Raw genomic sequence first — 139,673 nt, forward strand, 5'->3', positions numbered from 1 at the left:
AGTAGGCTGTCTTCAAGGGCCGTTTCTGATCCCTGGCTCACCGCAGCCCTCCTCAGGTGGCCTCAGGTCCCAGATCAAATGGCAAAGCCAAGGGCAAATTCTGGGAAGCCCAAATTCTGCCCTGACTCAACCCCAGGAGACCTTGTAGGCTGGGGGTGGAGACCAGGCTCAGGCCAGCCCTCGGACTGGAGAAGGAATGTGGACTGGCACTTCTTACCTGCTGCCCCCTCAAGGCTGGTGGAACAAGATCTGGGGGTGGAGACATGGGGTGGGGATCCCCCCAAGCCAAGCCCCCCAGGAGAACCAGATCACACTACCAGGGTGGGGATGGACCTCTGTCCCCTCCCACTCCTGAAGAAGTACAGCCTCCACAGTGCCCCTTGCCCAAGCTGTTGTCTGGCACAACTGACCAGGACATATTCCCATTCCTTATGGCCCCCAACCCTCACCCTGCCCCAACCCAGAAGTCCTTCCCTTGTTCTGAAGGGCCTGGCATGTGACTCTGGCCCCCAGTTTCTGGGGCATCGATGGTAACCTAAACATTCACTGAGGGCTTCTGAGGTGAGGACAACGATGGGGGAACCTCTAATTGTTTCTCCATTGCCCCCTCAAATCAGGCCCCCGCCTCCAGTGTGCTGGATCTACCCATCTGACGTGTCAATATGCAAGAGGTGGCCAGAAAAGTCTGCAAACACAAAAGTCACAGAAACAAGATTCATGGCACTAACTCCACTGCAAATGTCTGCTCAGAAGTGCCGGGCTGGGGCGACCCCCCAGCTGCCATTTCTCGGCCCAAAGCACCTCACCCCAGCGCCCCAGGGCGAAAAGAAATCCAAATAGCAGTTGAGGAAACCGGAGATCAGAGTAACATATGGAGGCTGAGGGACGCGACAGCCCCAGCGGCGCAGTTCACGATACCTTGTCCCAAGACCGGGCTTCGTATGACGCTGATCCATTCATAAACATTTATTGAGCGCTGACTGGTTGCTCAGCGTTGGGGAAGAAGGGCAGGGGTGCCTGAGGACCACCCCCTTCAGTGACAGGGGCGGGCGCGCTTTGGGCGGTGGTCCCAGACCGGGCTCCTTTGCCAAGCCCCCAGGCTGGAGGCACCGTCTAGGGGGCGGATCCTCGGAGGGTGGGTCTTCCCTGAAACCCAGCCTCCACTGAGCCTGGGTCCCCATCCCCAGGTGAAGGCGTCATCCTGCCCACGCCAGTCTCCTTAGGCAGAAGTTGAGGGGCAGCAGGAAGAGGGAGGAGTTCCAGAAGACTTCCTGGCACCTTTGGAACCTAGATTTTAAAAGCAGAGTTGGGGGGAGGGGAAAAGCATTTAGTAATAAGGATGATTCGATGATCCGGAAGTTCCGACTCAACCTGCAGAGCTGCCGGGGCTCTGGCTCCACCTGCAGGCTCCTTCCGGACTAGCACCCCTGTGCTATTCGCAGCCCCGGGCAGTCCCAGGTGGGACCCAGAGCCAGACACAAAGCAACGGAAACTCCCAACTCTGTCCTGCCGTACTGCCCCCTCGCGGCCGCAGGGCTCCGGGAACCCCGGATTTGTTACACTCAGAAAGTTCCCTGGGAGGACAGCCTCAGGCAGCCTTTCCGTGCCAATATCGTAGTGAGGGCTCCCCGACCCCACCCCACCCCTGAGTCAAGTTTTCCTGTTCCCTCGGGGAAAAAAGAAGATTCTGAGACCATCGTCTCTGTGTCGCTTCCGCTTCCTCCCTCTCCCAGTTGGACCTTGTCAGACCTCACAGGAATACTATCCTCTCCCGCAGGCAGTCTCACAACCCTTCTAACGTGTTCTCCGCACAGCCGCCGGGATGGGAAGGGGTCCTCCCTTCTGGTGACTTCCCGAGGGGCCCCCAGTCTGAGAGAGGCAGTAATGGGGTACCGCCCCGTCAAACCGGTCCCTCTGTTGGCTGACTTCCCCAAAGTTGCTAAAACGGATTTCTCTTATAAACCTGCAGAAGCGGAGGTGTTTCGAGTCTGTAATAGTAACTGCTGATACGTAAGCCTAGCTACTCGAAGCCTGCCGGCTACGGAGGTCAAGGGGATCTAGTTAGAAGTACAGATGCTCTGGCCTCACTCAGGCCTGCAAAACTGGACTCCGAATTTGATGAGCAAGATGGAGGGAACCCTCTGTGGCTGTGCAGACCTTAGGGAGCCTCCAGCCACCCTCCCGGGGGGTGACCCACACACAGCAAACTCATGGTTCTTTCCCTCCAAACTGATGCCAACTCCAACACCTGCCTGGAGGACCAACTTCTTCCAACCCCCTCAAATCCACCCCCACAGCCCAACCCATTAGCCACGGTCTAACACACGCACAGTCTAACACACCCTTAATACACAGACCTACTCGTGTCCCCTTCTCAGCTCCCTAGTACTCAAGTCCAAACTCTTCAAGGCGATCAGCAAGCAGCCCTTCCCCGAAATTTCTGACACCTTCCCCTCCATCCTTCATGCACGCATACTCCCATCCCAGACGCACGGAATTTAACCAAGTTCCCTAGTGAGCCCCAGTGCCCAGACCCCCTTCAGCATTTCACCAAACTGAATGAGGTTTCCAGGAGTCACTTCCTCCAGGAAGCCCTCCTGGACCTCTTTGTCTAGCTTGAGTGCTCCCTTTAGACTCCCCCGTTTCTGTTATAACTGTCACTGTCCCATCTACCACTGAAGGCCAAGCCCAGCCCAGTGCTTGGCACAGGACAAGCCTCACAAACCACCTGGCGAATGAGTGGACAAGTGAGGCTGTTTCCCTCTGGTCACGTGGCACCTGCATTCCGCACAAGATTGCAGCCCCTGCTGTACCTGTTGCCAGACCCCATCACTAGTCCCCACGGCCTCCCTGCTAGCTCACCCTGCGCCTGAAAACAATATTCCCTCTATGGGCCCAGAGAAGGAGAGTGTCTTGCCCAAGGTCACACAGGGAACCCCAGCCCCAGCTTACCCACTAGGGCAACAGTTCTAGAACATGGTTCTAAGCCTTCTATTGTGTATGGATTCTCTCCCCCACCCAACCCTCTGAAGTGGGTCAGCCCAGGGGTTAACCCACTTCTCAGAGGCTCTAAGTCAGCCCAGGGCAGACCCCCCTCTGCAGCGAGTCCCCCCAGCCACCTGCACAGGCACCTCCTCCTCGGCGCGGTCCGTGTCCAGGGTCCTGCGTCCTCGCCTTGTCCGAGCGGACCAGCTTCTTGCCGGCCGAGTTCCGGGTGGTGTAGCTGTAGACGGAGGTGTAGCCCTGGCCGGTGAGCGGGCAGAAGCGGCGGGTGTGGGCGCGCTCGCGGGTGGCCCCGCACTGGGGGCACACGTAGTCGCGGAGGATGGGGCACAGCACCCGGCCCGCTTCATCCTTGAGCACGTGGGACTGGTAGATGGCCCGGGACTCGCCGTTGTGTTTGCAGAAAGAACACAGGCGCTCGGGAGCTGGTGAGGATTCAGGGCTGGGTCGCTGACCCCCCGGTTCGGGCACTGCTTCTGGCTGGCGATCCAGCCTGGTCTCCGGCTCCTCTTCTTCACGCTGAGCCCCAACCAGGCGTGCCAAACCCAAGTAGTCTGTCCACAGGTTGAAGGTCCCCATGGCTGGGCCCCGTGTGCCAGGTGGAGGGGCAGAAGACAGGAGAAACGCAGCCGCCCCCAAGCTGGTCTCTCTACTTCTGCCTAATCTCCCTTCCCTTCCCCTCTCTGGAGCCGAGGAGTCTGGGCTGTCAGTTCCCTCCTTATACTCCAAGGGGGTGTGAAGAGGGAGGAGCAGGCTGTAGGAGGTTCCCTATTGCCACAGGGGGCTTGCTGCAGCTCCCCCCAGAAATGCACCTGCCACGGGGCTGCATGGCCTCTGGGTAGGCTAAGGGTGAGGGGGCGTGACAAGACACAGGCTGCAGGGGGTACCAGCAATAAGCAGCCACACACCCCACCCAGAGGGCACTGAGAGGGCTGCCCTTGTCTACTCCTCCAGGAGAACCAGAGTGATGCAGGTGGGGGCATTGGAAGCCCCACCCCAAAGACTAGCAGTGCTGTAGTCAGTAACTTAGTAACTTCTTTCTTCCTTCTCCAGGACTGGGGGAGGGGGGAGGGGGAGCCACTGACCTTCCAGCTGACTTTGGAAGGAGGAAGGGCCTGTCTTATGGTGGGGGGGGACAAGGACCAAGGCCCCTACCTCTGGTCACCCTCAGGGAGCTTTCACACCCCTTGTCAGTGGAACCTCCTTTTAGCTGATGAACAAACGGGTTTGAAGTCACCTGCCCTGGGGTTATTCACGAAGGCAACAAAGCCTGCCTCCCCCACCAGTTACAGGAGCCTTAGGTGTTGTGGAGTCAGTCTCTCCAGGTCCTGGGGTGGAAAAGGGTTTGAGACTGAGGATTATGGGGAAGAGAGCACAGGCACAGGTGGGGCTAACGGGGCAGAGGGGAGACCCCTAGATTGGCCAGGACCTTGATTGCCCTCTCAAATGAGACCTGCGCTCCATCTCAGGAGGATGCGGTGTGCCCCCGAGTCACCCAGGTGGGACACAGACTGGCAGGTGATCAACGGGCATCAGGTGCTAGGTGGGCAACTGAAGGTAAAGGAGGGGTCTGCAGGTACCAGGTAAGAAGGGTGAGAAAGCAGGGCCCAAGACTGGAACTCAGAGAAGAGGTGACGTGCCGCCTACACACCTCATTCATTCATTCATTCAAGAAAGCTTCACTGAGCCTTCTGGAAGCAGGGCCCCCTAATCCCTTTCAGAAAGGTTTTTCAGCTGCCCAGTCCTAAACTTGTAATTCCTGTCCACAGCCCTCCAGGATTGATGCCCCCAAATCTAGCCTGTGTCTTTAAGTACCCCAGACACCAGCCCTCCTCGAGGGGTGAAAGGCCAGGGTCAGGGTCAGGTTCTGGCTGAGCAGTTTTGGGGGGCGGGAGGGGGGGAGTCCAGGATTGTGTCTGGCCCAGCCACAGTGACATTCATCCCTCGGTGGGTCTGGTCTCTGTCACAACCCACCGACAACAATGAATGTTGATTGTGACCTTCGCTGTGGCCTAAGGGAGGGGATGTGTTCGGGATCCCCTGCCCCTGCCCCAGATCTGAAAGTTGGGGGTCGTGATGGGTGGGTGGGTGGACGGCAGTTCCAGGCCTCGGGGTCCACTCAACGGTCGATGGTTTGCCTGAGCTGCCCAAACTCACCGACAGGTTGAATGTTCCCCCAAACCCTTGGCAACTCCTTGGGGGGCAGGGAGTGGAGGCTGGGGGGCGGGGTGGGTCAAGGAACCGGGTAGGGTGAGGGAGGGGAAGGGAATGAGAGACTTAGAGAATCTATTAAGTCAGGGAACAGATAGCAGGAAGGAGCCAACTCTGCTCCAGGACAGGGAAAAAGGAGATAAATCTAAGTAATAATATCAGCAGATACTTCTGTCACCTTTGCTATGCAAATATAGCAGCAGCGGGCGCTGGGCTTCTAACCCATTTAGTCAAAGCATTCTCAAAAGGGCCCTCAACGGTGCATATTTCTTCCAATTATCAGTTTGGGAGACAGGCCAGAACAGAGGGCACCCTTAGCTAGAGGCAGAGGCAGAGGAGGGATTCCGAGAGGCCCCAAGAGGTCTGGAGGCCATGTGGTTCTGGCCCCGGGGGCATGGATGCAACGGAGAGATAAACAAGTCATTTTAATACAATGTAATACCTAAGTGAGCTTCACCGTGTTCCGGACACAATGGTTTATGAATCACAACAACCCAAGGTGGTTGGGGGGAGGGTTGTCTGAGTCTGCACTTTGCAAATTCGAGCCCCGAGGTGGGGCCGCTGCCTAGCCCGCCTTGTGGGTCCACCTGCCGGTTGGACAAGGGCGAAGCTAGAGGATCGCAGAGGGTCCCGGGCTTCCAAACTCGGGCCCTTGTCGGATCAGACGGGGGCCCAAGCGCATAACTACACGAGGCTTACCCCGTTAATGCTCTTCCCCATTTCTTCACCCTCAAACCCGGTCCCCAGTCCCTCCCTCCAGGGGCGGCTGTAGAGTTAGCCGCCCTCCCCCTCGGGTGCCCCCACGCACAGTCTCAGAGAAGGCTGCTCCCCACCTCCTTGGGTCTGGGAGGTCTGGGACCCCCTCCCCCCAAGAGAATGGCCTAGACTTCAAATTTCCAGTCCCCTTCCATTTCACTGAGGGCAATATCGAGCCCCAAAGGATAAACCGCTTGCCGTAACACTTAAGGCAAATCAGATCCCCCAGGTGTGCTGAGCTTGAGTGAACCCAAAAATGACCTTCCGCGGAGGCGGCCAGAGGAAGCACGGCGCTCGGAGCCCCACCCTCGAAATCCCCACCTAGAGCCAGCCTCCAGAGACCTGCCCCTCGCAAGCCACCGACTCCAGTCCGACCCCTCAAGGCCCGCCCCCTCGAAGCCCACCCACAAATTGCACATCCCTAGGACCCTCCCTCTAGAGCCCGCCCAGATAGACTCCCATGTAGCCCGCCCCCAAACTCAATCTCCATAAAACACGCCTTCTAAGCCGGTCCTCCAAGAGCCCACCCAGCTCCTCTAAGGCCCGCCCCGGGGCCTCGCTCTCTGAGCTCACCTCCGCTGGCCTCCCATCTACAGCTGTCTCCGGGAGCCCCCGCTAGGGCCTCTCAAATCCTCCTGCCCAGACCCCCAGAGACCTCGTCCCTACGCGTCCCCAAGGTCGTTCCCAGGGATCTCAACTCCGCGAAGGTCCGCCGGGGACCCCCTCGGAGCCCGACTCCCGTAAGACCCGCCCCTCCCTCCCCGGATTGCGTTCCCCAGAGCCCGCCCTCTCGCCCACCCGGGACCAGTCCGGTTCCCACCCCTGTCTGGAGCTCCGCGCGGAGACTCCTCTCCCAAGGACCATCCACCCGCCCTGCAGAGCCCTCCCCCATTCAGGCACAGTGTATCCAGGCCTTTCTTAGGGCGCGTGTTGGGAGAGGCGATCACCTGCAGGGAGGACAGCGGTCCTAACAAGCAGAATGCTGGGAGAGGAGGGTAGGTTAGGAGGGCAGGGGTATTAACAACAATGACAGTAATTCTAATAATGATGCTTTACATAATCACCCTGTTATTAGGATACACTGAGGAAGGTGAGGTTTTATCAATGAGGAAGGTGAGGTTCTGAGAGTTTGGACCAGAACTCTCTCAGCGGTTCTTAACAACCAAGAGGTTAGAATGCCAGGTCATGGAGAGGCACCGTGGCCACAGTGCGCTGGGGGTGGGAGAGGGGTCTTCCGGGGACCACTGCTCCTTTCCCCGAGGGCTTTGACTTTGACCTACCTCAGGTAGGTCCTAGTAAGGGGTCTCCCCAACTCAGGAAGGCAGGGCTGGGGCCAAAGGATGGGCCTTGGGATCAAAGAGAGGTGCCCCAGGCCCGCAGCCCCCAGCACCCCCCTATGGGGGAAGGGCTGTCCGGACATAACCTGGGGTCTGACTCGCTCCCTTTGTCTGTCGTGGTGGGTATAGGCTTCCCACCCTGCTGTGTGTTTGGGTCCTCCTGTCTGGGTCTGACTGTGCCCCTCAAAGGCTGGTATCAGTCTGGGTCCCCAGCCTTGCTGTGTGCGCCCCTCCCTGGCTGTCTGGGGTCATCCGTGTCTGGCCCTTGCCACCTGATCTCCCCTATATCCGTCCGCCTGTTCCCTCCATGTCTGGAGCTGCCCTTTGATGAAAGGCGGCCTTGGATCTGTCTCCCTTCTCTCTGTCTGCACCTGGGGCCCTTCAGCAGGTGGCTGAGTGTTTCTCCCGCCAAGTGTCCTGAGGCCTTCTCCGGGGATGAAGGGGCCTCCAGTCCGACTTTGAAGCCCAGCAGGGTGGGAGGCAGGGAGCCGTCTCCTCCCACCCCCAATCTGGGGCCCTGCCTCTTTCTCCTCCTTATCCCTGGGACCCCACACTACAGCTGGGAGGGCCTGTCTGGGCTGGGAATGACTGGGTGGGGGGCAGCCTTTCCGCAGCCAGGCTGACCCAGAGCCTATCCCCACCCCCACCCTCATCCTAAGCTCAGGAAGGCAGAGCAGCTGGCATGGGGTCTGGGGGTCAGGGGTCAGAGGTGAGAGGTTCCAGTGGAGCCAGATGGGCAGGCAATGGGTGGAGGCAGCTCTGCTGTCAAGTTGAAGAACAAGGTGCTGGTGTGGAGGTGGGAGCGGGGAGGAGCACGAGGTTCGAGATGCAGGGCTTCCGGGGTATCTATTGGCTTGTGTGCCCCTCCTGTGTCCCAATGTGCATATGTCCCTGTGTCTGTGCCCTTGTGTGTGTGTGCACAGGACCTGGGGGCGGGGAACACGCGGAGGAGGAGGTACTCAGGGCCTGGCAGACAAAGAGCCCATTATGGAATGTGCAGTGGCAGTGTACACAGGAGTCCCCATGTGGGGTCTCGTTGATGGCCCAGGCTGTCTAGACTGGCAGGCAGCAGGCCCCTCATTTCCATGATACCTACATGGCCTCTCAGGTTGCCACCCCGCCCTCCCCAGGCTTCCTCTCCACTTGCTGGCTGCTCAGGCTTTTGACTCCACGTCCTCAGACAAGGGGCTTGTCTGTCCTGCTCAGGACCCTGAGGGCAGCCAGTTCAGCCAGGAACCTGAGTTTCCTTCTCAAGCCCACCAGATGTGGGGCCAGGGCTGGGGGAGGCGAGAAGCCTCCCTGGAGTTGGGGTTGGGGGCCGTGGAGGGGCCTGGGAGAGGCTGATGAGAAATTCAGACACTTCTACCAAGGCTTGTAGCGCAGAGTGACCCTAGGTCTGGGTCAGGATGGGCCCCATCTGCAAAAATGTAGGCAGCAACTGCCTATGGGCCTGTTACTTGGAGGCTGTGATGGGCTTGAGGGTCCAAAAGCTACTTTGGTGGGCTATTTTAGGGGGTCTGTGGGTGTCCGTTAGTTAAGGTAGGCATGTGCCATAATGGGTGGCTGGCTGTCTCTACGCCAGTTGTCTGTGTTGGCACTCCCATGGGCTTCTGTTTGTGTGTGGATGTCAGTGTGACTGTGGGTATGTGTCAGGCTAATTGTGGGTAATTGCAGGTCCATGTGTGAGCCGGTGTACATGGGTGTCTGGCGTCTGTCAATGTCACTGTGGGTGACTGTGGTCTGTCATCTGATGATGGTGCCCCCCTGACCCCTCCTCACTAAAAATTCAGCTCCAGGAGGATAGGGATCTTCATCTCTTATAACCCCAGTAGAGAACAGTCCCTGGTACCTAACAGATGCTCAATAAACAAGGGCTGGATTTGTGGGCATTCAGGTGACTATGGATTTCTACATGTCTCTATGTCCTTTTCCTGTATGTCATTTTCACTGCAAATGTGTTACTGTGTCTGTAGATCAGTGTTTTGTTTTTTTGCTGCACTGGATCTTAGTTGTGACATGTGGGATTTTCAGTCTTTGTTGCAGCATGCGGGATCTTTCATTTTAGCGTGTGGGATCTATTTCCCTGACCAGGGATTGAACCCAGGTCCCCCTGCATTGGGAGCATGGATTCTTAGCCGAGGGAGCACCAGGGAAGTCCCAGGGGTGTCTAAGGGTATAATCAAGTGTCAGGGTGGGTGACTATGGGTGTTGGTACTATTGGACTGTTCATATCTGTCTGTGGGTGACAGTGATGTAATGGTTGTCTAGGAGGGTCAGTTTAACTGTATATGTGTAGATTAAGATTACTATAACCTGATGTCAAAATCTCAGTCATCTGTGCAGGCCTTTACCGTCTGTGTGTGTGTGTGTCAGTTTGCCTGGGTGACTGGGTGTGTCCTTGCCTGGGCAGGCACACAGAGATCTATGTGTGCATGTCCAAGTTCTTGAGAATAATGGTGTCCATGTGTCCCTGTGTTGGGACATTTACCTAGCTTCGGTTGTCAGATTACTCTGATGACAGCCTGTGGGTGCCCATGGGACAGTGAGCATAGAAGTGTCTGTGTGTGCAACAGAAAACTATGTGTGTGTGTCAGTGTTATGTGCAAGGATATGTCTACCACGGTTGGTGGCAGCTTCGTTTCTCTGTGGCAATGTTTTCCCAGGTGTCAGCCCTGGGTGTTCTTGTCATTGTGGGTGATGTGTGCCCACGTGGCAGTGTTATGATGGGTGACTGTGTGTGTACATCAGCGTTCTGGCAGGTGATGTGAGTAACAATGGGGATGATTTATGCGGGAGTATAGAGTGTAGATTTGGGGTCTTCATCTAATTGTGACTCTGTAAGTGTATCTGTGAGCAGTCCAGGGAGGTGGAGAATCGGTGGGAAAGGAGATGGGGGAACTGAAATGTAGTGGGATGCAGGGTGTATCTCAGATCCCATCAGCCAATGAGGGGTCTTCTCCGTCCCCTCCCCCCGCCCCCAATGCATGTCCTCCAGGGCGAAGTCCCTGTGAAAGGCGCCTTGTCGCTTTAAAAGGGTTCCCCAGTAGTGGGATTCCCGGCCAATTTTTCCTTTTTACGGCCTCTTTTTGAGGGCGTGTTCCTGTTAGCAAACCTTGGCCCGGGTAAATACTCTGCATCCGGCGGTAATGACAAGCGGGGGCAGCGGCGGGGGGCTGGCTGCGGAGGGCCCCGGGGCTCCGGCAGGCGGCGCCGCTGTCGCCCCTGGCCCGCCGCCGCAGCCAGGCCCGAGCGGGAAGCCCCCGCCGGGATCCGTCTCCGCAGGGCCCGCACAGGCCTGCACGCCCGTGAACTTGGCCGGGAGCGCCTACTCGAACGCGCGCGCCGGCTCAGAGCCTCTCCCGGTCCGGGATATCCGAGGCCCCCATCCGCCCTGCTCCCCCAAGAACAAAGCTGGCCGCCGCCCGGCTCCAGGGCCTCCTACGGTCAGGTGTCAGGAGGCCCGGCACCCATGCCCCTCCGACCCTCAGCCTGCGTCCCCTCCCCACAGGGGCATCTCGGCCCGCCCTCCCCCCGGCGGCCCCCAGCTGGCCTGGGACTTCTGGGTCTGTCCCCTCTGGAGTGGGGGTCTGGTCCTCCGGGGGCCCCTCTCGGGGAAAGCGAGACACAGAGAAGCCGCCAGGGCCTCCCCGCCCCCCTTCCCCAGCCGCCGCAACAATGGAGGGCCGGGCTGCAGAGGCCGGGGCGCCCGCCCCCCGGCCGCGAGCAGGTGCGCGAGGGGGCTGCGGCGGGTCCCGCTGCCGCCCCGCCCCGCCGCGCCCCCTCCCCGCGGGCGGCCCCCGCCCCGCTCGCGCCCCGGGCCCGCCCGGCGCCCGCGCTCACCTCGTTTTGGGGCCGCCGCCTTGTTTCCCCCTCTTCTGTCCAAAACCCGCCCGGAAAAGCCCCCCGAGCCGCGAGGCGCCGGCACGGGAAATTGCATTTTGGCGGCTCCGGGGCTGGGCGGGGGCTCCCCAGGCCGCGGGCAGGGGGAGGGGACCGCGGGGCTCCGGCGCCGGCTCGAACCCGCGGCCGCCGCCTCCCACCCGCCCGCCCGCCTGTCTGTCTCGGTGACGTGCCCGCGCTCCCCGCCGCCACCGCCCCCTCCCACCTCCCGGCTCCTGCCGGGCGGTGGGTCCAGCCGCGGCCGTGTGTGCCCCGAGGCCTCCCGCCAGGCGCACCAGGATGCAAGCGGGGATGCCCACGGGACTCCAGGACGCAGCTCCCGGCCTCCGCGCAGGGGACACGGGGACACGGGGGCGCGAGCGGGCACACGCTGGAGCCCAGATGCACGCAGACCTCAAAGGCGCACGGGGAGCAGACGCGCACAAAGGCACGCGGACCACAAACACAGGGAAGGGTGTGCGAGGGACTTCCAGACACAAACCCAGCCGAGGGAATGGTAGGACACGGGGCACCCGCCACACAACCTTGTTCATAAAACCCACTACACACGTAGGGGCACCTGGGGCCACACAGACACATGCAAGATACAGACACGCACCACATCCAGCGACAAGAAGAATGTCTTCAGAACTGAAACAGAGTACACAGAGCATCCCAGGGGCATACACAGAAAATCCTGGCACAGAAACAGACAGACTCGCAGGAATGGCCCCAAAACACGTACACACACGCCCAGGGTCTCACACAAGGTACACAGACATACCGGTGTAAACATAGAACCAGCACACCTCCCCACTCATCAAGTGCACAGCCATGGGAACACCCTGACACACAACAGTTCAGCACACGTGGATGGATACACAGACACAGCACGCGGTTATATACACAGAACAGAAATACACGCATAAGACATGTCAGGTACACAATCTCAGGGGTACACACAGACACACAAAATCCCTCCTTCCCCCGGCAGGTCCTAGGGTTACAGGGTCCACGTGTGCGTGCTAAGTCGCTTCAGTCGTGTGTGACTGAAGCGTGACCCTATGGACCATAGCCTGCCAGTCTCCACCGTCCTTGGGATTCTCCAGGCAAGAATACTGGAGTGGGTTGCCATGCTCTCCTCCAGAGGATCTTCCCAACCATGGGATCACACCTGCAGCTCTTTTATCTCTGCGTTGGCAGGCGAGTTCTTTACCACTAGTGCCACCCGGGAAGCCCAAAGGGTCCATAAAGACACACAAGATACAGGGATGCTTGGGGCCATGTGTACCTGGGACCATCCAGTGTAAATACACAGACAGGCCAGGTACAGAGATCACATACAGGAGATGGACTCAGAAGTTGTGCATGGGGTGGGGCTCCCCTGATCCCCCCGAGATGCTTACATGGAGCCCCCGTGGTCACACACACACACACCAGGTACGTGGCACACACAGCAGCAACAGTACACCGCTGGAGGATTCCTCCAGGAATTTGCACAGGTCCCCCCTTATACTTCCCGTCAATACACACAATGCTGGCCTGCCGTGGCCACCTCGACTGGCAGAAAGAAGTCACCTCAGGGCAGTCTGTGGTGCCAGCTGAACTTCATGGCCCAGGACTGAGCTGACCAATTTCTCATTTTGTGTATTTCTTCCCTGCTCCAGTCTAAGCCGGGGTAAAGGAAACCTTCGAGCCCCTCACCTCCCCAAAACCCAGGCCTTAACCCTTTTGGGATCAGGGCCCTGCTCCACCAGGCAACAGCCCTCCCCTTCATCCCCCTCAATGTCCTGCCTCAGTTTCTCCTTGATAAGTCTCCTTTTCCCACACCTTCCTTCTTTCCTCAGGTCTCAGCCCAGAAAGCCAAGCTCCAGCAGGCCCAGGAGGGTGGATATTCCCTTGGGAGTCCCCCAGAGGCCTTTGGGGTTCAGCCCTACTCTGTACCTGACTTCCCTGCAAATAGGGGCTAATTCCTTGGAGGAGAAGGAAGAGGATGTGAGTAAACAGTAATTGGGCCTCAGCAGTTGGAGACAGCTTTGTGGATGTCCCTTATGCACCCTCCCCATTCTAACTGAAAAAGATTGCATTGAAATGATGTCTTCATTCAATCCCAGCTATCGCAGACTCTTCCCAGCAAGCCAATGAAGCGCATATTGTGATTTTTACATACAGGCAACTGAGGACCAGAAAGGGACTGCTGTTTGCCCAGTGAGGCACAGCCGTAGGCTGCAGAGCTGGGATTCTGTGCAAGGTCTTTCCCCATCTCCCAGGATCCTTTTGAAGAAGCACTCAGGCCCGCTAAACTTCCCACAGCCAGCAGCAGGGGGCAGCAGACTCCAGAGCCCTCGGGCTGCCGGAGTGCGCTGGCTCTCAATTCCCTCTTCCTCCTAGCCGCTGAGGACTCTGCATAGACAACCTCCCCCCCCCCGCCGCCCCCCCGCCCCGCCACACGTGGTCCCTCTTAAGGTCTAGCTCTGCTCCTTCTTGCTGCAACACAAGCTGGGTGGGCAGCCTCAGCATTCCTGAGCTGGGTCAGATCAGGAGAGAGGACTCCTGGATCCTGGCCCAGTGGTTAGTCCCACCCCCTACCCCAAAGTCCTCTGAATATCCCTCGGAGCCCATTGCAGGATGGGAGGGGCAGAGAGGGAAGCCCCAGTGCCCAAGCTGCCTGGTTCCTTCTGGCGTGGGAACTGCCTGCCCCACCCCAGACCCTAGTTCTGGGGCCCCTGCCAGTGCTGACTCATAGGGGACCCACGGCTGTGACTCAGCCAGCAGTCCTTCCTGAACCTCTCCCTGAGAGATTTTCCACCCCATATCACCTCCTGTCCCCTGGGGGGGTCGCCTTAGGGACCCAGATGTAGCCCTCGTGGGTGTGTCAACCAGAAGGGTCTTCTCAACTCCCATCAGTCCCCGAGCCCCAGTCCCCAAGGACCCCCCTGCAAGGTTGTGGCCATGACTGGGTGTGCCAGGCTGTGGGGGTCTTGGGCGGTGTCCGTATGTGCCCAAATGTGTGCCTAGGCAAGGCTCAGGCTGTGAACACACCTTCCTCCACATCCCACTGGAGTCCGGGCAGCGACTCTCCAAGTCCATGTGAGGCCTGGGCTGGGAGCTAGTTCACTCAACCACAAACCAGCTTCTCCAGCCATGTTCCCTGTCTCCGGAAATGGCAGCTCCATTCTTCCAGCTGCTTCAGCCAAAACCCTTCTTAACAAATGCAATCCATTAACAAGTTCAGTTACTGTCTCTTCTAAAGGCATCCTCCCCTCTCCAGAGTTCCCACCCAGGGCCACCCCACCGTAATCTCTCCCCTGGACCTACGCAGTTGCCACCTCCTTCTCCCTGTGCTCCAACCTCACACAGTCTGTTCTACCATGGCCCAACAGCACCAGTGAATGCCTTAGTCCCTTCCCTGCTCAAAACTTTCCATGGTTCCCATTTCATTCATACCAAAAGCCCAAGTCCTCCCCACAGCCCTGCACACTATATCTATCTTGTCCCCTCCCTGCCTCACCTCCTTTCCTCCTTCCCTCATTCCCTCTGCGCCAGCCACATGGGCCTCCTCACTGTTCCACAAACACACAGGGTATTGTCCGGCCTCAGGACCTTTGCACTGGCCATTCCCTCTGCTCAGGACTCTCTTCCCCCAGGTACCCACAAGGCTGCCTCCCTCACTTCCTTCAAGTCTCTACTTAAATATCATGTCCTCAGTGAGACCTTCCCAGATGCCCCTCGTTAAAATCCCACCCCCTTGCTTTAGCTTGTTCTTTTTTTCATAACTCTATTTTTTTTTATTTTTTGGTTGCGCTGTGTCTTCTTTGCTATGCGCAGGCTTTCACTAGATGCGGCAAGCAGGGGCTACTCTTTGTGGTGGGTGGTGTGCAGGCCTCTCATTGCAGTGGCTTCTCTTGTTGCAAAGCACAGGCTCCGGTAGTTGCAGCACGTGGTCTCAAGGGCTACTGGAGCTCAGGCTCATTAGTTGTGGCACATGGGCTTAGTTGCCGCATAGCATGTGGCATCTTCCCAGGATCAAAGCCATGTCTCTTGCATTGCAAGGCGGATTCTTAGCCACTGTACTACCAGGGAAGTCCACCCTATCACCTTTGAACATTATATGTTGGAGCACCGAGAGCAGAGTCTCAGACTGTTGTCTGGACGTATTGATGATCACTACATTTCTGACGTGTTGAAGAACAAAATGACGTGGCACCTGCCTGCCTGCCACTGGCAGGTGAGGCAGTCACGTAGCTAGCCAAGAGTTTCCAGAGCTGAAAGCCAGAAGCATAAGGGAGTACTGGGGAGGCGTGGGGCCAGTCTGGAGGATGAGGTGCAATCAGGGAAGGCTTCTGGAGTGGGTGAGGTCATGCAGGGCCTTGGTGGTCAATGAGGGGTTTGGATATAAGTATAGGGTGGGAAGATTTGGAAAGTTTTATTTGTTTTAATTTAGTTTTTTATGGCTGTGCTGGGTCTTCATTGCTGTGCATGGACTTTCTGCAGCTGTGGTGAGTGGGGGCTACTCCCCAGTTGCAGTGCTCGAGCTTCTCATCTCAGTGGCTTCTCTTGTTACAGAGCCCAGGCTCTAGGACACGTGGTCTTCAGTGGTTTCGGCACATGGGCTTAGTTGCCCTGCAGCATGTGGAATACTTACTCCCCGATCAGGGACTGAACTCGTGTCCCCTGCATTTGCAGGCAGATTCTTTATCTTTGAATCACCAGGGAAGCCTGGGTTTCTATTTTTAGTTAAATATATTGAGTTATTATTTACACAGAGTAAAATTCTGCCTTTACATGGTTCTTTGAGTTTTGACATATGATACAAGTTGTGTAACCATTGTCTGAAATCACGATGTAGCAGATTTAGTGGGAGGTGATCAGCAGGTCCACCAGGGCAAGCACACAGCAACCAGGACATGAGCGGAAGCAGAGGGCCAACGAGGAGACCCATGTGGCTGGCTGTCCACCAGCTTGAATTAGGACGGAGGCCCCGGGGAACAGGTGGAAACAGGCAGCTTCAGGAGGCAGACGGGTCTCAGGGGTGGACCAAGTGTGGGGGCCAAGGAACCACGGAGGAAGGATGAGCAGACAGAGTCGGAGACACCTGAGGGCCCCCTCGAGGAGATGATTGGAGAGGAAGGTCATCAACACGTAGTGACCAAAGCTCTGCCTGGGGAGGAGAGCGTTTGAGAGGCATTTCAAAAGACTGAGGAGGAGCAGGAGGAGGAGAAAGGCCACCAGGAGAATGTAGTGTCCTGCGGCCAAGGAGGAAGTAGGCAAAGGTAACAGATCCTTTTGTGGGTTTTTTTGCCACACCGTGCGTCATGTGGGATATTAGTGCTCTGACCAGGGATCCAACCCTTGCCCCCTGCGGTGGAAGCATGGAGTCCTGACCCCTGAACTGCAAGGGAGCTCCCCAAAGTTGACAGATTCTGTACAGAGGTCGAGGACAGAGGTGACTGGGAGCATTGGCCTGACTCACCACTTAGTGTGATCAGGCACCCCCTTGAGAAGTAAGGAAGAGAAAGAAACAGGCAACAAGCCCACCACTCTCCAAGAAAAGTGCTGTATACTTTTAAAGCCACGAATGGGCTTCCCTGGTGGTTCAGCAATAAAGAAGCCACCTGCCAATGCAGGAGATTTGGGTTTGATCCCTGGGTCAGACCTTGGGAAGATCCTTGGGAAGATCCCCTGGAGGAGGAAATGGCAACCCACTCCAGTACTCTTGAGCCTGGGAAATCCCAATGACAGAAGAGCCTGGTGGGCTACTGTCTATGGGGTTGCAAAGGAGTCAGACACGACTGAGCCACTAAACAATAACAACAGAGCCACAAATGTGACCTGCCACGTGTGTAATAAAACAGTTTTTAGTAGCCCCATTACCGGTTTGCTTGTTTTTGTTTGGGGGGGGTTCCTTATGGCCACAGTGAGTGGCATGTGGCATCTTAGTTCCCCATCCTGGTATCGAACCAGTATCCCCTGCAGTGGAAGCTCAGAATCTTAGCTGCTAGACCACCAGAAAAGTCCCCTAGTAGCCTCATTACAAAAAGTAAAAGAAACAGGTGAAATGAATGTTGATAATATATGCAATTTAACCTGACATATGCAAAATAGCATGGTTTCAACATGTAATCAAGATTTTTTAAAAAAATTCTTGAGATATTTCACATTCTTGAAAACAAGCTTTATATTTACAACATATCTCAGTCTGGAATAGCCAGGTTTCAGCTGCCCAGTAGCCAAGTGACAAGTGGCAACCTCACTGGTAAAGCACAAATCTAGACAGGACTCAATTTTGCCCTCTGATGACTCACCTCACTCACATTTCCCTAATCCCCACCCTATCAAACCCTGTCTATTATTTGATTTCCCACACAAAAGTGTGTACATGAATGTTCATAGCAACATTATTCTTGTTTGCTAAAAAGTGAAAAACACCCAAATGTCCATTAACTGATGAATGGATTTTAAAAAATGTGGTGTATCTATACCACATATGATTTAGCAATCAATAGGAATGAAGTTGCGATACATGCCACAACTTGAGCACATCTTGAAAAGTGAATGAAGCTAGTCATTAAGTCACATTGTATGAGTCCATTCGTATATAGAGACAGAAAGGAGTGTAGGGGTACAGTGGGTGGGGGAGATGGGGGCATCTGGGGAGTGATCGCGTATGGGTACTGAGTTTCTTTGGGGGGTTAATGAAAATGTGAAAGTTACACAATTCTATGAATATACTAAAAACATTGAATTATTTACTTTAAATAGGTTCGTTGGGGACTGCTCTGGCAGATCAGTGGTTTGAGACTCCATGCTTCCACTGCAGGGGGTGTGGGTTCAATCTCTGATTGGGGAACAAAGATCCTGCAAACCAAACATTGTGGCCAAAAAAATAATAAAAATTGTACATAAAAAAGGTTAATTTATGATACATGAATTTTATATCAATAAAGTTGTTATAAAAAATATTTAATCTTGATGTTTTAGTAAGTAGGTGGCATTACTGGTAAAGAACCTGCTTGCCAGTGCAGGAGACATAAGAGATGTGTGTTCAGTCCCTGGGTTGGGAAGATCCTCTGGAGGAGGGCACAGCAACCCACTCCAGTATTCTTGCCTGGAGAATCTCCATGGACAGAGGAGCCTGCCAGACTACAGTCCAAGGGGTGGCAAAGAGTCGGACACGACTGAGCAACTGAGCACCCACACACTGAGTAAAGTTTTGGTGTCCCCATAAATTTTGCCCTCAGTGGATCTCTGCTCTCAGCCTAGTCCAGGCCCTGCTGTCCTTCCCACACCAAGCTTAAGAAGGACAACTGGGACTTCCCTGGCCATTCAGTGGTTAAGACTTTGCACTTGCTCTGCAGGAGGGGCAGGTTCAATCCCTGGTCTGGAAACTAAGACCCTGGATGCTACACTATGTGGCCAAACCCCACCCTCCCACCCCCCTACCACACCCCCCCCCCCAAAAAAAAACACAGAGGGACTGCAAGGAGAGGATGCCTAGGTGGAGGGCTAGCAAAGTCAGGGAGATATGCTGAGACGTTTCGCCAGTACCCTTGTTTCCTACCAAAGTCATGGGCTTCCTGAGTTGCAGGCTCTCCCGGGGTGGGAAGAATGATGCCTTCAAAGCCTGATTCCAAGGGCCCTGGCCTACACGCCCAACCAGACAGCCTGACTCAACTTTACCCACTGTATGCGTGTGACCCTCCACTGTCCCCCTAGTGACTCAGGCAACCTAAAAGCCCCCTCTCTGGGAACGCTCTGCTGCCCACGGTGACTCTTCACAGACATTGCAGAAGCAAGCTGGCGCCTCCCCGGCCTAGGCGGGGGTCCTGGGGGCAGCCCACTAGGGCCTTGGCCCCACAGCACAGTCTCCCCCAGAGGGCCCAGAGTCTGGGGGAGGGGGGTGGGGAACTTTCTCAAAGGGCCTTTGTGGGAGCGGCTGGGACGCTGGGGTGGGGGGGCTGCCGGGGGACCACGCCCTGCGTGAGTCACTCCTCATTGCTGGGCAGTGACTCACGCTCAGGCCTCCCTCCTGCCCCCTTGCAGCAGGTGCTGCCAGCGCCAACTTCAGGATTGGGGCCCCAGCAGCCAGGTTCATGGCACCCTACCCTGGGCCTGTGATTCACACTCATTTATTTCCAGGGGCGCCTACCCTCCCCTCTCTACATGGTTCGGACCACGAAGAAAACTTCCCACAGTCCCTCTGGTCCTTGGTGGGGCGGAGGGCAGACCCCTGGTACTAAGATACGCCAGCTATTGTCTCACTACTGATTCGTGGAATCTCCAAACCACCTGAGAGGTGAGACGTCCTTGCTACTTTAACAGATGGGGAAACTGAGTCTCGGTGAGATTATGAAGTTTGCTCAAAGATACAAGATCAAACCGAGTCAGAGCACAAAGTGATGCCCGACAGTGTAAATATGTAATGACCCCAGCTGCTTTGTAGCCCAGTAATGGGTTACTGCAGCCTGTAATGTGGCGTCCATTTTACTGATGACCAAACTGAGGCAAGGAGTGCCTAAGTCACACCCGAGAGTGAGAGGCTGGGCAGAAATTCGAACCGATGTCGGCAGCCGGGGCTTGTTCTGCCACTTCCCAGCCGGCCTTGAGCACCCACTTGGAGGCTGGGGCGCCCCCGCCGCCCGGCCCCTCCAGCCGCCGGGGCCAGCCTGGGCCGGGCCGCCCGCCAGGCTGCCGGGCGCCGCGCCCGCCAGCATCACGCCGCTGTGAGTCACCCCGCGCGCCGGCCCCGCCCCCCGCGCCAACAAACAGCGCGTTACCCGGCAACTGCCGCCGGTTCCGCCCCGGGTCTGCGCTCGAGGACACGGGTTCGAGCCTCTAGCCGGGTGGGAGCTGTGAGAGGCTCCGGGACCCGGTGGCTTTATTCAGACTAGGGATTCAGATCAGGTCTACAGTCCTGGTTGACACAGAGATGAGGGCGAAGGAGTTGGTGGTTCACTGGCAGCGGGATTGGGGATGGGGGAGAACAGAGGGTCCTCAAACAGACCTGTCTCTGGTTCTCAGGAGGCCGATACCAGAGCCAGGGGATGGCACTAGGGACTCTCTGTGGGGTGAGACGAACCCTGAGAAGTTAGGTTAGAGCTACTGTCAAGAGGTCGAAGCCATTTTCCTATAGGGATTTGGGGAGCCGATCTGGGTGTGGGGGGTCAGGAGGGCTGTGATCATGGCTTCTGACTTTTCACCATCCGCCCCCCGCCCCCCACCGAGTAGCTAACAGTGAGCACGTTCTATGTTCCAAGCTGTGTTCTACTCGCGTGCTCAGTCGTTCAGTGGTGTCTGACTTTTTGTGATTCCATGGACTATAGCCCTCCAGGCTCCTCTGTCCATGGAATTTTCCAAGCAAGGATACTGGAGTAGATTGCCATTTCTTCCTCCAGGGTATCTTCCTGACCCAGGGATGGAACTGGTGTCTCTTGCATCTCCTGCATTGGCAGGTAGGTTCTTTACCACTATGGACATTACCTAATGTTCACAATGGCCCTCTGACAGTCCACTGGTATTCCCATTTGACACACGGGGAAACTGAGTCACAGAGAGGCACAATCCTTCGCCAGAGGAGGCAGGACACCAAACTTGAAACCAGGCAGGGTGACTTGGCCTCCTACGCTCCTCTCAGGGGGGTGCATGCCTCCTCTTGGGGGCGGTCGTATCTGTGGGAGTTTCCAGCAAGGCTATGAATCCACATTGGAGCTTAGATGGGCCAGGTAGGCTCCTTGGGGCTGTTGATGCAAGGCTGTGCCAGGTGCCCTCCCAGGCTTCCAGGCTACTTGAGGGCAGGAGAGAGTCCCCCAAGAGCCAGCATCACTTAACTCTAGGCGCCCAGGACCCATACTAGCCGCCATCCAGCTGCCCACAGGACCCCTAAGGGGGCTGCTTGAGGGGTTTCCTAGGGCCTGGATCCCATGGGGTGGGGAAGAGAGTAGGTAACAACACTGAGGCCAGGTGGACAGGTACATCCCCCACCCCCAACCCCAGTTACCTTTATTTTCTTGACTATATCATTCAAATGGTTGAGTGGGGAGACAGAAGTGTTTAGAGTCAGAGTATAAAGTCAGAGGGTCATGGCAGGAGGTGAGGAAGGGTTCCTGGAGGAGGTGGTGGCCTAGGATCTAAACAAGTTGGCAGTTGACAGGTGGGTGTGAAAGGCAGGTTGGAAAGAAGGTGGGAACCTGACAAGCAAGGTCTTGTAGGTGACAAGGGGGACCACAGAGGAACTTTTGCAGTGGATGGTAGGGAAATGTGATTGGATTTAATTGGCTCTCTCTGGAGAATGGATGGAGTAAGTAAGGCTGGAAGCAAGGAGACAAGGGAGACCAGAGTTGGAGTGGTTTCATGCCAGAGATGATGATGGCTCAGAAATACAATTGCCAGATTTAGCAAATAAAAATACAGGAGATCCAGTTGGATTTGATTTTCAGTTATAGAGCAAGTAAAAAAAATTTTTTTTAATAGAAAGATGGCCCAACTAACTATTGCATAGGACATACTGATATGAAATGATTTAAATAAAATCAGATTTAATTGGGTGTCCTGTATTTTATCTGGCAAGAGTACTTGAGGGTCTTAGGGGACTCTGGGCATGGGGAAATAATATAACAAAGATGGAGCAAATACCCTTTGAAGTAGGTACTACTATCATCCCTGCTCTACAGACAGGTAAACCGAGGCCCAGAGGTTTTTGGTTTTTTGTTTTTTTTCCCCTCTCCCTGTATGGTTGGGTAACATCACTGACATGAGTTTGAGTAAACTCCTGGAGTTGGTGATGGACAGGGAAGCCTGGTGTGCTGCAGTTCATGGGGTTGCAAAGAGTCGGACACGACTGAGCAACTGGACTGAACTGAACTGAACATATCTATACAGTTAATAAGTGGGTGACCCCCAGTTGGAACCTAAGATGTTGCTTACAGTTCTGCGGCGGAATAGTGGTGACCTGTAATGGGGTAGGGGATGGGACTCAGGCCAGAGTTTCTTCTGTTTCTTGGTGGCCCAGGTGAGGGCCTTCTTAAGGCAATAGACTCCTAAGCCCTCTTGCATCCTGGGATCTGTGCCACCTCCTTTGCGCCCCTCCTCCCAGGACACCGAGGCAGTGGGAGGGACGGGAGTCGGCCTCAGGGGGGCTCCTCTCCCCCGCTGCGGCTGGGCCTCGGCCTCCTCCAAGCCAGGAGGATCCGCCGTCTGTGCCCGCCGGCAGGAGGAGGGGGAGGGTTATTTTTACCTCCCTCCAGGCAGCCAGGGCGACAGGAAGTGAGCGCGCAGCCCGCCAGATGTGGGGAGCCAGGCAGCTGGGAGCAGCCACAGCTGGACTGGCCGCCGGCTGGGGGTTGGTGGGGCGGGAGGCAGGGTGTGCAGAGGGCGGAGCGCAGGCCTCAGGTCCCTCCTTTGTTCCCCCGCCGCCCCAGCCTCCCTTCTGAGGTCCCCCCTCCTCATCTCGGCGGTGACCCCGCTGTCCCTCGTCTGTGCACCAGTGCCCCGGGTGCTCGTGGGCTCTCGGGACCCGGTCGGGGAGGGGACCCTCCTCCTCGCCCTGGGGACCCCCCCCTGGTCCCAGCAGAATGAGGAGTGGGAGGGGGAGACAGCCCCTCTCCGGCCCCGCCTGCCACCGCCATTGTTTACCCGTCTGCTGCCTCCTAGGAAACTTAACCCGCCCGCGGTAATTTTATTTGGGAACTTCGGGCAGTTGCCATAGCAACCCCCAGTGACGTCAGAGGGGCTGGGGCCCGAAATCCCCGGGAAAAAGGGGGGGGGTGGGATGGGGGGAGACCCCCAGGAGGGCCCCTCCTTAACCCTGCGCCTGCCGGGCCCCAGTCAGAGGGGAGAAGGCAGCCTTCTGTGACACTTCTGGGGCACCCCCATTCTGGCCCGGTGCCAAGACAGGGTGGCCCGCCAGACCCTGATGTCATCTGGTGCTGGGTAGGTGGTGAATCAGTTCCCGGGTGGGGGCTGGGCTAGGCCTGGGGGGCTATTCCTATCTGACTCACCCCTCCCCTGCCCCAGGAGCTGGCAGGTATCCTGATGGACCCTGCCCTGGGGATTTCAGGCCCCCGGCTGGGGGACCCCATAGGTCCCGGGGGCCTCTCTGGCCCTCTGAACTGGTGGATAGACCAGAGCTTTCCTGCTGCTCCCAATGCCAATTTGGGGCAGTTGAATGAAAGGGTTAGTGGCAGGGAACTGGGTCCACTGCATAATGTCCTCCGGATGTGGGGAGTGACTAGTGCCCTAGTGAGGGGGCAGGTGGTGGGATCCCAGCTCAGTCCATAACACAGCCTGTCACCAGGGTGACAGGAGGCAGGGGCCCTGACTGGCAAGGAGGAGCGCAGCGCCAGCCGGAGGCTGGGCTGGGAGGAGCCACTCTAACCACAGTGACGTGGGACTTCCTCGGCAGGGCTTGTTTGATGTCTCTGTGTGCTGCGTTGCCATGGGGCCCGGCAGGCGGCCCTGCATATGAGCCAGGGTGACCTACAGGGCCACTGAGTCTGTCAGGGTCCCTTGACCCATCCTCCCCATCCCAGGTCTGAATGGCTACGTAAAGTGGTATACCTATGTCCTTAATGCTTGTCCAGCTTTTACCCTGCCTCAAGCCCTGGGCTGGGACAAAGTGCAGCTCATCTCAGAGTCTCTTAACAACCCTAAAAATTACATTTTCAGGTCCATTCCACGAATGAAGAAACTGAAGCTCAGAGAGGTGTGATCACTTAGCAAAAGTTATTCAGCTAGGAATTGGGGAGCAAGAATTGGAAACTCAGTTCTGCCACTCTGCTCCCCTCCCCACTCTACCACACTGGTTCCTTGCTGTTTCTCAAATACACCAGGAACTTCCTGCCTCAGGGCCTTTGTACTGGCTGTTCCCTCTCTACCGAAACTCTGTTCCTCTAGCTGTCTGCGTGGCTTCTCCCCACCTCTTATAATCTTTGTTCAATTGTCACCTCCTCCTTCTCAGGGTAGCCTTTCTTGATCTGGCCCCCAACCCCTCACTCCTCATCTCACTGCATACTAAGTCGTTTCAATTGTGTCAGACTCTGCGACCTATGGACTGTAGCCTACCAGCCTCCTCTGTTCATGGGGTTCTCCAGGCAAGAATACTGGAATGGGTTGCCATTTTCTCCTCCAGGGGATCTTTGCAACCCACGGATCCAACCTGCGTCTCTTATATCTCCTGCATTGGCAGGCAGGTTCTTTACTATTAGTGCACCTGGGAAGCCCCTTCCCCTCATCTTCTTAGCCTCCTTCTAGTCTCCCCTAATAAATACCACCCAACACATTCTATATCTTTATACCTGTCTGTTTACTGCCTGTATTTCCCCCATTGATGTGGACTCCATGAGGGCAGGGTTTTTTTTGTGGCTTGTTCTCTGCTATGTCCCCAGTGCCCAGAACAGCACCTGGCACCCAGCAGGCACTCAATGAATGTTTGAAGAATGAACAAATGGGTGTGTGTGTGCCCTGTGCCACTTGACCGCTTGGCCTGGTCTCACCCTGGCCCTGTCCTCTCACCCGTCCCCGTCATTACAAAGAATCAGTTGGCCGGTTTGGAGAGCTCTGATCCCTCTTGGCTGCTGTCCCTGGGTAAATTGGCCAGCTTAGGACCAGGGTGGAGGGGGTTGGTGGGGGCAAATGTTCAGAATCCAGATGGAGGGCTGAGGACACTGGGAAGACCCTCCCAAGTTTGGGCTGAGGGATGCTGAGCTGCTGTGGCCCAAAGTACATGCAGGGTAATGGCAGAAGGCACAGTTGGCATAGTTATCCCTGGAGGCCAGCCTGGAGCAGGCATTTCCCCCACATGTATGCCTGATTGGATTAATAAGAATAGGAGGATGGTTCTCGATGGAGACCTTGTCCCAGGGCATAAAGGGAGTGTTCTGGAGAGGTGGTGTGGAGGAGGTGCCCTATTGTAATTTGGTCACTTTATACTTCTAGAATGGGTTGTGTGTGTGTGTGTGCAAGCACGCACATGCACGAATGTGTCCACAGTAAGACCCTGGACCCTGGGAACTCCATTCCCCTGTTTGTAGCTGCTCAGGAGGTCCTGTGGTGAGTGCCCCACCCCCTCAGGGCCCCGCCCTGAGTTGGGGAATTCTGTGCCACCCCAAATCTTCCCCTGGGGCCCCACAGGCAGCTCTGCCCCCTCCTGCCCCAACCTGCCAGATCCTGCAGCCTGGGCCAGCCTGCCCCTTGGGCCCCACAGAGAAGACAGACCCGGGAGCCCCCAGGGCTGGGCCCCATGGGATAGTAGCTAGGTGTGGCTTCTGCCCCTCTCTCCCCAATCCCACTGAGATCCAAAGTGGGGAACCTGTTGAGCTGAACGGGGGAAATGAGGGAGCCTGGAAGAATTCTGGGGGAGCGAGGTGACCCACAAGGCATCCAACCAGCCCTTCCAGTCTTCTGCCTGGGCCCTCCTGCTGGGTACCCTTCTATCCCAGCTTTAGTCTTACTGCCCAGGAGGTGGGTTATGAAGAATCTGAGCACCCCCTCCCCCCACCAAGCCCCAATTATATGACTTTGGAAATATTGGAGGTGGATGGGAGGAAACCTGTCTCCCAAAGCAGTGCCCACACAGGTCTGGGAAGGGTCCTCAAGCCATAGAACCTTGCTGCGGCATCATGGTGGTGGTGATGGTGGTCTGCGGGCCACTGACTCCCATCCCATCTTGGAGAGGGCAAAGTGGCATCCGGGCCTGCCCAAGGAGGCTGGCTTGGCGGCACAGGGCACCCCGCCCCTCCTTCGCTGAGTTTTGTTCCCGGCCCCCCACCTGGGCACGGGGCCAGGCCCCAAGGCAGGGCCCCGTACTGGTGAACAATGCCTCCGTGTTCCTCCTCCCGGTTGAGGGGAGGTCCGCGGAGGATGAGGTGGGACAGACAGGCTCGCAGGGAAGGCGGGAGGGATGCAGGGAGGGGCTCTCTCTCAGGGATACTCCAGGAGCTGGGAGTTTCCCAGAGGCCCTGGGTAGATGGGGGGTGGGGATGCCGGGAAGCCTGGCGGGGAGGGGCGGGGGGAGGGGACCTAGACCAGGGACCACCTGGACTGGGGTCAGCAGGTCTTCAATGGCAGCAGGAGAGGGTTGGGTGGGATAAAAGGAGGGACTTCCTGAGGCTAAAGAACGCACGTGTAAATGCATAGAGTGGGGATTCGTAATTGGCCGAACCCCAGAATTCCCCGGGCCCATGCCCCCCAGGGCAGGGAGGGGTCTACAGTGGCAGTGTGGCACTGTGCCCCCGCCATCTACCCTGTCCTTGTCCATGGCCTCCTGGGTTTCTCTCCGGGCGCAGGGGAGCAGAACTTAGGCCAAGAGGGGTTTCGGGTGCGATATGGATTAGGAACCACCGCCGCCCCCCCCCCCCCCACCCCCCCCCGCGCCCCGCCAACATCTCAGCAGGAAGGGCGTTCGTTGAAGAACTGGGGCTGGATCCCCGAGCCCAGGACCCAGAGGGGGAAGTTGAGCTAAGTCTCAGGCTCAGGAAGAGTTGGGACAAGGGAGGGAAAAGTTAGGGCTGAGTTGGGGACGGGACCGAGTTGGGGGACCTGAGAGAGAAAGTGGGGGCGGACCGGCTCCGGGGGCACATGACGGCGGCGCCCGCCCCGCCCCGCGCCCGCCCCCGCCCCCTGCCCGGCCCGGGAGGGGAGGAGACGAGGAGGTTTTAAAAGCGATTCGGCCCCGCGGCGGGCCGGCCAGTGAGTGGGATGGAGCGCGGCCGGCGACCGCCCCCGGCCCTCTCGGGCCCGCCGCCCGCCTGCCCGGCCGGGTGTCGGCCGGCCGGGCCGGGGCGGCGGCCGGAGCCCCGAGTGCCGGCTCCCCTCCCCCGCGGGTGAGTCGGGGAAGCAACCGGGAGGGAGACTGCGGCGCCGTGGTGGCGGCGACAACTTTTCCGCGCTGGACTCGTGGGCGGAGTGGGGGGTGCGCCTGGCGGGTCCCCCACCCCTGGGCGAGGGGGAGGGCGCCGCCCCGCCGCCGGTGGTTGAGGGGACGGCGGGGCCGGTCTGATGGTGGCGGCCGCGGAGTCCCGCGGCGCCCCCTGCGGAGCTGGGAAAGGGCGGCCCACCTCTACCCCGTCCCCAAGGGCCCTCCGCGGCCTCCCCAGCCACTCCCCCGACCCAGGAGATTCGTGAGAGCGTGCTGGGGAGGGCGGGTCCCAACGCGAATCGGGGCAGGTCAAGGTGGGTCGGAGTTGGGCGCAGGGTGGGAGAGTATGCGCCCCCCTCGGGGTGGAGGGAATGGACATGGTGTCTTGGCCCCGGGAGTGGGAAGGTAGGTGCCTGTCTGGACTGTGTAAGTGAGGATCTCCCAGAGTTCTGTGGATGCGGGTGGAGGACAGTGCTTCAAGTTCTTGACATGTCAGCCAGTGTGGGGGTGGGGAGGCCCTCCAGAGGAGAGAAGTGGGGACCCAGCAGTCCAACCTGGGTTTAAAAGAGGACTAGGGGGACCCCTCTCCTCCCTTCTCACTCCTTCTGGCCCAACTAAGAAGACTCATTCATAGAAAGGGGGCCCACATCTGGGAGATTCCTGGAGGGCTGACTCCTCTGCCCTGTGTAGCTTGGGGTTCCCGTGCCCTTGGGGTGCAAAAAGAGGGTGAAAGGGCTCAGACTGAACCTGGACCCCCTTCATCCTAGCGCCAGACTGACCTCTGCCCCCAGTGCTGGGCTCCACGGCTACCAAAGCCCCTCAGCCCTACACTGCCTGTCGGGTGCAAGCCAGCCAGGCCCAGACCCAGTGGCTTCCTGAATGTCTTGGAGGTGCGGTTGGCTGTGTCACCTATCCTTTCTGCCCCAGCCCCAACCAACTGCCTGCTCCTGATGGGTGGTCTTTGAGGGGGAAGCTGGGACCCTTGGCATAAGGGTGTCCTCTGGCAGCCCTGCTGATGCCAGCCCGAGCCGGAGGGCAGTCCCCAACAGGTGCCCGAGCTTAGAGGCGAGGTGATGGAGGGCACACCCTGTCCGCTCACCCACGCACTGTGCCTGGGCCAGCCCATGCGCATGTGTTCACATGCCGCCGTCCTGGGAAGGCACGGGCCCTAGGGCTCCGTGCCAGCTCTCTTCTAGCGCCCCAGGGGCACCCACTGCCCTCTGTCCTTGCAGGATGTCCTCTGGGAGCTCCCTCAAGACCCCAGTGGGCAAGTCTTGTCTCTGTGGATCTGGAGGGGGCCCCTAACGTAGCTGCTGACCTGGCTCTGGGTTGGCACGCGGAGCACATGCGTGACAGGGCGTGTCCAGGGGGGTCGGGCCTGTCTGTGCCGGCCCGGCCTCTGACTCTCCGCAGACCCTTGCTCAGTGGAAAGAAACAACAGGGACGGATGCTCCAAGGGTCCTCCGCGGGACCCCCCCACCAACCCCTACCTGTTGCAAGTGAAGGCCAGATGTATGCGGGCCGCAGCTGCGGGGAAGACCCCTGGCCCCCTGGAAGTCTGAGGAACACTGGCCCAAAGAGTACAGTGGGAGGATCTGCTCACCAAGGGCCTAGGTGATTCTTTGATATACCGTAAGATTTTTCAGCGTTTGCCCTTTACCTTGGGAAGCTGGGTGGGGGAGTCAGTTCGAAGCGAAGGACGCTGCCAGGAACCCTGGGCGGTCCGGAGAAAATTCCTTCCGGCCCCTCTCTGGGCTGGCTGGCCAGCCCTTTCCCGCTCTGCATGCACTTGAAGCCAGGATCAGGCCTTGGCTTTTCCTTAGACTTCTCGCAGGACCTTGGGCCTGGCTCTGAATCCTCTGGGTCTCAGCTTCTCCATCTGTATATGGGAAGCATTGGGAAAGCGAGCGGAGAGATATGTCCGCTTCCCCTCCCTGTCCAAGGCCCTCGCCTTCAGATCCCTTTAGGGGGCGGCCCTCTGACCACCTTCCCTCCTGCCATCCGGTGTCCTGGGTGATCATGGAGGTGTGTCTGGGGAAGACTGGTCCCCTGGGAAGGACGTACTCGGAAGCCAATGGGTGTGGGCGTGTGAGAATCCTTGGGCAGAGAAGGACGCCGCCATACTGGGCACGGCTGAGTCATGCTCTAGCGGCGCCTTGCCCCAGGGTGCTGGAGCTGGCGCCACCCTGGGTGTGGTCACCAAGCTGTGGCCCTGGGCAGAGCAGGCCTGGGTGGTCTGGGTTGGGGTCCTGGGTTGGGCCAGGGAACCGACTTGGGCGATGCTAAGCCCCTCAGCCTCCTCCTGTCCTTGGTCTGGTGTCAGCGTCCAGGACCGTGGTCACCCACACCTTGGGAATGGTTTGGGGAGCCCAGGAACCTAGAGCTTTGGGCCTGGGAATTGTCAGGGTGCCGTAGGAGGGGGACAGGGCCTGGAAGCCAGCGACTATCCTCGAGGCCAGCGGCCCCCAAAATGCAGGCCAGATGGCTGGGACAGGGACCTGTTTGGGGATAAGGCAGAAGTGAATGTGGTCTAGCATGTACCCCTCAGTGAAGGGCTCACCGTGTGGACGTTAGGGGTCCCCTGGGAATTCTGTGATCGGTCTGAGGGTCATCAGAGTTGAAGGCAGGGGCTGGAGCGTGGTGTGGCTGGGCACCATGGGGGCTGAGATGTGACTTGCACGGTTCCCCTATTTATAACAAGTGATTCACTCCTCACTTACTCACCCCTTCCTGAGCCTGCCCCACTCCCTCAGCCCTGGATGGGCAGTGGGGGCCCACCCACTTGCCAGTGGCCTGCCTTCCTTCAGCTGGGTGCCGACCTCCGAGGGCTGCCCTGTCAGTTGGGCTGGTGGTGATGGTGGCCTCGTTGGGATGGGGGTGACGGGTGAGGGGGCGGGTGGCCCTGGTGGTCAGGCGGCACTTGGCTGGAAGGCCCAGGTTAGCGGCTGGCTCAGGGCCTGGCCCAGGGAGCCTCTGCGGAGAGTCTGGGCCCATTAGGCAAAGCGTTAGTGACAGGCTGGGAGGGCGGGGCCAGCGGCCCTTGGTATTTTCCGATCCCAGCTGCTCTGAGAGGGTGGAAAGTATTTGGGGACCAGGCTTGGGGGCGGCGGCGGCGGTGGTGGTGGCGCCCCCGGCGGAAGCTGCCCCTGATTCATTCTTGGAGCATGGGGTTTGGGGGGGGTGGGTAGGCTTGCGGAGCATGTCTCTCAAGTCCACGCCCTGTCTGCAGAGCAGACTTAGACACCCATCTATCCATCCGTCCATGGTGTGACCTGGGGCCTGCCCTACTCCCCTGGCCCAAGGGCCCTCCGCCCGCCCCCCCCCCCCAAGCCCCCCGCAGATGCCTCCAGCTGCCAGGAGCTTGTCCTCCCTGGACACTGTCTCCCCTGAGCCTGAGGGGCACGCCTACGGTAATGGGGGTCATCCTGCTCCTGGGCACCTGCCTGGTAGTGCCCCCTCCACTGGAGACCCAGACCTTTTGTGCCTGCAGGGATTGGGGAGTGGCCTTGGCCCCGGCCTGGGGCTCTGTGCAGGGGAAACCCCACAGGAAACGGGCCTGGCCAAATGGCCGCCCTTCCCGTTTCGTCCCTGGGACACGAATGTGCTGTCTCACTTCCGGAGGCGGCCCAGGGAGGCTGGCCGCCCTGCGGGGCCTCGTCTGCTCCCAGTTGGTGCCCCTAGACCTTGAGGAGTCAGGGCTGGGCTGGGGCCCCGCCGTAAAGTGGGTGGCCAGCGTATGTAATGTGTGTATGGCGGGGTCGGCGCAGAACAGGACACCTCCCTCCACCTGTCTCCCGGGGGTGGCCACCCCCTATCATATCTGGGTGCCGAGGTCCTACCCATGTGCAGTTCCTGAATGCCATCCTCCTTCCTGTTTCTGCCTGGGGAATGATGACAGCGTAGCCCCGTCCCAATTATACACAGCACTCAACGAGTTCCTCACCACAGCATTGCCCCTGCTTTGCCAATGGGGAAACGGAGGCCCAGAGAGGTTGAGTTCCCTGCCCAGTGTCGCCCAGCTGGTGCGCTGCAAAGCCAGGGTTCAAATGCAACTGGACTGGCTCCAGAGTTCAGGGCTCCTAGCCACAGGGCTCTCATCCTCCGGGAGGTCTCTGTTTACTGAACACAGGGCTGGCTTCACCGGCTGGTGACCTGTGCGGTTCACAGGGTGTTTCCCCACTGAGAAGGACCCCGAGATTTCATTTTTTTTTTCCCCACCTGAGTATTCATTTTGCACTGAGTCCCATAAATTCTGTAGGGAGTCCTGGTGCTGGGTAGTTGCTACATACTGTTGGTGAAACCTCACTGTGTTACGTGGTAGAGGCTCTTGGTGCCACTGTACAGATGGAGAGACTGAGGCTTGGATGGTATCTTGGAAACCATGGAGCTGGGATTTGCACCTGGAGCCTGGGTCTGGTGCTCTGGGTGGGTGCGTGCCTGGGGGAAGAGCGGGGCGCCCGCTGTCGGCATCCGCTCTGGTGGGGCGCAGGCTGAGGCCTGGCCGCTGAGGAGACAGGGCCATGGGGGGAGGCCCTAGTGGTTTCCTCCTGCCCTTCAGGCTTCTAGGAAGTGGCGCCAGCTGGGGTGAGATCACTTCCTCAGCCGCCTGCCCGCCACCCCCTCAGCTTCCTCTCCCCATGGCCCCATTTAGCCTGCCCAGGGCTCCGTGTTGCGGGCGGGGGTGGGGGGGTGGGGGCTCGGCCAAGGAAAGGAGGGGAGGCTCGCTCTGGGAGTTCCTACAGCCTCCTTGGCCGAAAGTGACCCTCTGGGTATCTCTACCTCTCTGGGTCTGGGAAGCATGGCTGGGGGTGTCCAGCCTGGTGGTATCTTTAGCTGCTGCCGCACCCAGGGACGAGGGAGCCCGGTGGGCTGCCGTCTATGGGGTCGCACAGAGTCGGACACGACTGAAGCGACTTAGCAGCAGCAGCACTTGCAGAAGGGCTTCCCAGGTGGCGCTAGTGGTAAAGAACCCGCCTGCCAATGCAGGAGACAAGAGAACGAGGGTTCGATCCCTGGGTGGCGAAGATCCCCTGGAGGAGGGCATGGCAACCCACTACAGTATTCTTGCCTGGAGAATCCCAAGAACAGGGGAGCCTGACGGACTACAGTCCATGGGGTCACAAGAGTCAGGCACCACTGAAGCGACAGCATAGACGCACGTGGGGAAAATGGCTTCTCTGCTAGACCTCAAAGGATGGCGGCAAGGGGGGACATGGAGGGCAGGTGTCCTCAAATCTCACGACCTCCTTTCGTCTCTCCTAGGTGCCAGCTGCTGGCCCTGCCCGGCGCCCTGCCCCTTGACCCTGGTGCCATGGCCGGCTGGGGTTCCTGGGGATGGGATTTGCTGCCTGTCACAAATCACATTGCCAGGGATTTCCAACCGACCCTGAGCCCTGTCTCCGGGGCCGCCATTGTCACTGCCACTGCTGAGGACGCTGACCCTGGGGATGGGGATGGGGTGGCAGCGAGGCCCCCACTGCTCACATCTGGCCTGGGGAGCAGGGCTTAGCTGCTTGTGAGCAGGTCCACATCAAATCGTGTTCACAGTGGCTAAGTTCCGCCCCCCCAAGGGCCCTGCCGCTGCCTCTGGCCCTGCCACCTCTCCCCCTCTGCTGCCTGGCCAACCTCGGGGCCTCCCTGGGCTCTGCCTCCCGTGCCTACTGAGCTGAAACACAGTTGATTTGTGCACACTGGCTCAGTTCAGCAGGAACAGGAGTCAAGCCCCCTTGGAGTCTGCTGTGGCCCCTGCCCTCCTTGGGTGGGCCAGTCGCTGCCCGGGGGAAGAAATGAGGACCCTGCTGGCCTGGGACCTGGGTCCGGAGGAGGAACCTGGGGATGGGTGGAGCCTGGAATGGGGTGGGTGAACCCAGCTGTTTGCTGCAGGCCCCCTCCTCCAATTTCTGCACTTGGGGACTGCCCCCGCGCCCCCCAGTCCCAACTCAAGACTGGGCTGTGCTCCCAGGGAGGATGAGCAGACAGGCAGGTGGCTGGCTGGCTGGCCTTTCCATGAAGAAAGGAAGCCAGATGTGTCCTTGCCTGGCCGACCCTCGGCCCCTCCTCGTCCAAGCTTGGTGGGGGCTTGGCTGGCCTGCATCTTCCCAGCAGCCAGTTACCAAAGAGGAAGCTGCCTTGGGCCCCCCAGACCGTTAAATGCCAACTCCGGGCTTCCGGAACCAGGCTGGCCTGACCTGAACCTGCCTGGCCCCTTCTCCCTGAGCCCTGTGGCTTCCTAACTTGGGGGGAGGGGCCATGGCACCCTCCTGGCACATGGGGTGGGGAATGAGGTCCCTGTGGGCCCAGAGGACGCAAGCAGGCCTGCTCAGTTCTTGGGTGGGTCCAGGGCATGGAAGAGTTAAGACTGTATCCATCATCAGATGGAATAGGGCTCTTCTAGGCGTGAAACTAGGTATGTAGAGTGAAGCCCCCCAAGCTGTCAAGAGTTGGCTCAGTGTACCCCTCCTCCATCGAAGCAGCAGCAGACATCAGCTTGGGGAAGTCTCTGCTGTGTCTTGAGCCTGCTGTCCAGTTAAATAAAAGCTTCCCCCTGCCTTATGCCTGGTCTGCTGGTTGTGATGTATTCTATTCTAGTCTGCAACCCTGGAGTCCTGGCTTTTTGTCTGGGGAGGGTTGATGGGTCTGAATTTATTTTCCTGGCCTCCTGGGCTCCTGACCTCACAGGATCCCGAGCCCTACCCTGCCCACTCTGGAGACGATGAAAATTTAGTCATTTGGGTGCCCTTTAGTCATAAAGGGTGCCCTTATCATGGAAAGGTGAACTTGAAGAGTGTGCCCTGGGGTTCAGGGGTGGGTTAGAGGGACAGACATTCAGGGTTGGTGTGGTAACAAGAACTGGAACCTAGACGGGAGGATGATAAGGAATGCCCCATGTCCAGGGGTGAGGTGGAAGGGAATGGGACCCAATCTAAGCTGGTGGTTGAGGGTGACCCGGAAGAAAACACTGGACATTTGAAGGTACCGGAAGGTGTTGATCTAATGACATTTACGGGTGACTTAGACATAAGGGACAACTTGGATTGGGGTTAAGATTTGAGATGTCTGGTATCTGAGAACCGTGGTGGGGAAATTATGTGTGTGGGCCCAAGGGGGACATTTGGCTGTGACTGGGACCTGAGTGGCACCCTAGGTGTGTGGGGATATCTGCAGATGATTTGGAGAGCCGAGGGGCACAGTAAGGGGTGCCCCAAAGTCTGAGAACATTTGAAGGCAGCCGGGAACCCCAAGGGCCAAAGCTGAGATAGGGCCCTCAGGACTGCCGCCTCTACCCTGCCAGGCCTCCAGGCGGCGCTAAGGAGCTTGTGGGTCCGCTGGGGTCTCCCCTCACATACCTGCAGGAATGTGTGAGGCGGGGCAGAAGGTGGGGTCATCTCCAACTGGTTCCCTCCAGCGCAGGGCGGTGCCAAGAGCCAATCGCCTTGCCCAGCGCCAGGGAAGGCCCGCCCACGCCTGCGCGCAGGCCCTTGGTGTCCTCCAGCTGCTGGCCCCGCCCAGCCTCGCTCTGAACCCCGCCTCTCCGGGAAGCCTGTCCTCGCCTGCCCCGGCCCTGACGCTGACCCAGTCAGTGAGTCCCTCTGTCCGTCAGTCTCTAAAGGCAGGAAACCAGTAAAGGCAACTAAAGGCCTTCTCGCCATCACCCAGGTCCCTCATCCGCGGGGTAGGAGCCCAGACACGCCCTAGGCGCGCCCGGCATTGACCATGCCCACGTCATCTCGGCAAGAACCTCGCCCACCAAGGCCTAATCTAAACCGCGTTCCACTTTTGGGGGCTGTGTCTTCCCCACCCAGCTGCACCCAGCACCTGACAGGCACCCTCCCACCCCTGCCACGTGCTTCAGTTCAGTTCAGTCGCTCAGTCGTGTCTGCAAATCACCCCAATAGCGAGGCTTCCCAGGTGATAAAAAATCCACCTGCCAATGCAGGAGACTTGGGTTCGATCCTAGTTGAGGAAAGTCCTCTAGAGTAAGAATTGGCAACCCAATCCAGTATTCTTGCCAGGAAATCCCATGGACAGAGGAGCCCTGACGGCTAGTCCATGGGGTCGCAGAGTCAGACAGGACTGAGCAACCGAGAACGCACACAGGGAACTTCAATAGTGAGTGTCTGGAGCCAGGGCACCCTCTAGTGGCCACTCCCATCACTGCATGGACCAAGCAGCTTGGGGTGAGCAGTGTCCCCAGCCCAGCAAGGAACTAAATCTAGAGCTATCACTTTCTAAAATTCCATGCCCTTTCCTTAAACTTTGGAGCCTCAGCTTTCTCCTCAGACAGGTGTCGTAACAGATGACAGGTGTAAAGCACAGATATAAACACTAGGCTTGCTCACAGTGAGCTCTCCATCCTGTCCACTGTCATCCATACTCTTCCCACTGGATGTAACCAACAGTGGCTCCCATTGCACCCGTCGCTTGAAACTATTCCCAGAGAAGAGGCTGGAGATTTTCTACGGGGGGGAAAGGGGGCCCTGGCAGGGGCCACACTGGGGGAGGAGAACACACTTTAGTCTCAAACTAAAATTTAAAAGAACAAGCTGTGTTCAATCTTAAAAAAAAAAAAAAAAAAAAAGTAAATACAATATGTGGCTCAATAAATAGAAAAAAAAGTTACAAAATTCGGTGATCTTTGTCCTTAATTACAAGAGGAGAAAAGACAGAGGTGGATGATTGGGAGCGGGACTCTTTCTTCTTCTCCCTAGGCCAAGGTGGGGAGAGGGAGGCCAGAGAGACAACAGCTGGGAATGCAAATAGAAAGGCTAGATGGAAATATGGGAAGAGGGAATAAGATGAAGGACAGAGCCGGGAGGCAGAGGAGGAGAAAAGGAGAGACACACAGCCAGCCAAAAAATGCGAAGATGTTAGCTCCTTTCCTTTCTAGATTGGGGGGTTTGGGGGGGGGGTCTCTGGCTTGCCTGGGCTTGTCTCCCCCCACACCAGGTTCGGAGGACAGTGTGAGTCTGGCTCGGTTCCTGAGTTGTATGTCCAGTGACTAGTAGGTAGGGGGAGGGGCAATAATGACCCCCCCAGCCTGCCCTGGGACCCTGGCACCCAACGGAATCCTGGCAGGATGAGAGGGTGAGGTATGTGGCCGAGGCCTGAAGCCTCTTCAAATCCTTCAGTGGGGGTGAACCATTGATTCCCGTTTGGCAGCCTGGAGGGTGTAGGGGCTGCCCGTGGGGCCCCTGAGGCGGGGGTGGGGGTGAGGGGGTATTACAAAAGGAGTTTAGATGCCCTAACACAAGCCCTCCACCCACCCACAGTTGGGCACAGGGAGGGTCTGTCTGCTACTTTGACTTCGAAAACCAGTGTCTGGAGAGTCCTGCTTCCCAGCACTCCCCGCTGCCCCCTCAGCACCAGAGAGCTTGACTATTGCTTCTGGGGTGCTCACAATGGGGTCATACCAGCTGCACAAGCACACACCCCCTTCCAGGCCTCTGGGTGCTGGTATGGCTTCTGATCCTCGCGTCTCGCACACTCGCTTGCACGCTCCTAGGCACGCACGTGGCAGGATGCCACCTCCTGCCTCCCACCTCCTTTTGGGCTTGGGGGGTGGGGGATGGCAGGCAAGACCACCCAGCTTCAGCCGGGCTCCTTCCCTGACTTAATACTGAAACGCCACACGGGCCTTCAGCGTCGAGGCCCCTGATGGAGAGCGGGTGCCACAGGGGCAGGGGCGAAGGGAGGATGCCCCCACCGTCTGCCTCTTGCCCCTCAGCCAAAACGCTCCCGCACCAGGAGCATGAGCTTCTTCTTGCCCTTGTAGGTCTGTTTGAGGTTCTCCAGAAACTGGGCGAACTGCAGGTGCCCATCGGGCGCCAGCAGGAAAGTCTCGCGAGCTTTGCCCAAGAACTCGATGAAGTCGCTGTAGTGACGCGGGCTGATGTGCGTCAGGCGCGAGTGGCTGGTGGTGATGTAGGCTGCCACAGCCGCGTCCAGCAGCTGGCAAAGCGGTGCCCGGTCGGCGCCCAGAGGCTTGGCAGCCCGGCGAGCCCCAAGGGGCCCCAGGCCGGGTGCCGAGAGGGTCCAGCGGCGCAGGATGTCGGAGAGCATGGGGGCGCAGTGGATGCTGCGGATGATAAGGGGGACGATGGCCGAGAGCTCGTGCCGGCCCAGGGAGTGGCTGAGCGAGCAGGCCCAGAGAACGTCATTGACTGCCGGGTGGCTGTCCTGGTTGAAGGCGATGCTGAGCTGCGCCAGGGCCAGCGTCGCCAGCTTGTAGGCCCGCAGTGGCAGGCCGCGGTGCTCCATGTAGCGCGCCACGGTGAAGAGGTGGGCGTGGCCCAGGCCGCCAGCGGCCGCATCCAGCACGATCTGGTAGGCCGCCTCGAAGGCCGCCTGGTTCTTCTCGCACAGGGTGAGGGCAGGCAGGGCGCAGTTCTGCGGGTCTTTCATGGCGCACTGCAAGGCCAGGGTGCGGGCGCAGGCCCAGAGCTCCTCCCGCCGGGCTGCATCCAGCTGCAGCCGCAACAGCGTGGCATGGGTGGTGCCTGTTACTGCCACGATGGTGGCCGCCTCCACCGGGGTGAATAAGGAGTACCAGTTCTGCATGATGTTCATCAGGGCTTGCGGGCCTGCGGGAAACGAGAGGGTGACACTGGCTGGGCACGGGGCAGGGATTCACCTGTGCATGGGTGTACCTATGTGTATAAGTTTACCCTGACCTAGAGTTCCCACCAGGCAAGAATAAAGCTGTATCCCCTCTACCTCCACTCTAGGCTTGATAGAAACTTTACTTTTCTAAGGGAGCAGAGGGCAGCTGGGCTGGGTAGGAACTGGGAAGGTGGGTGCTAAGCACTGGAAGGATTGTCCGTTCTCCAAGCCTCTTTAGCTTGGCCAGCCTCCAGGCTCAGCTGGACACACCCTGCCCTCCCCCATGCCCATCATTCCCTCCTGGCCCAGCCCAGACCATGGGCTGGGGTCCGGGAAGTGGCTCTGCTTCTCCCTCCTGCCTGCCTGGTTCTGCATGGAAGTGAGCCGTGAGTCCCCTTTGGGGCTCTCACCGATTTCTGTGGCACAGCTGACCAGCCAGCGCACCATCTCCCTCCGACGCCAGGTCATGGTGTTCAGGGTCATCCGCATCACCTGCAGCCGGGACACAGGGAGAGAAGGGGGTCACCCAAGGGAGGCCTACGGAAGGGGGCGGAAGACTCTGAGGGACCCCAGGAAACTCAGAAGCTAAGGACTGAATCAAAGCCGTACAGTGTGGGCAAGGGGTTTCACCTGTCTGGACCTCAGCTTCCTCATCTGTAAAATGGAGATAAAAATAGTATCTACCTCACCCAGTTGTGAGAATCAAGCGAGAGTGTGCAGTAAGTAAGGCTTTTTGTACAGTGCCTACCGCTTTAATGTGCCCAGCCATTACTGTTGGTGTTATTCTAAGGTCCCATGGATTCTATCTGGGACAACTAACCAACCTGTCACTTTTCTCTGGAAAGTTCTGTGCTTCCTGTCAGATTTCCTCCTGAGGCCCCACACAAGCACCTGCCATTACAGGTCCCACCCCCAATAAGCACCATCCTTGCTGGCCTTTCTCCTGAGGCTCCAACCCCAGGTCCTACCTAGAAGCTCCTAAATAGTGGGGTCACCACCCTACAGCACCACCCTTGGGGACTTCCCTGATGGTCCCCAAGACTCCATGCTCCCAGTGCACGGGGCCCAGGTTCGATTCCTGGTCAGGGAACTAGATCCCACATGCTTTAATTAAAAAAAAAAAAATCCTGCATGCTGCAACTATAGGTCCTGCATGGAGCAACAAAGATCGAAGATCCTGTGTGCTATGACTAGGACCTGACACAGCCAAAAAACCCCCCAAAGCACCGCCTTTATCCCAACCCCCGTATTCCCCCACAATAGCTCCGCCCTCTTCATGGCGTTGTTCAGAGGCCAATTCTGCCACTTGTGTGCCCTTTGCTGGCCAGTTCTACACTGGGAAGATGTCACCTGAATCTGTACCTTATTCTCTAATTTTACTTTTGCCACTGAGACCCTGCCCCCATGAGCCCCATACCTGTCTATGCCCTCAAGCTGCGCCCATGCCTCTGCCCTGCCCTTACAGCACTGTCCCTCGTCCGGGTCCCTGAGGAGGACCTGGACACTCACCTGCAGGTCTTCTACCTCCACGACTTTCAACCACAGACCCCACCCCCAGAGGTGGCTCTTCACTCACAGGACCCTCCCTAAGCCCCGCCCCTCAGTAGAGACGCCTCCTTCTCACGGCAGTCTCCTGCAGGCCCTTTCCCCAAGAAAGCTCCTAGTAGGCAGGCTCTGGATAAGGCAATGGCACCCCACTCCAGTACTCTTGCCTGGAAAATCCCATGGACGGAGGAGCCTGGTAGGCCGCAGTCCATGGGGTCGCACAGAGTCGGACACGACTGAGCGACTTCACTTTCACTTTTCACTTTCATGCATTGGAGGAGGAAATGGCAACCCACTCCAGTGTTCTTGCCTGGAGAATCCCAGGGACGGCGGAGCCTGGTGGGCTGCCGTCTATGGGGTCGCACAGAGTCGGACACGACTGAAGCGACTTAGCAGCAGCAGCAGCAGCAGCAGGCAGGCTCTTCAGTTTCAGCCCCGCCCACTCATGCTCCTTATGGCACATCAACCCCAGGCCAACACACGCAGGTTCTGCTCCCTCTTGTGGCCACCTGCATGCTCCGTGATCCCCTTCCGTGTCCTCAGCCACACCTCCAGAAGTAGATTCTCACCTTCAGGTTCTGCAACTGAGTCACTCATTCATAGGTCCCACCCTCACTGGTGACTTCAGGCCCTCTCTCTCAGGACTCCTCTCCCTGACCTTGTTCCTCTGTAGCCCCGCCCAGAGATGCCATTCACATCCAGGCCCCGCCCCTAAAGGATGCGAGGTTTACCCTTAGGTCCCTCCTCCAGAAAGACCTTGAACTCAGGCCCCGCCCCCAAATGGGCCCTTGCCCCACCCTCATGCCCACCCGGCCTGCCCTCATGCTCGCTCCCGTGGCTCGCACCTGAAGGCCCAGCTCCAGCGCAATGCCCAGCAGCGTGGTGTCCGGTGGGGCGCTGGCCGGGGTGGCAGTCTTGCAGGCATCCTGAGCCAGCTTGAAAAGCAAGGCTGGAGAGTGGATGTTCTGCTGGATGGAGCCCAGTACTGCGTGCAGCCACTTGGGGTCTCCTAGAGTTGGGGGAGGGACAGAGGATATCACGGGCATACCCTGCACCAGCTGGATGCTGCCGGACCTGCTCACACAGTTTCTTCCACACATGTGCAAATGTGTGAATGTGGATGGTGATCACCTGGCGATGGTTCCATGAAGACCTAGACCACTCTTGGCACTCCCCTTTATCTCTCCTCTGCCCCTTTCCTTTCTGTGGGAGGAAGCCACTGGACCCCTGTCAAGGGCACCAATTCTGGACCCAGCAGATGCCAGATGCCAGGGTTCAAATCACACAAGCTGTGTGATCTTGAGCAAGTCACTTCACCTCTCCGTGCCTTGGCTGCCCCATTTGTACAATGGATAATACTAATGCCACGGTACATGTCACACAGGGCTGCGGTGAGCCCATACTTGTAAAGGCCTTAATATGGCAAGACCTATATATGTGAGTGGCTTCCAGGTGGCTCAGTGGTAAAGAATCCACACGCCCATGCTGGAGCTGCAGGGGACATGGGTTCAATCCATGGGTCAGGAAAATCCCTTGGAGGAGGAAATGGCAACCCACTCCAGTATTGTTGCTGGGATAATCCCATGGACAGAGGAGCCTGGCGAGGTAGTCCATGAGGTCACAAAGAGCCTGACATGATTGATCCACTGAGCATGCAAACACATGCACATATGTGAACTTTTATTACTGTTATTATTGTTCACCTAGATCCTAGAATTCTGTTACTCAGCTCCAGCCACACCAGCTTCCTCTCTGCTTCTTAAATATAACCAGGCACTCTGTGCTGGCTGTTCCTTCTGCCTGGAATACTCTTCCCATATGCTGGGAACTGAACTGTGCCTCCCAAAATTCATACACTGAAGCCCTAACTCTCTAGAGTGACTGTCTTTAGAGGCAGACCTTTGGGAGGTAATTTGGTTTAGATGAAGTCATGAGGCTAGTGCCCCAGGATGAGATCAGAGTCCTTATATGGACAGGGGGAAACCAGAGATCTCTGTTTCTCTGTCATGTGAGGAGACGGTGAGAAGGCAGTCGTCTGTAAGCCAGGAAGAGAGCCCGCACCAGGAGCTGACTGTCCTGGCTCCCGGATCTTGAACTTCCAGCCTCCAGAACTGTAAGAAAATAACTTTCTGTTGTTTAAACCACCGCATCGATGGTAGTTTGTTACGGCAGCTGAGCTAAGACACCAGATACTGGCATTACTCCACCTTTGCCTTCATGTTGTGGCTTAAATGTCAACTTGCTGTATGCCTCTTCATAGCACTTATTACCTCTCACTGCATAACTATCTTCTTTCCCTTATTTATTGTCTGTCTGCCCTCCCTAGGAATAACACCACAGAGCCTGGGATTTGGGACAGTTTTGTTTGCTACTGGGGCTCAGCATCTGGGACTGTGCCTGGTATATACAGAAAGTGCTCAAGAAGGGACTTCCCTGGTGGTCCAGTGATTAAGAATCCACACTTCCTCTGCAGGGGGTGTGGGTTTGATCCCTGGTTGGGGAACTAAGATCCCGAAGGTCAAAAGAAAAAAAGAATGTGCTCAAGGAAAACTGCATAGGTGCACGCTAAGTTGCTTTCAACTCTTTGTAACCCCATGGACTGTAAATCCCCAGGCTGCTCTGTCCGTGGGATTCTCCAGGCAAGAATACTAGAGTGGGTTGCCATGCTCTCCTCCAGGGGATCTTCCCGACCCAAGGGTAGAACCCACATCTCTTATGTCTCTTGCATTGGTAGACAGGTTCTTTATCACTAGCACCATCTGGGAAGCCCCAAGGAAAACTGTGGGATAAGTAAAAGTAAATGGGGGGAATGGAATTAGGGTAAGGAGGGAGAGGAGTAATGTAAAGGGCAGGGGGATGGGGTGGGGGGCAGCCACGGTCCTCACCCTTGGCAGCAGTCAGCATGGCAGAGGCCAGCTCACACTGGCGGGTCTCCAGGTGGCCGAGGATGAACCAGCGGGGGAAGCGGTTGCTCATGATGGAGTCCAGCGGGTTGCTGGGAGGTTCTCCAGCTGGAAACGCTGTCTCTAGGACGGGCAGCCTGGGGTGAGAAGAGAAGCAAGCCTGCTGTGAGACAAGCCTAGACTCTCCATCCTCTCCAGGAGATGCCTCCTACCTCAGCCAGAACCTACCTTCCAGAGTCAGAAAGCCCTGGGCACCCAGGAACAAGGAAGATGTGGCTGAAGATGTTTACTGCATGTATAAAATACATGGGGCTTCCTAGGTGGGGCTAGTGATAAAGAACCTGCCTGCCAATGCAGGAGACATGAGACCCGAGTTCAATCCCTGGGTCGGGAAGATCCCTTGGAGGAAGGCATGGCAACCCACTCCAGTATTCTTGCCTGGAGAATCCCATGGACAGAGGAGCCTGGCGGGCTATAGTCCATAGGGCTGCATAGAGATGGACATGACTGAAGCAACTCAGCATGCACGCATGCATAAAATACATACAGTATAGCACAGGGAACTCTACTCAGTACTCTGCAATGACCTATATGGGGAAAGAATCTCAAAAAGAGTGGGTATATGTATATGTGGGCCTTCCCAGGTGGCACCAGTGGTAAAGAACCTGCTTGTTAATGTGGGAGACAGAAGAGATGTGGGTTCAATCACTGGGTCGGGAAGATCCCCTGGAGGGGGGCATGGCCACCCACTCCAGTACTCTTGCCTGGGAAATCCCATGCACAGAGGAGCCTGGTGGGCTGCAGTCCATGGGGTCACAGAGTCAGACACGACTGAAGTGACTTAACACACAGGCACAGAGGGATGCTGCTGTTGCTGCTGAGTCCCTTCAGTTATCTTCACCTCTTTGCAACCCCAATGACTGTAGCCCGCCAGGCTCCTCTGGTCTGTAGGATTCTCCAGGCAGGAATACTGGAGTGGCTTGCCATGCTCTCCTCCAGGGGATTTTCCCGACCCAGGGATCGAAACATGTCTCTTATGTCTCCTGCATTGGCAGGCGGGTCTTCACCACTAGTGGCACCAGGGAAGCCCCACACATAGGTATACGTATAATTAATTCACTTTGGTGTACACCTGAAAGTAACACAACATTGTAAATCAACTATACTGCAGTAAAAATTAAAAAGACAAAGATGTTCACTGCAGTTGAAACTGATCAGGGCCTTGTGGGAATCCCAGGCACAGAGGCCTTTCTGTCTGGCATTTCTTGAAGTAAGGACTCCAGTCTCCAGAACTTCCCTGCATTCCAATGGATGGACTCCAACAGTTGCTAATCAAGGGAGGAACAGCCAAGATACCACCTGAAGCAAGATTAAAGGGGCTGGAGAAACTCACCAAGATTAGAAGACCCGACCACCTGAGATGAAGGATCTGTGACCCCTGCTCATATCCTGATCTAGTCAGAGACCATATTTTTGACCCACTGTTAAAACTCTCATCAGGGTTTCCCTGGTGGCGCAGTGGGTAAGAATCCACCTGCCAACGAAGGGAACACGGGTTCGATTTCTGGTCAAGGAAGATTCCACATGGTGTAGAGCAACTAAGCTCGCGTGCTTAGTTGCTCGTCACTACTGCGCCTGTGCTCTGGGGTCTGTGAGCTGCAACTACTCAGCTTTCGTGCCACCACTACTGAAGCCAGCTTGCCTAGAGCCTGTGCTCTACAACAAGACAAGCTGCTGCAACGAGAGGCCCACATATAGCAACTAGAGAAAAGCCCGTGCAGCAGTGAAGACCCAGCACAGCCAAAAATAAATCAATCAATAAAATGATTTAAAAAGTGTTTTCAGTGAGCTCTTTGCTGACATGCCCTACACATGGGCAAGTGCAACTTCCCCTCCCAACCCCTTCTACCCGTCTCTCGCATGTCACCATCTGCCATACAACATAGTTTACCTATAAATGTGCATCCTGTCACTCCCTCACTACAATGTCAGCTCCATGAGGGCAGGAATTTTTGACTGTTGCGGTCACCATTGCATCTCCAGCACCAGAACAATGCCTGCCATACAACAGGTAAACAACACGTGTTTCCTGAATGACTCAATGAGGGGCCCCCGTAAGATATTTTGATACTCAGCTCACTGTTTCCATACATTTTGTGTTAAGAAAGTTCTACAAAGCTGTTAAATGTAATCAGAGCATGCAAAAGGAGTCAAGACTATTCTGGTTCCAAATATCTAAAATGACTTTGCTGGACTTCCCTGGTGGTCTAGTGGTTAATACTCCACCTGCCAATGCAGGAGACACGGGTTCAATCCCTGGCCTGTGAAGATCCCACATGCCCCACCAAGTAGCTAAGCCCACAGCTACCGAAGCCTGAGCACTAGAGAGCCCCTGCTCCGTGAAAAAGAAGTCACCACAGTGCGAAGTCTGAGCAGAGCCACGAAGAGTAGGCCCCACTCTCTGCAACTAGAGAAAGCCTGCGGGCAGCAATGAACACCTAACACCGCCAAAAATAAATAAATAAAAATTTAAAGAATAAATAAATGACTTTGCTACGTGACTTGGGACACAGCTTCAGCGTGTCTTTGTGTAAAATGGGTGTAAATATACTTATTTCGCTGGGGTGTTTAGAAGATTATATGGGATAATGTGAGTCAGATTTAGATCAGAAGTTGGCACCTTTTCTTCTGCACTGGTTGGACAGCCAGTATTTTCAGCTTTGTAGGCCATTTGGTCTGTGTCACAACCATCATTGTTGTGTAAAAGCAGACACAGACAATACACAAGCGAGTGAGTGGTGCTCTGGGCCAATAAAACTTAATTTCTAGAAACTGAGATTTGAGTTTCATGTGTTTTTCATGTGTCACAGAATTTTTTTTTTTTCTTCCCAACCATCTAAAAATATACAAACCATTCTTATCTCAGGGGCTGCACAAAAGCAGGCAGCTGGGCAAAGTTGGCCCATGGGTTGTAATTTGCTAGCTCTGGTTTAGGAAAAAAGTCCGACACATAAAAGAGTGTTCTCTAAATCATGGCTCTTAACAGATTATTCTTTTCAAATATTCCGGAAAATGCACCTCAAACTTTTTTTTTTTTTTGCCAGGCCATGTGGCATGTGGGATCCTAGTTCCCCAAGCAGGGATTGAACCCGATCTCCCTGTATTGGAAGCAGAGTCTTAACCACTGGACAGCCAGGGAAGCTCTCAAATTGTTAATAGGTATCTCTGGAGGATATGGAGAAGGCAATGGCACCCCACTCCAGTACTCTTGCCTGGAAAATCCCATGGACGGAGGAGCCTGGTGGGCTGCAGTCCATGGGGTTGCTAAGAGTCGGACACGACTGAGCGACTTCACTTTTACTTTTCACTTTCCTGCATTGGAGAAGGCAATGGCAACCCACTCCAGTGTTCTTGCCTGGAGAATCCCAGGGACGGGGGAGCCTGGTGGGCTGCTGTCTATGGGGTCGCACAGAGTGGGACACGACTGAAGTGACTTAGCAGCAGCAGCAGCTGGATGATAGGATCAGAGGGTGGGAGGTGGATTTCACTTAATTGGTTGGGCATGGTTTACTATGGACGGGGCCTTTTACTATTCTGATTCTGTGATCTGCTGGTGCCCATGGGAAATGGTAACCTGGTCATTCACTGCAACATCTAAATGTCTATCAGTTTCACACTGGGTTTTTCATGGTACCACCCTACAGTGGTTCACCTGTTATGTGACAGGACAGAGCCTTTAAGATGCAAAAGTTCAGTGAAAACAAGGTGCAAAGAATAGGTACAGGAGACTTCTTTGGTGGTCCAGTGGCTAAGACTTTGTGCTCCCAATGCAGGGGGCCTGGGTTCCATCCCTAGTCAGGGAACTAGATCCCACATGCCACAGCTAAAAGATCCTGCGTGTCGCAATTAAGGATTCCTCGTGCCTCAACTAAAGAAACTGAGTATGACAACTAAGATTGCGTGCAGCTAAACAAATAAATATTTAAAAAGATTTACCATCATAAGAAACCATTAGGTTATTAAAAAAAAAAAAAAAGAATAGGTACCAGAGGTATGGGGCTTCCCTGGTGGCTCAGTGGTAAAGAATCTGCCTGCCAGTGCATGAGACTGAGGTTTGATCCCTGGGTCAGGAGGATCCCCTGGAGAAGGAAATGGCAACCCACTCCAGTATTCTTGCCTGGGAAATCCCATGGACAGAGGAGCCTGGTAGGCTACAGTTCATGGGGTCACAAAAAGAGTCAGACGTGACTTAGCGACTAAACAACAACAGGATGTATCATGGGCGTAAAGGAGAACCAAGTTTTAATTTTCAGATTACGAGTTTGCAGAAATCCGGACTCTTATAGTGTAGGTATGAAAGTGGTAACACTGCTTGCCTCCAGAGCTTTAGGTAGGTTGGGGTAAACCTAGAAAAGGACTCTGAATTCTGTGTCATGTGGAGATTTCTCAAATTCAAAATAATATGACATATTTATGTTTAGTCAGCAAGAGCACCGAGCGGCCTGGAATGCCAGCATGAAGGAGACTGCAGGAACTAAGTTGCGAGAGCAGGCGGAAGGATGGGGCTCCCAGTAGCCTCCCATCCTCTAATCCTTCCCGCCCCGGGGGGAGTCCCCCGCTGCATTTTCTCACCTCATGGCTCGCAGTGCGAGGCGGTAGGCCAGGTCTGGGTCGTGAGGCAGCAGTGCGGTAAACAGGTAGCGGGCACAGGTGTGCATGGGTACGCTCTCCCGGAACAGCACTTCTCCGAAGCCACTGAAAGGACCCCCTGCGGGGGCAACCCAAGCTCAACCCCCAGGTATGGGTGTGTATCGCCTCTCCCCAGGGGTCCCCACATTCCAGTGGGGTATGGGCCGCCCCAAGATAGAGTGGTTGGGGCTAGAGAGGTCCCAGGGGTGGGGAAGCAGGGCTGAAACTAAGACACGTACTGGAAAATCCAAAGGAAAGAGACCCTTGGGACCTCTGGGTAGGGGTAGGACTCAAACGCAGGCTGTTGCCAGAGTGAAGGCAGGGCTGCACTTGTTCTGGGGGCGCGGCCAAACCAGCTTCCCTAAGTGGTAGGGACGGGGCCTCACAAGGATAGGGTTGAGAGGGGGGAGGCCTCATCAATAGCAGCCGTTATTGGCTGGCAGGCTTTCTGGGGGCGGGGCCAAAATTTGGACCTCCCCTTTAGGGAACTGCCAAGGTATGTAATGATGGGATGGTTATCACTGACTCAGTGGACATGAGTTTGAGCAAACTCAGGGAGATAGTGAAGAACCAGGAAGCCTGGCGTGCTGCAGTTATGAGGTCACAAAGAGTAGGACACGACTTTGCGACTGACCAATAAGGTATGTAAGACAATAAGTACCGGAAGGTAGAGGCTGGGTCTCCCAACCCAGCAGCAACCAGAGCACTGCAGTGGACTCGACCCTACGTTTCAGGAACAACCCGGCTTAGAAGTGTGGCCTTACCTTCCAGCAGCTGTCCTGCCTGCTTGCGCAGCACCTGCACCAACCGCTCGTCCAGCTCCACTTCCTCCAGCAGGGCCAGCAGCTGCTCCTCATTGCGTACCACCTTGTCCTGGGCATACAGCCCCTCGGGCAGGGCCCGCTGCTGTCCCAGGCCCAGCAGGGCCACCTCTAGCGCCATTGCCAAATAGGACTCCCCAGGGCTCCCCGGCACGGGGACGTGCTGGTAGGCCACCTTCCGCTTCTCAGGGCCCGAGTCTGTGGGAGAAGGGCACCAAGGCTACCGGGGAGGAACCCATTTTCCTGGGACTCCAGTGGTCCCTGACCTTAAACATGGATACTGTAGGGGTGGGGGAGATTTATGGAGAGCCAGCTGTTTCTGCACACACCAGGAGGTAGCGCCCACCTTCCAACAGCAGGTAGGCCTATAGTGGCCTCACTTTCAGAAGCTAAGCCTCTTGGCACCTGGTACTGGCCAAAGGGCAGGCCAAGTGTAGGGGCGTGGCCAAGTAATACGAATACTAGGCAAAGGAGTATGGCCAAGGGGTGGTGATTCTCCCACCTCCTCCAGGGGTCCCCAGTGTGGATACCTGGGTAAATGGCGAGGGTCTCCTCCTCTAGACGACAGGCCTCCAAGAGTGCCCTGCAGAGGCAGCCAATGGGGTCCAGGGGATGGCCCACCCATCCTTCCATGTTAGTGATGCAGGTGGAACCTTTCTGCAGTAGCTCTGAAGGTAGAAAAAAAGGCTCAAGGCCCACCCCTCTACCAACCCTCCAGGAGGGCTTCCTCTTCCCAAACCCCGAGCCCAGCCTCCAGATGCCCATCCAGCACCTTCATCTCTGCCCCCTTGAGCTCTGCAGTAGCTCTCACCTCCCTGGCCTCCTATCCCACACCCAGGCTCAGGCGTGGCTAAACTGGGTGCTTTTAAAACATCCAACCAGTCTCATTCCTCTCCATAGAACCCTTAATCCTTCTCACTTCTCTCAGGCTCAACCAGCTTTCAGCACTCTCAAGGACGGATCTGAACGCTTCCCCATGACTGTCACGCACCCACCCCATCTGGAAGCACATCCTCTCATCTTCTCACACAAGCTGAGCTCTCCCTTGCCTCTGGGCTCCAGCCCACGCTGTTTCTTCTACCTGGAATATAGTTGCTCCCTCTCTTTTTCCTGGGAACCTCATGTACATCCTTAGGATCCAAGCTTAGCTCTCACCTCCTCTGGTCCTGGGGAAGGGTAGGAGCTTTCCCTATGCTTCCAGGCTAGTTTAGAGTTCTGCTCAGATACCAAAGCCCCCATCTTCCCTCATTAAACCCTGTGTTCCATTTCCTGGTAACTAACCTATCAACCCAGCCTCATCACCCAGAGTATGCAACTGGTGGCTCCCTCCTGCTCCCCATATCTAGTCTATAAACATGTTCTTTTTTGGGTCATACAATATGGAATACAATTTTGAATTTGTTGCCCATATTGGGGGAAAAAAAAAACAAAACAGGAAATTACACATCAAAGAATCCAGATTTCTGACCTCTCTTGGAAAAATCTGATCTGGCATGCTGGGTCCATGTTCTTGAAAGGCAAGTGGATGGATGCATAGAAACTACATTTCCCAGACCCCTTTGTGTGAGGTGTGAAAGGTGGGAGAAAATGAGCCCATTACTCTTCTGCAGCAGCTGTGAGTAGGTGTGTGTGTGGCTGTCTGGGGCACAGATGTAAGATTTGCCAGCAGGTTCTGGGTTGTCCTCTTGGGAACTGCCCCCACTCCCCAGTGAGGGCTACAGCCAGCTGAACTCTCTGTGCTTCTGGAGTTCAAGTTTGTGAACCCAGGCAGTGGCTTCCCTGCCTTTCAATATGGCATCCCTTTCACTGGTTCTGTGAGCCCTCAATCCCCTGTATTAAAGTCCTTTCTGCTCAACACACCTTGAGTGGTCTGTTTTCCTGTTGTACCCACAGACCCTCCAGGTTGCCACAGCCCCCAGCAGTTGGCATTTGTGTCTTCAGCCCCAGGACACGATGATAAGGTTGGTGCCCACCTTTTTTCTGCTGCTTGTAAATCTGTAGCTGATGTCGCTGCTGCAGCCGGAGGGTGTTGACTATGGCACTTGCCAGCCGCAGGGCCTGGCGGGGGTATCCATGGGCCCTCAGGGTGTCCACACGAGCACAGGTAGTGGGGAAGGGCTCGCCCAGCCAGAGCGGGTGGCCCTGGGGGTCGAAGGTTGGTTTGTCACTGCCCCCGTTGCCTGTGAGGTTGGGGCTGTAGGAGTCACTGGCCAGGATCCTCTGCAGATGGTCATCACTCCAATGCAGTGACCCAGCCTGCAGGGCGCGGCCAAACACGGTGTGGCGGGAACCTGCAGCCATCGCCATCACCTCCTCCTCTGGGCCTGTGGGAGAGGTGCCCAAATGTGGCTTCATGAGGGGGGCCCTAGCAGTTAGGCAATGGACAGTTCTATCCCACCAAATGCCAGCTTGGGCCTAGACTCTGGATACAGTGATGAGTGTGCCATCATTGCCCCCAATTTTTTCAGAAGACTTAAAGTTGTGTGTGTGTCAGGGGAGCTATCATAGTCCTTCATGAAAGTGAAAGTGTCCGACATGAAAAAGTCGTGTCTGATTCTTTGTGACCCCATGGACTATAGCCCGCCAGGCTCCTCTGTCCATGGAATTCTCCAGGCAGGAATACTGGAGTGGGTAGCCATTCCCTTCTCCAGGGGATCTTTCTGACTCAGGGATTGAACCTAGGTCTCTGCTTTGCGGTGGATTCTTTACTGTCTGAGCCACCACAAATGAACAACTGGTTCTGTCCATCTTTCTCCCTCCATACTCAATTTCTTTCTCTCTCCTCCTCTATTTCTCTCCTTTCCTCTCTGCCTGTCTTTACTTGTCTTTCTCTTCTTAATACCTGTTTCCTTTTCTTTCTGTTTCCCCTTCCCCCCACCCGATTTCTGCCTCCATGGCCAGGAGGAGACTGAGTCAGCCCAGAACTACAGGTATCTTAAATATTTCACATCACTGTCCCTCAGGCTGCCTGCTGCCCCTGCCCTGGACACTCACTGTCTCCTGGCTAGGAGGCAGGTAAGGGCTCGTCCCCTCCGCCCTGCCTCCATTTTCCCCCAGAGCACCATGATGGGGAGACTAGGCCACAGGCAATAGGGATGGGTTGTTGCGGGGAATGGCAGGGACCCCTCTCCTACCTGGGATGAGGGCTGCAGTGGGCTGCAGGCTGGGCCCATCAAAAGAGTAATTGCCCTCCTCCAGTGGGCACACGTCCAGCTTGTCCCACTTGCTAAGCAGCTGGAGCCAGCTCGTCCGCTCCTCTGGTCTGCAGTGGGGACTCAAGATGACGCACACCCACAGGGCCCCTGGGGAGGGAGGGTAGCCAATGTGGGCATGGAGGAGGCTCAGTACTCATGCCAGCAGGGGCAGCACACACTTATGGAGTGCCTGCTGTGTGCTGGGCACTGCTTAACTCTCACCTTGGGCCTCTGAGGCTGCAATTCATCCTCTCTTCACTTTATGGCTCAGAGAGGTAAAGTCACTTGCTCAAAGTCACACAGCTGGGAAGACAGAAGTCAGGACTCAAACCCTGGCTACCAGACTCCTCTTGCAATTTTTTTTTTCTCTATACCACTTATCACTATCAATCACAGGGGTCAGCGAACTACCACCTGTGGAGAAAATAAAACCTGCCTTTTTTTTGTTGTTGTTTGGAAGCTGCACTGCATGTGGGATCTTAGTTCCCCAACCAGAGATCAAACCTGCACCCCTGCCTTGGAAGCACTGGACCACCAGGAAAGTCCCCCACCACCTGTTTTTGAATGGCCTTTGAGCTAAGAGTCATTTTTACATTTTTAAATGGTGGAGGGGGTGAAGAATAAATAAAAATATTTTGTGATTTGTGAAAATGATATGAAATTCAAATAAATAAATAGTGCCCATAAATACAGTTTATTGGAATGCTACCATGCCTACTTTGTTATGTGTTTGTGGTTGCTTTTTTGCTACAACAGATAAAATTGAATAGTTGGGACAAAACCCAAATAGCCTGAAAAGCAAAAACTATTAACTGTCTGGCCCTATGGAAAATGTGTGTTGACCCCTGGCCTAATGGGCTTGTGGGATTTTCTCCTCTCTGTCTGCCCTACTAGGTGTCAGGTCTCTGAGAAGAAGAAATCAAAGTCGCTCAGTCGTTCAGAGTCTGACTCTTTGTGACCTCATGGACTATACAGTCCACGGAATTCTCCAGGCCAGAATACTGGTGTGGGTAGCCTATTCTTTCTCTAGCGGATCTTGCAGACCCAGGAATCAGACCGGGGTCTCCTGCATTGCAGGCGGATTCTTTACCAACTGAGCTATCAGGGAAGCCCTGAGGGCAGGTATTTAATCTCTTTTGTTGCCTGTGGTAGCCCCAGCGCTCAGTACAGCCCTTGTATATTGGCGGTGCTACTGAATGAGGACGGATTCAAGGTGGTCGAGCCCAGGAGCTTGCCGTGCTTCCGCTTTTGGGGTCTGGGACTCACCCAGCTCGTCCCACAGCTGGCGGCACTTGTCCGTCATGCCAGCGCCCTGCTGCCGCCACAGGGCCAGGCGCGGGTCCTGCAGGAACTGCTCAGTCATGAGGATCAGCATGCGCGCCCCATTGGAGTCACGCATCCGCAGCATCTCTCGCACCTGTGCCAAGACCTGGTGGTGAGAAGGGGCGGGGCTCTGACTCCGGAGCCTAGCCCCGCCCCCCGTGCTTGCCCACGCAGCACCTTGCAGAACATGGAGCGCAGCTGCTGGCTGGCGCCGTAGTAGCCGCCATTGGACAGCAGCTGTTTCACCTGCTCCTGGATCTGCTCCTCGTCCAGGTGCCAGCAGTTGGCATCCTCGATGCCTGCGCCTGCTGTGGGGTCTGGGGCACCTGTGGGGAGGGAGGGAAAACAAGTGTGCGCTGGGGAAAGGAATATGTCAACCAGTCCTCCAAATCACCCAATCCATCCCCAAATTCCATCCATCCCACCTGAAAACCCACTCACCCACCTATCCATCCTCATCCTACCCAAAGCATCACCTACCCATCCATTCAAACCACTCACCGGTCTATCCACACCCCCATGTCATGCCATGCATCTTTCCATCCACACATCATAACCCTTAGCACACCTACCTACCGCATTAGTCCATCATCCACCCTACCCATAACTCCTATCTGTTCACTGATCTACACACCTATCCCATCAGTCCATCCATCCATCCATCCACCTACCTAACCCTATTTGTCTTTCCAACTCATCTGTACCAAACACTCAAAACACTACTGACCTATTCATCCACTGACCCACACAACCATGCTATCCATGCATCCAGTTACCCAAACTCTCCATCTATTTTTTCCCCACCAACCATCCATTCATTTGTATCTCTCCAAACACCCACCAATCCATTAGTCCATCCATCCATCCCATATCCTTGATCCATCCACTATGTCAGTCTATATATAACAACATTCATGCACCCATCAACTCACCCTCAATCCATGTACCCCTTGGTCCTTCCAATCTTCCACCAACCCCATCTGTCCACTACCTCAAATTCCGCAAGCAAAGCACATGCCATCCAACTCCACTGCCGAGTACCACCAACTCCCCATTCACCTACTGTCCCAGTAAATCACCCATCCACTCATTCCATTCATTTTCCCACACCATCAGTTCACCCCAACACTCCGTCATGAACAATTTCTGGCCACCCATCACTACTCTCAAACATCCATTCATGCCTCCACCTGCTACTCATCCATCTATTCACTCTCCATCTTACTCCATCCTCCCACCATTATAGTTAAGCAACACTTGTAGCTCCAAACCACCCCAGAATTCATAACACCTCCCGGTGTATCTCCTAACCATATCCCACCTCTCATACCCACTAAGGTCCACACATACTCCTCCTGACCTCCACCCATCCATGATCCCAGGCCTGCTCCTGCGATCTTGGGACACCCCTACCCTGGGGCTGGATCTTCCCATTGGCTGATTTCTGACCATTCGTCTACCCAGGGCCAGATCAAATCCAGGTTCTGCCACTTCCTAGGTGTGTGACCTTGGCCTCAGGTGGTGGTGCTCCACCCTCATTCCTAGATCAAGGCTATCTTTGGATGCTGTGACACATGCCTGCCACATAGCAAGCAAGGTGGCTTTGAGCTGGGGCTTCACCTCTCCCATTAGACCTTGGGGCACCCTTACCATGCACCAGGTTGATCTCAGAGCCCAGGAGGAGGATCTCGTCTGCCAAGCGCTGGGCGGTGGGCAGCACCTCGGTGTGGTGGGCGCTGATGAGGTACTGCACAAACTTCTGCAGCTGGTCCCGGTTCATCTGGGAGAGTGTCTCAGAGATGGGCAGTCTCAACTCCACCTGGTGGGCGTGCCGAATGCGGTGCAGCGACAGGGCCACCACGTGGGCACAGTAGAAGAGATCGCGGTTGTCACAGCCGCAGGTCACAGATGTGATCTTGCAGCGGTCAAAGCTGATGGAGACGTGGTAAAGCCGCTCGGGCTCTCCGGGGCCCCCTGGCTCCCGGACGTTTCCACTCAGGTGGAACCCTAAGACCAAAACCAAGCTGTCACTGCTGCATCACCCCAGAGATGGGTTGTGCTTGACAACGACGCACAGCAAGACCAGGTGCAAATTCCAGCTGAGTAACTTAGCACTAGTAACCTAACCTTGCTGGGTCTCAGTGTCTGCATCTGTGAAATGGGAATATTAATGAATAAATGTGGAGGTAGCATCCTCCTCATGCGTTTGTAAAGAGGATGAAATGGGTTAATGTAGAACACTGTTTGCAGACAGTAAGTGCTAAATAAATGCTTGTTCTTATTCTAATTCTGAATAATATTACCATAAGCCCTTGAATCATTATGGATACTGCCCAGGCTCCAGGCACCCTGGAATTTCCTGGGAAGATACCAAAGAATCTTGGGGGCGAAGGGTTGAATCTTGGGGGCCAGCTAGGGGCCAGGTCACCCCATCAACCCCCTGCCCCTCCCTGGCCCCTGGGGAGCCCAGATGCCAGGCTCATCCGACTGGTTGGGCAGCTCAGGCTCCAGCCGGCCCTGTCTGTGTCATGCAGGGACACAGCAGCTTCCTCATACCAGTTGGAGGTGGCCGAGCCTGTGGCTGGCTGGGTCATGTCCAGGCAAGGGGGCCCCCAGGCTGACATGGTTCAGAGACGGTCATCTTGGCTGAGTCCCTGCCTCCAGCTGGGAGATGACGTGACCTGCCACCATGTGAAGTGTGGTATTCCAAGGCTCATCTGCCTTCTGGCTCAGTCTCCACTGGTTCCCATCTGAGCCCTGCTTCCTGAGGTCGAGATTCATCCTTCATCTCCAGCTACACTTCCACCCGCTCCCTTCACCTGGACCCTGCTGTCTTCGCTTTAAGAGCACTCCTTACTGATGATCCTCAGCTTTCACCCTTTGTTCAGTTGCTCAGTCGTGTCTGACTCTTTGCAATCCCATGGACAGCAGCACACCAGGCTTCCCTATCCTTCACCATCTCCCTGAGCTGGTGAACTTTCACCCCAGACCCCACCAAATCCTCGTTGCCTTAGGTCCAAGACCATCCCTAAACCTATGAACCCCACCTCCACCTGAATCTCTCTGCCTGAGGTCTAAGTCTGTCTCTCACCACTGGCTCTAAAACTGCGCCACTTCCCTGGTCCAGTGGTTACGAATCCTCCTTCCAGTCAGTGTATGGGACATGGGTTCGATCTCTGGTGTCGGGGAACTAAGATCCCACCAGCCTCGTGTGGGCAGCTAAGCTCATGTGCCACAACCAGAGAGAAGTCCACACGCCCCAACAAAAGATAAATATTAAAAAAATAAACAAAAAAACTTTGCCTCCAACTCTTACCAAGGACCCTGCTGCCTGAAGTCTAGGATCATTCTTACCTCTGGCTCTAAACCCTGGGCCCAGAGGACTCCTGGGCCCCAGTGCCTGAGGTCTGGAACCTCCCCTCACTTCCGGTTTATAATCGCTCCTCAAAACCACTGCCTCCTCCCTGTCTCACACTTCTACCTTCACCCCCAACTAAGCTGACTCAAGTCGAGGCAGATCCCTTATCCTGAGCTCAGAATATTTTGTACAACCCTCTGTGGGCATCAAAGCCTGCCTTTTGGAATCTTCCAGCTCCCTGCTCCTCCACACATGCTCTGGACCCTTGGCCTCACTGGCAGGGCTGGAGGGACAGGCACTCACCTACTTGTAGCACACGATCTACGGCCCCACTCTGCAGCAGGTGCAGCCCACGGGTGAAGGGCACCCGGGCGTCGTGCTCGCCCTCTGGGGGCTGGTACCCCAGTGATGAGTACATACATATCTCCCGCTCGCTGCGTGGAAATGACCAGAACACAATGCGCTTCTGGACTGGCTCCGGCACACGGGAGAACCGCTCCTCAACCTGTGGAAAGAGCTGCTGTGTTAGAGACCCGGGTGCTGGAACCCTGACTTTGCTGCTTACAAGTACCATGACCCTGGGGACTTCCTCCGCAGCCCAGTGGCTGGGAATCTGCCTTCCAGTGCAGGGGATGTGGGTTCAGGCCCTGGTCCAGGAACTAGGACCCCACACGCTGTGGGGCAACTAAACCCACCCACCACAACAAAAGATGCCACAGTGAAGATCCTACCTGCCACAGCTAAGACCTACCAAAATAACCAAATAAAACAAGTAGCATGACCTTGGACAAGTCACTTTGCCTCTTTGAGCTTCAGTTTTTCTCAAGTGTAAGAAGAAGATGTTAAGAGCACCCGCCTTTTGGGTGTCATGAGTATTACATATGCATTAATATGTATAGCACTTATAATAACACCTGGCCCATTGTTAGTATTCTAGAACTTTCTGTCACTTCCCTCTTGAATGTCAGGTCCCAGGATCCTAATGGAAGGTAGTCTCACCCCTCAGGCTTGTGGGGTTGGGGTGGGGCAGGAGGAAAGAAGACAAAAGTGATCAGAAGACGAGTGATCAGGCCTACACAGTCTTAGCCCACATTGTGCTAAATGTTTTATGTATATTAAATACCCTTAATTCTACCAGCAACAATCCAATATTTTGGCAGCCTGGGGATTCTAAACTCAGAAATAAGGTGAATTCATTTGTTCAGGATCCCACAGCTGATGAGCTCCAGGTTCCAAGACAGGCTCTCTGTTCCAGCTTCTAAGGGTCCCCAGGAAGGGACGAACGTCCTGCCCACCCCTGGGGGCTCTGGGCAATGAACTGAGCTGGTTGAGCCTACATTCCAGTCCAGGCTTGCTACTCACTGGCTGGGTGTCCTTGGGCAAGTTTCTCAACCTCTCTGTGCCCTTGTTTCTTCAAAGTAAGGAGACCAACTTCCAAAGAGCTGCTTCTGCGTGGTAAGACCTTTACTAGGGCCAGACCTGCCTGAGGCAGGTACATGGGAGCCTTGGAGAAGGTTTTAAGATTGTCCTGGGGGTCTCACACACAGTAAAGGAGCAGGAACCCTTCAGAGTCCCCAGTCCTGGATTTCAAAGGGAAGTGGGAGGACCAGTGATTCGCCCGGGGCCTCGGGGACAGTTGGCAGATGACTAAGGAGGGATTTTCCAGGCCATGAATCAGAGCCCGCCCCATCCACACTTGGCCCAGACCCATTGGTCGAGGCAGACTCCCTAATTCTTTTGAGGCCAGGGAGCAAAGAAAGCCACCCAAAGCCAAAGAGAGGACAGAGCCTGTGAGGGCTGAGGAAGGCTTGGTCAGGTCCTAGCCACAACTCCACTGAGGCTGGGAAAGTTGACTCTAATAGCTTCCGCCCTGGGGCCATCCTGGCAGGGCCCCCAGAAACCATAGGGGCAGGGTTCCAGGTGCACCTGTCCAGGTAGCAAGACCCTGGCCCCGCACTTGCTGCCAAACTCTGGAAAGACTGGGATGGTTGAGGGTGTGGGGTGGGGAAAAGGGGAGGGTAGGCATGAGGTAATGGGGAGGGAGGACTCTGACAATGGAGTAATCTTTGCAGCCAGTCAGGAGGGGCAGCCCCAGGTGGGAGGTGGTCCCAGAATGACAGGGGGTTGTGTATTAGGGCCTGAGTGAAGGATTCCCAAGAGAAGATGTCCCCATGGGATAAGTGGGTTGTGGAGGCTGGAGGCAGGGATCGGAGACAGAAAGGCGTGTCTTGGGCCTGGGATCTATATATATGGGAGAGTCCTCTAAAGGGGTGTAGGTCAGAAATGTTGGGTCTCTAGGTCCTGAGATCTGCTCTGTTCCCAAGTTGGGGCGGTCGTAAGAGTTGGAGAGAGGACTGAGGATTGAATGGGGTGCCCTAACTGGGGATGAGGATAAGGTGGGACAAGAGAGGTATGCGGTGTCCTAAGAGGACCACGGGTCAGGAGGAGAAAATGGGTCCCGAGTTGGATCTGGGGCACTCAGGTATTCCTGGGTCTTGTGGGCTGAAGAGCAGAGTTGTCCCAGGAAGGGATGGGGGTGGAAGGAGTGAAATGGGAGGATGAGGGGATGTCTTGGGTAGAATTAAGGATTTTGGAGATCTCTGGAGGTGTCTTCGATGGGGACAGGTCCGGAGGCTGGGGTCTGGGCAGGGAGAGGAAAAGATACGTCTAGGAAGAGGCTAGGAGTGGGTTCCTCCCCACCCCGCCTCTCGCTCACCTGCTCAAAGGCCCAGTTCTCGGCTACTCGCTTGGCGCTGAGGTCCAGCAGAGCTTCGGGCCGGCCCCGGCCGCGCACGGCCCCGGCCCCGGCGTTGCGCTCCTCCGGTCCTGCCGGGCAGCCCCGGCTCCGCTTGGCCGCGGGGGGGTCCATCCGGCCCGGCCGGAGCCGGGGCCGGGGCGGGGCCTGTTGAGGGGGTTCTGCCCGAAGCCCGCTCCCCCTCGCCGGCTCCCACGACTCCTGCCCACCTTCCTGACCTTGGTCTGTGCTCGGTCGCCCCGGGACTCGCGCCGCACCCACCCCTGGGCCACCACGGTGATGCGGCCCCTTTAAGACGCTTCACAACAATGAAGCTGCCTCGGCCGCCGCTTTATCCTACACCGTTGTCCCGCCCCCGCCGCCCATCCCTATTGGCCCCCCCTTCGGCCTCCGAGGCCCTCCTCCGCCGTTGGCTGCACCACCAGATCCGTATCCAAGTCGACGCTGTTCATTCGTTACGTGCACTGCCCGTCTTTTCGGGACTACTCAATCAGGACGCTCAGCGAGCTGGGCTGTCAATCACGAAGAGCCGAAGACCAATCACAGTGGGAGGAGACCCCGCAGCGCCGGCCTTAAGCGGAGTTTCGGGGCGGGTCTTGGGTTCATTCACAACATTCCTCCCCCGCCCCCCTCGGGCTGGACAGCGCTCCCAGGGCTGCTGGGGCTGTGCCCACACACAGCTTTGTTTACTGAGGGTCGCTTCCGGGCGCCGCGAGGGGACAATCAACACTGCTCGGCCCGGGAGCGAGACAGAGCGGCGGGATCCCCGGGCAACCTCTCAGCCCATCCTCCCTCTGGGCTGTGGGGCGTGAGAAACAGCCTCTCTGGGCTCCAGGTCAAGTTTTGATGCTTTGCGGAATGGAGGGATCACAGGTCGCTTGGTAGAGCTTATGGGGGCTGCGGGCACCCTCTCTAGAAATAGAGCCAAATTCAAATCCATCCTTGAGCCCCAAGATAAGTACCCCCAATCCATTCTATGCCTCATATATTGTTGTTGTCTTTTAGTTACTAAGTAGTGTCCGACTCTTTGTGACCCCATGGACTGTAGCCCGCCAGGCTCCTCTGTCCATGGGATTTCTCAGACAGGAATACTGGAGTGGGTTGTCATTTCCTTCTCCATATATTATGTTGAGTCATATGAAATTATTGATTTTCAATCATTTTTGATACACTAAATGACAGTCTCATAAAGTTCAATGTAATAGATGTTAAATCTGACCACTTCTGAATTATTTTTTCTGATTCAACTTATCTGGGCCACATCTCTGACCTTGAAGCTGTCGGTGGTGCTCATTGCAGTTCCCCAGCCCAACCCACACCCCCGGCTTCTGCCCACCGTGGCCCCTGCCAGCTCCATGTCCTCAGAGAACCCTGCATTTCCCCTTTGCCACACTTCTCTCCGTCAGCATTACGTTTCTTTATCATTTCAGCAGTTGTTTACCTTCTGTCTCTCCCTGCTCCATGGCGAGCTCCAAGAGGCAGTAGTTTGTCCAGCTGATGCACTGCTTTAAGGCCAGCACCTGAACACCTCAGGACATACAGCAGTGGCTCAATCTATATATAACTTGTTGACTAAACCAACTCATGCCTGTTCCCATTCCACTGAAATGATGTACAGAGCAGGAAAAACTCAAGCTGGCTCTTAATTGGTCTAATGGCTGCCCCCTGCCCCTCCTCATATGGAAACTCTGGCTTTTTCCTTCCAGGAATTTCCAGTTTCACAGCTGCACGTTCTGGCCAGTCCCCAACCCACCATTCAGCAAACTCTCTCTGACCTGCACTGTCCAATATGGTCACCACTGGCCACAAGTGGGCTTTTGAGTCCTTGAAATGGGGTCAGCCTGAATTAGCCTGTGCTGTGGACTTACCTCGTGGCTCAGACAGTAAAGAATCTGCCTACAATGCAGGAGACATAGTTTTGATTGTTGGGTCAAGAAGATCCCCTGGAGAAGAGAATGGCTACTCACTCCAGTATTCTTGCCTGGAGAATCCCATGGGCAGAGGAGCCTGGTGGGCTACAGTCCATGGGGCTACAAAGAGTTGAACATGACCGAGTGACTAAGCATGTCAATGTAAGCACACTGGATTTCAGAGACTTAGTAAGAAAAAAGGCAAAATAACTTAAGAACTTTTTTATATTGATTACATGTTGAAATGATGCTATCTTAGATAAGTTTGTGTTAAGTAAAATACATTATTAAAATTAACTCCACCGGTTTCATTGTGTATTCATTTTATTCTATGGGGTCTCAGGGCATGTCAAGTTATGTATGCAACTTGCGTGGTCGTTTCTATGGGACAGCACTCCATTGTAATTTCTGTGGGTCTTGAGAAACCACAGCTGACCACGATGACAACAAAAGAAACAATAATAATAATACTGTACTGATTGTTTATGGTGTACTGTAGCTGTTCAGACACATGATCAAGTTTAAGCTTTCTGACAGTGCTGCAAAATGGGGATGTTATCTCCATTGCTCAGATGGGGAAACTGAGGCTTAGAGGGGTGGTCTTTGCCTGCCTGGGAAGCCCTAGACTTAGTAAAGCGTGTCTTTCTTGCAAGGATTTGAGGCAGAGACAGATGTATGGGGAAGGGGTAATGGGTGAGGAGAGAAGCAGGCAGAACTTCACCAAAACAAGTCTTTCAGCTGCTCCCCTGGCAAACAGGACCCACGGTCCGGCTGTTCCAAGCGGCTCCCTTCAGCATCTAGTATGTGGCTGGTCCTTCTGACGATGCTTCAGTGGGTGCCCCAAGATGCTGAACCAGAGAAGGCACTCCAAGCCCATGGAACAGGATGTGTAGAGGAACAGAGAACGGGGCATCAAAAGGTGAGGAGGTTTATTTTATTCTCTTATTAATAAGAGATACTAATAGTGCCACCATCCCCATCTCCTGGATGAGAAAACTGAGGCACAGACAGGTCAGGTGACTTAATCAAGATCCACAGCAGGAAAGGGTAGGGCCAGCATTCAAGCCCTACCTTGACGAGTGGGCTGGTCTTATCACATTGGATGGGGATCAAATGCACCGTTTGGGACACACTAGCATTCCATTCTGATCCCTGATGAGGGGAATGAGGCCCAGAAAGGGTAAGAAAGTTGTCCAAGGCCACATAGCAACCCCAGAATGTGAGAAATCAGAAAGACACCTAGGAAATGTGTCACACCTCCGGGATGCCGTCTCCAAGCCTATTTCAAACCCAGCAACACTTTTAGAAAAGAAGATTGGGGGGTTGGGTTCCAGCCACGGGCAAGTCCTCTCAGGGTAGACAGTGAGTTTGGGCTTCAGGGAATGGAAGCACATTTATCCTGCCCGCCCTGCTGTGAGCTCACTGTCTAGGCATCCACAACTCCAGACCCCAAACCCACATGTCCTTGAGACCCATGAGAAACGGGGCAACCCTGCAGTCTCACATGAGGGGGGCTGCGCCCCACAACTCTGGCCACCCCATTCTAACTTTCCAAGGGTCCCTCCCTCTGCCAGCACACCCCCACATGGCCCCCACCTACCCACCCACCCAGGCACTCCAAGGCTCCTGAAGACTCAGGCAGGAAACCAGCCAGGGCAGTTTCGCTTCCTGGTCTGGACACAGCCCCTCTGGCCTGCCCAGCTGGCAAGATCTGCTTCTTACATTTCTTTTCTTCCCTTTTGGAACACAAACTCATGGGCAGAGAGTCAGGGCCCTGCCAGGAAAAATGGGCATTCCAGGCAGAGGGGGAAGGTGGAGGCAAGAGAGGAAAAGGCTCCTGCAGGAATAATTGTCTGAAAAAGCTACATTTAATGACTGCGGGGAGGGGTAGGGGGTGGGCAGAGTGGCGAGGGTGGGGGAAGCAGGGAAAGAAGACAGGCTGAGTGGCTGGAACTGGGCTTCCCACCCCACCCAGGACACAAAGGCAGCTGTCACAGCCTTAAGGTTCAGCGAATTCTCCACACTCAGGACGAGGTGTTAGGGTCTCCATTTAACAGGTGCGGAAACTGAGGCTCAGAGAGGGACTGAAAAGAACAGGAGGTATGGGGATTTGCCCAAGTTTGGGGCTCTCGGCTGCGACACTAAAAGGGGATTTGCGGGCAGGACCCACGTGCTAGGAAGGAGAGGAGTCACTCGGGACAGTGACAGGGTGGAGGGTCGGGGAAGACAAAACAGATGGGTTGACAGTCCAGATTCCATATCTGTCACACCTGAATGCCCTTCCTCACCCCTGGGGTCCCCCTCCAAGGGGCTGGCATCAGAGGGACAAAGGGAGCCAGTTTACAAGAGTCCTCCGCCTGCCCTGCGTCATGGGCTTGGCCCAGGGTCTGAGGCGCCCCCTTGTGGCTGAGGGACGCGCCAGATGGCACCCAGAGCCCAGAGAGTCCCAGCCCTCGCCCTTTTGAGATTCCACATAGAAAGTTTAAAAGATAATTTTCAAAAGCGGGTGTAATCATGGCTCTCACTGACAAATAAAGGACACGTATTAAGATTTTTTTTTTCTATTGAACTCCTATGGGAACCAGGCAGATGTTCCACGAGGTTCAAGAGTCCAGAAAAACAGGCACTCTTAAGGACAGATCAGACTATTCAGACTATTCGAGTAAATACATGTCCGAATGGAGGCCAATTGGTTTTTCCACAGGGGAGGAGGCTTGTCAATGGGACCTCGGCTGGATGAGCCGGAAGGAGCAGGTAACAGTGGTTTTGAATTGCTATCAGTTGCTGACAATTCACGGAGCTGTGAAGTTCGAAGAGGCTGTTATGAATCAGCTAACCTGGAAGGCAAGCACGTGTTGTATGGAGACGGTGCTTTGAATGGTCAGAAAGATTCACTGAGACGCAAAATGTTCCTTCCTTCCTTCATTCAACAAACGCTTGTTCGTGGAGCAACTGCTGTCCATTGTTCCATGTGCTCAAGACATAACAAAGATGCAGAACAGAAAACGGAGGAGAGTGGCACAGGGACCACCTCCTGGGGCGGGGGACAGAGGAGGCTCTCTGCGGGGACACCTGGGAGCGGAGGAGCAATAGGGGCTGAAAAAGGCCAAGAGGCAGCTCAGGGAGGAGGGTGGGGTCTGGAGGGGGTGGCCTGGGACTTCCTGTTTCCTGTTCTCCCCACTAAAATGTCAGCTCTCAGTTCTCCCTTAGCGCAGAGGTTGGTATGCAGTAGGCGCACAATGAATGCCCATCATGGACTTCGCTGGCAGTCCACTGGTTAAGAATCCACTTGCCAATGCAGGAGACACAGATTTGATCCCAGATCAGGGAAGATCCCACAAGCTCAGAGCAACAGAGCCAGTGTGCCGCAACTACTGAGCCCGTTTGCCCTAGAGCCTGTGAAGTCACCGCAATGAGAAGCCCGCACACTGTAATAAACAGTAGGCCCCTGCTTGCTGCAACTAGAGAAAGCCTGAGCACAGTAACAAAGACTCAACACAGCCATAAATGAATAATTTGAGGAAAAATCCCCATTGAGGAAAAATCCAATGGGATTTCAAAGCAATCCCATTTCAAGGGCACAAGTCACTTGCTACCTGCTTAGGGTAGAAAACTGCTGTGAGGTGGGCAGATGGCAGGAGGTCCAGGCCCCTAGGTGGGGTTCAAAAGAAGGGTGTGCCCTGGGGGTGTCACAGAGCCCAGCAGCGGTCCTGCCCTCTAGTTAAGGGTCTGTGAGCCATTCACCAGCTCCATCCTCCCCAACAGAAATCCTGAGCCCTGGACTCCAGGTAACTCCCAACTGTGAAGTCTCTATCAAATTAGGGCTCTGCTGCCACAACTCGTTTTTTTGAGATGTAAATTAGGATTTTTTGGGGGGAGGGGGTGTGAAATTTCCCTTCCTGCCTTTTTTTTCCAGTGGTTAAAACCCACAAGGAACATTTATCATTTAGAAGGGTATAATTCAGTGGCATTTAGCACCTCCACAATGTTTGCAACCTCTATCAAGCTGCAAAATCTTATCACTGCCTTCCAAAGCTGAAGCCATACCCATTAGCTGACACTCCCCATTTCCTGGCACCCCATAGTGCACCCCAGTCTCTGTGGATTTGCCTCTTCTGGACATTTCACATATACGGAATCACGTATTACGTGGCCTTTTGTGTCTGTCTGCTTTCAGAATGTTTTTGAGGTTCACCCATGGTGTAGCCTGTATCGTTCTGTCTTATGGTGACTGATAGCTTAGTCACTTAGTCCTGTCCGGCTCTGCAACCCCATGGACTGTAGCCCAGCAGGCTCCTCTGTCCATGGGGACTCTCCAGGCAAGAATACTGGACAGAGTTGCCATTTCCTCCTCCAGGGGATCTTCCTGACCCCAGGGATCAAACCCCAGTCTCCTGCATTATAGGCGGATTCTTTACCAATGAGCCACCAGAGGCCATTGTTTTATATGGCCAAATAATAAATACTCCATTGTGTGGATAATCTACATTTTGTTTATCCAGTTATCTGCTGGGCATTTGGTTGCTGCCACCTTTGGGTGACTGTGACCAGTGCTGCTGTGAATGTAGTGTGTGAGATGCTGTCTGAGTTCAGTCCCTTAAGGTGTGTGCCTGGGAGAAGGGCCGGGTCACGTGGTGGCAACTCCGGGCTAAACTTAGTGAGGAGCCACCGGACTGTTTTCCACAGTGGTTGTTCCCTGCTTTTTGTTACTTGGCTGAGCCATGTGACATCGTCCAGACCAGGGACTGCCCGTGCCCCCTGCACTGGGAGTGTGGAGTTTTAACCACTGGATTGCCAGGGAAGTCCCTGTTCCCTCTTTTTAGAAAAATGTTGGGTGTTCAAAAAATGTTGACCACTACTATGTGGGACAAAGGAAACCCATGTGGGGTGGGTGAGACTGGCTGGGAAAGGCTGGGCCACCAGGGAATTAGTCACTCGCCTGGGACGATCAGCCACCACATGCCCACCTCCCTCCAAAGACAGCAGCTTAGCATCCCCCAGACTATAGCCTGCCCTGGTCCCTGCTCCCCAGGTCCTTGATCAAACCTGCATCCCAGTGTCTCGTGCATTGCAGGCGGATTCTTTACCCACCGAGCCACTGGGCAAGCCACTAGGATATGACAACACCACTCTTTAAGTAGGATTTTCTACCAGTTTCATCAGAATTGGCCACATTAATCTCAAAACCATAAGTGGTTGGTCTTCAAGACGGCAGATTTAGAGGAGGGGAGCCCAGGATGGAACAGGTCAGAAACGTGGGTCTGTGAAGGGAGGCAGTGGTTTGGCAGCTGAGAGAGTGCACTGCGATTCTGCCAGTGGCGGGTTCAAGTCCTTGCTCGGGACCATGAATGACGTGACCTGACCTGGGCATCGTGAGGATTGAGATGAGACGTGTGGGAAGCACCTGAACCGCGTCTGGGCCACAGGCACGGCTAGATCACTGTTATGACTTTTTATAACGATAAAGATGGCACAGAGAAGTTCAAAAACGCTGCTGGTTTAATCATCACTTTGACTCTACAAGGTGGTATCAGTGTCTGCCCCGAGAATGGGAAAGTGGCTCCCTAGGCTGTCTGGCCTGTCCCTGGCAGACAGGAAGACACAGGGATATTTGTAGAGGGCAAGCAGGTGAGTCACCCAAGGTAGGAAGAAAGAAAAGACTCTCCCCCAGCCCCCAGGCTGGAGGTGCGGAAGCTTGTCCACCCTTCCCTGGACATGTGGCTCGTGTGTAAACTGGGGCTGGCCGGGCGGTCCAGGCACCTGGCCCGAGGCCCCAGCACAGCCTCCTCACAGGAGCATGTGACCATGGGAGGAATGACAAAGTCAGGTGTCTTGCTCCAAGTTATCCAGACAGGATGTGGGAGGGGGTAGTGGGGACACAGGAAGTCGGTGAAAAGATCCCCCTGGCCTTGGCCTATGCGGAGACCTCGGCACCTGCAAAGCCAGTCCGTCAGTGTGCTTCTGACCTGCTACTCACTGGCTCATGGGCCAGGGCCCAGTCAAGTTCGAGGTGCAATTCAAGTCTTTGGAGAGCACAGTTCCTCTTTCCCATGGGGTTACCTGCACAGGTCTGAGCACAGAGGAGGGGGCTGCAGTGGTGATCACTGCTGGGGCGCATCCTTAGGCAGGCATCTTGGTGGAGGAGGAGGCCTCCTTCTTCTTGGTGCTGGCCTTCAAAAGCGCCAGCTTTTTGGGCAGGCTGGTGCTGGCTTTCATCACCACATCATGCTCAATCTTCTTCCGGATCCCAACCTCCAGGTTCTGGGGGGAGCAAGTATGGAGCAATCAGACTGGGACCTGAGGTGGGAGGGAGGGCCTGGCCTGCTGCCTTTTGTTCTGTGAGCTCACCAGGGGCTAGATCAGCAACCCTCTCGCTGAAAAAGCACCTTAGAGTCTGGTGGCTGGCGCTCCCACCCTCTGAGAACACTGTACACACACAGAACATCCCTTCTCATCTCTGGACCTCAGCTTCTAAACTTCTGCTCATTCCCATTTTATGGATGGAGAAACAGAGGCACCTGCAGGGAGGAGGCACTTGGCCAGGGCTCCCAAACTATCTGAGCGATGGGAAACTGGAACCCAGCCCGCCCAGACTCTCTGGCTTAAAACTCCAGCCCCTTCTTGTCCCATCATCTCTGCTTGGCAAATGGTGAACTGGGGCTCTGAGAGATATGAGGTGGAACAAATAAAGGCATAGCAATCAGAGCCCAAGTGTTTGGGTCCAAAACTGACAGTTTAATCCTATGACCTAAACTGCTTCCTTGCTCTATGAGTTCCAATGACCATGGTACCAAGGGTGTCACCACACACCTGGGCGCAGGGGACACAATAGCAAAGACACAGAAAACCTTCTGCCTTCACGGAGCTGACATTCAGAGAGAGAGAGAGAGACCGCGCACGCACATGTGTGTGTGTGTGTGTGTGTGTGTAACCTTCAATGACACTCTGGTAAACTGTTGAATGATGGCGGATAATAAGTGCTGTTGTGGAGAAAAGAGAAAGGATAATGAGCGAGAGGTGTGGTGGTGAGGTTACCATCAGGGATGGCTGCTCAGAAGCAACGCTGGCTGCCAGCCTTGACCTGGAGGAAGGAAGCAGTGTGGACTTCTGGGAAAGAATCCAGGTGGAGGAAACAAGTAGTGCCAACGTTCCCAGGTGGGTCAAGGGGCAGTTAAGGGGCCAGTTAGGCTAGAGGGAGTGAGCCAGGAGGAAAGAGAGGGAGCGGGTGAGGGCAGGGCAAAGACAGGGCTAAAAAGTGCCAGGCCCCATGGGGAGAACTTAGGCTTTTCCTGAGCAAGGTGGAGTCATGCAGGGTTCTGAGCAGAGCTTCCCTGGTTCAGGAGCTCTCAGATGCTCAACGGCGCCCCGTGGCTATTACTGGAGGGGCAGGGGAAGGAGATCTGGGAAGATGTGACTGCTCTAGTTCAGGTGTTTTTAGATGATGGGATGGGGCCAGGTGGGAGGGGGATCAAGGAGGTGAAAAGTGAGTGCATTCTAGATTAATCCTGAAGGCAGGGACTTCCCTGGTGGTCCAGTGGCTAAGACTCTGCTCTCCCAATGCCGGGGGCTCAGGTTTGATCCCTGGTCAGGGAATTTAGATCCCACATGCCACAACTAACAGTCCATCTGCCACAACTGAGACCCAGCACAGCCCAATAAATATTAAAAAAAAAAAAAAAATCCTGAAGGCAAAAAGGATGAGATCCAACCTGGATGAGAGAGAAAGGGGGAATCCTGAATATCTGGAAGGAGAGACTGGTAGGATCATGGTAGGCTGATGGAGCAGAGTGGGAGAGCCTGGTTTTGGATATACTGAGCTTGAGCTGCCCAAGAGACACTTCCCTCCTCCAGCTGCCAGGTGGAGGTAAGCACGGTACCCAAGGCTAAGAAAACTGAGGCTCTCACATCCTGGAGTTAAGACTGTGCTTCCACTGCAGAGGGCAAGGGTTCAATCCCTTGTTTGGGGCACCTAGATCCTGCAAGCTGCAGCATGCAAGCTGCATGCTGTAGCCAAAACAAAAAGACAAAAAACTGAGGCTCTGAACAATATGCTCAAGATTGTAGGGCGAAGGACTGAACAATCGATGCTTTTGAACTGTGGTGTTGGAAAAGACTCTTGAGAGTCCCTTGGACTGCAAAGAGATCAAACCTGTCAATCCTAAAGGAGATCAACCCTGAATATTCATTGGAAGGACTGACACTGAAGTTGAAGCTCCAATACTTTGGCTTCCTGATGCGAGGAACTGACTCACTGGAAAAGACCTGGATGCTGGGAAAGACTGAAGGCAGGAGAAGGAGCGACAGGTGAAGAGATGGTTGGATGGCATCACCGACTCAATGGACATGAGTTTGAGCAACTCTGGGAGATAGTGAAGGACAGGAAAGCCTGGCGTGCTGCAGTCCACAGGGTCACAGAGAGTCTGACATAACTTAGCGACTGAACAACAACAAAGGCCGAGTTACTGTGCAGAGTGCAATTCAAATTCAGATCTGACTCCACAAGATCTCTCTGAAACTTCTCTGCAATCTTAATAAGTCTTTCCGCAACTTCTTTATAAATTTAACCCTGTTCCCCTACAAGCACTCCTATGGCCCTGAATCCTGACATTTCTAGGACAGAAGTGCTATCATTAGGACCATTTCAGTTAAGACCTAGCTGTCAACAGGACTGCGTTTTGCATCCAGCACATCCTTCTTGCAAGGCTGGGGTTTTTAACTCCTTTCCCAGGCTGCCTGTTTTTTTGATGTCTATTAACGAGGACAACAGAATGGGAAAGACTAGAGATCTCTTCAAGAAAATTAGAGATACCAAGGGAACATTTCATGCAAAGATGGGCTCAATAAAGGACAGAAATGGTATGGACCTAACAGAAGCAGAAGATATTAAAAAGAGGTTGCAAGAATACACAGAAGAACTGTACAAAAAAGAGCTTCACGACCCAGATAATCACGATGGTGTGATCACCCACCTAGAGCCAGACATCCTGGAATGTGAAGTCAAGTGGGGCTTAGAAAGCATCACTACGAACAAAGCTAGTGGAGGTGATGGAATTCCAGTTGAGCTATTTCAAATCCTGAAAGATATGCTGTGAAAGTGCTGCACTCAATATGCCAGCAAATTTGGAAAACTCAGCAGTGGCCACAGGACTGGAAAAGGTCAGTTTTCATTGCAATTCTAAAGAAAGGCAATGCCAAAGAATGCTCAAACTACCGCACAATTGCACTCATCTCACATGCTAGTAAAGTAATGCTCAAAATTCTCCAAGCCAGGCTTCAGCAGTACGTGAACTGTGAAATTCCACATGTTCAAGCTGGTTTTAGAAAAGGCAGAGGAACCAGAGATCAAATTGCCAACATCCACTGGATCATCGAAAAAGCAAGAGTTCCAGAAAAACATCTACTTCTGCTTTATTGACTACGCCAAAGCCTTTGACTGTGTGGATCACAATAAACTGTGGAAAATTCTTCAAGAGATGGGAACACCAGATCACCTGACCTGCCTCTTGAGAAATCTATGTGCAGGTCAGGAAGCAACAGTTAGAACTGGACATGGAACAACAGATTGGTTCCAAATAGGAAAAGGAGTACATCAAGGCTGTATATTGTCACCCTGCTTATTTAACTTCTATGCAGAGTACATCATGAGAAACGCTGGGCTGGAAGAAGCACAAGCTGGATTCAAGACTGCTGGGAGAAATACCAATAACCTGATATGCAGATGACACCACCCTATGGCAAAAAGTGAAGAGGAACTAAAAAGCCTCTTGATGAAAGTGAAAAAGGAGAGTGAAAAAGTTGGCTTAAAGCTCAACATTCAGAAAACGAAGATCATGGCATCTGGTCCCATCACTTCATGGGAAATAGATGGGGAAACAGTGGAAACAGTGTCCGACTTTATTTTTGGGGGCTCCAAAATCACTGCAGATGGTGACTGCAGCCATGAAATTAAAAGACGCTTACTCCTTGGAAGTTATGACAACCTAGATAGCATATTGAAAAGCAGAAATATTACTTTGCCAACAAAGGTCCGTCTAGTCAAGGCTATGGTTTTTCCAGCGGTCATCAATGGATGTGAAAGTTGGACTGTGAAGAAAGCTGAGTGCCATAGAATCGATGCTTTTGAACTGTGGTGTTGGAGAAGACTCTTGAGAGTCCCTTGGACTGCAAGGAGATCCAACCAGTCCATCCTAAAGGAGATCAGTCCTGAGTGTTCATTGGAAGGACTGATGTTGAAGCTGAAACTGCAATACTCTGGGCACCTCATGCGAAGAGCTGACTCATTGGAAAAGACCCTGATGCTGGGAGGGATTGGGGGCAGGAGAAGGGGACGACAGAGGGTGAGATGGTTGGATGGCATCACCGACTCGATGGACAAGAGTTTGAGTGAACTCGGGGAGTTGGTGATAGACAGGGAGGCCTGGCGTGCTGCGATTCATGGGGTCGCAGAGTCGGACACGACTGAGCGACTGAATTGAACTGAACTGACTGATTTAACGAGGACAATTTCGCGAAAGCAGCTAACAATGTGAACACTTTACTGCGCGCCAATCCCTGCTTTAGGAGACCCGTGGGTTGCTAGATAATGTTTCCGTACCCACCGCACAAAGGAGGAAACTGAGGCTCACAGCACTGGGACTTCTCCATCCCCGACCTGCTGCACGCCCGCACTCACCTTCTTGAGCTGCTGCTGCTGCACGATGCGTGCCTTCTTGGGTGCGATAACGCGACCTGGGGAGAAACGTGCTCTCGTGAGGCTGGAGAACATTGGGCCCACCTCACCCTCGAGCCCCCGGCCCGCTTCTCACCGCCCTTCCTCGGGCCCCGGTTCCGAGCCGAGGCCGCCGCCGCCGCCGCCTTGCTCTTCGCTGGCTTCTGCGCCTGGAACTTGCGCTGCCCCTGCGCCATTGTCAGCCACGCATCGGAAGAGGGGAAAGTCGCAGAAGGAAGGCGCAGGGCACGATGGGATACAGTGGGGCTGAAGGGCGCAATGACTCACGGGATACAACGTGGCAAAGTTAAAGGGACGAGCTACTCACAATGGTAGTTGATCATAGCCAGCGTTTGGCAAAAATTTCGAAGTAAGGGTTATAATGATAGCCTAACATTTATTGGCCACTTGTTTTGTAAAACTTACATTGTCTTATGCTTTTTGTTAGTAAAATTCAGTTTACCTCAAAAAAAAAAAAAAAAATAATGGTGCCCCACACTTCAGTGGGCTTCCCTGATGGCTCACAGGATAAAGAATCCACCTACAATGTGGGAGACCTGGGTTCGATCCCTGAGTTGGGAAGATCCCCTGGAGAAGGGAATGGCAACCCACTCCAGTATTCTTGTCTGGAGAATCCCATGGACAGAGGAGCCTGGTGGGCTAGTCCATGGGATGGCAAAGAGTCAGACACGACTGAGTGACTAAGCACACCAAACTTCAGTAACCAAGATAAAAATATTTTCAACATTCAAAAATAATATTTTAATATTAAAAAAATCAAATTGCCCACTACAGCCTGTGGACTGGCTGTCTGATTAAATGTTACTGGTATGAGCGCTGGTTATCAAAACTTAGGGAAAGTCAGGATAGGCAAGGTCAGGGTTTCATTCTATTGAATATCTTGATATTTTGTTCATCGTGGAGGTCTTTTTTTTTTTGCATTAATTTTTCTTTCTTTTCTGTTCTTTTTTTGGGGGAGGGGGCACACTATGAGGCACATGGGATTTTAGTTCCCTGACCAGGGACAGAACCTGTGTCCTCTGTATTGGAAGGGCAGAATCCTAACCACTGAGCCACGAGTGGGAAGTCCCATTTTTTTTTGTTTGTGCCACTGGGATGCCCGATCTTAGTTCCCCAGCTATGCCTGCTGCAGCAGAAGTGCAGAGTTCTAACCACTGGACCACCAGGAAATTCCCTGCATTAATTTTGATTTTTCAAAAAAAAAACATGCAGGAAGCTGTTATTTATCTTGATTGAAAGTGAAAGTCACTCAGTTGTGTCTGACTCTTTGTGACCCCATGAACTATACAGTCCATGGAATTCTCTAGGCCAGAATACAGGAATGGGTAGCCTTTCCCTTCTCCTGGGTATCTTCCCAACCCAGGGATTGAACCCAGGTCTCCTGCATTTCGGGCAGATTCTTTACCAGCTGAGCCACAAGGGAAGCCCAAGAAAACTGGAGTGGGTAGCCTATCCCTTCTCCACGGGATCTCCTGACCCAAGAATTGAACTGGGGTCTCCTGCATTGCAGGTGGATTCTTTACCAACTGAGCTATCAGGGAAGCCCATTTATCTTGATTACTGAGCTTCTTATGACATCCTTTAAAATTCTGCACCTGAGGTGTCACCTTCATTTCAGCCCTGAGAGCAATTTAAGAGGGAGGTACCAGTATTATCTGCATTTTATAAATGAGGAAAAGAAAGTATGGGAGAGATGAAGTGATGTGGCCAAGATCACACTGCAGAAAAAGAGGTGGAGCTGGGATATGAACTCAGGCAGCTGGGCTCCAGATACTGGCCTCTCAAGCCACACACAGGCTCTTCCCGTATTCTGCCTGATGTCCCTGCTCTGGGAAGTACTGTGGTTATGGGAAGAAGGTCAGCGGTTGTGCAGAACATTCAATAAGTTTATTATAAAAATAATGGGGATATGGAGGGCATATGGAAGCTATGGAGAGCTAGGTTGGTTACTTCTGGGGTCCATCTAGGGTGTTCCACTCAGGAGATGGTGGCACTAAGGGCTGCCTGGAGCTCCTCGGGGGCAAAGACACCCAGCTCTGTGATGATGCCGCCAGTGATGAGGTCGTGGGGGGTGACATCAAAGGCAGGATTCCAAACCCCAATTCCTGCAGGGAGGAGAAGCAACAAGGCAGGTATTTGGTCAGTGGATGTACTTAAGCTATTGTCACGTCTCCCTCATGGTGGTTCTTGGGGTTGCGGAATCCTTGAGAATCTGGGGATCCTCACCCCCAAAATACACAAATGCATGGGTTTTGACACCCAGTAACAAGTTTAGACACCCTGACATTCCCGGATTGTTGCTAAGAAGGCTTCAAAGACTTATACACGTCTACCCAACTTGTGCCTGCTCCAAGAATCTCTTCAGACATGTCCGACTCTGTGCGACCCCACAGACGGCAGCCCACCAGGCTCCTCTGTCCCTGGGATTCTCCAGGCAAGAATACTGGAGTGGGTTGCCATTTCCTTCTCCAATGCATGAAAGTAAAAAGTGAAAGTGAAGTTGCTCAGTGGTGCCCGACTCTTAGCGACCCCATGGACTGCAGCCTACCAGGCTCCTCCATCCATGGGATTTTCCAGGCAAGAGTACTGGAGTGGGGTGCCATTGCCTTCTCCAAAAAATCTCTTTAGGAACCTCCAAGAGTTTACCCCGGGGCCTTTGCATGGACTGTGCCCTCTGCCTGGATGCTTTCCCTCAGATATGCATATGATTTAATGTTTCATTTCCTTTCAGGTCTTTGCTCAAAAGTCACCTTCTCAGTGAGAACTTTGCTAATCATCCTGTAACCCACTCCCTGAAGAGACACTTCCTGTATCCTTCTGTACCTCGTTCATTTATCCCCTTCTGAAAACACATTGGAATTTTACTCTTTGTCTCGTCTGTCGTTTGTCCCCCCACTGGACTGTCAGCCCCACGAGAGTAGGGACTTGTCTTTTTCTTTCCTCCGTTGTGCCAAGAGGCATGAGGGATCTCAGTTCCCAGACCGGGGATCAAACCCAAGCCCTCTGCTACGGAAGCATCGTGTCTTAGCCACTGGACTGCCAGGGAAGTCCCACTTTTAACTTTTTTCACTCCTGTATCCCTGGCCCCTAGCATGGCAGCTGGCATTGATCAGGTACTTAAAAATTTATCTGGTGAATGAATAACAACCTCTTACACAAGAGGCTGCAAACTGGTTTCTCTGGCTCAGTTATTTTTTTAAGACCACTGAATTAGCAGTCAGCTTTCAAAAAATCCCCTGGAGAAGGGACTGGCTACCCACTCCAGTATTCTTGCCTGGAAAATCATGGCCAGAGGAGCCTGGTGGGCTACAGTTCATGACGTCGAAGAGTTGGCTATGACTGAGCAACTAACACTTTCAGTTTTCAAAATGTGGGAGATTTTATCCCTATAACAAATGTTAAGGCTTCTCTTGGAAAAATCAGACCGATTACCCTGGGGCCTACATTCCTGTGACAGCAGAGACTGGGGTCGCTGGATTGCACCTAGTCTGTGTTACCCGGCTTTCCTGGAGGGAAAAGCAGGCTGGGTTGTCAGTTCCGCTTTCCATGGTCTTGTGGATTTTGACCAGTGCTAAATAATTAAGCCCCTAGGAAGGCAGGGACATCAAAAAGCACTGAGAAAAATTTTTTCAGAATTAATGTATCTATTTTCATTTACTTTTCATAGTCTTTTCCATTATGGTTTATCACAGGGTGTTGAATATAGTTGTTGTTAACCCATTGTATATATAATAGTTTGCTAATGTGTCCTATTTTTAGAAAGCTATAAGGAATCGCAGCAGAAAACAATAGAATATTAGGACTTCCCTCCGCTTAGCTGTATTGTTTTACACTCATTCCATATTTGGAGTAAGGGACGCTGGCCTCCTTGTATTTTCAGTGCTTAGGAGTTTTAACTGGTCTTTTTTTAATTCTTTTTCCGTTTAGGTTTTTACATAATATTGAGCAGCGTTCCCTGTGCTATACGGTAGGTCCTTGTTGGTTATCCATTTTAAATATAGCAGTGTACATAAATCTTTGAACTGAAACGTGAGTTAAATCGAATAACTTGACACCCATCCATCATGTGTTCTATGATGTCTGACTCTTTGCGGCCCCATGGACTGTAGTCCACCCGGCTCCTCTGTCCGTGGAATTTTCTAGGCAAGAAGACAGAAGTGGGTTGCCATCTCCTCCAGGGGATCTTCCCGACCTAGGGAATGGAACTCACGTCTCCTGCATTGCAGGTGGGTTCTTTACCTGCAGGCCATTGGGAATGGATATAGATATAAAAATAAATAAGTATACCACTGTGTACATGTCAATCCCAAACTCCCTAACTATCCCTAACTGGTCCTTTTTTTAATAAAAGTTTTCAATCATAACCTGTTTCTATTTAATGAGCACTAACTAAGGGCCAGGCACTGTTCTCGATGTCACCTGGGTTAACTTGTTGAACATCCTGGGTGTATGAGGTAGGTCATAACAATACCTTATAGGGCCCTTATGGATGAATTTTAGGCACCTGGCTACAGTCAGGAATTGTGGGGAGGCTGAGAAATATCTGTCTCTTCAAAAGCACTTGACTAGGTGGTATTCTTCTTATCCAAGTGAGAAAACAGAGGTGGATAAGAAGACAATTCGCTCAAAGTCTCCTGACTTATTACTCTACCTTCTGACCATGGAAGGGGGCTTCCCAGGTGGCACAGTGGTAAAGATCCCCTGGAGAAGGGAATGGCTACCCACTCCGGTCTTCTTGCCTGGAGAATCCCACAGAGGAGCCTGGCAGGCTACAGTCCATGGGGTTGCCAAGAGTCAGATACTACTGAGCACACACGCACACCAGTGCATCTGACCTCCAAGACATGTCTGCTCTAATAACATGGCTTGAAGGAACTGCTTGTCTTAGAAGGCTGATGATAACCCAGATGCCACCTGCCGCTTGACAGTCAGGGTTCCTACACAGAGGTTCCCAGGCACTGTGGTGCACCCCTCTCTGAGTGGAAGGCTTACCTGGTGCCGCTATCCTGACCCCATTGACGTCGGTCAGCTCCTGCTCGGGACGCTCCTCAATGACGATCTCCCGGCCTGTCTCCAGGCGGAGGTCACACGAGGAGCTAGGGGCAGCCACATAGAAGGGGATGCCATGGTGCTTGGCTGCGATGGCTAGCTGGTAGGTGCCCACCTTGTTGGCTGTGTCGCCATTGGCAACCACGCGGTCCGCTCCCACGACAACAGCTGGGGAATGAGACGCTGGGAGTCAGGATCCACCCGGCCCTGGATGCTGGAGCCCTGCCCACTGGTGCCCCTGCCTGCTGACCTGACACGCCTTGGTGGGCCATGGCGGCTGCCGCCATGCTGTCGGCGATGAGGGTGGCGGGGATCTGCTCGTAGACCAGCTCAAAGGCTGTCAGCCGGGCTCCCTGGTTGTAGGGCCGGGTCTCTGTGCAGAAGGCGTGCTTGAGGCGGCCCAGGTTATGCAGTGAGCGGATCACACCTGTGGGGCCCAGCCCACAAGAAGAGGCGAGGGTAAGACAGCAAGGGATAGATGGGCACGGTGACCCTTTGGCTAGCAGCATGGAACTCCAAAACATGCAGTCTGCCCCCAGGCCCTTGCAGTGGCTGTTCCCTTCTGCCTGGTATACATGTGCTTAGAGAAAGCCTTCTCTGTGAGGCCTTCCAGGATTACTCCATCTTACATAGCAACCCCCACACTGCCATCCCCTGCTCTTTCTCTTTAGTATGTACCACCTTGAAATGAATCATAGGTATCTGTTGACTTGCCTTTGTCTATTCCTTCTATTTTCTCCACTGCTGGGTCCCTAACTGCTAGAATGGTGCTTGGCAAATAGTAGGTGCTTAATAAATGTTTGTCGAATGAATGAAGGAATGCACACACGTGTGAATGATGGCACACACAGTAGGTGCTCAATAAATGTTGAGTGATTGAAGGAATGGATGCATGGATGAATAATGAGGAACACAGTAGATAAGCATTTATTAAGTATAAGTATTATTTTTTAAAATATTTACTTGGTTGCGTCAGGTCTTAGTTGAGGCATGTAGAATCTTTAGTTGTAGCATCTGAACTCTTAGTTGTGGCATGTGGGATCTAGCTCCCTGAACAAGGATGGAACCTGGGCCCCCTGCATCGGAAGCGTCGAGTCTTAGCCACTGAACCACCAGGGAAATCCCTAAGCACGAGTAAATGAATGAATTCATTGCCTCAGTATCCAGGCACAAAGGTGGGACTGAGGCAGGCAGAGAAACATCCAGGAGAATTAAGAATCAGGTGGACTCTGTTGCCTTGAGTGCCAGGACCCAGCCCCCAAGTCCTGGTCACAGCTACTCTAATTTTTCTTTAGGGGGCTATGCCCTTCCTTTCAGTCCTCTTAGAGCCCAGATTCCACCCACTTTCTAGGCACATGGCTCAGATGAGGCCTATTAAGTGATTGATCCTAGATGGGTAGGTAGGTGACTCCATCATGGCCTCCAAGATACATGACTTTTTTGACACTGTCGAAATAGAGATTCTTGGCTCTTTTCCTCAAGATCTGAATCCTGGCCAACCAGTCGAGTGAGAGGATGATGCCACTCTGGAGGAGGGCAGACCTTAGGGATGGGCATAGAAAGATCCTGATGCTACTGAGTCCCCAGATCCAGCCATACCTGAAGCCAACCCCTTGAGTGTGTTTCTGTGCAACAACTAATAAAGTCACCTTTCTGGGGGATGCAATAAGTGGTTTGGGTTTCTTTCTCTTTCATCCAAAAAGGGACCTCCCCCATTCCTGTGGATGCCCACTCACCTAGGGCTGTGCCATAGCCAGCGGTGGCCAGCGCACCAGTGTTGCAGTGGGTCAGCACGGTCACCTTGCCACCCTGGGGTGCTGCCCGCTTTAGGAGATGGTGGGCTCCCAGGTCCCCAATGCTCCGATTGTCCCGGAGGTCTTTGTCCAGCATGTCCTCGGCCCAGCAGATCACTCTAAGGCCAACAAAGGGCTCTGAGCAACAGCCGCCAGGCTTCAGGGCCCACCCCAGGCCCTCCTCACAGCCCAACACTGCCCTACTAGCATTCTCTTGCTGAAAGCCTCTCTCAGCGTGGGTCTGGTCCCTTCTACAACCACCTATCTGTAACTCCACTCGCTCTCGCAAAACATTGTACCAGGCATCTCCTGTGTGTCAGGCACTGGGAGACAAAGCAGTGAATAAGACAATATCTCCTCTTCTAGGGAGTTGACACTGGGGTTGGGTAGGCAAATGATTAGCAGACTATAAAGGGAGGGAAAAGGCAGCAGTCAGGAGACAGAGGGTAGGGGATGAATTGTATTATATGGGGGATGGGGAAGGCAGAAACCTGAGACCTGAGGGGGAGGAGATTAGCTAGGCTTATCTGGCTTGCAAACACTGAGTGTGCAAAGGCCCTGAGGCAGGAGCAAGTCTGGTGGGGTTAATGGAGAATATCTGTGTAGCAGATGTGGAGGGAAAGAGTTGGAAGAGAGCAGGGCGAGGACCAGGGCTGGAAACAAAATTTCTCAAAAGCAAAAACCAGGTAAACCAGGTGGCACTTAAAAGGACCTCTAAGGGCAGATAGGGCTGGGGACGTTCAGGGAAGACAGTCAGGGGATTAAGTTCAAGGACCTGGGGGCCAGGCGGCTCGGTGTTGAGTCCCAGGCCTGCCTGTGTCGCCCTGGATTAAGCGCACCCTGCCTCAGTTTCCCCATCTGTAAAACTGGCAGCTGTGCACCACCAGCACCAGCACCAGCACCACCACCACCAGTGAACGAATGAACAGCCTCGGGTTTGAACAGTGCCGGGCACGTGGCTCCTCTACCTCTCTCGGACCGCCTCCTCCGTTGCGCCCTCCCGCTCCGCCTCTTGGGCCGCGAGTTCTGCCAGGTCCCGTGCGGCGCGGGCCATGTTGACGGCGGTGGGCCGGGCGGTAACAAGGAAGCTCAGCGCGTCCTGGACGAAGGCCACGAGTGCGGCAAGGCCAGGTCCCCCGGCGCCCGCCTGCAGCTCCACGGCGAGGCTAAGACAGCCCACGAGGGCAATGGCTGGGGCGCCACGCACCTGGAGGGGGAGTTGGGGGCGTCAGGGACAGCAGTCAGGGCAACCACTCCCACCCTAACCTGAGCTCCACCACGCGGCTCCACCTTCATAGCACGGATGGCTTCCCAGGCCTGGCGCACCGAGCCCACCGCTTCATAGCGGCTCTGCTGGGGCAGCAGCAGCTGGTCGAGGATCTGTAGTGAGCCCCGCGAGTAGCGGATCGCCTCCAAAGTCATGCTGTCAACAGTCGCGCTCACCGCTTTTCTCCGGGCTCCGGGGGCCCGCTCGCACCGGGGGCGGAGCCGGAATACGCGGAGGGGGCGGGGCCTCACCGGAAGGAGGCGCATGCGCACAGTAACCCCGCAGGTTCCCGGAAGTCGCCGTCCTTACGTCGGATCCTGCCCCACCTTCCCAGCCGAGCCCAGTTAGCAGCCCCCTCCACTGTTAGTGCCCCCTGCCACTATTTTGGGAGCAACGACCTCAAGCCATATAGCACGACCCCCAAGTTCCTGGTGGGCACCCTCAGGAGCGCGTACTGCCTGTGGTCTTATGTAGAGCAAGGCCCCAGTTGGGGGTCCCAAGATTGAACGATCCTTACTGCTGCCCTGAGACCGTCCCATCCCCGCGGGGAGGAAAGTCCAGTGGGCTGGGGGCTACCACCTCTCCGGACCGGCACGTTACAAGTTCCGAGAGATTAAGTCGGAACCTCAGTTCTGAGAGGTGTCTGATTTGTGCACGCTGTTATCTCCAACGGCTTGGATGGTGCCTGGTGCACTGCAAGGGCTCCGTCAATGTTTGAGCAATGATCCTTCTCCAGAGTTTAGGGGAAGGCGGTGGGCCATGAGCCTCCTTGTGGGTGCTCTGCTGTTTGGAGGCTGTTTTCTACTCATTTTACTAGTTTCCTTCAAAAGAAGTATACCCTTCCAAGGTGTCCCCATGGGCAGGGGATTAATGAACAGCCCTCACCTGTGCGCTCCATCCTTTGCTGCTTTGGGCCAGGATGCTGAGCACCCTATGTGCCTGCCCTGTTGTCCAGTCCCCTTTCCATCCCTCACAAACTCAGCCTGTTGTTCCACCACCTCCAGGAAGTCAGCCCTGATTTCAGGCCAGCCTGGGCTACTACATTTAAACCCTCATCAAGCTGGGTGGGGACCAAGGCTGTGAGCAGGAGATCTGCACTGGGTGATGAGATGCTGGGCAACCTTCATTGGGTGGGTGGGGGTAGAGCTCCTGGGCCCATTTAGTAATCTGAGGCAGGGGCAAAGAAGCAGGGCTTTAATGTTGGGAGGTCTTGGGTCGCACAAGGCACAGACACCCTCTCCAGGAACAAATAAATAACTCCATCACCGCGAGAAAGTGAGGTGTGCACAAGGGTGGGGACTGAGCTCTCCAAGAGCTGGTGGGCCAGCGGGGCTGCAGCCTGGGAGGGGCCTCCTGGGTGAGTCTTGGCCTCTGGAGTGAATCTGGACCATGGAATCACTCACTCTCGGAACCGGAGTAGTCAGCCACGAGGGAGGAGCCGAGGCTGCAGGGCTGTGGTGTGTCCTGGGGGTTGGGTGCCTCAGGGGAGGTGTCTGGCGGGGGCTGGGGCCTGTCCTGACAGCTCTCCTCCTGCCCCAGTGGGCTGCTGTTCTTGGGGGTCTCGGCTGTCTCCAGAGAGCAGTCTTGGGGGGACACGGGCCTGTTCTGGTTGGTCCCCTCTGGCAACTGTGGCTCCCCAGACTTGAAGGTTTCGGCCACGTGCTGGGGGCTCTCTGGGACCTCCCGGGACCGCCGTCGCACGATGCCCAGGTGCCCCATGGTGACAGGGGAGCTGGTGGGAGTGGCTCTGCGGTTCTGGGCCAGTTTCTTCAGGACACTGTTGGTTTTGCTGCTGCTGCTGCTGCTGGCGCTGGCTCCCGGAGTGGAGGGGAACCAGGAGCGGCTGATGATCTCTGTCCGCTTGAGCTTCTGCTTGTCCTCGTATGCTGGGGGGGAGAAGGAGGTCCAGAGCCGCCCTCTGCCTGAGCGCCTACCCCCCGTCTCCCCCCACCCGACTCCCCACGCTCACTGGCCCCCACGCACAGTCTAGGGTGTGGAACTTCAGCAGGGCGGCCAGTCTGCGGTCATCCTCTGTCTCCGGCACCAGTGGGATGGCCAGGCTGGCCTTGGCCTGCAATGCCTGGTCCCTCTCCTCCTCCTCCTGCATGGCTTTTTTCTTTTCCTGTGTTGGGGTGGAAGTGGGTGGAGAGGGACAGCGCTCAGCCACTCAGTTGTGTCCGAGTCTTTGCGACCCTATTGACTGTAGCCCACCAGGCAGGCAAGGATACTGGAGTGAGTTGACATTTCCTCCTCCAGGGGAGCTTCCCAGCCCAGGGATCGAACTCTGGTTTCCTGTGTATCCTGCACTGGCAGGCAGATTCTTTACCACTGAGCTCTCTAGAGCAGCCATGGGGAGGGATGGTGGGTGCCAGAGTCATGCCTCTTCCATGCCCTCTGAGCTGGGAGCTGGCATGGGCATCCCCTCTAGCTCTCCTCCCATTTCCTCCTCTTTAAGTTTATGTGAGGAAAGGGCCTCATGCAGTGCTTGGGACACAGAACTTGTTCAACAAGCAGGAGACATGACTGTTATTACTGTGCGTGCCATTGGGTCCTTCACTCATTTTTTTTTTTTTTGGCTGCGACTCAAAGTAGGCAGGATTTTAGCTCTCTGACCAGGGGTCAAACCCTCGCCTCCTGCAGTGGAAGTATGGAGTCCTAACAACTAGACTGCCAAGGAAGTTCCCAGTCATTCATTCTTTCCACAAATATTTGCAGAATATCTTTCTGGAGTCAGGCCTTGTTCTAGACACTAGGGACACAGCCATGAGCAGAAAAAAACCCTTGCCCTGGTGAAGCTGACGTACTAGTGGGTGAGTGAGACAAAATGATGAGGAGAAAAAGAATGCTGGGAAGGGGGTGAGGGTTGGCAGGGGGTTCAACTTTACATATGGCACGCGGTGGAGCGGAGGGGCAGGGGCAGTCTCCCTGAGAAGATCATGTTCAAGAAAAGATGTCTAAGTGAGGGAGTCATGTGGATATTAGGTGGAAAAGTGTTCCAAAGGGGAGGGAACAGCCTGTGCAAAGGCCCTGAGGCAGAACTGCACGTGCCAGTGAGGTGGCCAGTATGGCTGGAGCAGAATGAGCAAGGGGAAGGTGGAGATGGGGGTAGAAGGGTAAAGGGCAGATTGTTTGGGCCTGGTGGGCCATGGGGAGGACTTTGGTTTCTGCATAAAGGAAGTGGGAACCATGGAGGGCTCTGAGCATAGTAGGGATGTGATCCGGCTCAGGTGCTCACGGGTGCCCTCTGATGGCTGTGAGGGGAACAGGCTCTGGGACACGAAGCTAGGAGCCACTGGGGACCAGCGTGGAGAGATTGTGCTAGTCCAGGCAGGAGACGATGGAGGCTGAGGATGTTGTCAGAGCCTGCCAGAATTTGCTGATGGATGCAGAGGTGGGGAAATAATGGTGGTTATAACAACAGGAGCAAGGCTGAGTGCCTGGAAGAACAAAGATGCTTCTATTACTGAGAAAGGGAGGATGCAGGCAGGCCAAGTTAGGGACTGATGGGGTTTCCCTGGCATTTTATGTTTGGGGGCCCTCAGACGCCACTCAGGGATGCCCAGAAGGCAGGGGACACACAACTCAGGCTATAGGCCTGGCCAGAGGGACACACTTTTAGTAACAAATAATTAGTAAGAAAACCCTTGGGCTTCTGTGATGCTCCAGTGGTTAAGAGCCTGCCAATGCAGGGGACGTGGGTTTGATCTCTGGTCTGGGAAGAGATCCCACAAGCCACAGAGCAACTAAGCCAGTGTGCCACCACTACTGAGCCTGTGTGCTCCAACTACTGAAGCCCGAGTGCCTGGAGCCTGTGCTCTGCAACAGGAGAAGCCACAGCAATGAGAAGCTTGCACACTGCAACCAGAGAAAAGCCGGCACAGCAATGAAGACCCAGCACAGACAGAAAGAAAGATTATTAAAAAAAAAAAAGCTGCTGGGCCAGCTGCCTCCCCCAGGCGCTGCGATGTAGGGAGGTGGTCCCCGCGTGGCGGATGGGAAACTGAGGGTAAAAGGACCGCCTATAGTCAGGAAGTGATGGGGCGCAGGCTGGACCTGGGTCTCGGCCCACTTTTCGTTCTCCCTGCCCCACTGTTAGGACCCCCTTGGTGGCTCAGACGGTAAAGAATCTGCTTGCAGTGCAGGAGACCCAGGTTCAATCCCTGGGTCAGGCAGATCCCCTGGAGAAGGCAATTGGCTACCCACTCTAGTATTCTTGCCTGGAGAATTCCATGGACAGAGGAGCCTGGTGGGCTACAGTCCATGGGGTCACAAAGAGTAAGACATGACTGAGTGACTAACTTTCATTTTCTTTGCTCCACTGTTGCTGATGCCTCACCGCCTGTGGACCCGACCCTGGGCTGGGAGCCCCACTCACCCGGAACCTTTTCCGAAGCATGCTGTTGAGGGCGAAGTCGTCCTTCCAGGCACTCTGGGCCTCCTGGATGTGGCTCAGGGTGGGGAGGGCCTTCTTGAGCGTGCTCCGGTCAGCCTCGCCATGCTCCAGGCGGAACATGGCGTCCATCTCCAGCTTCTGCTTCTTCTCATGCTCTGCAAGGGTGAGAATGGGGTTGGACTTTCGGGGCCCCAGCTCAGGATCAGGGTTGGGGTCCAAACCCACCCACAGCGCTCACCTGTGGTCAGCACCTGTTCATTGTCCTCCATGTCCCAGCGCTCCTCCTTGCGCTGGGCGCCGCTCACAATCACGTAGTCACAGTTGGCGGGGTCCGTTTGCATCTCGATGTAGTTGACACAGAGGTGGCATTTCATCCTGAACCTGGGCGGGTGGAGGGTGGCAGGCGGGAATCTGGATACTGTGGCCGCCCTGGGACACCCTGCGACCCCTGCCTGCTTCCCTCCATCTGTGTGCGTTACGTCATCAACTAGCATTTGCAGAGAACCTGCTGCATGCTGCTCTCCGTGTCTGAGGCACAGCCATGGGTGACACGCAGGGGTCCATCACCCTGGTACTGACCATCTGTCTGGAGTTTATGTATTCATCCCTGCATTCATTCGTTTGTTCATCTGTTCACTCATTCATTCAACAAACCCTCCAAAGCCAGGCTGCTCTGGGGCAGGCTTGGTGCCAGCTGCTGGGGACACAGCGGTGAAGGAAGCCAACTTGCTCTCAGCGGGGCTGATGTTCTAGTGGCAGCTGAGTGGGCAGGGAATGCTCAAACAACCACAGCGCTGGGAGAAGAGCACTGCTTTAGAAAAGGCCTCTCTGAAAGGCGACTTTGGAGCAGAAATCCAAGGAGGAAAAGGGGGCCTTGCAGATGTCTGGGGAAGACGTTCCAGGCAGAGGGCACCAGAGAGAGTTTTTATGAGGGGCAGCGAGGAGGCTGTGTGGTTGGAGGAGAGTGAGTGACGGGGAGGGTGGGAGGAAGTGAAGGCAGGGAGGGGTCTCTGTGGGCCATGGGGAGACCTGAGAATTTTAGTCCGAGGAAGGAGGGAGCCATGGAGGGGTCTAGGCAGGATGCACCCAGACTGACAGACCATGCTGGTTTCCAGGAGAGACCAGCAGGGGGTGACCCTCAGGCAGACGGTACAAGCCTCCCTCCCACTCCGAGTTCTGTGTAGCCCCTCACCCCTCTGCCCACCAGATTGCCTCTACCTGTAGATCGGGGTTGTGTAGTAATTGCCAACCTTCTTCTTCTCTGCATTGTAACGAACACCTGGGAGGAGAGGGAGAGAATGAGGCTAGGGCGCACCCTCAGCGTTGTTTCCTGGGGTGGTAGGGGGCAGACAGGAGTGGTGGCATTCCACGGGCCTGCAGGGGAGACACCTCCAGAGATTCAAGCGGAAAAGAGCCGTCGGGGCTTCGGGATGGGTGCTCAAGCCACAGAGGGTGGTGGGTTGTGGCCAGAGGGCCTGGGTTCAAATCCTGGCTCTGCCCTACCAGCTGCAAGACCTTAGTCCAGCTGCCCGGACTGGACAGAGATGACTTTGACGGCCACCACACAGGGCTGCTGTGCAAGCTGCAGAAGCTAGTTAACACACATGGAGCACTTAACACAGGGCTGGGTGCCAGTGATCATGCCAAAAGGGCTGGTTTTGGGGACTTCCCTGGCAGTCCAGTGGTTGGGACTCCTCGATTCCACTGCAGGGGGTGTGGATTCAAATCCCTGGTGGGGGAACTAAGACCCCTCAAGCCACACAGTGTGGCCAAAAATAAATAAATGAATACAGTGCTTAGTGGACAACACGTGGCGCACGTGAGGGCTTGTAGGCTTGACCTGCCGCCGCCCCTGCCCTTACTGTTGCCTTTAGCATTCGAACCCGACTGTGCCCACAGGCGCAGATGGATGCAGAGACAGGGGTCTGAGGCCTGCGGTGGGTGACTCGGCCTTCCTGGCTTGCGTTTCCTTCTCTGCAGTGCAGACATCCCCAGCCCATCCCATAGCACCCAGCCCAGGGGAGAGCCTGCTCTATAAACAGGAGCTGGTGGCTTTCAGAGGGAGGGACGAGAGCAAGAAGGAGGGGCCAGGTCACCCCACTGCTGAGGCTGACTGACCCCTCTAACGCATCCCCCTGATCAGACCCAGCCAGGGACACCTGCTCCAAAGGCCAAGAGGCTCTCAGGGCACCAAGAGCAGGGCTCAGCTTGACCCTCGAGGCCATGAACCAGAGCAGCCCCCAGCCTCCCAGGGCCACACTATCCACCACCCCAAGTTCTGTTTTTGTAGTTTAAGCATTTTTCACTTAGTAAGCAAGATCAGAGCCCAGAATATATCATCTAATTAGTGAAAAAGAAACCCCCCCCAAACCTGGATATTCTCTAGAAAAATAATAAAAGCCCACGCTTCTTTCTTTCTTTCTCTGCACTAAGCACTTTGTATGCCATGCAGGCGGGCACTCATATCATGTGAATTCAGAGATGGGTAAACCGAGGTGCATGGAAGCTCTGTTGCCTGCTAAGGGTTACCCAGCTTAGGGAGTGGCAGGGACGGGATCTGAACCCAGAGCCTCCTAACTGCTCTGCCATCAAGTGGCCACAGCCCACCAATTATTGGGGGCAGTGAAGAGGGGGGGTCTATCTTCTCCTTGACTCTTGACTGGGGCATCAGTGAGATGCTCTCTCACAGCGCTTAGCAAGTTACGGGGCTCGCTGGCGGTGGGGCTGAATAGTTGGGGGCGGGGTGGGGAGCAGGCAGCTCACCCATGCCGATGTGGTTCTTGCAGCCGTCACACCAGATGTTATAGGGCATCTCAAACCTACACAAACAGAGAACAGCTCATTTGTCCTTGTCCGCATGGGTTCTCCCTGGGTCTCCATGCCTGAGACTCTGGCTGCAGTTATGCTGCAAAGGGCGTGGTGACAATCAGGGCCTTACCTGATGATGAGGATGCCCTGGGACAGCTTCCGAGCCCGCTCCCGAAGGGGGTGGCTGTTGTGGTATCTGTTGAGCGAGCCATGCTGTGTGGTAAGGAAGAGGGAGCGGATTAGCACTGCTGAGTAGGGGGAGCTCAGGCCCTCTCCCACAGGCTGAGAGAGGCCTCATTCTTATGCTCTGCTGGGAGCGTTAACAGCAAACAGGAGGCACAGAGGCTTTGGTGAAGCAGGCAGAGCTAAATAAGCTGTGCAACCCTGGGCAGTGACCTCATCTTTTTGCCTTTCTGAGCCTGGTTTTCCAAATCAACTGGCAACAAGGATCATAACACACCTCGGGTGTCGTGGGGAGGACTGGGATAGGCGACAAGATCGGCAAACGGCTGCCAGGCACTTTATGTGCCTCGTCTCATTTTAATCCCTCCATGTTTCTAGGAGCCCAGGTCATTTTGCTTCCCCTTTGGACCTACGTACAGGGAGACTGTGGCATAGAAAAGCCGAGTCAGCAGGGACCAGCAGCCAGGATGCTCTGATTCATTCAAAGGCCCATACTAAGCACCCAGCATGGGGACACAGCCTGAACGAGACAGATGCGTGTCCCTGGCCTTGAGCAGCAGACATTCCAGGTGGAGAGATGGACAACATGCAGAGAAATAAACTATGTGTCAGGGAGTTGTGAGAGCTATGAGAGAAATAAAGCACTCAGTCATGAGACAGAACACGAGGCGGTGGTCAGGGAGGCCCTCTGTGAGGAGAGACCTAAAGGAAGGAAAGCAGCCTTGTGGGTCAAAATAAGGCAGAGGTTCCCGGCAGAGGGAACAACGAGGAGGCCTGAGGAGCTGGAGCCGGAAGGGCGAAGGGATCTCATCCTGGCTCCTCTGGAAACATGCCACACCCAATGCTGGGTCCGCTGAGGACCACACTGACCACCCAGGAGGGAAGGCTGCCCTGAGACCCAGGTGATGAGCCTAAGGCAGGGAGACTTCTCAGGCTGCCTGGGCTTCTGCAGCCGTGGTTCTGACTCCAGGAGGCCACGATGTCTGACTCCAGGAGGGGACGATGTGTGTGGGCTCCTGCCCAGGGGTTGCTTTCTATCATGGACACGGAGAAGGAAAGTTGCCCCTTACCTTCTCAGGGTTGAAATCCGGAGGGTAGTACTTGTTTACGCCTTTCCTTTCACCCTGGAAAGCAGAAGAGAGACATGACTTAGGGTGGGTCCTGCAGGAGACCTACCTGTGTAGCTGGGAGACAGGGACTTCCTGGAAGATGTGTGGCTGAGAACTGGAGACTTAGCGAGAAAAAACCCCACTGTCAGGACTTCCCTGGCAGTCCAGTGTTTAGGACTTGGCGCTTTCACTGCCGCGGCCCAGGTTCAATCCCTGGTCAGGGAACTAAGATCCCGTAAGCTCCACGGCTCCGCCAAAAGAACAAAACAAAACAAAACATGCTCCACCGCCATTGCTGTGGAAAATTCCACGAGGGTCACTCTCTCCTAGAACAATGGCTTTCACGGTTATTTTGGGACTGTGACTTAAAATAAGACATATTTAACACCACAAACACACGTAATACAGTCGAAGCACGGGTTTCAGGAAAGAATGTTCATCCAGCTGTGACAGTCTCTCTTTTAACTGCTAGCAGCCACCTGCTGAATTGACTGATCTACCAAAGCAGTGGGTCTCAAACCTGGCTGCACGTTATAACCATACATTTATATATTTTTTAATATTTATTTGGCTGTGCCAGGTCTTATTTGCAGCAGGGGGGATCTAGTTCCCTGACCAGGGATCGAACCTGGGCCTCCTGCATTGGAAGCGGAATATCTTAGCCATGGGACCACCAGGGAAGTCCCGAGGAGTTTCTAAACCACGGATACCTGACATAGCACCTGCTCTGGCGCCCGGAGACGGGGCTTTTCCTTTCTCTTTGTTTTTTGGTGTGGTGGTGGTTGTTGTTTAGTCACTAAGTCATGTCCGACTCTTTGCGGCCCCACGGGCTGTAGCCCACCAGGCTCCTCTGTTCATGGGATTCTCCAGGGGAAAATACTAGAGTGGGTTGTCATTTTCTTCTCCAGGGGATCTTCCCGACCCAGGGATTGAACTTGCCTCTCCTGCATTGGCAGGAGAATTTTTTACCACTGAGTCATCAGGGAAGCCCATTTGAAAAAAAAATTTTTTATTTATTTATTTGCTGTACTGGGTCTTAAGAGGCAGCACTTAGGATCTTGTTCCCTGACCAGGGAAGTCACAGGACACAGGGCTTTTCAAAAGCAACCTGGAAAACATGTTTCTACACATCCTTGTGCATACATGTTTGTTTGCAATAACCAAATGGTGGAAGCAACCCAGGTGTCCATTAATGGATGAATGGATAAACAAACTGTAGTCCAACCATGTGATGGGATATTACTGAGCCATAAAAAGGAAGGAAGCTCTAATACCTGCTACAATGTTTTAACAGATAAACCTTGAAAACATCCTGCTAAGTGAAAGAAACTGGATACAAAAGAACACATAGTACACAATTCCATTGACATGGAAGGTCCTGAAGAGACAAATCCACAGAGACAGGAAGCCGAATTCGGGTGCCAGGGACTGGGAGTGTGGGTGGATGGGATGAGAGTGACTGCCATTGGGTATAATGTTTCCTTCTGCGGGTGATGGAAATGTTTTGGAACTAGAGAGAGGTGGTTGTTGCAAAATATTGTGAATATACTAAATGCTGCTGAATCACAGCTTTAAAATGTTCATGTTATGTTATGTGAATTTCACCTCATTTTTTAAAAAAAGGAAAAAAAAGCAAAAGCTCCTGGGGTGATTTTAGCACGCACAAAAGTCTGGGCTTCCCAGGTGGGCTCTGGTGGTAAAGAACCTGCCTGCCAATGCAGGAGACATAAGAGATGTGGTGGGTTCGATCCCTGCGGTGGGAAGATGCCCTGGAGGAGGGCATGACAACCTACTCCAGTATTCTTGCCTGGAGAATCCCCATGGACAGACCTGGCAGGCTACAGTCCAGAGGGTCACGCAGAGTCAGACATGATTGAAGCGACTTAGCATGCACGCATGCACAAAGTTTGAAAACCACTCCACTGAGAAGACCATGATGCAGAGTTTAAAAATACCTTAGAGCTTTGGGTCAGGGGTAGGGATGGGGAAGGAGACTTTTAGCAGGGAGAGGAGGCTACTTAGGGGGCCCCTTCCCCGTATCAAAGACCACAAGGGAAACCCAGTGAGCACAGCCCGTCTACTTACCATCTTGGTAGCTGCCTACAGGTCCTCGCCCTCCACGTGGCCAATCTGAAAAGACAATGAGACACTGCTTTGTGGACGCACTGCCCAGTGCTGCCCTTCTGGACAGCTCAGCAGTCCAGATTCCCTGTGAAGATGCGGGGGCTGTGTGTGGTAGTCCTCCCCCTAGGTGTAGGAGGCATCCGAGGAGTGGTTTGGCTGTTTGGAAAGGGAGTGTCCTGTCCACTCTCCATCCAACATCTGTTTCCCAGCTGACACTTCTCACCCCACCATGGCCCCCATCATCGCTCACCTGGAGGAGTACCGTCATCTCGCTAAGCTCCTGGCTCTGGCCTTGACTCTCACAGTCTGTTCTCCTCATAAGGGCCAGAAGGATCTCTTCAAATATAAATCTAAACTACAGCTCTCCTGCTTAAAAGCCTCCAGGGGGCTTAAAACCCTTCCCTGGTGGCTCAGGGGTAAAGAATTCACCTGCCAATACAGGAGACTTGGGTTCGATCCCTGGTCTGGGAAGATCCCATGGGCCACAGAGCAATTAGGCCCCTGTGCCACAACTATTGAGCCTGCTCTCTGGAGCCCAGGAGCGGCAACTATTGAGCCCACGGGCCACAACTACTGAAGCCTGAGTGCCCTAGAACTTGTACTCTGCAACAAGAGAAGCCACTGCAATAAGAAGCTGGCGTACTGCAACTAAAGTAGCCCCCACTCACCGTAACCAGAGAAAACCTCATGCAGCAACAAAGACCCAGCACAATAAAAAACAAACAAACCAACCCAACCCTCCAGGGATTCCCATGGCTTTGAGAATCAACTCGAGTCCCTTTCCATGGCCTGCGGGGCCCCTGCTTGCCTCCCCAAGCCCTCTCTCTCTGTTCCAGTCACACTGGCTTCCTGCCTTAGGAGGCTCAGTGGGTGCAGGCCCACTGCCTCAGGTGCTCTTCTACCAGCAGTCCTTCCTTTGTCACGGATCTCAGCTCAGACATCACCTCTGTGAGAGGCCTCACCTGACGACATGATCTCAAGTCACTTCCTCCCTGGACTTTCTATCGTGTCACCCTGTGTCTGTTTGCTCGTTTACAGTCTGTCTCCTCTGCCAGGTCACACTGTGCTACGTCTCTGGCACCCAGGACAGGTCCTGATAAATGCTGACTGTGTGAACCTCTGATAATTGATTGAGGTTCCATAAGAACCTTGGAAAAGACCCTGATGCTGGGAGGGAGTGGGGGCAGGAGGAGAAGGGGACGACAGAGGATGGATGGCATCACCGACTCGATGGACGTGAGTCTGAGTGAACTCCGGGAGATGGTGATGGACAGGGAGGCCTGGCGTGCTGCAATTCGTGGGGTCGCAAAGAGTCGGACATGACTGAGTGACTAAACTGAACTGAAGAACCAGTGTCAATGACACAGGTGTTAAATGCCGGGCTCCTTTAACGTGGGATGGGGAGACTTCCCTCCCCCTGCTTGTTCAGAGGCGAGACTTTCCAGTCAAACAGAAGGAAGTTCAACTTGATGCTAAAGAGAAATGCTATGGGAATGCGTTAGCAGAAGCAAACTATTATAGATTGGATGGACAACAAGGTCCCACTGTATAGCACAGGGAACTCTATTCAGTATTCTATGATAAACCGCAACAGGAAAGAATATTTAAAGAAGAATGTGTATATATATATAATGTATAACTGAATCACATTGTTGTACAGCAGAAATTAACACAACATTATAATCAACTGTATTTAAGTTAAAAAAAAACTAAAAGAAATTTAAAAAAAGAGAGAGAGAATAGACATTATGAGGGACTAAAGTGTAGTCCAGAATGGGGACTGGCAAATTTCCTCCATTGAGGGCAATCATTTCTGTCCCAAAGACTCATCAACTGAGCCACCTCAGCCAGAAAGTAGCCGATAGCATGTTAACGTATGGGTGTAGCTGCATCCTAGCAAAACTTTATTTATGGACGCTGAAATTTCAATTTCGCAGGACTGTCACCTGTCACAAAATATTATTCTTCTTTTGTTTTTTCCCCCAACCATTTAAGAAGCTAAAACCACTTTGTGCCGGTGGGCTATACGAAATCAGGTGGTGGTCTGATTTTGGCCTGTGAGTGGAGTTTGCTGGCTCCCGGTGCTGGAGTCAGAAAGTCTCGAATATTCCGCCAACTTAGCTGTGTGCTGATAGTTACTGTGTGTCACACGCTCCACTGATGTTATTACTATTTCCAGCTGACAAACGAGCACGTGGGAGCTTAAATAACTTGCCCGAGCTCAGAAGCCGCCGAGAAGGCAGAGCCAGGGTGAAAAGCCCCAGATAGAGAGTCTTCCACCATCCCATCCTGAGCTCCTCTACACCTCAGATCCTCCATCTGTAATGCATACCCCTGGACCAGAGTCTCCTAAAGTCACCTCCAAACTAAAAATACTAACAAAACAGCAAGTGCCCACCCAAGCTTTCAGTTCAGTTCAGTCACTCAGTCGTGTCCGACTCTTTGCGACCCTCTGGACTGCCGCATGCCTGGCTTCCCTGTCCATCACCAACTCCCAGAGCTGAGTCAAACTCATGCCCATCAAGTTGGTGATGCCATCCAACCATCTCATGCACTGTTGTCCCCTTCAACTCCCGCCTTCAATCTTTCCCAGCATCAGGGTCTTTTCCAGTGAGTCAGTTCTTCGCATCAGGTGGCCAAAGTACTGGTTTCAGCTTCAGCATCAGTCCTTCCAATGAATATTCAGGACTGATTTCCTTTAGGATGGACTGGTTGATCTCCTTGCAGTCTAAGGGACTCTCAAGACCCAAGTTTTAGGGACACACAGTTCCCTGGGCTGGAACTCCAGCTCCATTCCTCACTAGCTGGGGAACCTTGGCCAATGTCTGAGCCTCCCTGAGCGTACAGTTCCTCATCTGTAAAGAGTGGATGACAGCAAGAAGACTTTCTGTGGTTGCTGTAAATGAAATAACATGCTGGGTAATGCCTGCACAGAGTAAGCACTCCATTTACAAGAATTGGGGTCTTTCAGTGGTTTTATCACCCCAGTGAGTGGCACAGGTTGGACCATAGGGGGGATGTATAGAAATCTCTGGTTTTTGGTGTCAAGAACAATGATAAATCCCATTGGCTCAGGGCTAATGCTGGGGCTTGGATCCCGACTCTGCTGCTTTCTAGCAGTATAAGCAAATTCCTTCTTTCTCTGGGCCTCAGTTTTCTTACTTGTAAAATGGGGTTTATAAAAGTATCAACCTGATAAGGCTGCTATCAAGACTCGTTGAGTTAAATAAGGATCTAGAACAGCGCCTGATGTCAAGTTAAACGATGATCGTTTTGATTATTTCTCACGACAAACCATTTTACAAAAGTCATTTTACAAAATCTTCACGACGACGCAGCGAGGTAGGGGCTTACTGTCCCTAAGGAAAACCTGAAGAGGTATCGGATATGGGCCGGGGTCCGGGGTTTGGGGTCGGGGGTTAAGGCTGGGTCGCGAGCGGCTTTGAGCACCAGGCCCACGTCCGCAGAGCTCCGCGGACCCGGCACTTTGTCCCCCTTCGGGCGGCTCACAGGCCTGGTGAGGAAGTGGACAGACCCCTTGCCAAACCCGGCCTGCCCGCCCCTCTGCCCTCCCGCACTTACCTGCCCTCCTGACGTCACGGCGAGCTCTTCCCGGAAGTCCCTTCCGGGCGCGCAAGGGGGCGTGGCGCACTCTCCGCAAGACTGAGACGCCTGCGCGAGGCGGGGCGAGGCGGCAGCGCCGCGCTGTTGGGCTGGATGTCGAACAAGCCTCTGTCTCTCCGCCGCAGGAGTAGACCAATCGGGCCTGCCCTTCCCAACTGCACGCACGACACGATGCCCCACCCTCGCCCTGCCCATTTGCCTGACCCATTCCAAATCCCGCCTTTCTGATCGCGCGCTCCCCAGAGCCAGATCCAGCTCGCCTAATCGGTGGGGCGAAGGTGGGCCTCTTCATAAAGTGAAGTCGCTCAGTCGTGTCCGACTCTTTGCGATCCCATGGACTGTAGCCTACCAGGGTCCTCCGTCCATGGGATTTTCCAGGCAAGAGTACTGGAGTGGGTTGCCATATCCCGGGCCGAATCGAACTAGCCCATTTTATATATATATATATAAATATATATATAAATATATATATAAATATATATATATATAAATATATATATAAATATATATATATAAATATATATATAAATATATATATATATTTAAGTTTTACCAGTTTATTGCTACCAACCCATCTACCTCCACCCTCATGCACGAGTGCTCAGTCATGTAACCCCATGGACTGCAACCCGCTAGGCTCCTCTGTCCATGGACTTTTCCAGGCAAGAATACTGGAGTGGGTTGCCATTTCCTTCTCCACAGCCCCTTATTTTTTAATGCCTAGCGAGATAAGAATTGTTTTTCCATTTTTTTAAGTAGTTGATGGCGGGGGGCGGGGGGGTGGAGAGAAATCAAAAGGATAACACCTTATGACCTCATGAAGTTCAAATTTTAGTGTCCATATATAAAACTTTATTGGAGTACAGCTATGCCTATTCATTTACCTGTTGTCTGTAGCTGCTTTCGCATGACAACGGCAGAGTTGAATGGTTGCCACAGAACTCCTGTGGCCCATGGAACCTGAAAATGTACTATCTGGCCCTTGTCTCAGAGCCTTCGGACCAGCTTAATTTTGCCTTCTGTATGGGACAATGACTTTTGAATGTACTTTTGTGCCTTGTAGAGCCTAACAGAATCTGTTCATTTGTTCATTCAATAGCTGTTTATTAGGTGCTGTTTGTCAGGCCATGGGAATTTGAAAGCAAAGGACACACCTATTTCTCACTGATGCAAACATGCCAACTGACAATTTATCAAGGACAGTGTGAAAAATGACGCTACTACTACAATTGCTACTATGACTGTGTTATTTGGTGCCAGGCTCTGTTCTAAAGCTCTCATAAGTCAAATCTCCTGTAATGGTGGCTCAGACAGTAAAGAATCCACCTGCGATTCAGAAGACCCAGGTTTGATCCTTGGGTCTGGAAGATCCCCTGGAGAAGGGAATGGCTACCTACTCCAGTATTCTTGCCTGGAGAATGGCATAGACAGAGGAGCCTGGCAGGCTACAGTCCAAAGAGTTGGACATGACTGAGCAACTAAGCACACTACTACTATGATTGCTATTATTACACTGTTATTTGGTGCCAGGCCCTGTTCTAAAGCCCTCATAAGTCAGATCTCCTATAATCATAGTGCTGTAAAGGGAGTGCTCACTACTCACCAGACATCATTCACCAGTGCTCACTTGTCACATATATCACCTGGGAATGCTGATTCCAGGAGATGGATACTCTGCCATTTTCATTTTATGAATGAGGAGACAGGCCCAGAGAGGTCAAGTAACTACCCCAAGGTTGCACAGCTAGTGAGGAGTGGAAGATGTGACCTCCATCTGTTGAGCTAAACTTTGTTCCCTTAACCTCAGTTATACTGCCTTGGTTTGTATGCATTAAACATAAGGGCTGTGGGAACCAGCAGGAACCTTTAACAAGGGTAAGGTGTTTGGGAGTGGGCATGAGTGAGGATCAGCGAGACCCCTGTGAGGGCTAACACCTGAGCCAGATAAAGAGGAGCAAGGCAAGGAGTTCCCTGGCAGTCCCGTGGTTAAGACTCTGCACTTCTTTTGCTGGAGGTCCAGGTTTGATCCTTGGTCAAGGAACTAAGATCATGCATATTGCATGGTGCGGCCAAACCATGCCACCCCAAACCAACAACAAAACAAAATCGAGTTGTGAGGGTAGGCAGGGCAGAGGGAGGCTCCCAGATCCTGAGGAACAAGATGGAGCCTCTCTCAACCTCAGTAATCTTGCTTATTATTACCTCTGGATTTTGTTTAAATCCTTGTCTTGCACCTGAAAGAAGACTAAAAAGTCACAAAAAACCCCCTTGTGAGTACTCTTGGGAAAGAGGAGTGTGGGAACCATTGGCTTTCAAGGGACATGTAGATCCTCACTCATTACTTCCACACAGGGCAGGTGATAGAAGCAAACATCAGCCTGAGATATCAAGAGACTGTCTCTAAAGATGCCAAGGGCAGGCCAGTTCCTGTGGGGCTAGGGAACCCATTCAGGGAGATGAAGACAGTTAGCCAGGCTGGGCAGGGTGACAGGAAGGGACCTGAATTCTAGCTCTGGAGGGGGACCCTGACCAAGTCACCTCATCTCTGTTTACTCATCTGTAAAGTGGGACAGCTCAGCCTGCCCATGGGAACAAACGCAATAGATGTCTACAAATGTAACTGTAAAACAGTTTGAATAGGAAGAAAGAAATCAGTGGGCTGAGGAGGGCATTCCTCTTGGTGTGGCTTTGGGGGACTGGAGCAGAATGAGAAGGAGACCTCTAAGCACCAGGAAGTTCTTTACATCAAACTTTCCTGCTATTGGCACCGACTATGTGGCTCTATTCCTGCCTTCGAGGGTCGCAGAGGACTGACCTGTCTTCCACATGCCAGTCCTCCAGCCCCTTCCCACTTCTAAGAGTCTGTGGTTGGAGCCTACCTGTCTTCACCCCCAGTCACAGCTCAGCTCAGCCCAGCCCAGCCCAGCTCAGAAAGCAGGCCCAATAGATTAGACATTTTATGTATTTATTTTAAAAAATTTCTTTCTTTTTGGCCGCATTGGGTCTTTGTTGCTACGCGTGGGCTTTCTCTAGTTGCAGTGAGCAGGGGCCACTCTTTGTTGCAGTGCACGGGTGTCTCATTGCAGTGGCTTATCTTGTTGGGGACCACAGGCTGTAGGTGCCTGGGCTCAGCAGTTGTGGCACAGGGGCTTAGTTGCTTAGTTGGGGTGCCTGCGCGGCCCCCACCTCTCCCTGTGTGAGAACATCCAACCTCCAGAGGGCGCTGCAGCATTTCTAACATTTATGGCCCATCCTTCGCCACAGCTGATTGGATCAGGGGTATGGATTTAACTCAAGCGGGGCCAATGGGATTTGCTCCCGGGAATTTAGACTTGGGATCCAGCGAGGCTCAGAAATCTGCTGGTGGCTAGATCTGAGGACATAGAACTTTAGGACTTCGTGGGAAGCCATCTTTAGCCATGAGGAGAGAGGAGCAGAGATAAGCAATCATGTGGTGAGAAAGAGAGAGAGAGAAAGGGGCGGGGGGCGGGGAGGACTTCCGTAGTAGTCCAGTGGTTCGGAATCCACTGCCATTGCAGGGGACACGGGTTCAATCCCTGGTCCAGGAAGATTCCATGTACCTCGGAACAACTAAGTCCATGCCCATGCGCCCCAACTACTGAAGCCCGTGTGCCCTAGAACCCATGCTTTACAACAAGAGAAGCCACTGCAGTGATACACTGGGCACCACCACTAGAGAAAGCCTGTGCACATCAATGAAGACCTGCCACAGCCAAAAATAAAAAATATAAAATTTGAAAAACAGCAGGAGATAGAAAGAGACAGAGAAACTTTCCTTATCTTTGGAGACCTTTCAGTTCTTAAGTGCCTTGATATATCCCTGTATTTTATCCCTGTAACAAACTCTCCTCTTTGTCTAAGCTAATTTGAACAAGTTTCTCTTTCTTGCAAGCAAAAGTACTGTAACTGTGTAAGTGCCTAAGACATGAAATTTACACACGGAATTTACAAACTTCAGATTCACTTCATTTTCTGTGAGGACCAACCCCAAGACTGGGGAGCCTTAAACAATTCACTTTATAGGTAGAACTGCAAAATATGAAATAACTACAGAACAGTAAAAATAAAGTGCAAACCAGAAAAACCAAGTTAATCATCTTTTGCAGGTGAGCACTGAAGCTGGCCAATGGTGCAAGCTCTCTGATTATGGAAAACAAGGTAACGGGATTTGAAAAGAATGGATGAGGGATCTCTCAATGTGAAGTTGTCCTTCCTGGTTACTTAACCCATTTTCCAGCAGTATCAGAGCTCATGATTTGGTGGTTGAGGTCTGAGTCCAGAGAGAAAATGAAAGGTCGAATCAAGAACTCCAGAAAATGCAGCTGGACATGTTTTCAAATCAACTTTAGACAAAACAGAAACCTCAATGCCTATACATTCGCCTCTGTAAGATCCTGGTGTGATCAGGACAACATTCAAGTGTCTCATCGGATTCTAGAAAATCCTCTTCCTGGTGGAAGGCAGAAAGGACAGGACCAGCTCTGGCATGAGTCACTCCTCCAGTGGCCAGGCTCTGAGCACACGGGGCACCCAGGGAGCCTTCATGCTCTCGCCATGAACTCCAGAGGAGGGGGCAAGAGAGGACCTCTAGAGCTAGAAAGTTCAGTGCCATACCTCCACTGGTTAGCTGCTGCACCTGCTTTATTCTGCAGCTAAAGTCTTTTTTTTTTTTTTTTTTAAAGAAAGAACAACTGTTCTTATTCAGAGATGACATACTTTTTAAAATTATCTATTTATTTGGCTGTGTCGGGTCTTAGTTGTGGCACCGCGATCTCTGTTGCACCCTTTGGGATCTTTCTTTGAGGTGCACAGGCTCAGTAGCTGCAGCGCATGGGCTCTCTAGTTGCAGCACATGGCTCTGGACCATGTGGGCTCAATGTGGTGTGTAGGCTGAGCTGCTCCGCAGCATGTGGGATCCTAGTTCCCTGACCATGGTTCAAACCCAAGTCCCCTGCACTGGCAGGTAAGTTCTTAACCACTGAGCTTTCAGGTAAGTCCCTGAGGCTAAAGTCTTTGGGGAAAACAAAAATCTTGAAAAAGAACATCTGATGGATAAACAGCAAGGTCCTACTGTCTAGCACAGGGAACTGTATTCAACATTGTGGGATAAACCATAATGGAAATGAATCTAAAACAGGATGTATATATGTGTGTAATTGAATCACTTTGCTGACAGCAGCAAATTAACACAGCATTGCAAATCAACTATGTGTGCATGCTCAGTTGTGTCCAATTCTTTGCGACCCCATGAACTGTAGCCTGCCATGCTCCTCTGTCCATGAGATTTCTCGGGCAAGAATACTAGAATGGGTTGTCATTTTCTTCCCCAGGGGATCTTCCTGATCCAGGGATCGAACCTGTGTCTCCTGCATCTCCTGTATTGGCAGTTGGATTCTTTTACCACTGAGCCATAGAAATGTTTTGTGTGTGGCAAGAGGAGTGTAGCGATGCAAGGGGCTTTTCAGGGTAAAGAGAGCTCTTTAACTGAACTGTGTCTCTAAAAAGGAAGAAGGTAGGACTGGATTAAATGAGACAGGGAGCCTCCCTTCCCAGTGGTGGAAGGGCACCTTGAAGCCACGAGGGCGCATCATGCATTGTGGCTCTTTAATCTGCAAGAGAGTATAAGAAGGAGGTCTGGACCTTGACGAGCTCAATGCCATCTGTGAATTACCTCCACAAGAAGAATAACATGCTTGATTGAGGTGCTGCTTTTATTGCACCAAGTTCAAAGGACTTTTAAAGGAGGCCTGGGCCTTTTATGGGTTTAGGAAAACTGGATTCTTGGATTCTATTCTTGGCTCTGCTGCTTGCTATTTTAGTCAGCCTGGTGTGCCATAGGAAGGGTTTGACAATCTCTTGGAACCGATTGTTCTTGAAATTTAGGAAGAGAGCAAAGAACCAGAGAAATGGAGACACTCCCAGCATTTCTGGCTTTCTAAAAGCCTTTGAAGGAATAACTCGGTGCATTTTGGTGTATGGCTGCAAGGAAGAGGCCAGGAATGATTAATGGTACCAACAAGAAGGCATTTCCTGTTCTCTCTCTTTTTTTAAATATTCTTAAACAATTTTTTTTTTTTTTAATTTGGCTGTGCTGGGTCTTAGTTGTGGCATGCAGGATCTTTAGCTTCGGCATGCAGACTCTTAGCTACAGCATGTGGGATGTTAGTTCCTTGACCAGGGATACAACCCATGTCCCCTGCACTGGAAGGTGGATTCTTAACCACTGGACCACCAGGGAGGTGGCATTCACCATCTGATTCATCTGCCTAAAGATGACATTTTCAAACAGCAAACCAGAAGCGTATGGAACCAGCTTTGGGGATAACACCAGGGGCATAGGGATCATCCTTGGGGAACACAGAAGTGCCTGCCTCTTCCTCCCAGCATGCATCCTAGGTAATAAATTCTTTCTCCTCCTGTGACAAGGAATGCACCTGAACGCTGCCCTCCAAAAGGGTGCTGACTACAGAACTGACCCAGATGAGGGAGGAGATGCTTTGTCAGTGAGAGAACTGATGAGGGTAACAGAAAAAAGGAAGGAGGGAAAAGACGGAAATGTTGTCTACTACGCCAAAACTTCCTGGGGGGTTGCAACACAACCTTAAACCTCAGGCAAAATATTTAGATTGACTTTATTTATGACTTACCAAACTATATCTTGTCCAGTCATTCATTTGACTCATTTATTGAGTACTTCTAGGTGTCTGGGGCTTCCCACGAGGCTCAGTGGTAAAGACTCCACCTACCAATGCAAGAGACACAGGAGATGCGGGTTCAATCCCTGGGTCAGGAAGATCCCCTGGAGGGGGAAATGGCAACCCACTCCAGTATTCTTGCCTGGGAAATCCCATGGACAGAGGAGCCTGGTGGGCTGCAGTCCATCAGGTTGCAAAGAGTTGGACACCACTAAGCATGCACGGACAACTAGGTGTCTAGAATTTTTCCAAGCATGGGAGATGCAGCGATAAATAAAATGGATAATCTTTGCCCTCCTGAGCTTACATTCTGGTGGGTTCAGGTTGGATTATCCTGGGCAGACTGTTCTCTGTGAGCAGAACACCTCATTCCTTACTTCGAGTTCCTGCTCTTTGAAGACAGGACGTAGAATCTTCTGACCCATTACCCCAATCTGGCAACAGCAGAGTATGTGGAAAGGCAGGTGGGTGCTGAAGAGAATTAATTACATGGATGATCTATGGCTTTCTGTGGGTTTCCCAGGTGTCTTAGGGGCAAAGAACCTGCCTACCAAAGCAGGAAACATGGGTTCAATTCCTGGATTGGGAAGATCCCCTGGAGAAGGAAATGACAACCCATTCCAGTATTCTTGCCTGGAAAATCCCATGGACAGAGGAGCCTGGCAGGCTACAGCTCGTGGGGTCGCAAAGAGTCTGAGCAACTGACTGAGTGACTAAACAACAACACGGCTTTTTGTGTGAAGACCAAACAGGTCAGCATAGTTTATGTGGATGCTTGAGACATTCCTGTAATTTAAGCAGCACATCATGGGGGCATTTTAAAAGACCACTTTTAGTTTTATTTTTCCTCATGCAAATATCAGGGTGTGTTTGTGCTTAAACACCGTAATTTCCTACAAACAAGCCCCTGCCACTGCTGTGTTAAACGCCACCATAATTTACTTGTTAGAATCAGGAAAAATAATGAGTTTGTCTGAGTGGTAACAGGAGCCTGGAAGAACTGACTCTGTAAGATATATTTAAAGGGACAGGCCAGGAGGCTGAAAAATGTTAAATGAAAGACATTTGGGGGTGAAGAGGGCGCTGGGATGGGGGCTGGGTGGCTTAAATAACTTCAAGGTGGGGAGAGTTATCTTGTTAGAATCTGAGCGTTTCCAAGTCCTTAGAAATCATCTCACTATCCTCATTTGACAGATGGGAAAATCAGTCCAGAGAGCCTAAGTAACAAGGCCACAGAGTTTGTAATGGCAGAGCTTGGCACAGAACCCAGCTCTCCTGATTCTTAGCCAGTGCTTACTCCACAGTTGACCTATCCATTACAATCATCCATTGTGTTCCATATAATCCAACTGTGATAACCAGTTTCCAGAAAGTTAGGCTATTTTAAGGATCTCGAGAGAGAGAGAGAGAGAATTAATATGATACATAGTTTGGGGCAGGAAATCAACCCTGAATATTCATTAGAAGGACTGTTGCTGAAACTGAAGCTCCAATACTTTGGCCACTTGATGATGTGAAGAGTTGACTCACTGGAATGAATGATGCTGGGAAAGACTGAAGGCCAAAGGCGAGGGGGACAGCAGAGGATGAGATGGTTAGATAGCATCACCGACTCAATGGACAAGAATTTGAGCAAACTACGGGAGGTAGTGGAGGACAGAGCCGGCATGCTACAGTCCACCCTGTTGCAAAGAGTCAGACACGACTTGGCAACTGAACAGCAACACCACCACCACCACTTTGGGGCATAGAGCATGATCCAAGAATTTAAACATTTATTTAGTGACAATGAGTAGATTTACCTGTCTTTTAAAAAGTATTTATTTATTTATTTTTGACTGCACTGGATCTTCATTGTCTTGTGTGGGCTTTCTCGTTATGGTGAGTGGGGGCTATTCTTCGTAGTGGTGCATGGGCTTCTAATTGCTGTGGCTTCTTTTGTTGTGGAGCACAGGCTCTAGGCCCACTGGGTTCAGCAGTTGCAGTGTACTGGGCTTAGCTGCCCTGCAGCATGTGGAATCTTCCTGGACTAGGGATGGAACCTGTGTCCCCTGCATTGGCAGGTGGATTCTTATCCACTGTGCCATCAGGGAAGTCCAGAGACAGAATGTCTTAAGTTTTGGCTCTGGTCAGTGGTTCTCAATGGGGGAGAGTTGTCCCCCAGACGACATTTGGTTGTGACATTTGGAGGTAGTCATATTCATGGCAACTAGAGGGTAGGGGCTGGGTATGCTGCAAGATGAAACATCTTACAGCGAACAGGACAGCCCACCTCCCAAAGTATGACCCAGTCCCAAATGTCAGAATTGCTGATGTTGAGAAACCCAGAGGCACAGGAACCAAAATGCGAACTCAGATTAGAATTTGGACCCTGGTGGAGATGCCAAGTGGGCTAAGAATTTGCCAACAAAGGTACTGTTTCAAAAGGTAAGCATTTATGGGCTCCTAAATTCAACACTTTTCCCATCCTGTTTACAGTCTGGATGGTGTTTGGGGCACTCTGGGTTGTTATTTCTTGCCTTCACTCCATCTCCCCACCCCCAACATTGAAACACAACCCTCTCATTCCTCCCTGGTGGCTCACTACTTTTCTGGGCTGTTTCTTTCTCTGTAAAATGTGAATAATATGCCCACCTCGTCTGGCCGTGGAAATCAGAAGAGCTGGGTTCTGCAATGCGGGAGACCTGGGTTCCATCCCTGGGTTGGGAAGATCCCCTGGAGAAGGGACCCACTACCCACTCCAGTATTCTCGCCTGGAGAATTCTGTGGACTGTATAGTCCATTGGGTTGCAAAGAGTTGGACGTGACTGAGCGACGTCACTTTCACTGTCACTCCTGCCAAGGCACAAGGTTCATTGCGTCCCCCGATCCTCCAGTGGGGTTTACCCCAGGGTGGACACCTTCCCCTCTTCCTCCTGCCAGGCACTAGCTGAGCCTCATGAGTGGGTCTCACTTTACTTTTCTGGGTTCAGTTTCTTTCTCTGTAAAATGAGAATAATATGCCCACCTCCTCAGGCCGCTGAAGAGCTGCCTTAACCCCATCACTCCCCCAACGGAGCCCGCCCTGTCTGCAGTTTTATGAATATTCTTTGGCCTCCAGGGTAGGAGCTGTGAACCCGCACACTACAGATGGGGAGACTGAGGCTAGACACACGGACCCGAAGCGCAGTCTCACATAGCGTTGAAGGAAGGTGCCGACTTGGAAGGCGGGGATCTTCTCCAGAGTCCTCCAGAGGGCTCTCAGCACTAAAGGGGCATCCAGACGAGCTGCTTATTCTTCCTGGGTCCCTGCGATCCTGCTTCCCCGGGCGGCAAGGATCCAGCGAGGAGCAGAGGTCAAGCATAGGGCTCAAAAGGTGCAACCTCCGCGGCGCGACTTTGGTTCTGGGGCGTCTGCGCGAGCGTCAACCAGCGCCGGGGCCTGCGGGACGCCTGCGGAGTGCTCCAGGCTCTACCTTGACGCCCGCTCGGTTGTCATGGCAACCGGGCCCGGGAGGGTGGGGGGCTGCAAGAATTTGCGGTGGCTTCTTTTGTTCGTCCACAGCTTTTTACCTCATTTTGGTGACTCTTTTCCCAGTTGCTCTTTCTTTTCCCTTCGTTCACTTTCCAATTGGACAGAAGCTGATTTTTCTGTCCCCAGGACCATTTGTTAATTAAAAAATTATGGATAGCGTAGGATCTTGGCTAGGATTAGGTGCTGGGTGGCGCTAGTAGTAAAGAACCCGCAATGCAAGAGATGCGGGTTCGATCCCCGGGTCGGGAAGAGGAGGACAAGGCAACCACTACAGTATTATTGCCTGGAGACTCCCATGGACAGAAGAGCCTGGTGGGCTACAGTCCAAAGTGTAGCAAAGAAGGGGGCAAGACTGAGCAACTAAGCAAGCACGCACGGGGACCACTTTAAAGATCTACCTCCTGGTGTCCATAGGTTCACATTCACGTGCCACGTTCTCTTTCCTCTTTTGCTTTTGAATACTCTATAATTCATTAACGCCATCTATAATTTATCTGACGTCTCTGGCCAAATCCGGCTAAGACCAAATCACGAATCTGAATTTTGTAGAGATGACTCACTGGTGACTAACTCCATTAGGAAAGCGTTCTCTGTCAAAGAATTCGCAGGAGGATTTCTTTAAATAGAAAACTTCCCCAGTGCACTGAAAACGATTCACTTTATAGAAAATTCATTTAGATACAAGATCCCACCTCGTTTTTCTGCATATAGATATGCAGAAAATATGAACTGCTGTGTATGTTCATGCTGTGACTGGCTGAGAGGCTGGAAAGGGGGCTGAAATCCTGCCTAGACTGTGTTCCCCAAGTTGAAGGATCCTGGACCCTATTCTAATTCTATTAGAGTAGATGTCTTTTTCTATTTGCCTGAAGTTTCCATATGTGCCAGTTACCTTCCTGCAGTTGGCTCAGTGGTAAAGAATCCACGTGCCAATGCAGGAGATGAGGGTTTGATCCCTGGGTCAGAAAGATCCCCTGAAGAAGGAAATGGCAACCCACTCCATTATTCTTGTCTGGGAAATCCTGTGGACAGAGGAGCCTGGTGGGCTATAGTCCATGGGGTAGCAGAGTTGGATGCCATTTAGTGACTAAACGACAACAATCTTCATGCACATATAATTTCACTGTAATTAGTTGCATGGCTTTGAGCCTTATGGAATGTTTATAACAAGCTTTTATAGTAAGTCATTCTGTTTCATTCTTGCTATATACTCTGTGTGGACTCAAGTCTTTGATTAAAATTAAGCATGGGCAAATAAGGTCACATAGGGTTGGATATTAATTCTTTTCTGTGCTCCCTTAGGTCATCCAGGAACCCAGATTCCTTCTGTCTTGTTTCTTCTCCATCTCCTAGGGTCTGTCCTCAGATACACAGTAGGAGCTGGTTTGCCTCTATAGCCTAGTTCCCAGCAGAAGGAGGAGGAGGTCTAGGTGAGTAGTTTTGTTTTTAAAGAGATGATTCCCAAATTGCTTTGAGGACTGCTTAAATCCCACTGGGATTCAACATAGTCACATGGCCACACCTGGCAGCAAGTTCTTCTGGGAAATGTAGTTTCTAGGTGGGGGTCATGTGACCCCCCCCCCCTCCAATTCAGGAGATTTTATTACTTAAAGGAAAAACATCGACTTCTGCTTTATTGACTATGCCAAAGCCTTTGACTGCGTGGATCACAGCAAACTGGAAAATTCTTAAAGAGATGGGAATATCATCTTGACCTGCCTCCTGAGAAATTTGTATGCAGGTCAAGAAGCAGCAGTTATAACTGGACATGGAACAACAGACTGGTTCCAAATAGGGAAAGGAGTACGTCAAAATTGTATATTGTCACCCTGCTTATTTAACTTCTATGCAGAGTACATCATGCAAAATGCTGGGCTGGATGAAGCACAAGATGGAATCAAGATTGCTGAGAGAAATATCAATAACCTCAGATATGCAGATGACACCACCCTTATGGCGGAAAGCAAAGAAAAACTAAAGAGCCTCTTGATGAAAGTGAAAGAGGAGAGTGAAAAAGTTGGCTTAAAGCTCAACATTCAGAAAACTAAGATCATGGCATCCGGTCCCATCACTTCATGGCAAAGAGATGGGGAAACAATGGAAACAGTGTCAGACTTTATTTTTTGGGGCTCCAAAATCACTGCAGATGGTGACTGCAGCCATGAAATTAAAAGACACTTGCTCCTTGGAAGAAAAGTTATCACCAACCTATACAGCATGTTAAAAAGCAGAGACATTACTTTGCTGACAAAGTTCCATCTAGTCAAAGCTATGGTTTTTCCAGTAGTAATGTATGGATGCGAGAGTTGGAGTATAAAGAAAGCTGAGCGCCAAAGAATTGATGCTTTTGAAATGTGCTGGAGAGGACTCTTGAGAGTCTCTTGGGCTGCAAGGAGATCCAACCAGTCCATCCTAAAGGAAATCAGTCCCGAATATTCATTGGAAAGACTGATGTTGAAGTTGAAACTCCAATACTTTGGCTGTCTGATGCGAAGAACTGACTCATTTGAAAAGACCTTGATGCTGGGAAAGGTTGAAAGCGTGAGGAGAAGGGGATGACCCAGGATGAGATGGTTGGATGGCATCACCGACTCAATGGCCATGAGTTTGAATAAACTCCAGGAGTTGGTGATGGACAGGGAAGCCTGGTGTGCTGCAGTCCATGGGGTTGCAAAGAGTCAGACATGACTGAGCGACTGAACTGAACTGAAAGTAATAGAGAGTGGAGTAGATTCTGTTTTTTTTTTTTTTTAATAAGTTGTAAACCTCTTGAGGGTAAGGACTAGCTCATCAAGTGTTTTGAATAAACAAGCAGACATATGGTGTTTTATTTTTGGTTGATGAGAAAGGGTACTGTTATATTTGATCAACAGCATTGCATAGGGGAGAAATAGGGGTTCCAATCTTCCCTGTGCCATTTGCTGACTGTATGATCCTGACCAAATTATATCATCATCTAACCTCAGTTATTCTAAGTATATAAAGTATCCTTTATAATATCCTCTGTAATAAACCAGTAATAGTAACTAGAGGCTTTTCTGGTGGCTCAGTGGTAAAGAATCCACCTGCTAATGCAGGAGACCTGGGTTTGATCCCTGGGTCAGGAAGATCCCCTGAAGGAGAAAATGGCAACCCACTCCAGTATTCTTGCCTGGGAAATCCCATGGACAGAGGAGCCTGGTGGGCTGCAGTCCATAGGGAAGCAAAAGAGTCAAACAGGACTTAGTGACTAAACAACAACTAGTAACTAAACTATTTTACTTGAGTTGGAGACCCAGGTTCAATCCTTGGGGTGGGAAGATCCCCTGGAGAAGGCAATGGCAACCCACTCCAGTACTCTTGCCTGGAAAATCCCATGGACGGAGGAGCCTGGTGGGCCACAGTCCATGGAGTCGCAAAGGGTCGGACATGACTGAGTGACTTCACTTTCACTTTTCTTTCTTATGTGAACTGATTTAGCAAATTACTGAACCCAGGGAGGTGATCATGGTAGCCCTTTATAGATAGTTGGTCATAAGTACAGGACGCCCAGGATTTGTAATTGGCATATGAAGTGGTGGAGAGTCTTGTAGAATTGAGCCCTTAACCTTTGAGGTCTGGCATGAACTTTGGGTAGTTAGCATCATTATTGAATTGAATTTTTGGACACCCAATTGAGGTCCCAATTGGAAAATAGGTTATTGATGTGGAAAAAATGCAGGCATTTGGTGTCAAAAGTGTGAGTAAAAACATCTCAGTAGTGACCTTATTTGGAAATACGGTCTTTGCATTAAGAAGAGATCATTAAGGGGGGGTCTATTCTAATGACTGGTGTTCTTATGAGAAGAGGATACTACAGACAGAAATTGATGGAAGAAGACTCTGTGAAGACAGGGGCAGAGACTGAAGTGATGCTATTGAAATAGAACAAGACCCTATGATTCTTGTCCCTTTGCCCTCTGTCCCTTGTCCCTTGCCCTCTGCCAACCTTTTGTCTATGGAAAAATCTTAAGAATAAACTTAATCAGAGAAGTGAGAAAATGCAGAAACAAAGAAAAACAGTCAGAGAAGACCAAATTTTAGTCATTTAGTCATTAAGCATAGTCAAGGACCTTTAGCTCCTTCTCAAGGGCTATAGATAATATTCTGAGCCATATCCTGTGAACTGTTTTACAGGTTTTGAAACCCCCATGAGGTGGAAGAAGTTACCTGTATGATGACCTGACTATAACCATGACATGTGTGTGTATGCTTGGTCATGGCCAACTCTTTGGGACCCCATGGACTGTAGCCCACCAGGCTCCTCTGTCCTTGGGATTCTGCAGGCAACAATACTGGAGTGGGTTGCCATTTCCTTTTCCAGGGTAGCCATGACATAAGTTGCCACAATTCTGAGAACTGGCCTCAAGGAAATGAGAACAAACAGACCATGGAATGGTTTTCTGTACCTAAAACAATTAAGATGACCCTGGTCAGATGCCAAAGACCAATTTCGAGCTGACTGCGTTGTATGCAGAGTTGAATGCAGAGTTTCTGCATTGTAGCCCCTTCCTTTCATCTATGAAAGCTCTTGCTTCCTGATTTTCAGGGTGGGGGAGTCAGCCTTTGGGCTCCACCCTCTGCCCCAGTTGCTGGCATCCAAAATAAGGCAAACTTGCCTTTCCACTGACTTGGCCTCTTTAATGGCTTTTGAGCAGTGAGCAACCGGACCCCACTTTTGGCTACACTATCACAGGTCCTGGTGGCTCAGACAGTAAAGAACCTGCCTGCAATATGGGAGACTTGGGTTTGATCACTGGATCAGGAAGATCCCTTGGAGAAGAAAATGGCAACCCACTTCAGTATTCTTGCCTGGAAAATCCCATGGACAGAGGAGCCTGGCAGGCCACAGTCCATGGGGTTGCAGAGTCAGACATGAATAATACTTCACTTGACTTCACCACAGACCGAGGAAGTATGGCCCTGCCAACACCTTGATTTTGGACTCTTGGCCACCAGAGAGTAAACGATGTTTTAAGCCACCCAATTTGTGGCACTTTGTTAAAGAAGACCTGGAAAATTAATGGGGCTTCCCAGGTAGCTCAGTGGTAAAGAATCTGTCTGCTAATGAAGGAGACACAGGCGACATGGGGTTTGATCCCTGGGAAGATCCTGTGGAGGAAATGGCAACCCACTCCAGTATTCTTGCCTGGAAAATCCCATCGGCAGAGGAGCCTGGTGGGCTATATAGTCCATGGGGTTGCAAAGACTCCGACATGACTGAGCACCTGAGCACACAAGCAGGTAACTAATGCAATAACAGAGAAAGGAAGTGGAAATTACCTGTGTCCCTAGTGATCAAATAGAGAGCATCTGCATGTACAGCTGGACCACTTATCTGAGGACACTTACCTGAGTAAGATCCATACTTCTACATTCTTTTAACTGGTACATTTTTGAGTACCTGTTATAGCAATTTAAATTTTTTTTTTACCCTATTAATGATCTTTACAGGGCTTCCCTTGTGGCTCAGACAGTAAAGAATCCACCTGCAATGCAGGAGACCTGGGTTCAATCCCTGGGTTGGGCAGATCCACTGGAGAAGGGAATGGCTATCCATTCCAGTATTCTTACCTGGAGAATCCCATGGACAGAGAAGACTGGTGGGCTACAGTCCATGGGGTCACAAAGAGTCATGATTGAGCGACTGACACAATTTCTCTTGAGTCTCCCTCCCACCTCCCACCCTATCCCACCCGTATTAATGATCTTTACATCATGGAACACTGAGGTTTCTTTCTTCCAGAAGCTGCTCTTTGATTTTCCTCCCTCTTGCCTTTTTTTCTTCTCATTTCACCTCTTTTGAAAAACTAACTTTCTCCCATCTTGGAATATCTCTTGTTTACTACTCTAGTTTTGTGACTGACTGCTTTTGCGTGTTGCCTTTGAAGGAGAATTATAAAAGTTGTAAGAGATGTATGTGACAAATTTGGCACTCTGTAACACCAATCAGATTACCAGTTTTTGGGGGGTAGGTTTTGGAGAAAACAGCATGAATCAACCCAATTATTTGTAAGTAAAATTAGAGTAGTTTCAAGCTGTCACATTTCTCTGCCTTACACACATTATTGGAATAAGTTGGCAGAAGAACAGCATTTGGGTTTGTGTTGGGGAATCATGGGGACACAAACCTGGGTTTAAATTAGTGAAGTTTTAAACAGAAAGTCTTTAATTCTTTTTTAAAATTAATTTACTTATTTGGCTGCCCCAGGTCTTAGTTTCAGCATGCAGGATCTTTAGTTGCAGCATGCGGAATCTAGTTTCCTGACCAGCAGGGATTGAACCCAGGCCTCCTTCATTGAGGGCATGGAGTCTTAGCCACCGGACCATCAGGAATGTCCCAGAAAATCCTTTAATTCTTAGAGGCAGTATAGTGTGGTCATCAAGAGGACAGACTCTGATGTTGGCCTGTCTGTTACATCTTATCTCTACCATTTCCTGGCTGTTAAACCTTGAGATTACACCTTAACTTCAATGTGCCTAATTTTCCTCATCTGTTAGTGGGATTATCTTAGTTCAGGACCCCTTGAGACAAGGACTCGGGCTCAAGTTGTTTATCTGGAAGATGTCAAAGAAAAATTGCACCAGACAGTGTTAAACAGGCAAGGAAGACTTTATTCAAGACTACGGCAACAGAGGAGAGAGATTGACCTCAACTCCTAATACAGCGAGGAGAGCTGGTAGTTTATAGCCAATGGGTGTGGTGAGGGAATCAGTTACTAAGTTATGAACTGGGTTATGTGTCAACTGGATTCAGTAGGACAAGGACAAGAGAGTTCAGAGGAGCCTGAGTAAAGTTTGGTCAAAAAGAGGGGTCCTTGTCAGAGGTGACCCCAGGGATGAGGAGTGAAAGAGCTGGGAGAACACAATGGAGAAGGGGGAAAAGCCAAGATGAGGTGAGTTGTTGTGGTCACTGCTGTGGGCCATAGAATAAAGATTTCTCCCAACAATGTCTGTCTGAAAGCTAGAGGTAGGAACATTTATCTGCTGGATCATGTTTTCCATCAGTTGAAGGTCAAAACCTGAAATCTTTCTTTTTAAGCTTTTTAGTTGTATTTTGAAATGATTTTAGATGTATAGGAAAGTTACAAAAATAGTACAGAGAGTTCTTACACACTTAACCCAGCTTCCCTGAATGTAAGGGCACTAATTCTATTCATGAAAGCTCCACCCTCATGACCTAATCACTTCCCAAAGGCCCCACCTCCCAATATCATCATGTTGTGGGTTAACTTTTTTTCTTAAATTGGAGCTTAGTTGCTTTACTGTGGTGTGTCAGTTTCTGCTGCAGTGCAACGTAAATCGGCTTTAGGTATACACGTTTCCCCTCTTTGTCATCACAGAGCACTGAGCGGAGTTCCCTGTGCTATACAGTAGGTTCGCATTAGTTATCTATTTTATACGTAATAGTGTATATATGTCAATCCCAATCTCCCAATCCATCCCACTCTCTTCCCCCTTCTACCCTTGGTGTCCATACACTTGTTCTCTATGGGGCTTAGATTTTTTGTTTGTTTTTTTTGTTTTGTTTTAAAAATATCTGATTTATTGTTTTTTTTTAACACCGACAAAATATTTCATTGTATATATTCGTTTCAAAAAGAAATTTTTAAACTTTTTATTTTATATTGGGGTATAGCTGATTAACAGGGGCTTAGAGTCTTAACACATGAAATTTGGAAGGACACAAACTTTCAGTTTACAGCAGCCCTTTTAAGTATATCCTGCTAGGGAACGTGTGATATGATGTGTCGATGTTAATCATGACCAACTGCACCCCAGTGATCTTTAACTCCACACTCTTCTCCAACCTGCAGGGTTGGAGAAGGCTGCAGAAAGTGAAATGATGTGTGGTATAGTCTTGAGATGGGACACAGTCAGCAGAAGGTGACTTGAAGCTTGCAGCCTCCGGAGGCTAAAAGCATAAAGGCTGAAGGAAAGGAATGTGCAGCACTCACGGATTTATTGCAGAAAGGGTGATAAAACAGCGCATCAGCTCACAAGCATATACTCAAAAGTAAAGAGATTAATATTGTACGTTGTACATAGCAAGATCTCCAAGGGTGTTAGCTACTGCTCCAAGACGCTAACACTGGGGCAGTATCTGTCTGAGACCATCAAACTATGGACCCCACCAGTTTGCTCAGGGGCAACATCTTCCTTTCTTTTTATTTTTAAAATTTATTTGGCTGTCCTGGATCTTTGTTGTGGCATGTGGGATCTCATTCCCTGACTAGGGATTGAACCTGAGCCCCTTGCATAGGGAGCACAGAGTCTTACCCACTGGGCCACCAGGGAAGTCCCAGCATCTTTATTTCTTGGCATTTCCTAAGACCGAGAAGAAGTTAAATAGTTTTAATAGCACTGAGACCAAACGTTTTGTGTCCCTCAAGAAATATTTCTGAAATAATAGAACCAATGAAAGTAAAATGACTAAAGCTGAAGAACTTAGGTAACTTCAACTTCTGCTCCAGCCTTGTAGTAAGTCTATTCTCTACTCAGCAGCCAGAGGGAGCCTTTGTTTTTCCTTTTTAGCCAAGTCTCACATTTGTATATCTTTTTTTTTTTTTTTTTTTTGCTTTTAAAGATTGAAATTCACAAAACATAAAGTCAACCATGTAAAAATGAACAATTCAGTGGCATTTAGTACATTCACAGGGTTGTGTAATTGCAAGCAGATAGGGTAGGGAGTCCCTGGAGAAAAAGGACCAGACATCCTTCTTTCTTTCAAATTTATTTATTTGATCTTTTTGGATCTTAGTTGCGGCATGAGGGCTCGAGAGCCCAGTGGCTCCATAGTTGCCCTGTGGCATGAGGGATCTTAGTTCCCCTACCAGGGATTGCAAGGAGGATTCTTAACCACTGGATCACTAGGGGAGTCCCCGGGAATGGCTTTCTTGACATAAGTGAAGCCTTTTCTAGCCTAAGCCATTTGGGGATCTAAGCTTGGTCGCAATGCTTACTTTGACCAGGTCTCAGTTATGAGTGAGAGAATGCAGGAACACAGGCAAAGCAGTCAAGAAATAATAGGTTAGCAACAAAACAGAGTCCTAGTTCCACCTGTAGGGATATATTATACATAACAGTCTGATACATGTCTTTGAGTTCAGTAGGAACTAAGCGGCCCCCTCCAGGTAGAGGATGGCGTGATGACATTGACCCTCGTGACTTCAATCACAAGGCTTGAACTTTGTTGACCTTTGCTCCAATTCCATGTTGAGTTCTTCTCTGCTCAAGTCACTTCATGAATATGCATGTACCCTTAGCTTAAAACTTCCTCAGTTTTGTTCTTTGGGAAAGATCCCAGTGTTCTCTTTACTTGCTGCAGAAAATACATCCAAGGTTCCTTCTTCCAGTCTTTGACTTGATTGTGTCCTTTGACTCAACACCCACCAAGAGGCACCCAGTTTTGGGGTTGCACAACCATCACCTCTATCTAATTCCAGAACGTTTTCATCACCCAAAAGGAAACTCTGTACGCAAAATTGAATGCAATGGCCAGAACTTCCACAGTGTGGGGGCTACTTGGAAGGTTTTTTTATGCCTCGTGGGTGGGCTGCCTCCTTTGTCATACCCTTGTATTACTCAGCTTTGCTTTTCTTCCTCTTCTCATTTAGGTGTGAGCTGAGTAGACAATTAACTAAATCACTCATTGATTTGTTTGAGGACAATCATTTATTTTGCGTCAGGTGCTGGACCAGATGGTGAAACTACAGGGATGGAAAAACTTGCCCTTGCCTCAAGGTAGTTGTACTTGATAGAGGAGATGAAGCAATTCAAACGCGGTAAATATCAGAGGCTGGCAGACTATGGCCCCAAGGCCAAATCTGGCCCACCACCTGCATTTGTAAATAAAGTTTTATTGGAACACAGACACCCATTTGTTTACTGATTTTCTGTGGTTACTTTCATGCTACAAGGGCAGAGCTGAGTCATTTAGAAAGAGACCATCTGACCTGAAAAGCTAAAAATATTTACTTTCTGGTCCTTTGGGTTTGCCAACCCTTGGTATATATAATTAAGGCAGATTTAAAATGTGGATAGAGAGCCTTGGAAACTGAGGAAGGGCAGTTAGTTGGGGGTGAGAAGAGTTGCAGGGGTTAAAAAAAAGGCTTGCTGGTGGGACTTCTCTGGTGGTCCAGTGGCAAAGACTCCATGCTTGCGATAGAGGGGACGCAGGTTCAATTCCCGGTCTGGGAATGAGATCCCACATGCCACAAGGAACAATGCTGCCACTAAAGATCTCGAAAGCTGCAATGAAGATAGAGGATTCCCATGTGCCTCAGTTAAGACCTGGTGCAGCCAAATAAATAACTTAAGAAAAGAATTCTGTTAAAAATAAGAGGCTTGCTGGTGATAAGACTTAGGTCCATAAATGAATAAATCTTAAGCATACAGCTTGATGAATTTTTACATTTATATGCACCTAAGTAACCACTTGGAGAAGGTAATGGCAACCCACTCCAGTACTCTTGCCTAGGAAATCCCATGGACAGAGGAGCCTTGTAGGCTACAGTCCATGGGGTCACAAAGAGTCGGACACGACTGAGCGACTGACTTCAGTTTCACTTTTCACTTTCATGCACTGGAGAAGGAAATGGCAACCCACTCCAGTATTCTTGCCTGGAGAATTCCATGGACAGGGGAGCCTGGTGGGCTACAGTCCATGGGGGTCGCAAAAAGTCAGACACAACTGAGCTACTAAACAACAACAAAGTAACCACTACCAGGACCCAGAGATAGGACATTTCCAGCCTCTAAGAGGCTCACATCTTTGGTGTAAAGGGCACTGTGTTCTGAGTGGCTTCATGCAGCTTTTCATTTGCTCTCTCCTGCTGTGTCTTTCCAGCTCGCCCGCCTCACCGCTGCCTGGTATTCCAACAGCAGACGCTTGGATGTTCCCCGTGTGGGAAACACAGAGCCCCTGTGCAGTTCATCTTTGAACTGCATTGCTACTGTGGTGCAGCACACCCACAGGAAGGCGCAGCAAATCTGTCACTACACCCAGATACTAGACGTAGTCTTAGAAAGAGTTTTTGAAATTCCTTGGTTGTCCAGCGGTTGAGAATCCTCCTGCCAACAGTAGAGATTTAGACATAGAGAGAAGACTTATGGACACAGGCCAGCTTGGAGGTGGCGGGGGAAGGAGAGGGTGGGTGGGATGAATGGAGAGAGTAACACGGAAGCATATACACTACCATGTGTGAAATAGATAGCCAGTGGGAATTTGCTATATCACTCAAGGAACTCAACCGGAGCTTTGTAATAACCTAGGGGGGTGGGAAGGAGTGGGAGGGAGGTTAAAAAGGGAGTGGACACATGTATATGTATGGCTGACTAGGCCAAATGGCGAAGCAATGTTCCTATAAATAAGTTTGGAGAAAAAGAAAAATGGAATCCGACTGCCAACGCATGGGACACAGGTTCAATCCCTGATTTGGGAAGATACGACATGCTGTGGAGCAACTAAGCCTGTGCGCCATGACTACGGAGCCTGCGCTCTAGAGCCAGCCAGTGATAACTACTGAGCCCACCTGCCTAGAGCCCGTGCTCTGCAACAGCAGAAGCCACTGCGATGAGAAGCCTGTGCACATCAACAAAGAATAGCCCCTGTGCAACAACAAAGGCCTAACGAAGCCAAAAAGAAAACAAATTAATACATTTTAAAAACAGGTCTTTTACTTCCCCTTTACTTCTTTTTTAAACAAATTATTTATTTGGCTGCTCTGCACCTCTGTTGCTGTGTTCGGGCTTTTCTCTAGTTGCAAGGAGCAGGGGCTACTCCCTAGTCGTGGTTCGAGGCCTTCTCATTGAGCTAGATTCTCTTGTGGTGTGTCCAAGCTCTAGGCCACGTGGGCTTCAGTAGCTGTGGTATATGGGTTTAACTGTCCCACAGCATGTGGTGTCTTCCCAGACCAGGGATTGAACCCATGTCCCCTGCGTTGGCAGACGGACTCTTAACCATTAGACCACGAGGGAAGTCCAACCGCCTCTTTTATTGGGCTCTAGCACTCAGGGCCACTATCCATCTGTCGTAGTCAACCTAGGTGTAGGTATTGGACAGCTAGGGGCAGCACTTATGCCCAGAGACTGCTGAAATTACTCCAGCTAAGGCAATGGCACCCCACTCCAGTACTCTTGCCTGGAAAATCCCATGGACGGAGGAGCCTGGTAGGCTGCAGTCCATGGGGTCGCTGAGGGTCAGACACGACTGAGCGACTTCACTTTCACTTTTTACTTTCATGCATTGGAGAAGGAAATGGCAACCCACTCCATTGTTCTTGCCTGGAGAATCCCAGGGACGGGGGAGCCTGGTGGGCTGCCGTCTATGAGGTCGCACAGAGTTGAACACGACTGAAGTGACTTAGCAGCAGTCAATCTGAAGTCTGTTTACTCTGCTTCACTTGCTTCCTCCAAAGGAAGCATGGCTTGGCGTGAACCCCTTCCTCCTGGGAACTTTGGGAGATAAGCTATTCTGTCAATGGAAATCACTTTTAGATCTGTCGGCCTTACTATATGCCAAGCTTTCTGCAACACACTATATTTTAAAACTCAAGGGGCAAAAACTCTGCCTCTAGTGAGTTTGACAGTAAAGTTCCATGGTGCAGGGTATGGGTTGGGGAGGAGTGAATAAATGAGACCAGGGCATTTCCCTGGTGGTCCAGTGGCTCAGATGATAAAGAATCTGCCTGGAATGCAGGAGATCTGGGTTTGATCTCTGAGTTGGGAAGATCCCCTGGAGGAGGCAATAGCTACCCCCTCCAGTATTCTTGCCTGGAAAGTCCCATGGACAGAGGAGTCTGGTGGGCTGCAGTCCATGGGAGCACAGAGTCAGACATGACTGAGCAACTAACACCTTCTCACTAAGACTCCCCACTCCCAATGCAGGGGGCCTGGGTTCGATCCCTGGTCAGGGAACTAGATCCTACAGGCTGCAACTAAGATTTTGCATGCTGTAACTAAAGATCCTGTGTGCTGCAACAAAGATTGAAGATGGGAGACTGCGCATGCCACAGCTAAGACCCGGAGTAGTCATACAAGGAAAGAGAGAGAGAAAGAACAAAGGAATGAGACCAGTAGTTCAATCCACCACACTTGTTACTACTTCCCTTGCTCTCATTGGACTACAAGCCTTCAGGGGCAGGAACTGGCAGAATCCTCTGTTTTCCAAAGCTTAGCATAGCACCTAGAACATAAATGCAAATCAAACAAATCAATTAATCATAGGAAGCCTGACTATTCTGGTACCCTGTTAGTCTTGGACAAGGTAATATTGCTCCTTAGACAGCTGAGAAAGTGTCCTGGTTTCACAGCTGGGCTTTTTGAGCCAGATTTGAAAAGAGAGAAAAAGGGTATGTTTTCATGCATCATTTCCACCCTCTCTCATTTTCTCAAAATCTCCGCTTGACATTCAATCACTCTGGGCTGTCGAGGTCCCCATGTGACATTTGCCTGAGATGCTGTGAAAGGGCGTTTTGAACATCTTTATTTCAGGATTTTGACAGCGTTGCCTTCCCACCCATCAACTCCCTCCACTCAATCTGTTCCCACCAGGGCAGAGACATTTCTTCTTGTGCAGTCTGTTGACCGGGCGTTGCAGATACCTATTTTGTCTTGCAGATATTTTGTGTGTGTGTGTTTTTCTCACCAGCTTCAAAATAGTCTAACAACCCACACTCCAAGATTCGCATCTATCCTACTGTTCCCTGGCCATGAAATGGATTATGTAAATCTTGAAGGCATTCTGACTTTCAGAGGAGGAAAATGGCTCTCTAAATGGGACCACACAATATTGTTGAATAAATGCTTGTAGATATAGATGGAAAAATGTAGATTATCCATGGCAAATGTGTAGCAATAACCAAATATTTTCTGAAAATCTCCAATGTCCTTCCTCTGTTTACTTTATAAAGCTCTAATTAAGGGAGCATTTTGAAACATAAATCCCTTACTTGAATTAGTTAAAATTCTGGCAATAGGGCTTCCCCGGTGGTCCAGTGGTTGAAAATCCACCTGCCAATGAAGAGGACATGAGTTCAATCCCAGGTTTGGGAAGATTCCACATGCTACTAGGCAACTAAGCCTACGTGCCACCATACAGAACCCACACTCTAAAACCTGTGAGCCACAACTACCGAGTCCATGCGCCCTAGAGCCTGTGATCGACAACAAGAGAAGCCATCACAGTGAGAAGCCTGCACAGCACCGCTAGAGAGTAGCCCCCACTCGCTGCAACTAGAAAAGCCCACACGCAGCAACAAGGACCCAGCGCAGCCAAAAATAAACAAGTAAATAAAAATTTAAAACTCTGGCAATAGATTAGGTGACTTGTTTTCCCAACATTTTATTTTGAAAACGTTCAGACCTTTTGTTTGAAATGTTCACAAATTTTCAAATACAGAAAAATTATAAGAACGGTACAATGGACATCCACAAACCCTTCACCCATACCCCCTAGTTATCGCCATTTCTGTACTGCTTTCGTCTGTACCTCTGTGTCTTTCTATGTATGTGTATGTATATACATGTACACACACTTGTTTTTTTCTATGAGTTTGTTTGTTGTAAATTAATTAATTTATTTTAATTGGAGGCTAATTACTTTACAAAATTGTGGTCGTTTTTGCCATACATTGACATGAATCAGCCACGGGTGTACATGTGTCATATATGCGTTAAGATACTGTATTGGTGTTTTTCTTTCTGACTGACTTCACTCTGTATAATAGGCCCCAGTTTCATCCACCTCATTAGAACTGACTCAGATGTGTTCTTTTTTGTAGCTGAAAAAGCCTCTTGATGAAAGTAAAAGAGGAGAGTGAAAAAGTTGGCTTAAAGCTCAACGTTCAGAAAACGAAGATCATGGCATCTGGTCCCATCACTTCATGGGAAATAGATGGGGAAACAGTGGAAACAGTGTCAGATTTTATTTTTTGGGGCTCCAAAATCACTGCAGATGGTGATTGCAGCCATGAAATTAAAAGGCGCTTACTCCTTGGAAGAAAAATTATGACCAACCTAGATAGCATATTAAAAAGCAGAGACATTACTTTGCCAACAAAGGTCTGTCTAGTCAAGGCTATGGTTTTTCCAGTGGTCATGTATGGATGTGAGAGTTGGACTGTAAAGAAAGCTGAGCACCGAAGAATTGATGATTTTGAACTGTGGTGTGGGAGAAGACTCTTGAGAGTCCCTTGGGCTGCAACGAGATCCAACCAGTTCTTCCTAAAGGAGATCAGTCCTGGGTGTTCTTTGGAAGGACTGATGCTGAGGCTGAAACTCCAATACTTTGGCCACCTCATGTGAAGAGTTGACTCATTGGAAAAGATTCTGATGCTGGGAGGGATTGGGGTCAGGAGGAGAAGGGGATGACAGGATGAGATGGCTGGATGGCATCACCGACTCGATGGACATGAGTCTGAATGAACTCCGGGAGTTGGTGATGGACAGGGAGGCCTGGTGTGCTGCAATTCATGGGGTCTCAAAGAGTTGGACAGGACTGAGTGACTGAACTGAACTGTACTGAATATTCCATTGTGTATATGTACCATGACTTTCTTATCCATTAATCTGCCAGTGTACATCTAGGTTGCTTCCATGTCCTAGCTATTGTAAACAGTGCTGCAATGAACATTGGGGTACATGTGTCTCTTTCAATTCTGATTTCCTCAGGACACACTTATTTTTTACAGTTTCATTGACATATAACACTGTATAAGTTTCAGGTGTACAAAAAAATTATATATATATATATATATATATATATATATATATATATATATATATAAGGACTTCCCTGATGGCTCAGTGGTAAAGAATCTGCCTGCCAATGCAAGAGATACAAGTTCAATCCCTGGAGAAGGGAACCCACTCCAGTATCCTTGCATGGAGAATCCCATGGACAGAGGAGCCTGGCGGGCTATATAGTCCATGGGGTTGCAAAGAGTTGGACATGACAGAGTGACTAAGCAAAGCACATAATATAGTTATATAGGTGTATATATATGTATATGTATGTGTGTATATATATATATATATATATATATATATATATATATATAATATAAATCATATATATGGGGCTTCCTAGGTGGTGCTAGTGGTAAAGAACAGGCAATGTGGTTCTATCCTGGGTTGGGAAGATCCCCTGGAGGACGGCATGGCAACCCACTCCAGTATTCTTGCTTGGAGAATCCCATGGACAGGGGAGTCTGGCAGGCCACAGTCTACAGGGTCTCAAAAGAATCACACACAACTGAAGTGACTTAGCACACATGCAATCATATATATGTGTGTATATATATATATATACACACACACATATATATAAATTCTTTTCAGATTCTTTTCCTTTATGCTGCTGCTGCTGCTGCTAAGTCACTTCAGTCGTGTCCGACTCTGTGCGACCCCATAGACGGCAGCCCACCAGGCTCCCCCATCCCTGGGATTCTCCAGGCAAGAACAATGGAGTGGGTTGCCATTTCCTCCTCCAATGCATGAAAGAGAAAAGTGAAAGTGAAGTCGCTCAGTCGTGTCCGACTCTTAGCTACCCCATGGACTGCAGCCTACCCGGCTCCTCTGTCCATGGATTTTCCAGGCAAGAGTACTGGAGTGGGGTGCCATTGCCTTCTCCGTTTCCTTTATAGGTTACTACAAAATATCTAGTACAATTCCCTCTGTAGATAGTAGACCCCTGTTGGTTGATATATGTTGTGAAATGATTACCAGAGTAAGTTTAGCTAACATCCATCATCTCATATATTTTGAAATCTTTTTCTTTTGAAGAGAACTTTTAAGATTTACTCCCTTAGCTCTTACTTTCAAATATATGATACAGTGCTTTAATCACCATGTGGTACATAACATCCCCAGAACTTATTACAAATGGAACTGTATAACTTTCGATCACCTCCATCCTTTCACCCATCCCTCTTCCTGCCTCTAGCAGCCATCAATCCGTTCTCTGTGTCTATGGTCTCTCTCTCTCTTTTTTTTTAGATTCCACATATAAATGAAATCATACAGTCTTCGTCTTTCTCTGTCTGACTTACTCCACTTAGCACAATGCCCTCTGGCCTGTCCATGTTCTGTGTACTAGTCCCACTAATAGTACTAGTGTACCATCGGCCCCAACAATGTCCTTTAGGGCAGGGGTCCCTAAGCCCCTGCTAGAGACCAGGTCGCATAGCAGGAGGTGCGCGGCCGGCAAGCAGGCGCACAAGCAGAACTTCATCTGTATTTATAGCCTCGAGCTCCACTTCCTGTCAGATCGTTAGTGGCATTAGATTTTCATGGGAGCGTGAACCCTACTCTGAACTGAACATGCGAGGGATCTAGGTTTCATGCTCCTTGTGAGAATCATCCTGAAACCATCCCCTCACCCTTGTCCATGGAAAAACTGTCTTCCACGAAACCCATCCCTATCGCCAAAAATGTTGGGGATGCTGCTTTAGGTCAAAAGGGTCCCGTTCAGGGTCATCAATTGTTGCATTTAGTCACTGGATCCCTACAGTCTCTTTCAAGCTGGGACAGCCTCCTACTCATTCCTTTTCTTCCATGACCTTGATTCTTTTGAACAGTGCAGGCTGAGTACTTTGTAGAATGCCCCTCAGTTTGGGTTTGTCTGGTGTTTCCTCCTTATTAATGCCGTGAGGCATAGCCTTAGAAGTGAAAAATTGCACAAATTGTTAACACCCTGGTCTGAGCCTCCATCATCTCCCACCTAGACGAGTACTGTTGTTTTTAACTAAAAGAGTCATTTTTGTGGGAATGTTGGGTTGTATATCTGTGTTGAAAATGTTATCGTTGCTCAGTTGTGTTGGACTCGGCGACCCCGTGGACTGTAGCCCGCCAGGTTCCTCTGTCCATGGAATTCTCCAGGCGAGAACATTAGAGTGGGTAGCCATTCCCTTCTCCAGGGGATCTTCCTGACCCAGGGATCAAACCTGGTCTCCTGCACTTCAGGCACTGTGATGTCTGCGGATGGAGAGAATTCTAGGGGACCAAGGATGGGATCTGAACTCAAACAGGATACTATAGGGAGGAAATGAAAACCTATTAAAAAGTCAACACTGAGATATTCCAAAGTTAGATATTCTAAAAATTCCATAAGCCAGATATTGTATAGCAAGTCATTCATTTATCCATCCATCCATTCCTTCAACAATGTGTGTTGTGTATGTACTATGGGTGAAGTACTTTCTAGATGTCTGAGCTACAGGAGTGACTAAACAAAGCTATCTTCATGGGACTTCAATTCAAGTAGGGGGTGGTGGTAGATAATAAATATGAGACATAAAGTATGTTGCATGAATGCTAAGTCACTTTAGTTGTGTCTGACTCTGTGTGACCCTATGGACTACAGCCTGCCAGGCTTCTCAATCCGTGGGATTCTCCAGGCAAGAATATTGGAGTCGGTTGCTGGCTGTCCTCCAGGGGGACTTCCTGACCTAGGGATCGAAACTGCATCCCTTATATCTCCTGCATTGGCAGGCGGGTTCTTTACCACTAGCGCCACCTGGGAAGCCCATAAAGTGTGTTGCTGCTGCTGCTATGTTGCTTCAGTTGTGTCTGACTCTGTGAGACCCCATAGACCGCAGCCCACCAGGCTCCCCGGTCCCTGGGATTCTCCAGGCAAGAACACTGGAGTGGGTTGCCGTTTCCTTCTCCAGTGCATGAAAGTGAAAAGTGAAAAGTGAAAGTGAAGTCGATCAGCTGTGTCTGACTCTTAGCGACCCCATGGACTGCAGCCCACCAGGCTCCTCCGTCCATGGGATTCTCCAGGCAAGAGTACTGGAGTGGGTTGCCATTGCCTTCTCCAATAAAGTATGTTCAGTTCAGTTCAGTTCAGTTCAGTCACTCAGTTGTGTCCGACTCTTTGCGACCCCATGAATTGCAGCACGCCAGGCCTTCCTGTCTATCACCAACTCCCAGAGTTGACCCAAACTCATGTCCATCAAGTCGGTGATGCCATCCAGCCATCTCATCCTCTGTCATCCCCTTCTCCTCCTGCCCCCAATCCCTCCCAGCATCAGAGTCTTTTCCAATGAGTCAACTCATCGCATGAGGTGGCCAAAGTATTGGAGTTTCAGCCTCAGCATCAGTCCTTCCAATGTATACCCAGGACTGATCTCCTTTAGGAAGAACTGGTTGGATCTCCTTGCAGTGCAAGGGACTCTCAAGAGTCTTCTCCAACACCACAATTCAAAAGCATCAATTCTTTGGTGCTCAGCTTTCTTCACAGTCCAACTCTCACATCCATACATGACCACTGGAAAAGAAAAACCTTGACTAGACGGACCTTTGTTGGCAAAGTAATGTCTCTGCTTTTTAATATGCTATCTAGGTTGGTCATAACTTTCCTTCCAAAGAGTAAGCATCTTAATTTCATGGCTGCAATCAACATCTTCAGTGATTTTGGGGCCCCCTCCCCAAAAATCAGCCACTGTTTCCACTGTTTCCCCATCTATTTCCCATGAAGTGATGGGACCAGATGCCATGATCTTAGTTTTCTGAATGTTGAGCTTTAAGCCAACTTTTTCACTCTCCTCTTTCACTTTCATCAAGAGGCTTTAGAGTTCCTCTTCACTTTCTGCTGTAAGGGTGGTGTCACTTGCATATCTGAGGTTATTGATATTTCTCCCGGCAATCTTGATTCCAGCTTGTGCTTCCTCCAGCCCAGCATTTCTCATGATGTACTCTGCATAGAAGTTAAATAAGCAGGGTGACAATATACAAACTTGATGTATTCCTTTTCCTATTTGGAACCAGTCTGCTGTTCCACGTCCAGTTCTAACTGTTGCTTCCTGACCTGCATATAGGTTTCTCAAGAGGCAGGTCAGGTGGTCCAGTATTCCCATCTCTTTCAGAATTTTCCACAGTTAAAGTATGTTAAAAGGTAGTAAATACTATGGGAAAAAATATAGAATAAGGTACGTGGATTGGGGGTGCTAGGAAGTGAGTTGCAGTTTCTAGTAGTCAGAAGCCAGCTTCATCAAGAATGTGAGAACTGAGTAAACTTGATGCAGGCGAAGGAGGAAGCTGGGAGGAGGGGCTTTCTCGGTCACGGGAACAGCAAGTGCAAAGGCCCCGATGTGGGATTTTGCCTAGTGCGGTCTGAGCAACAGCAAGGAAGCCACTGTTATTGGAGAGAATGACTGCGGGGGAGAGTGGAGGAGGTGAGGCAGGCAGGTGTTGGGGACAGATTGTGCGAGGCCTTGGGGGGAGTGGGAAGGACTTTGTCTTTAACCCCAGTGAAAGGGGAGCTGTGCAAAGTTCTGAGCAGGGGAGGCATGACCCGACTCAGGTGCTCACTGGTGCCCTCTGGCTGTTGCAAAGGGAACAGACCATCATGTGCGAGGGCTGGAGCTGGGAGACCTGGGCAGAAACAATAGCACTGGTCCAGGTAGAAAATGACGGAGGCGAGGAGGAGCCAAGATGGCGGAGGAGTAGGACGGGGAGAACACTTTCTCCCCCACAAATTCATCAAAAGAGCATTTAAATGTCGAGTAAATTCCACAAAACAACTTCTGAATGCCGGCAGAGGACATCAGGCACCCAGAAAAGCAACCCAACTCTTCGAAAGGAGAGAGAAGAAATACAGCTCCACCCATCAGAACACCGACACAAGCTTCCCTAACCAGGAAACCTTGACAAGCCACCTGTACAAACCCACACACAGCGAGGAAAAGCCACAATAAAGAGAACTCCACAAACTGCCAGAATACAGAAAGGACACCCCAAACTCAGCAATTTAAACAAGATGAAGAGACAGAGGAATACCCAGCAGATAAAGGAACAGGATAAATGCCCACCAAACCAAACAAAAGAGGAAGAGATAGGGAATCTACCTGATAAAGAATTCCGAATAATGATAGTGAAATTGATCCAAAATCTTGAAATTAAAATGGAATCACAGATAAATAGCCTGGAGACAAGGATTGAGAAGATGCAAGAAAGGTTTAACAAGGACCTAAAAGAAATAAAAAAGAGTCAATATATAGTGAATAATGCAATAAATGAAATTAAAAACACTCTGGAGGCAACAAATAGTAGAATAACAGAGGCAGAAGATAGGATTAGTGAATTAGAAGATAGAATGGTAGAAATAAATGAATCAGAGAGAATAAAAGAAAAACAAATTAAAAGAAATGAGAACAATCTCAGAGACCTCCAGGACAATATTAAATGCTACAACATTCAAATCATAGGGGTTCCAGAAGAAGAAGACAAAAAGAAAGACCATGAGAAAATACTTGAGGAGATAATAGTTGAAAACTTCCCTAAACTGGGTAAGGAAATAATCACCCAAGTCCAAGAAACCCAGAGAGTCCCAAACAGGATAAACCCAAGGCGAAACACCCCAAGACACATATTAATCAAATTAACAAAGATCAAACACAAAGAACAAATATTAAAAGCAGCAAGGGAAAAACAACAAATAACACACAAGGGAATTCCCATAAGGATAACAGCTGATCTTTTAATAGAAACTCTTCAAGCCAGAAAGGAATGGCAAGACATACTTAAAATGATGAAAGAAAATAACCTACAGCCCAGATTATTGTACCCAGCAAGGATTTCATTCAAGTATGAAGGAGAAATCAAAACTTTCTCAGACAAGCAAAAGTTGAGAGAATTCTGCACCACCAAACCAGCTCTCCAACAAATACTAAAGGATATTCTCTAGACAGGAAACACAAAAATGGTGTATAAATTCGAACCCAAAACAATAAAGTAAATGGCAACGGGATCATACTTATCAGTAATTACCTTAAACGTAAATGGGTTGAATGCCCTAACCAAAAGACAAAGACTGGCTGAATGGATACAAAAACAAGACCGCTACATATGTTGTCTACAGGAGACCCACCTCAAAACAGGGGACACATACAGACTGAAAGTGAAGGGCTGGAAAAAGATTTTCCATGCAAATAGGGACCAAAAGAAAGCAGGAGTAGCAATACTCATATCAGATAAAATAGACTTTAAAACAAAGGCTGTGAAGAGAGACAAAGAAGGTCACTACATAATGATCAAAGGATCAATCCAAGAAGAAGATATAACAATTATAAATATATATGCACCCAACACAGGAGCACCGCAGTATGTAAGACAAATGCTAACAAGTATGAAAGGAGACATTAACAATAACACAATAATAGTGGGAGACTTTAATACCCCACTCACACCTATGGATAGATCAACTAAACAGAAAATTAACAAGGAAACACAAACTTTAAATGATACAATAGACCAGTTAGACCTAATTGATATCTATAGGACATTTCATCCCAAAACAATGAATTTCACCTTTTTCTCAAGCGCACACGGAACCTTCTCCAGGATAGATCACATCCTGGGCCATAAAGCTAGCCTTGGTAAATTCAAAAAAATAGAAATCATTCCAAGCATCTTTTCTGACCACAATGCAGTAAGATTAGATCTCAATTACAGGAGAAAAACGATTAAAAATTCCAACATATGGAGGCTGAACAACACGCTGCTGAATAACCAACAAATCACAGAAGAAATCAAAAAAGAAATCAAAATTTGCATAGAAATGAATGAAAATGAAAACACAACAACCCAAAACCTGTGGGACACGGTAAAAGCAGTCCTAAGGGAAAAGTTCATAGCAATACAGGCACACCTCAAGAAACAAGAAAAAAGTCAAATAAATAACCTAACTCTACACCTAAAGCAACTAGAAAAGGAAGAAATGAAGAACCCCAGGGTTAGTAGAAGGAAAGAAATCTTAAAAATTAGAGCAGAAATAAATGCAAAAGAAACAAAAGAGACCATAGCAAAAATCAACAAAGCCAAAAGCTGGTTCTTTGAAAGGATAAATAAAATTGACAAACCATTAGCCAGACTCATCAAGAAACAAAGGGAGAAAAATCAAATCAATAAAATTAGAAACGAAAATGGAGAGATCACAACAGACAACACAGAAATACAAAGGATCATAAGAGACTACTATCAACAATTATATGCCAATAAAATGGACAACGAGGAAGAAATGGACAAATTCTTAGAAAAGTACAACTTTCCAAAACTGGACCAGGAAGAAATAGAAAACCTTAACAGACCCATCACAAGCACGGAAATTGAAACTGTAATCAAAAATCTTCCAGCAAACAAAAGCCCAGGTCCAGACGGCTTCACAGCTGAATTCTACCAAAAATTTAGAGAAGAGCTAACACCGATCCTGCTCAAACTCTTCCAGAAAATTGCAGAGGAAGGTAAACTTCCAAACTCATTCTATGAGGCCACCATCACCCTAATACCAAAACCTGACAAAGATCCCACAAGAAAAGAAAACTACGGGCCAATATCACTGATGAACATAGATGCAAAAATCCTAAACAAAATTCTAGCAATCAGAATCCAACAACACATTAAAAAGATCATACACCATGACCAAGTGGGCTTTATCCCAGGCATGCAAGGATTCTTCAATATCCGCAAATCAATCAATGTAATACACCACATTAACAAATTGAAAAATAAAAACCATATGATTATCTCAATAGATGCAGAGAAAGCCTTTGACAAAATTCAACACCCATTTATGATAAAAACTCTCCAGAAAGCAGGAATAGAAGGAACATACCTCAACATAATAAAAGCTATATATGACAAACCCACAGCAAACATTATCCTCAATGGTGAAAAATTGAAAGCATTTCCTCTAAAGTCAGGAACAAGACAAGGGTGCCCACTTTCACCATTACTATTCAACATAGTTTTGGAAGTTTTGGCCACAGCAATCAGAGCAGAAAAAGAAATAAAAGGAATCCAAATTGGAAAATAAGAAGTAAAACTCTCACTATTTGCAGATGACATGATCCTCTACATAGAAAACCCTAAAGACTCCACCAGAAAATTACTAGAACTAATCAACGATTATAGTAAAGTTGCAGGATATAAAATCAACACACAGAAATCCCTTGCATTCCTGTACACTAATAATGAGAAAACAGAAAGAGAAATTAAGGAAACAATTCCATTCACCATTGCAACGGAAAGAATAAAATACTTAGGAATATATCTACCTAAAGAAACTAAAGACCTATATATAGAAAACTATAAAACACTGGTGAAAGAAATCAAAGAGGACACTAATAGATGGAGAAATATACCATGTTCATGGATTGGAAGAATCAATATAGTGAAAATGAGTATACTACCCAAAGCAATTTATAGATTCAATGCAATCCCTATCAAGCTACCAACGGTATTCTTCACAGAGCTAGAACAAATAATTTCACAGTCTGTATGGAAATACAAAAAACCTCGAATAGCCAAAGCGATCTTGAGAAAGAAGAATGGAACTGGAGGAATCAACCTACCTGACTTCAGGCTCTACTACAAAGCCACAGTCATCAGGACAGTATGGTACTGGCACAAAGACAGAAATATAGATCAATGGAACAAAATAGAAAGCCCAGAGATAAATCCACGCACATATGGACACCTTATCTTTGACAAAGGAGGCAAGAATATACAATGGATTAAAGACAATCTCTTTAACAAGTGGTGCTGGGAAATCTGGTCAACCACTTGTAAAAGAATGAAACTAGAACACTTTCTAACACCATACACAAAAATAAACTCAAAATGGATTAAAGATCTCAATGTAAGACCAGAACTATAAAACTCCTAGAGGAGAACATAGGCAAAACACTCTCTGACATTCATCACAGCAGGATCCTCTATGACCCACCTCCCAGAATATTGGAAATAAAAGCAAAAATAAACAAATGGGACCTAATTAACCTAAAAGCTTCTGCACATCAAAGGAAACTATTAGCAAGGTGAAAAGACAGCCTTCAGAATGGGAGAAAATAATAGCAAATGAAGCAACTGACAAACAACTAATCTCAAAAATATACAAGCAACTCCTACAGCTCAACTCCAGAAAAATAAATGACCCAATCAAACAATGGGCCAAAGATCTAAATAGACATTTCTCCAAAGAAGACATACAGATGGCTAACAAACACATGAAAAGATGCTCAACATCACTCATTATCAGAGAAATGCAAATCAAAACCACTATGAGGTACCATTTCACACCAGACAGAATGGCTGCGATCCAAAACTCTACAAATAATAAATGCTGGAGAGGGTGTGGAGAAAAGGGAACCCTCTTACAATGTTGGTGGGAATGCAAACTAGTACAGCCGCTATGGAGAACAGTGTGGAGATTCCTTAAAAAACTGGAAATAGACCTGCCTTATGATCCAGCAATCCCACTGCTGGGCATACACACTGAGGAAACCAGAAGGGAAAGAGACATGTATACCCCAATGTTCATCGCAGCACTGTTTATAATAGCCAGGACATGGAAGCAACCTAGATGTCCATCAGCAGATGAATGGATAAGAAAGCTATGGTACATATACACAATGGAGTATTACTCAGCCATTAAAAAGAATACATTTGAATCAATTCTAATGAGGTGGATGAAACTGGAGCCTATTATACAGAGTGAAGTAAGCCAGAAGGAAAAACACCAATACAGTATACTAACGCATATATATGGAATTTAGAAAGATGGTAACAATAACCCTGTGTACGAGACAGCAAAAGAGACACTGATGTATAGATCAGTCTTATGGACTCTGTGGGAGAGGGAGAGGGTGGGAAGATTTGGGAGAATGGCATTGAAATGTGTAAAATATCATGTATGAAACGAGATGCCAGTCCAGGTTCGATGCACGATACTGGATGCTTGGGGCTGGTGCACTGGGATGACCCAGAGGGATGGTATGGGGAGGGAGGAGGGAGGAGGGTTCAGGATGGGGAACACATGTATACCTGTGGCGGATTCATTTTGATATTTGGCAAAACGAATACAATTATGTAAAGTTTAAAAATAAAATAAAATTAATTAAAAAAAAAAGAAAATGATGGAGGCTCAGACTAGGGTGTTAACGATTTGTGTTATTTTATTTTTTTTTAATTTTTAAGGCTGTGCCCATGGCATGTGGGATCCTAGTTCCCCAACCAGGGCTCAAACCCACACCCCCAGCAGTGGAAGTGTGAAATCGTAACCACTGGACCACCAGGTAAGTCCCAATTTGTGTTATTTTAGATCATTATTTTTCACCTTTTGCATTTTTGTATGATAGCTGCCTTATTACGTGTTACAAATTTATTGGAATGGTCTGGGCAAAAGAAAGTATGTACTGCAAAGGAGCTCAGGTGGTTAAAAAAGTCCAGTGTTGCTAAATTTAATATATGTACAACTCGAGGACTGTGCCCAAGCTGTTATTATAATTATTTTTCTTCTGCAAAAGTTTTCTTCTGCCTGATCCTGCCTCAGGCATTCAGGCATTTACATGAAATGTCTGCGTGCCAACCTGTCATATTCTAATTTGATGAACGTGACCTTTGAAGCTGAGGACACAACATAACAGCAGAAAGGAGAGGAAAAACTGGAAGTAAATTTGGGTGCAATCAGTTACATGCGTGGAAAACTGTTACGGCACTGAGGCAGACCAAACATAAGCAAACAAGCCATTTGTTAATTTCAGTGAGTTTCTTGGCAGAAAGAGGCTTGAGGGTGTTGCCGAAGTCTCTGCCAAGTTTAAATTTAGGACAGCAGGTTCCTCAGGAGTAGAGAAGTTTTAGAATTCTTGCTCCAATTTTGACTATAACCTTTTTTTAAATTTTTTTTGGTGATCTTCAGGGGGTTGCTACATGGAGGGGAATTATTTCCAAATTTCCTCTTTTCCTCTCTTCTCCCCTTCCCTGGGTTACTCAGACAGACATTAAAAGAATTTTTACTTATTTTATTTTTGGCTGCGCTGGGTCTTCACTGCTGCAAGCGGGCTTTCTCTAGTTCTGTTGAGCAGGTATTGCTCTTGGTTGTGGTGCTCAGGCTTCTCATCGTGGTGGTTTCTCTCGTGGAACATGGGCTCGAGGCGTGTAGGCTTCAACAGTTGCAGCACACGGGCTCAGTAGTTGTGGCTCCCTGGCTCTGGAGCTCAGACTCAGTAGTTGTGGTACCTCGGCTTAGCTGCTTCAATGCATGCGGGATCTTCCCGGATCAGGGATTGAACTAGAGTTCCCTAAATTGGCAGGAGGAACTCTTAACCACTAGACCACCAGGGAAGCCCTAAAATCAAGGACATTTTTAAATGAAAGAATGGATTGCAGAGACTTTCCTAGCTGTCCTTCCAAATGGGGAAACTGAGGGCCATATTGGCGAAGTGACGTGCACTCCTTCTAGGAGAGGCTCTTGGCTATAGTCCCTTTAAAGAGACTTGGTGGCATTCATTATGTAATAAATGATTTCTCCTCTCTCATGAAAACAAAGGTCATCAGCGAACTGCTGCATACTGATCTTAATTCTTCACTAAGTTTTGTGAAATAATAATTTAGAAAACGAATTATGCAAATTGTAGTTGGGGAAAAATGACATGTAATGTCTGCAAAACTTTCCTGAGAATTCTCCCTTTGTCCAGCAAGCAGGCTTGTTGGTCAGTATAAGGCTCTGTTCAGTGGTGATAACAAAGAAACCGGAAACTTTAATGGCTGCACCCCACTCAAATTTGTTTCTTGTTCCCGTGAAGCTGGCTAGCAGGGCTCTCGTCCAAGCAGTGACTCAGAGACCCAACCTTCCTCCATTGAGCAGGAGCACCATCTCTCACATGGCTTCCAAAGCTACCCTGGGAGGAGAAGAGAAGGATAGAGGGAGTGTTCAGTTCAGTTCAGTTCAGTCGCTCAGTTGTGTCCGACTCTTTGTGACCCCATGAATCGCAGCATGCCAGGCCTCTCTGTCTGTCACCAACTCCCGGAGTTCACTCAGACTCACATCCATCGAGTTGGTGATGCCATCCAGACATCCCATCCTCTGTCGTCCCCTTCTCCTCCTGCCCCCAATCCCTCCCAGCATCGGAGTCTTTTCCAGTGAGTCAACTCTTCGCATGAGGTGGCTGTACCAGCTCTTAACTGCCTCCGCCAGGTAGTGATAATCCATTGGCTAGAATGAATCGCACGGGTCTGCTCTAACTGTGAGGGAGTCTGGGAAATGTAGGACAACATCTGGGTGAACACCCTACACTGCTGATTATTTCCGTTAGAGAAAAGAGACAGACTTGCCTTTCAGTATCTTGAATATGGCAACAGAATTGTTTGGATACTACCAGAGTAATAAAAGGAGCCAAAACACTTTTCCCTTTTGAAGCAGACAGGTAGACATGCCGCTGATCTTTTAATTTCAGTTTTAAAACTGCAGTAGAGGGACCTGGTGGTGGTCCAGTGGCTAAGACTCTGCGCTCCCATTACAGGAGGCTGGGTTTGATTTCTCATCAGGGAACGAGATTCCACACGCTGCCACTAAGAGTTCACATGCTGCAACTGAAGATCCTGGGTGCAGCAACTAAGACCTGGTACTGCCAAATAAATAAATATCGAAAAGATACACAATGGAAAACATTAATAATTGCAGTATGTGAAAGTGAAGTTGCTCAGTCGTGTCCGACTCTTTGCAACCCCATGGACTATAGTCTACCAGGCTCCTCCATCCATGGAATTTTCCAGGCAAGAGTACTGGAGTGGGTTGCCATTCCTTCTCCAGGGGATCGACCCAGGGATTGAACCCAGGTCTCTCGCACTGCAGGCAGATATGCTTTACTGTCTGTATGCTGCTAAGTCACTTCAGTCGTGTCCGACTCTGTGCGACCCCATAGATGGCAGCCCACCAGGCTCCCCCATCCCTGGGATCCTCCAGGCAAGAACACTGGAGTGGGTCGCCATTTCCTTCTCCAAAGCATGAAAGTTAAAAGTGAAAGTGAAGTCTCTCAGTCATGTCTGACTCGTAGCGACCCCATGGACTGCAGCCTACCAGGCTCCTCCATCCATGGGATTTTCCACGCAAGAGTACTGGAGTGGGATGCCACTGCCTTCTCCGTTACTGTCTGTATAGTTGATGTATAATATTATATGTTTCAGGTGTACAGTATAGTGATTCCCAACTTTTATAAGTTGTAGTTTATTTATACTTATTATTAAGTATTGGCTATGTTCTCTGTGTTGCATTTTATATCCTTGTAGCTTATGTATTTCATACATAATAGTGTGTCCCTCTTTATTCCCTACTTCCTGTCTTCCCTATCACTACTTTCCTCTTCCCACTGGTAACAGCTAGTTTGCTTTCTATAGCTGTGAGACTGTTTCTTTTTTGTGGTAGCCCCTGGATGTGAAGAAAGCTGAGCACCGAAGAATTGATGCTTTTGAACTGTGCTGTTGGAGAAGACTCTTGAGAGTCCCTTGGACTGCAAGGAGATCCAACCAGTCCATTCTGAAGGAGATCAGCCCTGGGTGTTCTTTGGAAGGAATGATGCTAAAGCTGAAACTCCAGTATTTTGGCCACCTCATGCGAAGAGTTGACTCATTGGAAAAGACTCTGATGCTGGGAGGGATTGGGGGCAGGAGGAGAAGGGGATGACAGAGGATGAGGTGGCTGGATGGCATCACCGACTTGATGGACGTGAGTTTGAGTGAACTCCGGGAGTTGGTGCTGGACAGGGAGGCCTGGCGTGCTGCGATTCATGGGATCGCAAAGAGTCGGGCACAACTGAGCGACTGACCTGAACTGAACTAGTTAGCTTTATTTTTTAGATTCCACCTATAAGCTGAAATTGCAGATCTAAGAGTCAAATGTAGGTGGTCAGAGGCTGGAGGAATGGAATCTCTCATTCATCTCTGGAGGGAACATAAAATGATAAGACAACTCTGGAGAAGGTTTGGCAGTTCCTTTTAAAACTAAAAGTAGACTTAGCATATAGCCCAGCAATTATGCTTGTGGGCATATACCTAAGAGAAACGAAAACTTAACTTTCATGCAGAAACTTGCACATGAATGTTCACAGCATCTTTATTTGTAATAATCAAAGACCAAAAACTACCCAGAGGTCTTTTGGTGGGTGAATGGATAAACAAATTACGGGACACTCATACTATGAAATACTACTCGACAATAAAAAATATGAACTATTGGTGCATGCGGCAACTCGGATGAACTCCAAGGAAATTATGTGAATGAAAAAAGTCAGCTTCAGAGGATACATTTTGTGTGATTCCATTAATATAACATTAATGAAATAGCGTAATTACAGATATGGAGAACAGATTAGTGGCTGTAAAAGGGCAGAAAGAGAGTCTTGTGGTGATGGTACAGTAGACTTTCTTAGCTGTGGCTGGTGGTTACACAAAGCTATGCATGGTAGTTTTACATACAGCTACACACGTACAAAGACAGACACACGCACACACATATTCATGAATGCACAGGTCACTGATGAAATCTGAATAAGCTCTGTGACTTGTACCATCATCAATTTCTTATTTTGATATTGCGTTATAGGTATGCAAGATATTAGCCTTATGGGAGGAGAGTGAAGAGTGTGTGGAAACTCCTTGTACATTTCTTTACAACTTCCTGGCCATCTAGAATTATTTCAACATCAAAAGATTAAACACAACTGGGTTTTAGAGCTTGTCCTCTTCTGCAAGGATTTAATCACAAGATCCTCATCTTTACCACCACCAGGGAAACAAGCAAACACACAAACGAAGCACATGGAAGAATGCCGCAAACCAAGCACAGCCATCTGCTAGGAAGTCTGCCCAAAAGGAGTTGTAATATTAGTGTGATGGGATTAAGGATATTAGTCTTTCCCCATTTCTTTTCTTTTCTTTCATTTCATCTTCTTTCTTCCTTTCCCCCTTCCTTCTTCCTTCCCTCCCCCACCTTCCCTTTCCCTTCCTTCCTTCCTTCCTGTCTTTTTTTTTTTTTTTCTAGTTTGAGTTTCTCTCAAAGCAGATCCTGAGACAACGATTTGAGGTCAAATAGTTTTGGGGAGGTGACCCCCAGAAACATCAGTGGAGGGGAGAGGACGGTAAGGAAGACAGTGAAGGGTGTGTTTCATGTATTTTCCTGCTGCAGCAACTGGAGTTTAATTCTGCTGGGGACCTCTGGGAGATAGCTGAAGGCATGAGCCTTTCAGAAGTGTCCCACTGAAGGGTGAGAGAGCAGAGGTATTTACCCACCAACTCCTGTCAGGTACTGGTTGAGGGCTGCTCCCCAGGGTATTAATTCTGCGGTTTGTGCATGGCAAAACAAGATTCAGCAACAAACAAAAGCCTCCATATTCTGGCAGTTGGAAGATAGGCTACTATGCACTGAAGGGTAAAGGCAAGAGGGCATGGGCCAGAAATCCTGTGTAAGAAATAGAAATCAGAAGGGAAATGGAGCCTGCTTATTGTGGCAGAGATTGCTTGCTTGTTACATCCTCAGTAAAAATCCTCTATTCTTTGTTCTAACAGAGCTCCCCATTTTCATAGAGAATGACAATGTGCTCAGCTAAAAACACATTTCCTCACCTTTAATGCAGGTAGCAGTGACTTCATGAAATACAAATGAAGGTTATTGAGGGGAGAGCTTCTAGTAAACTCTTAAACGATGATGACTCATTTGGCACATATTCCCCAGCCCTTTGCCTCTTAACATTGCATGGAGTATGGATATGATGGCTGGAGATGTAGCACCCATTTTGTGGCCATGAGGTTGGAAGCCAAGGATGAAAAAGCAAAAAGTTAAAAGACCCTTAGGTCCCTGATAACTGAGCAACTGCCCTAAAACTGTGAATTCCTACCTTTGTACACCTACATGAGAGAAAAAAAATATCTTTTTCTTGTTTAACCCACTATTATTTCAATTTTCTGGTCTGTGCAGCAGAATTGAATTCTAACTGATAGATGGACTTATTCACATACTGAAAGGGAAAAAGTTTACTACTGACTTCCTCCTTCTCCTCCTCTTTTACTAAAATGTGCTACAAAGGGCCTGGATGTCCAGTTGCCTCTTCTAGGAAACACTGGTAATCAGAACCTGACTTGTTGGGTACTGGCTGGGATCCTGTGAAATAATGGACCTGAAGCACACAGAACAGTGACTCAGAAAGGATCTAGAAATGGACAGTCCCTACTTACTATTCCAAAGTAGGAAAAGTCAATCAGAAGTGACACTTCCTGACAGCAGAATACTTTTTAGGGTACTATGCTCTGTGTTTGATTAATCTGTGGCTCAATGTGACTATCTTAGAGGAAATAATGTACCATATTGCTTTTCAAAAATCCTTGGTGCTTGGCTATTTATTCTCGTTGTGTGAAACCTCCAGACAGTCTGTTTATTTAATTGCTCTGGTCAGAGCTGTAAGAAATTGCACTGAACGTCTGTAAGCAAGGTTTTTATAACATGGGATTTGTGGCTGACAGAGTAAGATCTTATCCCAGTTTTGACCAGTGGGAGGTCCTTCAAGCTAGTTTGTGTATTTTTTGACAAAACTTTGTCTTTAAATGCCCCTTCCTTGCTTTCTGACCCAAGTAGATAGTCTAAGCTCACCTTGTTTATATCCAAGGCACAGATTGTCTGCTTTGTTCCTTTCTGTATCCCCATTACCCAGAAAAGAACCTGGCGCTGAATGAATGAATTCTTGCATTTTACTCATTCTTCTGCTGTTTCCTCAATAACTCTCAGTTTATAACCTCTGCTAAGTCAGGCATTATTACTTGCACATTATAAAGATGTTCAAAATCATTTCTGAGGTGAGACATACCCATTGATATGTTTTCACTGCAGCTAAGTCTAGCCTGGTCACAGCCTAGATCCCAAGGTTAAAAATAGCTCAATGCAGACTCAACAGCTTCCAGCATCTTGATTATTTTTAGGACAGAGGAGAGGGTGAAGGAAAAATGTGACCAAGAGTCACCTCCAGGGAGGAGCATTCCTTTCTGGTGGCTCAAAACTAGGGGTGTGACCCCTGCCTGGAGATGTTCAGTCCTGTGAATGTTTCAAATCTGAGAAGTAGAGGGTCACGAGATACGGTTTTCCCCAATACTGGATGGTGAATGCTAGGCAGATTTCTCACTCTGCTGGGGATGCAAAGAAATGCAGCGCTTCAGGGTCAAATCAGAGAAACCTTTAAGACTCTGCATAGGCTCTAGGCTTTCACTATCAACTGCTGAAGAGTAAATATTCCATAATTCATGAAACATACGAATCAGTTCATTCATTCAATTCTGTAGCAGGTGCTGTGCTAGGTACTGGTGTTACAGCAGCAACTACTGAAATCGATCAAAGTTCCTGCCTTCATGGGACTAGACCTCGTCTGGGAGTCAGTCAATAAAGTAAAAAAGGAAACTATATAGTTTTTACAATATTTTTTTGGCCACACCATATGGCATATGGGATCTTAGTTCCCCGACCAGGGATTGAAACTATATCTCTTGCATTTGAAGGGTGGAGTCTTAATGAGGAAAGCACCAGGCAAATCCATAAACTACTCCAGTTTTGTTAATTGATATGGAGAAAAACAATGTAGTAAAGGGGAACAGTCACAGCTGAAATTTTTTTTAAAATTTTATTTATTGGTTGCACTGGGTCTTAATTGTGGCATGTGGGATCTTCCATCTTTGTTGCAGCATGCGATATCTTTAGTTACAGCATGAGAACTCTTAGTTATGACATGTGGGCTCTATTTCCCTGACCAGGAATTGAACTCAGGGCCCCTGCATTGGGAGCACAGACTCTTAGCCACTGGACCACCAGGGAAGTCCCTCAGTCAGGGTTTTTGTCTGCACGCATGCAAAAGAAACAGATTCTGTTCATATTGTTAACACATTTAAAAGATGAGTTTTGTGGAAATAGTATCAGAGGCTCAGAGAATGGACTGAAAGTTGTAGAAATATTCTTGGAGAAAGGGGAGAAACTGAGGGACCTCTGGGGGGTCTAGTGGGCACCATGAGGGTTGTGAATTGCTAATGCTAATGTTGCACGACTGTAACCTTTGGTAGATACTCCCAGCTGCTGCTGTTTGCATCTTTTTGCTCAACAGGCTTCTCTAAAGTTGCCAAAGCCTGCACAGTAGGTTAGAAGTGCCTGGGAATGGACATCGAACAGCTATATCCCCACCCCTGCCACGACCAGCAGCAATTAGCCAACAACTGATGGGAACTAGTGGATCAATACCCCAGCTCCCCTGCCCTCAGGTGGGACGACTCTGAGGGGCATGTCCTATGCAGTCTCCTAGAGTTCCCTAGCCATTTGGGGCCATAGAGGAAAACCTGGTTATCTGTAGCACCAGTATGGGGCACCCTCCCTTGTCTTTATCACATCCCTAAACCCCTACTGGTGTTTCCTGGGGTCACCTCCCAAACAAATGACTCATGCAGGAGACTTGGGGTCAGTATGTGCTTCTGGGGGAGCCTGAGCAAAGACAATTACTTTCCATGGCAGAAGGAATTTAGAACCCAGGTGGAGAGTGAAGGGCTGAGAAATGCTAATATTGGTATCTTGAAGTTTCCTTAGAATCTCCCAGTCACCTGGAGACTGTGGCCCCAGAGACAGTGTGCAGCAGCTTTGCCCAGCTCTGCGAGCACAGCTCTATCCAGATTTCTTCTTTCTAACCAGCTAATGGCCTTCCCAAGTAGCGCTTCCCAGTGGTAAAGAACCCGCCTGCCAATGCAGGAGACATGAGATGTGAGTTTAATATCTGGGTCAGGAAGATCCCCCGGAGGAGGGCATGGCAACTCACTCCACTATTTGCCTGGAGAATCCCATGGACAGAGGAGGCTGGTGGGCTACAGTCCGTAGGGTGTCGAAGAGTCAGACATGACTGAAGTAACTTAGCACGCACACACCCAGCTAATACTTTCATGTTGTGGGGAGAGGAGAAATCCTGGTGGGGCTCAGGACATTCCTTCTCCTGATCACTCTTGTGTTATTACAGGACATCTGTGAACTTTCATGCTGAAGAGAAAGTTCACAGGGAAGTTCACCCTCAGCATATCTGTCTTAGATGAGCCTTCCTTCTTAGGGGCCGGCAAGAGGATTCAGAGCCAAGGTCACAGAGCTGGTGGGCAGCTCTGGCCATGTACTACCCCTGCCCTGTCCTCAGACACTTCAAATCACCCTGGACCATTCACTCAGAAGTCAAAACAATGAGACTTAGGTTGGCCAAGCATGGCTCCGCTCCCATGCCTGTCCCGGATGGGGAGGCTAGTGTTGGAACAGTCCTTATGTTAAGACTATTCTCAGTGGGGAACTTCCCCCTGAAAGGGAGAGCAAGATGATCATAGGAAGATGGCAGGTTAAATGAGAGGTAGCCAGAGTATAGCCAACGTCAGCTCCCCAAGGGAAGGAGGTGCTGTCGCCTTCCTAATTTTTTTCTTTTTTTAAAAAAATTATTTATTTATTTAATTTTGGGCTGCACTGGGTCTTCCTTGCTGTGCGTGGGCTTTCTCTATTGGCGGCGAGGAGGGGCTACTCTTAGTTGCAGAGCTTGGGCTTCTCGTTGTGCTGGCTTCTGCTGTGGAGCTCGGGCTCTAGAGCACATGGGCACTGACATTTGTGGTGCACAGGCTTTGTTGCTCTGAGGCATGTGGATTCTTCTCAGACTAGGGATCGAACCTGCATCCCCTTCATTGGCAGGTGGATTCTTAACCACTGAGCCACCAGGAAAGTCCCAACCCTCATAATTTCTTGGTTGCATTTGCAAGACATTTCCAGAGATAAAAAGATTCTACCATAGCAGATGCTGATGGTGCGCCTACTGCCTTGAAGGTCACTTGGAATCAGTTCCCTTTTATACCAACCACTGCCTTCAACTCTGACTGTTTTGGTTCCCTAAGGCGGCCATAACAATTGACCGTGTATGCTCCTTTGCTCAGTCATGTCTGACTCTTTTGTGACCCCATGGACTGTACCCCACCAGGCTTCTCTGTCCTTGGTATTCTCTAGGCAAGAATATTGGAGGGGGTTGCCATTTCTTCTCCAGGGGATCTTTCTGACCTAGGGGTCAAAGCTGGGTCTCCTGCACTTCAGGCAGATTCTTTACAGTCTGAGCCACCAGGGCAGCCCAACAAGTGACCATAGGGGCTTCAAAACCAGAAAGCTGTAAGTTCTGGAGGCCAGGGGTCCAAAATCAAGGTATCGGTGGCGCTGGTTTCTTCTGGAGGCTCTGAGGGAGAATCCACATCTTGCCTCTCCCAGATTCCGGCAGTTTCCAGCAGTCCTTGGCATTTCTTGGCCTTTAGCTGCATCATTCCAATCTTCTATTATCGTGTGGTCTTCTTCTCTATATGTGTCTCTCTGGGTTATCTTCTTTCTTTTTTTTAAAAATTATTTTAGGCTGT

The 139,673-nt window shown here is 51.2% G+C and overlaps 6 protein-coding genes across 11 annotated transcripts; 1 reads left to right on the top strand and 5 right to left on the bottom strand.

Moving 5' to 3' along the window:
* Nucleotides 1-942: 942 nt before the first annotated feature.
* Nucleotides 943-5,966, bottom strand: NANOS3 (nanos C2HC-type zinc finger 3). 4 transcript variants are annotated; one of them, XR_011567494.1, is made up of 2 exons: nucleotides 2,863-3,106; nucleotides 943-1,287 (listed from the first exon to the last, which is right to left on the bottom strand). XR_011567494.1 is itself a non-coding variant. In XM_070792692.1 (2 exons), the coding sequence occupies exons 1-2, from the start codon at nucleotides 3,580-3,582 to the stop codon at nucleotides 1,220-1,222; spliced, it is 519 nt and encodes a 172-aa protein (XP_070648793.1). In that variant the 5' UTR covers nucleotides 3,583-5,966; the 3' UTR covers nucleotides 943-1,219. The 4 variants fall into 4 exon arrangements, 2 of the variants coding, with proteins under 2 accessions (XP_070648793.1, XP_019819574.1); XR_011567493.1 differs by lacking the exon at nucleotides 2,863-3,106 and adding an exon at nucleotides 1,750-2,827; XM_070792692.1 differs by lacking the exon at nucleotides 2,863-3,106 and adding an exon at nucleotides 3,132-5,966.
* Nucleotides 5,967-10,453: 4,487 nt separating this feature from the next.
* Nucleotides 10,454-13,597, top strand: LOC139183970 (basic proline-rich protein-like). The gene is made up of 3 exons (XM_070792261.1): nucleotides 10,454-11,488; nucleotides 13,034-13,126; nucleotides 13,457-13,597. Exons 1-3 carry the CDS (start codon nucleotides 10,454-10,456, stop codon nucleotides 13,595-13,597), a joined length of 1,269 nt encoding a protein of 422 aa, XP_070648362.1.
* A 21,966-nt stretch (nucleotides 13,598-35,563) lies between these two features.
* On the bottom strand, nucleotides 35,564-58,577 carry ZSWIM4 (zinc finger SWIM-type containing 4). Of its 3 annotated transcripts, XM_019964020.2 has the most exons (14): nucleotides 58,188-58,576; nucleotides 55,775-55,976; nucleotides 53,764-54,120; nucleotides 52,291-52,439; nucleotides 52,057-52,207; nucleotides 50,731-50,898; nucleotides 49,570-49,920; nucleotides 48,127-48,264; nucleotides 47,540-47,794; nucleotides 46,719-46,854; nucleotides 42,069-42,223; nucleotides 40,029-40,192; nucleotides 38,049-38,130; nucleotides 35,564-37,619 (listed from the first exon to the last, which is right to left on the bottom strand). In XM_019964020.2, exons 1-14 carry the CDS (start codon nucleotides 58,338-58,340, stop codon nucleotides 36,760-36,762), a joined length of 3,321 nt encoding a protein of 1,106 aa, XP_019819579.2. In that variant the 5' UTR covers nucleotides 58,341-58,576; the 3' UTR covers nucleotides 35,564-36,759. The 3 variants fall into 3 exon arrangements, with proteins under 3 accessions (XP_019819579.2, XP_019819580.2, XP_070648794.1); XM_019964021.2 differs by lacking the exon at nucleotides 49,570-49,920 and having other exon boundaries at nucleotides 58,188-58,577; XM_070792693.1 differs by lacking the exon at nucleotides 58,188-58,576 and having other exon boundaries at nucleotides 53,764-54,264; nucleotides 55,775-55,910.
* A 7,040-nt stretch (nucleotides 58,578-65,617) lies between these two features.
* On the bottom strand, nucleotides 65,618-71,097 carry C7H19orf53 (chromosome 7 C19orf53 homolog). The gene is made up of 3 exons (XM_070792696.1): nucleotides 70,942-71,097; nucleotides 70,809-70,864; nucleotides 65,618-66,397 (listed from the first exon to the last, which is right to left on the bottom strand). Exons 1-3 carry the CDS (start codon nucleotides 71,039-71,041, stop codon nucleotides 66,257-66,259), a joined length of 297 nt encoding a protein of 98 aa, XP_070648797.1. The 5' UTR covers nucleotides 71,042-71,097; the 3' UTR covers nucleotides 65,618-66,256.
* Nucleotides 71,098-72,730: 1,633 nt separating this feature from the next.
* Nucleotides 72,731-79,208, bottom strand: MRI1 (methylthioribose-1-phosphate isomerase 1). Its single transcript, XM_019964023.2, has 6 exons — nucleotides 78,998-79,208; nucleotides 78,676-78,914; nucleotides 77,651-77,826; nucleotides 76,165-76,341; nucleotides 75,858-76,082; nucleotides 72,731-72,970 (listed from the first exon to the last, which is right to left on the bottom strand). The coding sequence occupies exons 1-6, from the start codon at nucleotides 79,127-79,129 to the stop codon at nucleotides 72,843-72,845; spliced, it is 1,077 nt and encodes a 358-aa protein (XP_019819582.2). The 5' UTR covers nucleotides 79,130-79,208; the 3' UTR covers nucleotides 72,731-72,842.
* A 945-nt stretch (nucleotides 79,209-80,153) lies between these two features.
* YJU2B (YJU2 splicing factor homolog B) lies at nucleotides 80,154-93,296 on the bottom strand. Its single transcript, XM_070792695.1, has 10 exons — nucleotides 93,174-93,296; nucleotides 89,553-89,597; nucleotides 87,429-87,482; nucleotides 86,306-86,388; nucleotides 86,131-86,186; nucleotides 84,586-84,646; nucleotides 83,606-83,748; nucleotides 83,350-83,522; nucleotides 80,958-81,096; nucleotides 80,154-80,860 (listed from the first exon to the last, which is right to left on the bottom strand). The coding sequence occupies exons 2-10, from the start codon at nucleotides 89,553-89,555 to the stop codon at nucleotides 80,370-80,372; spliced, it is 1,203 nt and encodes a 400-aa protein (XP_070648796.1). The 5' UTR covers nucleotides 89,556-89,597; nucleotides 93,174-93,296; the 3' UTR covers nucleotides 80,154-80,369.
* Between the last annotated feature and the right edge of the window lie 46,377 nt (nucleotides 93,297-139,673).

The sequence above is a fragment of the Bos indicus genome, chromosome 7, assembly GCF_029378745.1.
Source record: "Bos indicus isolate NIAB-ARS_2022 breed Sahiwal x Tharparkar chromosome 7, NIAB-ARS_B.indTharparkar_mat_pri_1.0, whole genome shotgun sequence".
NCBI lineage: Eukaryota > Metazoa > Chordata > Mammalia > Artiodactyla > Bovidae > Bos > Bos indicus.

Excerpts from the sequence above, each read along its gene's own strand:
- NANOS3 (XM_019964015.2), bottom strand. The coding sequence starts at position 3,582 with ATGGGGACCTTCAACCTGTGGACAGACTACTTGGGTTTGGCACGCCTG. Across the intron at positions 1,288-3,119 it reads AGGAGGAGGTGCCTGTGCAG|GTTCCAAAGGTGCCAGGAAG; the intron begins GTGGCTGGGGGG and ends TTTAAAATCTAG.
- LOC139183970 (XM_070792261.1), top strand. The coding sequence starts at position 10,454 with ATGACAAGCGGGGGCAGCGGCGGGGGGCTGGCTGCGGAGGGCCCCGGG. Across the intron at positions 11,489-13,033 it reads CCCGCCAGGCGCACCAGGAT|GTCTCAGCCCAGAAAGCCAA; the intron begins GCAAGCGGGGAT and ends TTCTTTCCTCAG. Across the intron at positions 13,127-13,456 it reads TTGGGGTTCAGCCCTACTCT|GATCCTTTTGAAGAAGCACT; the intron begins GTACCTGACTTC and ends CCCATCTCCCAG.
- ZSWIM4 (XM_019964020.2), bottom strand. The coding sequence starts at position 58,340 with ATGGACCCCCCCGCGGCCAAGCGGAGCCGGGGCTGCCCGGCAGGACCG. Across the intron at positions 46,855-47,539 it reads GGCAGGACAGCTGCTGGAAG|GGGGTCCTTTCAGTGGCTTC; the intron begins GTAAGGCCACAC and ends TTGCCCCCGCAG. Across the intron at positions 37,620-38,048 it reads CAGCTGTGCCACAGAAATCG|GCCCGCAAGCCCTGATGAAC; the intron begins GTGAGAGCCCCA and ends CGTTTCCCGCAG.
- C7H19orf53 (XM_070792696.1), bottom strand. The coding sequence starts at position 71,041 with ATGGCGCAGGGGCAGCGCAAGTTCCAGGCGCAGAAGCCAGCGAAGAGC. Across the intron at positions 70,865-70,941 it reads CCGGGGCCCGAGGAAGGGCG|GTCGCGTTATCGCACCCAAG; the intron begins GTGAGAAGCGGG and ends GTTTCTCCCCAG. Across the intron at positions 66,398-70,808 it reads AGCAGCAGCAGCTCAAGAAG|AACCTGGAGGTTGGGATCCG; the intron begins GTGAGTGCGGGC and ends TGCTCCCCCCAG.
- MRI1 (XM_019964023.2), bottom strand. The coding sequence starts at position 79,129 with ATGACTTTGGAGGCGATCCGCTACTCGCGGGGCTCACTACAGATCCTC. Across the intron at positions 77,827-78,675 it reads GAGGAGGCGGTCCGAGAGAG|AGTGATCTGCTGGGCCGAGG; the intron begins GTAGAGGAGCCA and ends TGTTGGCCTTAG. Across the intron at positions 76,342-77,650 it reads TGGCTATGGCACAGCCCTAG|GTGTGATCCGCTCACTGCAT; the intron begins GTGAGTGGGCAT and ends TGGGCCCCACAG.
- YJU2B (XM_070792695.1), bottom strand. Across the intron at positions 86,187-86,305 it reads CAGGGCATCCTCATCATCAG|GTTTGAGATGCCCTATAACA; the intron begins GTAAGGCCCTGA and ends CTGTTTGTGTAG. Across the intron at positions 83,523-83,605 it reads TGAACAGGTGCTGACCACAG|AGCATGAGAAGAAGCAGAAG; the intron begins GTGAGCGCTGTG and ends TCACCCTTGCAG.